The 110085-nt window shown below is 43.6% G+C and overlaps 3 protein-coding genes, 1 long non-coding RNA gene and 1 pseudogene across 9 annotated transcripts; 3 read left to right on the plus strand and 2 right to left on the minus strand.

The window, feature by feature from the left end:
* The first annotated feature begins 3634 nt into the window (after positions 1 to 3634).
* Positions 3635 to 6488, plus strand: LOC311134033 (olfactomedin-like protein 3A; annotated as a pseudogene). The gene is made up of 3 exons: positions 3635 to 3733; positions 4183 to 4460; positions 5714 to 6488. The product of its transcript is annotated as an olfactomedin-like protein 3A (transcript).
* Positions 6489 to 10155: 3667 nt separating this feature from the next.
* On the minus strand, positions 10156 to 59300 carry LOC311133352 (synaptotagmin-6-like; the record flags this gene model as incomplete). Its single annotated transcript, XM_084166853.1, has 7 exons — positions 10156 to 10227; positions 15306 to 15456; positions 17684 to 17855; positions 18446 to 18566; positions 18775 to 19333; positions 20055 to 20475; positions 59135 to 59300. The coding sequence occupies 7 exons, from the start codon at positions 59298 to 59300 to the stop codon at positions 10156 to 10158; spliced, it is 1662 nt and encodes a 553-aa protein (XP_084022979.1).
* A 3532-nt stretch (positions 59301 to 62832) lies between these two features.
* Positions 62833 to 67329, minus strand: LOC311134170. 4 transcript variants are annotated; one of them, XR_014613650.1, is made up of 4 exons: positions 67239 to 67329; positions 64578 to 64801; positions 64004 to 64208; positions 62833 to 63916 (listed from the first exon to the last, which is right to left on the minus strand). It is a non-coding gene; the product is annotated as an uncharacterized lncRNA (long non-coding RNA). The 4 variants fall into 4 exon arrangements; XR_014613651.1 differs by lacking the exon at positions 67239 to 67329 and adding an exon at positions 65463 to 65768; XR_014613652.1 differs by lacking the exon at positions 67239 to 67329 and adding an exon at positions 65128 to 65768.
* Positions 66892 to 69831, plus strand: LOC311134168 (protein canopy homolog 2-like). Of its 2 annotated transcripts, none has more exons than XM_084167779.1 (7): positions 66892 to 66975; positions 67283 to 67494; positions 67790 to 67895; positions 68045 to 68160; positions 68354 to 68551; positions 68851 to 68947; positions 69127 to 69831. In XM_084167779.1, the coding sequence occupies exons 3-7, from the start codon at positions 67790 to 67792 to the stop codon at positions 69168 to 69170; spliced, it is 561 nt and encodes a 186-aa protein (XP_084023905.1). In that variant the 5' UTR covers positions 66892 to 66975; positions 67283 to 67494; the 3' UTR covers positions 69171 to 69831. The 2 variants fall into 2 exon arrangements, with proteins under 2 accessions (XP_084023905.1, XP_084023906.1); XM_084167780.1 differs by having other exon boundaries at positions 66899 to 66975; positions 67388 to 67494.
* Positions 69832 to 70461: 630 nt separating this feature from the next.
* Positions 70462 to 81250, plus strand: LOC311133906 (citrate synthase, mitochondrial-like). Its single transcript, XM_084167518.1, has 11 exons — positions 70462 to 70626; positions 71505 to 71552; positions 71713 to 71820; positions 71943 to 72008; positions 73405 to 73536; positions 74056 to 74244; positions 74468 to 74667; positions 74839 to 74968; positions 79016 to 79117; positions 79330 to 79539; positions 79897 to 81250. The coding sequence occupies exons 1-11, from the start codon at positions 70573 to 70575 to the stop codon at positions 80068 to 80070; spliced, it is 1413 nt and encodes a 470-aa protein (XP_084023644.1). The 5' UTR covers positions 70462 to 70572; the 3' UTR covers positions 80071 to 81250.
* The last annotated feature ends 28835 nt before the right edge of the window (positions 81251 to 110085 follow it).

Genomic DNA, 110085 nt, shown 5'->3' on the forward strand with positions numbered 1-110085 from the left:
ACTCAAAATCACACGATACATGGCCCCATTCATTCTTTCCTTTACACGGATCAGTCATCCTGGTCCCTTTGCAGAAAAACAGCCCCAAAGCATGATGTTTCCACCCCCATGCTTCACAGTAGGTATGGTGTTCTTTGGATGCAACTCAGCATTCTTTGTCCTCCAAACACGACGAGTTGAGTTTTTACCAAAAAGTTCTATTTTGGTTTCATCTGACCATATGACATTCTCCCAATCCTCTACTGGATCATCCAAATGCACTCTAGCAAACTTCAGACGTGTCTGGCACTGCAGGATTTGAGTCCCTGGCGGCGTAGTGTGTTACTGATGGTAGGCTTTGTTACTTTGGTCCCAGCTCTCTGCAGGTCATTCACTAGGTCCCCCCGTGTGGTTCTGGGATTTTTGCTCACCGTTCTTGTGATCATTTTGACCCCACGGGGTGAGATCTTGCGTGGAGCCCCAGATCGAGGGAGATTATCAGTGGTCTTGTATGTCTTCCATTTCCTAATAATTGCTCCCACAGTTGATTTCTTCAAACCAAGCTGCTTACCTATTGCAGATTCAGTCTTCTCAGCCTGGTGCAGGTCTACAATTTTGTTTCTGGTGTCCTTTGACAGCTCTTTGGTCTTGGCCATAGTGGAGTTTGGAGTGTGACTGTTTGAGGTTGTGGACAGGTGTCTTTTATACTGATAACAAGTTCAAACAGGTGCCATTAAAACAGGTAACGAGTGGAGGACAGAGGAGCCTCTTAAAGAATAAGTTACAGGTCTGTGAGAGCCAGAAATCTTGCTTGTTTGTAGGTGACCAAGTACTTATTTTCCACCATAATTTGCAAATAAATTCATTAAACATCCTACAATGTGATTTTCTGGATTTTTTTTCTCTCAATTTGTCTGTCATAGTTGACGTGTACCTATGATGAAAATTACAGGCCTCTCTCATCTTTTTAAGTTGGAGAACTTGCACAATTGGTGGCTGACTAAATACTTTTTTCCCCCACTGTACAGGGGCGGTGTGTTCATTAGGGCGATATGGGCGACGCACTGCCAAACGGGAAAAGGAAGGGATTTTTTTCTAATCAATTATATCACGGCAACAGTAGTTATCAGTGTTCTAATCTAGACGTCTGATCTGCCACTAAATGTCCAATCAGGCTAAAGTCGTGCTTCAAATGCCCCCCCCCCCCTTTTGGGGCGATTTCAGTCAGGTTGAAAATCGCCCCAGAAGTCTCTCATAGACTCTCATGTAAAACATTTTTTTTTCAAATATCAGAACTTTCAATACAATCTCTATGGGTTTCTGAGGGCTTGCACTTACGCGCTTTCGTCATACGTAACATAACCATGAACGTAACTAAGAAAAGAGCGGGTAGCAGCGTCAATCAATTCACGTACTACTATCAAGATGGCTAACGTTCAGTGCAACTCGATTGTCTTTTTGAAAGAAGTTCACATCAAAGACCATTCAAAACGAGCTACTGGAGTGTATGCTAGCGGTCATGAGGGAACATATTGTGGAGGAGGTGAAGTCGGCGAAATTCGTAGCTATCCAAGCTGACGAGACCACGGACGTTTCTACACAGACACAGCTGGTGCTTGTGCTGAGGTACATAGATAGCAACCACAAAGTGCAGGAGCGCTTTTTTGAGTTCCTTCCCATCTCGGAATCAACCTCAGTCTCAATCGCCAGTGTGCTTTTGGAGAGACTGAACGGTATTTTTGCCGACGACGAGAAAGTCAAACTGTGGTGCACTGGCACTGTACCAGGTTCTCATGAGCTACAACCTCCAGGAGACGTTCTCTGAGACTGTGACTCTGTTGAACATCCTCATAACTACTCCAATGACAACAGCTGAAGCTGAGAGATGTTTCTCAACTTTGACACGAGTTAAGACATTCCTGCGAAATTCAATGGGCCAGGAACGTCTGAATGCACTGGCCATGCTTTCCATGGAGAGGGAACTAGTCCTCAGCATGCCTGATTTCAATGAGAAAGTCATTGACCGCTTTGCTGTATTGAAAGAGAGAAGAGAACAGTTTCAGTACAAGTAATGTAGCCTCTCTCTCTCTTTGTCCCTCCCTGTCTGTCTCTTTAACACACACACGCCCAAATCAGTTCACAGTTGATGTTGTTTAAAATAGTTATTTTTCATTAAAAAAAAAGTAAAAAAAATAAAATAATCTGTTCATGTTCATTTTTACAAATCTATACAATTGGCCAGAATATGGTTGTTCATATTTACAAATCTATACAATTGGCCAGAATATGGTTGTTCATTTTTACAAAGCCATACAGATAGCTGTGTTTACCTTTTCTAGAAATTATTTTCAAATTCTGTTTTCAGGCAAAATGTCTATCACTGTTCATTTTCACAAATATATACAAGAGGGCAGAATATGGAAGTCTATAAAAATTTCTTATTACCAATAACTTGCATCAATGTTTTCAGTAGCCTCTATCAAAAGCTCCTGCTTGCTTGTTGTGAATTATGCTCAGGTGCACATATTTCCAATTCAACCATGAGGCAAAAAATGTGGTAAAAGCTCTTGTTGATCCTGCAATCTGAACAAATACCAAGATGCTGTATTTTCAGCTGATATTTCATTTGTTTATGGAAATGCATATTGTTTATGCAGTGTTGAGGAATGTGAAAGAACACCCTTGATTATTTTTACTGTGATAACTTATTTTGCTTTTGTAAGCCAACACTTTTGAGATCAGTCAATAAATGCTTCTGGCATTGACTTATATGCTGCCCCTGTCTTCATGTTGTTACTGGACATATCTTTTTGAAAATGTGTGTAGGTCACCTAAATCATCAGAAAAATTGCCCCCCCTGAGAATTTTTTCAGGAGCCGCCACTGCCACTGTATATATAATAATATCAAAATGGGACTTGCCAGACCCTATATGACCGTGTACATTAATAAATCAGACGTGTCATCAGATGAGTCATATTATAGATACAACTTACTCTAATGTGAACTTGATGAGAACTTGATATGCTCATAGGCTGTGAAAACCATACGTGGAATGACAGTTTCCTTTAACCAACAACTTCTCCTTTTGACTGATAGTAGTGTGTGAACATGAACAATGGTCTCTGTCAGAAATGTAAATCATCACATGAACAGTTATAGAACAAACTGATGATATAATACTATGTTAAAGGAAAAGGAAAGGGGAAAAAATGACAATGTTAAGCCTGAGCTAGTTGAATGTTGGTTATGTAAGAGAACGTTAGTGTTCCAATAAAAACATGAGGGGAGAATGGATCTTCTATTTGGCAAAAAGGTTTTCCTCCACTCTCAGCGTTGCGTCAGCATTTGCTTCCCATCAATGCTTAAGAGTTTACTTTGAAAAACATTAAACTAAATCAAATACTAACAGGAGTGAAAAACTAGTTTTTAATCAAGAGTGACAATTTCTAATCAAGAGTGACAACTATGCAAACAATATTTTGCTTTAACTTGTCTAAACATTGCATTTTAGTGTGATACGAGTCATCAAGCATACGTTTCAATGTATTTCAGTCTCTACAAAACATAGAAAACTAATAAAAACAAACCTAAAGTAACCTATAAACATCCCTAATGTGGTATTTAGCAATCAGTGGACAACACTTTACCATAAAATGAGGGCTTTTCTCATCCTTGTCACCTTGACCTGTCTGGCTGACGCCCAGCAACAAGCCCTGATGGACTACCTGGAGCAGCGTCTGCTAGACATCGAGGTAAGTCCACTGTAGCTCAGTTGGTAGAGCATGGCGCTTGCAACGCCAGGCTCTACCTGGTGTTGCAAGCGCCAGGTAGAGAACCATACTATTGGAACCATACTAAAGAACCATACTATTGGTTCTTTAGAAGCCATACCATTGGTGATGACTGTGGCAGTGGCCCCAGGGAACAGGGTTTTAATTCATCCTGTGAAATAGGGACAACACCCATATGCCTCCAGAACTACTTGCTCTAACTGTCTTCTTTTTTTTTTCTTTTTGTCATTTAGCAGACACTCTTATCCAGAGCGACTTACAGGAGCAATTAGGGTTAAGTGCCTTGCTCAAGGTCACATCGACAGATTTTTCACCTAGTCGGCTCGGGGATTAGAACCAGCGACCTTTCGGTTACTGGCACAACACTCTTAACCACTAAGCTACCTGCCACCTCTCACCTCTCCCACCAGGATGGTATCTCGGTATGGCACGAGCAGACCAACCGCTATGCCACAGAGCTGCGGGAGTTCAACCAGCAGATGGTTGCCCAGATTGAGACCCTGGACAAAGACAAGGAGACCCTGAGGACGGACCTGGACAGTGTGGGGGACGCGCGTGGACCGCGAGATGGACTACCTTGAGACACAGAATGGGGCGCAGCCCTGCGTGGACGTGGATGACAAGTTAGTGGAACAACAGGTGACCGTGGTGAAGGAGAAGAACAAGGCCAAGTACGACAAGGCCACAGGTGAGATGTGGCAGACATGGTGGCAGACGTGGTGACATACTGAGGGGACAAAGACACATGATTACTTACTAAGAGGATCATAGCAAGCCTGGTAATTAATTGCACCCACCTGGTGTCCCAGGTCTAAATCCCTAGAGGGGAAGAATGAATCAATAGAAATCAGCAGTGGAACTGGCTTCGAGGTCCATATTTGAATATGCCTGGCATAGGCCTACTGAAAGGACAAACATATGACGTAAACTCAGCAGTAGGGGTAATGCGAGACCTTGGTTCCTTAACAAGTCTTCTTCTACATGATGAGAGGAGATATAGTGGGCCACAGGTATGAGATGTTGATAAACATGTAAGCAGGCCAAGTGTCTTAGCTGCTGTACTGTCATGTAACTAAGTTAGAAAATCAATCTACCCTCATATCAGGATTCTTCTCTCAGAGGCTCTTATTAAATAATTTAAGTGGATTTCATTCAATGTTGTGCTTAACACTTTTCGTTCTACTCTAAAACATTAAGGTTAGGGTTGATAACATAGAGAACACCATCTGGTTTTCTTGGCAGGCATAATTATAAACCTAGAGCAGGTATTCAGGAAACTGTTTACACTTGGTTGTTGAAGTACAGGAAGTGGGTGGACTGCACTGAGATACTGTATGAGAGCATGCTGATGAAGCACATAGATGAAGGACTGACTGAAAATGCGATGCTGATTCAAATATTATTCTCTAAATTATGCACCACTTTAATTGTAATATCTGCTTTCAGTTGCACTAGAGCAAAAATTAATATGCAGTGACTCATCAGATTTAATTGCCTATGATCCTTATAAATGTAGCCACACACTTGTAATTAAATTGTTTTTTAATTTCCCCAGTAATTAAATCAGCTGAGTGCTGTTGCCTACTAGGGGGGCATTTTCTTCTGACACAATCAGGTTGAACATCTGAAACATACTTCAGATCATGTAAAAGCCTGAGGAGTGAAAATAAGCTAAAACTATTTTTTTTAAATGGAACTATCCCTTGAACTTTACCTAGTCCCTTAGTATCACTTCTGGTTGCTTTATCAATATGGTATGTTGTAGTTTGTCTTATGATATTGGTATAACAGATATCACAGTTCGACTGTAACAATGTGTACATTGTAATTACACTGAACCTGCTGTGTAATGTTAACTACCATGTAAAAAACATGATTTTAGCCCAACTAAATTTAAAGTGGGACCAGGAAGGGTCATGTACCTCTCTTCTCCTCTCCCAGACTGCAGGGACATGATATCCAGCATCAAAGCCATGAAGATTTTGAAGTGAGTTAGAGGCCCAAAGGGCATGTGGACCAAAGATGTGGGTAGCAGCTCGGGCAAGGTCTATGTCTTCAACGGCACAGATGAGGACACCATCTATGAGTTTGGCTCCGTCAGGGACTTCATCGTCTCCTTGGGCACATCCATGGGCAAGACCATGAAGCTGCCATTCCCTTGGCGAGGCAGCGGCCACACCGTCTACAACAACCCCTCGTACTACGTGAAGGAGGGCAAGGAGCTGCGGCTGATCAAGTACGACATGCGGAACGGCTCAGTGGCGGACAGCGCCGTGTTCCCTGTCCAGGACCACGTCCCCATCTATGGCCTAACCCCAGAGACGGTCATTGTCCTGGCGGCAGACAAGGAGGGCCTCTGGGCCATCTACGCCACAAAGGAGACTGAGAGGCACATCTCTCTGGCCAAAATGGACGCCAACACGCTGGACATCGAACAGATGTGGGACACGTCGTGCCCGAGGGAGAACACCGAGGTTGCCTTCATCATCTGCGGCACGGTGTACGTGGTCTACAACACTGCGCTGAAAAGCGCTTGTGCGTTTTTGACGTCAGTGATATGGTGACCAACGACGACGCACCGCTAGTGTACTTTCCCAAGCGCTACGGCGCTCACTCCAGCCTCAAGTACAACCTGCTGGAGCAGCCGATCTACGCCTGGGACGATGGCTACCAGATCCTCTACAAGCTGGCCATGAAGAAGAAACTGGAGGCATGAGCTCAGCAGCGCCGCCTAGTGTTGAGGTGGGTTTGAGATTTCTATCATCTGTACTGAGTAAAAGCCCAGAAATGTCTGTGTAGACGAAAATAAAACATATTTTCACTGTCATATTCAGTGGAATGTTTTAATATTATATCTTGCCTGGAGCAAAGATCAATAACATAGATATGACCAAAGTTATGAAATTACTAACATGGTTTGTTCAACTACAGATGCCATTTCTAAATTTGATAATGTTGCTGTTGCAGGAATTTTCCTGCACAGCAGGAAATGCAAGCTTGTAGTGTATCCGAGGTTTAAAAAGGTTTCTAAAGTTTGTAATTTCCACTTTAAACTTGATTTGCCCTAACACATTTTTTATCACCCCTTCAAAAATGTCAATTTATTATAATCCACATAATAATTCACATGTCCTGTTTCCTGCAGGATAATTTTTCTGCTGTCTAAAAACTGGCTCAAATTAAGATCCTACATCTGTATGGCACAGGGCCTTGCAGCTGCAGTTATGATTTTGAACACTGTCCTAAATGAAATCAGATCATTGTCATATTGTATTTCCTGTGTCGATTACCAAGAGAAAAAACATCCATTTACTTTAGGTATTGCTTGTTATTAAATATTGATATGATGATCAAAAAAGATCTAGGGGTGTGTGGACAGAGAATCTAAAGTAAAAACAGCACAGCTGTATAATATGTATGTTTTCCGTTTTATCTCTCTGTTTGGCACTTCTGAAAACCACAATTTTACCTTTTTCTCTGGCTATGCCTTCATGTTGAATAAAAACATACTTGGATGAAAGTGTGTAAGTTATTTTTCTTCCATGTTACAGTAAAAGAGGAACATACACTACCGGTCAAAAGTTTTAGAACACCTACTCATTCAAGGGTTTTTCGTTACTTTTACTATTTTCTACATTGTAGAATAATAGTGAAGACATCAAAACTATGAAATAACATATATGGAATGATGTAGTGACAAAGAAAGTGTTAAATCAAAATATATTTTATATTTAAGATTCTTCAAATAGCCACTCTTTGCCTTAATGACAGCTTTGCACACTTTTGGCATTCTCTCAACCAGCTTCACCTAGAATGTTTTTCTAACAGTCTCGAAGGAGTTCCCACATATGCTGAGCACTTGTTGGCTGCGTTTCCTTCACTCTGCGGTCCCACTCATCCCAAACCATCTCAATTGGGTTGAGGTCGGGGGATTGTGGAGGCCAGGTCATCTGATGCAGCACTCCATCACTCTCCTTCTTGGTCATATAGCCCTTACACAGCCTGGAGGTGTGTTGGGTCATTGTGCTGTTGAAAAACAAATTATAGTCCCACTAAGCGCAAACCAGATGGGATGGCGTATCTCTGCAGAATGCTATGGTAGCCATGCTGGTTAAGTGTGCCTTGAATTGTAAATAAATCACTGACAGTGTCACCAGCAAAGCACCCCCAACCATAACACCTCCTCCATGCTTTACGTGGGAAATACACATGCGGAGATCATCTGTTCACCCACACCGCGTCTTACAAAGACACAGTGGTTGTAACCAAAAATCTCTAATTTGGACTCCAGACCAAAGGACACATTTCCACCGGTCTAATGTCCATTGCCCAAGTTTATTCTTATTGGTGTCCTTTAGTAGTGGTTTCTTTGCAGCAATTCGGCCACGAAGACCTGATTCACACAGTCTCCCCTGAACAGTTGCTGTTGAGATGTGTCTGTTACTTGAACTCTGTGAAGCATTTATTTGGGCTGCAATTTCTGAGGCTGGTAACTCTAATGAACTTATCCTCTGCAGCAGAGGGAACTCTGGGTCTTCCATTCCTGTGGCAGTCCTCATGAGAGCCAGTGTCAATCATAGCGCTTGATGGTTTTTGCGACTGCACTTGAAGAAACTTTCAAAGTTCTTGAAATCTTCCGTTTTCACTGACCTTCATGTCTTAAAGTAATAATGGACTGTCATTTCTCTTTGCTTATTTGAGCTGTTCTTGCCATAATATGGACTTGGTATTTTACCAAATAGGGCTATCTTCTGTATACCCTCCCTACCTTGTCACAACACAACTGATTGGCTCAAACACATTAAGAAGGAAAGATATTCCACAAATTAACTTTTAAGAAGGCACACCTGTTAATTGAAATGCATTCCAGGTGACTATCTCATGAAGCTGGTTGAGAGAATGCCAAGAGTGTGCAAAGCTGTCATTAAGGCAAAGGGTGGCTATTTGAAGAATCTCAAATATAAAATATATTTTGATTTGTTTAACACTTTTTTGGTTACTACATGATTCCATGTGTTATTTCATAGTTTTGATGTCTTCACTATTATTCTACAATGTAGAAAATAGTAAAAATAAAGAAAAACCCTCGAATGAGTAGGTGTTCTAAAACTTTTGACCGGTAGTGTATATCGGCACTCAATTTGGAATGTTAGAACCAGAATCAACAACTTTATTGTCACTTGTTTAAAATACAAGGGATGCCTGGAAACAGTTATGTTACAAATACAAATGTTCAATACAAAAGTGGAAAGTTACTCTTAATTGCTTAGAAAAAACAGAGGAGAGTAATTATTTTAAACACTTATCACAAGGCTGATGAGGCAAAGGGGCCAAGGGTCAAGCCAAGTCCCTCAACAAAGTACATGACATTGCCTAAACAGGAGACTATTGGCAAACACTTCATAGGTAATAGGAAAAACAACAAAGCAGTGAAGCTTTAGTCACTGTGAAATTGAAACAGAAAAGTAAGGTCAGGGGATAGTCATGTGGATAATATCATAAATATGTGATTCTAAATACAGTGCTATTATTGATGTCAGTATCAAAGGGCATTATATACATATACTATTGTACATTTTAAGTCCATACCTTCAGTGTAATTTTAACAGTACTGTACCGCCACAAACTAAACCACAGTGTTTGTAATGACGCTATCTACGTATTTAGCACGTAATGCAGCTACACTTAAGACATCAAAAATATATGATGGCCAGGTGTGGTGTATGTTGTGTACATAAAACAAATACAAATAAAGTAAAGGGATGTAACATTTGTCCTCCTGGACCATCCACTGTAGTAAACCAACAATGATTTCAATAACAAAACAAATGTGTATAAAATTGTTCACTTCATAATACCCTGTTGATTGTTTTGGACTTGCTGTAGGGTAGGGTACTGTAAGTCGTAGGGTACTTCAAGAACGTCCTGCACTCAACAGCAGCAACTATAACATTTGACCTATTTAATATGATGTTGTATGTTCACAAGACTGCCACAACACAACTCCCTGACCAAACTTCAGACATATACACATAGATGTTAACCTCAGATGTATAAACACACCAGGCTGAGCTCAACTGCAAAAATATTGTTGCAATAACAATGATCCCACCAGACCCAGTATACACTATAAGCTATACATACCATGGCAAAGTGGCTGTCCAAGAGGGCACAAGAGAAATGTGTGTGTGTGTGTGTTTCTGTGTCTGTCTGTGTGCTTTGGAGATAATGTCCAGTGTAGACCGACTGTTATTCCAGAACAACTTACTGCAATTTACTTATTTTGAGGCACAGAATTTGTGGGTCTGGGACACTCCAATATTTCAGGCCTTGCTGCAGGGCAGGCTTTGTAGAGTAGTGGAATATAAACTCTTACTCCTCCCTCATGGACTAGACAGGAGTCTTGGAGAGGGGCAGGAGCCTTGGCTGTCAAAGCTTGCTGTGCGGGTTTTCCACTGTAGGAGACATTTCACATGGTAAGATTAGTGTACCAGCATGGAAATTGCTGTCACTGTTAGGAGTTTACCTACCATCAGAAATCCTACATAGATAGATACAATACCAGTCAAAAGTTTGGACACACCTACTCATTCAAGGGTTTTTCTTTATTTTTTACATTGTAGAATAATAGTAAAGACATCAAAACTATGAAATAACACATATGGAATCATGTAGTAACCAAAAAAGTGTTAAACAAATCAAAATATATCTTATATTTTAGATTCTTCAAAGTAGCCACCGTTTGCCTTTATGACAGCTTTGCACACTCTTGGCATTCTCTCAACCAGCTTTATGAGGTAGTCACCTGGAATTCATTTCAATTAACAGGTGTGCCTTGTTAAAAGCTAATTTGTGGAATTTCTTTCCTTTCTTAATGCGTTTGAGCCAATCAGTTTGTTGTGACAAGGTAGGCGTGGTATACAGAAGATAGCCCTATTTGGTAAAAGACCAAGTCCATATCATGGCAAGAACACCTCAGAAAATCCAAGAGAAACGACAGTCCATCATTACTTTAAGACATGAAGGTCAGTCAATCCTGAACATTTTAAGAACTTTGAACGTTTCTTCAAGTGCAGTCGCAAAAACCATCAAGTGCTATGATGAAACTGGCTCTCATGAGGACCGCCACAGACAAGGAAAACCTAGAGGTACCTCTGCTGCAGAGGATAAGTTCATTAGAGTTACCAGCCTCAGAAATTGCAGCCCAAATAAATGCTTCACAGAGTTCAAGTAACAGACACATCAACACATCAACTATTCAGAAGAGACTGTGTGAATCAGGCCTTCGTGGTCGAATTACTGCAAAGAAATCACAACTAAAGGACACCAATAAGAAGAAGATACTTGCTTTGGCCAAGAAACACGAGCAATGGACATTAAACCGGTGGAAATCTGTCCTTTTGTCTGATGTATGGTTCCAACCGCCGTGTCTTTGTGAGACGCAGAGTAGGTGAACGGATGACCTCCGCATGTGTAGTTCCCACCGTGAAGCATGGAGGAAGAGGTGTGATGGTGCTTTGCTGGTGACACTGTCAGTGATTTATTTAGAATTCAAGGCACACTTAACCAGCATGGCTACCACAGCATTCTGCAGCGATACGCCAGCCCATCTGGTTTGCGCTTAGTGGGACTATCATTTGTTTTTCAACAGGACAATGACCCAACACACCTCCAGGCTGTGTAAGGGCTATTTGACCAAGAAGGAGAGGGATGGAGTGCTGCATCAGATGACCTGGCCTCCACATTCACCCGACCTCAACCCAATTGAGATGGTTTGGGATGAGTTGGACCGCAGAGTAAAGGAAAAGCAGCCAACAAGTGCTCAGCATATGTGGGAACTCCTTCAAGACTGTTGGAAAAGCATTCCTCATGAAGCTGGTCAAGAAAATGCCAAGAGTGTGCAAAGCTGTGAACAAGGCAAAGGGTGGCTACTTTGAAGAATCTCAAATATAAAATAGATTTAGATTTGTTTAACACTTTTTTGGTTTCTACATGATTCCATATCTGTTATTTCATAGTTTTGATGTCTTTACTATTATTCTACAATGTAGAAAATAGTAAAAAATAAAAAAACACATTGAATGAGTAAGTGTGTACAAACTTTTTACTGGTACCATATATACAGCACTGTATATACAATCCCCCGACCTCAATTGGGTTGAGGTCGGGGGATTGTGGAGGCCAGGTGATCTGATATCTGATGCAGCACTCCATCATTCTCCTTCTTGGTCAAATAGCCCTTACGCAGCCTGGAGGTGTGTTGGGTCATTGTCCTGTTGAAAACAAATTACAGCCCCACTAAGCCCAAACCAGATGGGATGGTGCATCGCTGCAGAATGCTGTGGTAGCCATGCTGGTTAAGTGTGCCTTGAATTCGAAATAAATCACAGACAGTGTCACCAGCAAAGCACCCCCACACCATAACACCTCCTCCTCCATGCTTTACAGTGGGAATTACACATGCAGAGGTCATCCGGTCACCCACACTGCGACTCACAAAGACATAGCGGTTGGAACCAAAAATCTCCAAATTGGACTCCATACCAAAGAACAAATTTCCACCGGTCTAATGTCCATTGCGCGTGTTTCTTGGCCCAAGCAGGTCTCTTCTTCTTATTGGTGTCCTTTGGTAGTGGTTTCTTTGCAGCAATTCGACCATGAAGGCCTGATTCACACAGTCCCCTCTGAACAGTTGATGTTGAGATGTGTCTGTGACTTGAACTCTGTGAAGCATTTATTTGGGCTGCAATTTCTGAGGCTTGTAACTCTAATGAACTTATCCTCTGCAGCAGAGGGAACTTTGGGTCCTCCATTCCTGTGGTGGTCCTCACGAGAGCCAGTTTCATCATAGTGCTTGATGGTGTTTGCGAGTGCGCTTGAAGAAACGTTCAAGGTTCTTGAAATGTTCCGTATTGACTGACCTTCATGTCTTAAAGTAATGATGGACTGTCGTTTCTCTTTGCTTATTTGAGCTGTTCTTGCCATAATATGGACTTGGTCTTTTACCAAATAGGGATATCTTCTGTATACCCTCCCTACTTTGTCACAACACAACTGATTGGCTCAAACGCATTAAGAAGGAAAAATATTCCACAAATTAACTTTTAAGAAGGTACACCTGTTCATTGAAATGCATTCTAGGTGACTACCTCATGAAGCTGGTTGTGAAAATGCCAAGAGTGTGCAAAGCTGTCATCAAGGCAAAGGGTGGCTATTTGAAGAATCTCAAATATAACATATTGAGTTGAGGTCCTTTGCATTGTTGGTTATGGGCTTGTACGTAAGCATTTCACTGTAATGTCTACACCTGTTGTATTCGGCGCATGTGGAAAATAAAATTTGATTTGATTTATATTTTGATTTGTTTAACACTTTTTTGGTTACTACATGATTCCATATGTGTTATTTCATAGTTTTGATGTCTTCACTATTATTCTACAATGTAGAAAATAGTAAAAATAAAGAAAAACCCTTGAATGTGTCCAAACTTTTGACTGGTAGTGTATACAGTGTATTCATAAAGTATTCAGACCCCTTCACATTTTAAAAATTTTGTTACGTTACAGCCTTATTCTAAAATGGATTAAATTGTTTTTTTCCCTCATCAATCTACACACATAATGACAAAGTTTCTCCCATTCTTCTCTGCAGATCCTCTCAAGCTCTGTCAGGTTGGATGGGGAGCGTCGCTGCACAGCTATTTTCAGGTCTCTTCAGAGATGTTTGATCGGGTTCAAGTCCGGGCTCTGGCTGGGCCACTCAAGGACATTCAGAGACTTGTCCCGAAGCCACTGAAGCCACTGCTGCGTTGTCTTGGCTGTGTGCTGTCAACTGTGAGACCTTATATAGACAGGTGTGTGCCTTTCCAAATCATGTCCAATCAATTGAATTTACCACAGGTGGACTCCAATCAAGTTTTAGAAACATCTCAAGTATGATCAATGGAAACAGGATGCACCTGAGCTCAATTTCGAGTCTTATAGCATAGGGTCTGAATACTTATGTAAATAAGGTATTTCAGTTTTTTATTTTTAATACATTTGCAAAGATTTCTAAAAACCTGTTTTCGCTTTGTCATTATGGGGTAGTGTATAGATTGAGGATATGTTTTTATTTAATCCATTTTAGAATAAGGCTGTAATGTAACAAAATGTGGAAAAAGGGAAGGGGTCTAAATACTTTCCGAATGCACTGTATATACTGAACAAAAATATAAACGCAACATGCAACAATTTCAAAGATTTTACTGAGTTACAGTACATATAAGGAAATCAGTCAATTTAAATAAATAAATTAGGCCCTAATCTATGGATTTCACATGACTGAAAATACAGATATGCATCTGTTAGTCACAGATGGATCAGAAAACCAGTTAGTCACAGATGGATCAGAAAACCAGTCAATATCTGGTGTTGACAACCATTTTGCCTCATGCAGCATGACACATCTCCTTCGCATAAGAGTTGATCAGGCTGTTGATTGTGGCCTGTGGAATGTTGTCCCACTCCTCTTCAATGGCTGTGTGAAGTTGTTGTATATTGGCGGGAACTGGAACACGCTGTCGTACACGTCAATTCAGAGCATCCCAAACATACTCAATGGGTGACATGTCTGGTGAGTATACAGGCCATGGAAGAACTGGGAAATTTTCAGCTTCCAGGAATTGTGTACAGATCCTTGCGACATGGGGCTGTGCATTATTATGCTGAAACATGAGGTGACGGCGGTGGATAAATGGCACTCCAATGGGCCTCAGGATCTCGTCACGGTGTCTCTGTGCATTCAAATTGCCATTGTGTTCGTTGTCCTTATGCCTGCCCATACCATAACCCCACCGCCACCATGGGGCACGCTGTTCACAACATTGACATCAGCAAACCGCTCACCCAGACGACACCATACACGTGTTCTGCGTTGGTCGTACAGCCAAATTCTCTAAAATGAAGTTGGAGGCGGCTTATGGTAGAGAAATTAACATTACGTTATCTGGCAACAGCTCTGGTGGACATTCCTGCAGTCAGCATGCCAATTGCACGTTCCCTCAAAACCTGAGACATCTGTGGCATTGTGTTGTGACAAAACTGCACATTCTAGAGTGGCCTTTTATTGTCCCCAGCACAAGGTGCACCTGTGTAATGATAATGCTGTTTAATCACCTTCTTGATATGCCACACCTGTCAGGTGGATGGATTATCTTGGCAAAAGAGAAATGCTCACTAACAGGGATGTAAACAAATTTGTGCACAACATTTGAGAGAAATAAACTTTTTGTGCGTATGGAACATTTCTGGGATCTTTTATTTCAGTATATGAAACATGGGACCAACACTTTACATGTTGCATTTCTATTTTTGTTCAGTGTACATACATTTACATTTTGATAACATAGAAGATGCTCTTATCCAAAGTGACACACAGTCAGTGCATTCAACTAAGGTAGGTTAGACAACCACATCAACCATATCACAGTCATTGCAAGTTATACTTTCCTTAATAAAGCAGCTATCAGGGAAACTTTGAGTAGCCAACCTACCTCTTTCTGAGACTTGGTGGCCTCCAGTAGAGGGTGCCAGTGAGCGATGGGCTTCCGGGGATAGGCCAACATCTCGTTCCAGTGGTCTCTGCCCAGTCCCTCCGCATGACTGCCCACTCTGTTCACACCTATGATTTCATTGTGTCCCACCCTGTGTAGAAAAAAGGCAAAATGCACCCATTAACACTTCAGCCACATCTGGAATAATGTAACTTCACATTTTCTCTTCTACTATTAGCAGAACCGACAGTATTAGTTGGACTCTCATGGTTGTAGCATAAACAAACCAGACCTAGGTTCAAATACTACTTCCAATATCTCAATTACTTTCAAATACATCCTGAAGTAAGTAATCAAATGGCTACCCAGACTATTTTTTATTGCCCCCCCCCCTTTTACACTGCTGCTACTCTCTGTTTATTATCTATGCCTAGTCACTTTAATAACTCTACCTACAGTTGAAGTCGGAAGTTTACATACACCTAAGATTGAATCGTTCTACACCGGCTCCGACGCTCATGGCAGGGCTTGCAAACAATTACAGACTACAAAGGGAAGCATAGCCGCAAGCTGCCCAGTGACACGAGCCTACCAGACAAGCTAAATCACTTCTATGCTCGCTTCGAGGCAAGTAACACTGAAACATGCATGAGAGCACCAGCTGTTCCGGACGACTGTGTGATCACGCTCTCCGTAGCCGATGTGAGTAAGACCTTTAAACAGGTCAACATTCACAAGGCTGCATGGCCAGACGGATTACCAGGACGTGTACTCTGAGTATGCGCTGACCAACTGGCAAGTGTCTTCACTGACATTTCCAACCTCTCCCTGTCTGAGTCTGTAATACCAACATGTTTCAAGCAGACCACCATAGTCCCTGTGCCCAAGAACACTAAGGTAACCTGCCTAAATGACTACCGACCCATAGCACTCACGTCTGTAGCCATGAAGTGCTTTGAAAGGCTGGTCATGGCTCACATCAACACCATTATCCCAGAAACCCTAGACCCACTCCAATTTGCATACCGCCCCAACAGATCCACAGATTATGCAATCTCTATTGTGCTCCACACTGCCCTTTCACACCTAGACAAAAGGAACACCTATGTGAGAATGCTATTAATTGACTACAGCTCAGCGTTCAACACCATAGTGCCTTCAAAGCTCATCACTAAGCTAAGGACCCTGGGACTGAACACCTCCCTCTGCAACTGGATCCTGGACTTCCTGATGGGCCACCCCCAGGTGGTAAGGATATGTAGCAACACATCCGCCACACTGATCCTCAACACGGGGGCCCCTCAGGGGTGCGTGCTCAGTTCCCTCCTGTACTCCCTGTTCACTCATGACTGCATGGCCAGGCACGACTTCAACACCATCATTAAGTTTGCCAATGACACAACAGTGGTAGGCCTGATCACCGACAACGACGAGACAGCCTATAAGGAGGAGGTCAGAGACCTGGCCGTGTGGTGCCAGGACAACAACCTCTCCCTTAATGTGATCAAGACAAAGGAGATGATTGTGGACTACAGGAAAAAGAAGAGGACTGAGCACGCCCCCATTCTCATCGACGGGGCTGTATTGGAGCAGGTTGAGAGCTTCAAGTTCCTTGGTGTCCACATCACCAACAAACTATCATGGTCCAAGCATACCAAGACAGTCTTGAAGAGGGCACGACAAAACCTATTCCCCCTAAGGAGACTGAAAAGATTTGGCATGGGTCCTCAGATCCTCAAAAAGTTCTACAGCTGCACCATCGAGAGCATCCTGACTGGTTGCGTTACTGCCTGGTATGGCAACTGCTCGGCCTCCGACTGCAAGGCACTACAGAGGGTGCGTAGGGCCCAGTATATCACTGGGGCCAAGCTTCCTGCCATCCAGGACCTCTATACCAGGCGGTGTCAGAGGAAGGCCCTAAAAATTGTCAAAGACTCCAGCCACCCTAGTCATAGACTGTTCTCTCTGCTACCGCACGGCAAGTGGTACCGGAGCGCCAAGTCTAGGTCCAAGAGGCTTCTAAACAGCTTCTACCCCCAAGCCATAAGACTCCTGAACATCTAATCAAATGGCTACCCAGGCTATTTGCATTGCCCCCCCCCCCCCCTATTTTACACTGCTGCTACTCTGTTTATTATCTATGCATAGTCATTTTAATAACTCTAACTACATCTACATTTTACCCCGTATATATAGCCTCGCTATTGTTATTTTACTGCTGCTCTTTACTTATTTGTTACTTTTATTTCTTAGTTTTTTTAGGTATTCTTTCTTAAAACTGCATTGTTGGTTAAGTAAGCATTTCACTGTAAGGTTTACACCTGTTGTATTTGGTGCATGTGACAAATACAATTTGATTTGATTTGATAATGGCATACAAATCATAGTCCATGACGGATATGTGCAGGCTGACTTGGTCCATGTTCTCAGGGGGGATGTCGAAGATGATAGCTTCGTTATAGGTGGGGTTCAAAGTGTTCCTCTTAATGGTGGTTTTCTTCTTTTTTAAGCGCCGTCCTTCACTCTCGAGGGAGACCTTGACATATGGGTCTGTCAATAAACAAGAAAAAATATTATTCGATTTCTTTCAAACTAAAGTGCTTAGCTACTTAAAGGATCAAGCTGATCTGACTCTAGCTACATTATGGAATATGTAGATTAGCTAAGTATGGCTCGTGTTACATTTACATTTTAGTCATTTAGCAGACGCTCTTATCCCAAGCGACTTACAAATTGGTGCATTCAACTTAGTGGGACAACCACCCTTTATTTTAAAAAAAAACGTTGTTTCTTTTTTAAATCTTTTTTTTAATGGGGGGTGGGGGAGGGGGGGTAGAAGGATTACTGTTATACTATTCCAGGTATTCCTTATAGAGGTAGGGTTTCAAGTGTCTCCGGAAGGTGGTCAGTGACTCCGCTGTCCTGGCGTCGTGGGGGAGTTACCAAACCAGAGATGTTACCAAAACAGAGATGTGATACCAAACCAGATTACATTTGTGTCTTGTAATTTAGCATAGGCCTACACTCTTTTCCCAGAGAGATAGCCAAATCAATGCTTAGAACAAGAGTGGACAACAGTGTTTAAGAAAAAAAAAAAAAAAAAAAAACCTTTTAAAGTGAACCCAATGACACAACTATACCTGAGTATCCTGTGATGTCCATGGCCTTGAGGTTCCTGCACTTGATGATGGTCATGGTGAGTCGGCCTGCGGTTGGCAGGTAACAGAGAGAGAACATGATCTCCCCCAGGTCTACACTCTCCTGTGTTCAAGGCCACAGACAAAACACATCAGAACAGAAGGAAACAGCTATCACACATTACAATGGCGGCACTAATATTTTTAAAAGTGTAGTAATGATTTTACATATTTAGATATTTGTTTAATTACTTTGAAAGCAGTCTATGGACAACTGCTGATGTAAAAAGGGCTTTATAAAATACATTTGATTGGTTCATTGATTGACTTACAGAGGTGGCGTAGTGAATGTCCTTCCAGACGGCCGTCTCGCGAGAGAGGTCCGACGCCTCAAACAGGTTCTCTAGAATGACCTCGCCGATCATGTCGTGGCTGGAGAAGCGGTCAAAGTCAAAGATGCTCAGGTGCAGCTTCCTGCTGCCCAGCTCCTCGTAGGGCACGGTGAACTGGAAGGACTCGTCAAAAATGGGGTTGAGCGTCTTGCGATGGACGCGGGTCTGGAACTTGCGCTTGCGGTCAGGCAGGAGGTAGATTTTGACGTAGGGGTCGGAGCTGCCGCATAAATCCTTGGCGGGCAGGTCAAACGCCTTGAGGATGTTGACGAGGAGCGCCTCGGACTCATAGTCGTACTTGAGGGAGAAGTTGATCTTGCCACAGGTCTTGGAGGACTCGTCGGCCTCCAGGAGGCTCTGCTTGTAGAGCTCTGGCTGGATGCGGCCCAAACTGGCTAGGCTGGTGGATTGGTCCTCTGCATAGGGGAAGTCGCTGCCTCGGTCAAGGCTGGTGACATGGTGAATTTGTCGGGGGAGGTGCTTCTTAAAGGAGCTGTGCCTGGAGACATGGAGACATTTTTGCCAGTTAAATCATTATCATGGACAATTTACACACTCAAACAGTGGAATAATTTTAGTACCATATGGCATGCCTGGGAAATCTGTGCCCTGGCATCCCTGCTGAATAACGTTGTCAGATTCCAATTTAGAGTAAATGTAATTGCTTTTTCTGATATTAGATGATTTAGATTTTTCTTCATTTAGCTCAATAGGAGCGCCACGACAGTATGGGCATTCAACTGACAACCTCATTGCTTTTTTATCTATCTCATCTTACAAGTCACAAATTGAGTTATTACAGGGGTAGATATGATGCGTAATGAATCATATCTCTGTACCACTATGATACACTACAAATAGCCACTTCCTGACAACATCACAAACTATTACTTCAATACTAATACATGGCCGGGGCATAAACACTGGGGATCAGAGGAGCCCTGGATGACCTATTTAAGTAGGATGCCCGTAGACACGGATATTAGGTCCGTTTCGTGTTACTCCACCCAAATGGTTAGGATTTGGGAAGGATACAGTAATAAGCTGATACTAGGGATGCCTCCCAAATGGCATCCTATTACCTATACAGTATAGTGCACTCCTTTTGAAAAGGGCCCATAGGGCTCTGGTCAAAAGTAGTGCACTATATTAGGAATAGGATGCAATTTGGGACGCAGCCTAGGTCTGTGTCTAAGGGCAACTTCCTCACGGAGCCTGACCTATTGGAGGAGGCAGGCTCGGTGGTCTGCCTGGCCATGCGCGTGCGGCGTAGGAAGTGGTCTTTCATGGACAGCTGCACCTCGGCAGGGATGTTAGGTGATGTGTGGCTGATCTTCACTGCCGCCTCCAGGAAACTCGCTGGGTCCGAAGGATTCAGCTTGTCAGACGCCATTGCGTGCACGTGCGTGTGTGCGCGTACGAGTGTAGGCCTGTGGGCATGTGCTGGGAAGGCTCTGTCGTAGGGTCTGACAGAAGCAGAGGAGGGGGGACCGGCGGCAGGGGCAAGGTTGGTGGCACTGGAGGAGAGGTCCTTGGTGCGCCAGGGCACCCAGCACAGCTTCCAGGAGGCAAAGACGATGACGCCCAGCAGGGCCAGGCCACAGGCCACGAACACCAGGAGCAGGAAGCTGAAGGAGATTTCTGGAGGAGGCAATGGAGGGATGTATGAAGGGATGGAGATGGTTGAGAAGAAAGAAAAGGGGAAGAAAGAGAAATGAAAGGGAAGGGCGTTGGATTGGAAAGAAAGAGTAGATACAGTAGGCATGAGTGAGATCAGATACAGGCAAGGCAATGGTTTCATTTACAGACATCACACTGCTGAGCAATGTGTTTTGAAAGTGCTCAAAATCCGATTGCAACTGAGCTGCCGCCACCAAATAAGCCATGTCATAGCATTCATTTCAATGGATTATTGAGAAATACAATCATGATGGGGGTCAATAAGCATGGCACATGATGTACAGTAGGAGTTTAGTCGTCAATCATCTGTCACAAAATCGGTCAGCCTGCCTCCTGGTGGTTTAACAGAGTTCAGCAGGACCTTATTCATAAATTAGTTGATTTTCTTTTGTTGTACATTATTGCACTGTAAATGGGTGCTGTGAGCAACATGTCTCTAAATCAAATGATCAAATATATCTTAATGATAAAATGCTTATTCTGTGGGCCGATGCCTATTCTAATGAGCTATTTGTTTTGCCAAGTCTGTCCTCACCTAAAGGGCAGAGGCCTAAAATGGTGCTAATTCAGGTGTCATGCTCTGGCACGATTCAGCTTGAACCCTGAATAATACAAGTCTGGACTGAGTTACATGTCTTTGACTACAAATAATCCTTGCAGGAATTTAAAGTAATGAGAAATAAGCCTTCAGCCATCTCTCTCTCTCTCTGTCTCTCTCTCTCTCGCACATACAGGCGCAGAGTGCAAGTGCTCACTGTTTGACTTTCAAATGAGCTAAATGTAATTACAGTCTTACTCCAGAAACAGCCCCACAATCCATTTTACCAAGGAGCAGAGCCACACAGGTAGAATAACCGTTCTTTCTATGATTATTACAAATGTGTTTGCATAGGACTCGCACTGGGAGTGGGCAACACATATTGGAGTGGGGCCAGTATGGAAAAACTGTTACCGCATCAATATAAATTCAAAAAGTGCTTCAGTCTTTATCTGCATTTCCCATAGGGATAATGAGTGGAGCGTCACAACCAAACATATTGATAGAATGTAATTAATGTCTATGAAAGGATTGGGGCATTGCTATTGGGTGGCTTTGGGGGGATGTGACCTTCCAACCCCAGTGGAAAATGTAAGGCCATAAATTGAGTGTAGAGATGGAAAGCATTAGAATGTAGGTTACTATCTCCCTAAAACAGCTGTCCTGTCTAATTAATTATACATGATGAAAACACATGAATTATACATTAGGTTTCTAGTAAAGCTGTCAAATTCACAACCAGTAACTAAAGTCTCCTACGGTAGCCTAAGTAAAAAAAGAAATGGAAGCTTGTAGAAAATAGCTACTCTAACTAATCAGACTGGAGTGCTGATAAAACATTAGGCCGAAGTGTTCTGTTCCCTATTGGAGGTGATAATATTTTATATTTCTAATTGAACATTTCCAGGTTAAGGATCCAGATACTGATTAAATAGGCAGAAATTAGAATTGAATCACAGGGGAGCATTGCCTTCACTCATAACCAGACTCTTTTTCTATAAACCTAACTGAACGAATGCTATCTCAAATTATTGTTTGCCCTTAATCTCAGAAGTGAGATTTTAAATTAAGATTTTGTATCTCTTTCCTGAGGCAGAGATAAAGCAAGTAGCACAAAGGGTGGAGCTATAAGGCTGAATCTTGGTCTGGTGGTGGTTTAATAAGCTCTGTTTATCATAAGGGAAGGTGCTGAGCCTGCTGCTGTGGCACAGGATCTGGCCTGCGTCCCAAATGGCACCATATTCTCTGCATAGTGTACTACTTTTGACCAGAGCCCTATGGGCCCTGGTCAAAAGTAGTGTGCTACATAGGGAATAGGGTGCCATTTGGGACGCAACCTGGATTTGGGAGACACATTTTCCCCCAACAGTCCAGTCAGCACATCCTCGTGGTGGAGAGAATGTAGGACAACTGGTAATCATTGCATACTCTAAAATAAAATGCTGGAATTTCACAGTCACTAAAAATTATGTGGCTTACTTACACTGTGATTAACTTTTGGGATATTGGAATTATCTGAGTGGGTAGTTGGGTGACTAACCCCCTATGAAGTTTAATGTACCTTCAATGTATCAATGAGTGATATAGCTAAGGGCTTCTAAGTATCTCCCGCCGCCGGTGCTCAAAACCCTAAACAAAAACCATCAGAACAAATTAGCCCTCTGAGTGTATTTATGTTTAGTGTTTTATTGCTGTAATACAGAGTTGTATTGCTGTAATACAATTTCAAGTACCAGCAGTTTATTGAGATGTGCATTTATTGGTCTCCCAGGCACATACACACACACACCTCAAATGAAATATTGATGTGAGAGCGATGCAAGCTTGTACAATTATTACACATCTCACACCTTTGACATCTCTGCCTAATTGTCCATGCAAGACCCAAAGCCAAGAGCATGGCCTGGACAATAGATGGTATTCAGTGTTCAAATAGTAATTGAATCTAGCGTGTCTTTTTAATTCAATAGTTGTCAAGGGGTATGTCTACTGTTTTACTATATTCATCATAAAATCGTTTAACCTTATGTGATGTTTTCTGTGTAAAAAAAGGAACAAATGAAATTTGTGAAAAATGACTGGACATAAAGGCATGATGCAGTACAATTGGATCTTACTGTCTGCAAAATGGGGGAAACGACCACATTTAATGTATCTGCTGCACTGCTTTGGCAGAAAGAACCTGCAGTGAGACCAGACCAGACATGTAGAGCTTTTTCAGGTACTCATAAATCTAAATAAACCTTGCTTTGTAGCAGTGACAGAGAGAGAAACCAAAGCCCCAGGGTTTGTTCTCCTCGTAAAGTGCCCTCATATACAACCTGGTCTCTGTAGAATCCTGTCCATTAGACATTTCCACTCCCACTCCACCCACCCCTTAATTCTGAGAGCTACAGTCTCAAACACAACATGCCAATTTTTTGTACAATAAAGCTCATTAGTTGTATTCTTTATTTTATACAGTCTTTATCAAGGGTGCCAATAATTTGGGACCTGACTGCATATAAGCAATCCGCGTCATTCGTTCTTCACTAATTCTCTACATCTTGGTGGATGATGTGCGATAAAAAACACACAAAAAACAGCTAATCACCCCTGACTGGGATGATTTGCGGTGTCTCATCAGGAGTCAAGTGGCAGCAGCCTTCTCGACTATTTATAGGCCTCAGCCTCCTCACACCTCGGCCACTTTATCATCCTCCCCACTCAAACCTTTATCATCCTCCCCACTCAAACCTTTATCATCCTCCCCACTCAAACCTTTATCATCCTCCCCACTCAAACCTTTATCATCCTCCCCACTCAAACCTTTGCACCTGGGATTTACCCACAGAGATGATACTTATGAGGAATCGCCCAGTTAACTATATAGACGGGACAAAAATAAAATGGGTATGGGATCGTCCCTTCATCTACAGTGGCCACATGATTAGGGCTGACAATACACAGGAAATAGGCTACCTGTCTGAAAAATAAATAGACATTATCCAGCTGGTTATAGTGGCTGTGTTGGAGAAAACACAGCCCATCAAAAGGCAAGACAAGAGCACAGAAACATTATTTTCACTAGTTAGCAACTTCCTTCAAACTGCATGCAGAGACATAACAATGGTATCCACAAGTTCATCTGACTCTGGGGAATGTTACCAGTTTTGGTTTTTCCATTTATATTTCGAGGTAGAACATTAGCACATAGGGTGCACCGATTGGTGTCACCTCGTTAGTAAGTATGTGTTATATCTGTGCTGGCTTGTCCATCTCGTTAGTCGGAAGGTGTTTCACCTGTGCTAGCCCAGGTGATATTTAAGAGTGGCTGGCCCAGTGCTCCAGCTGAGCTTGAGAGATGTTGGGAGACCTACACGTCACGTCAGCTGAGGTGCTATTTCGAGCTCAACCTATTTGGGTTTGAAAGAAGCCTGATTTTTGGTGTTCCCCCTGTTTACTTTGCGCCATATTCTTTTACTTCCAAGACAAGGCAAGACGCTAAGTTGTGGGTTTTTCTTTTAGTTTGTCTTTTCGGAGGCAAACCTAGTGGGCATCCATGATGGGTGTCTTTTAGAACCCCTTACTAGTGGCTTTGCCAACTTTCAGTGGGCACCCACATGGATGCCTTTTCAGAACCCCTATTGAACCCCTTTCTGTTTTGTTTTGTTTTTCTTTGTTAGTTCCCTTTGTTGTGAGCGACATTTTGAGATTGTCAGCTGGGAACGTAACAGGAAGTAGATAAAGGGTCTCATTGCCAAATCCCGAAGTATCTCTTTAAGCAGACGCTTTTATCCAAGGTACACTGATTGTACAACACATTAAGGACACCTGCTCTTTCCATGACATAGACCGAACAGGTGAAAGATATGATCCCTTATTGATGTCACTTGTTAAATCCACTAAATCAGTGTAGATGAAGGGGAGGAGACGGGTTACAGAAGGATTTTTAAGCCTAGAGACAATTGCGACATGGATCGTGTATGTGTGCCATTCAGAGGGTGAATGGGCAAGATGTAAGTGCCTTTGAACTGGGTATGGTAGTAGGTGCCAGGCGCACTGGTTTGGGTCAAGAACTGCAACACTGCTTGGTTTTTCACGCTCAATAGTTTCCAGTGTGTATCAAAAATGGTCCATCACCCAAAGGACATCCAGCCAACTTGACACAACTGTGGGAAGCATTGGAGTCAACATGGACCAGCATCCCTGTTAAACGCTTTCGACACCTTGTAGAGTCCATGCCCTGACACATTGAGGCTGTTCTGAGAACAAAAGAGTTGGTGGGTGCAACTCAATGTGAGGAAGGTGTTCTTAATGTTTTGTACACAAGGTATTTTACATATGGGTGGTCCTGGGAATCAAACCCACTACCCTGGCATTACAAGAGCTCTACCAACTGAGCTGCAAAGGACCATAAAATAAGTATGTGTTACTATTATAGTACAGCCTCCATCCTATAGCTCCTCCTAACTGTGCACTGCAGCCTCCACACAGACTGACATTTAGGTTAAGTGCGTCAGTAAAATTGCAGACAACATTTTCCCTGGGCTGCTGCCCTGGTGACCCTGTGTACAGTATAGTATGGGTGAAAGAAAGGCACACTTCTCCCTCCAGTGTGAGGATATTTACAGGCAAGCAATTACTGGGATTGCCATGTTGAAACTCACCACAACAACCCCTGCTGTATGTGCTGGCAGCCCTATAGGCCTACCTACTTACAACAATCCCCTATTTAAAAAGGGGTGTTTACTGAACTGTTGCCAAATTAAAAACATTAAAATAGCCCTATTGTAAACAAAGCAAGGTTATTATAGTATTGTGATTTAATATTAGTTGTTATTTCTATTCGTTTTTTGATTTGTATTAGAAATTCAGTTTAGTTTCAGTTAGTTTTCAGACTTAATTTACACATTTGTATTTAGTTTCAGTTTGATAAAAACATTTATATTTCGTTTTTATATTATTTAGTTTCAATTTAAGTTTTAGTGTTAAGGACAGAAAGTAGCCTATGTGTGGGAGGCTAGGAGACATTTATGTGTTGTAGGCCTATAGTTTGTTTTTTGGGGATGTCACTTCTTGCCACTGGGGGGCTGTAAGGTGATGGGCCAGGACCATAGACTTGAATAGACATAACATCTCTGTATCTGTGCCATGATGGCGTCTGTGAGAGTATTGGCAGCGCCATTGAGGCCATCTCCATCTTGAAATAGTCAATTTTCTTCTTCACAAGTAAAATTCATTACCTGATCCCTCCTGATGACCCCGGCTGTCACGATTCCAACCGGGTCATCAGGTAATGCAACCGAGTCATCAGGAGAGATCAGCCAATGAAGTTGGAAGCCCTGTCCAGTTGACTAAATCAAAATGGCACAAGTCCTCAATGGCGCTGCCCATGCTAATATAGGCTTTTGGCCACTAGAGAACTCAATACAACAGACATAGGTTTGGTTAGGTTTAAATTATAAATAAATCCTAATGTGACTTGGATTTAAAGGATAAGCGCCTAGACTGGTGCAATAAATATGAAACTCTCTTGCCCATGTTTACACCAAACCAATGTTTTTTAAACTTTTTTTTTTACTTTAGTAGTAGATGTAAGAAGAATCAAGTACCTTTACCTTTATCTGACAGAAAGAGAGAGGAAAAAACAACAAATGAAGTTATGGCACATTTGGCATGTTATGTTTATGTAATATTAAACATGTATCACTGACTAACCCCTTCAAATAGGGTTAATAAAAACAGCTGAAATAACAGCAAAAACATAAGCAATACAACACTTCTTCACAAATCTATCAGTTTACAGCCAGCCAGCTTGTGTGTTTGTGTGTGTTTCTGATCAACCAAACTACATTTTCTGGTTTATCTTCTCGTTCCAGAGAGGTGGTCATTCTGTTTCTCCATGAACACTTGGGATGCAGGGGCAGAAACCAGATCCAGTACCACAGGGCACAGCTTTGGATAAACAGCCATCCTTGCCTGCCAAAACTGGAGAGGTGACTCTGTAAACATGCCCCCTTTACCTCTTCCAGGTATTTCCGAAGCAAGGGGCACTTAATGCCCTGCCAGGTTGACCCTCCGGCTTGACAGTGACTTCAGACACAATCTTCAAAGCAAGAAAGCTATATTTCTGAAGCACTGTGGTCGAGATGCTTGCTGGATTCATTGTGCTGGCATCTTCCTGGGGTCCTGCTGCTCCATGGCTGTATTCTGATTTGCTGAAGTACAAAATACTCTGCTTCCCTCATCAGTGGCTCCATCTCTGTTGAGCGAAGTGCCAGAGACACACTTGGATCCATCAGGCACGCTGCTGCAGGGGTTGGATCGAAGTTGGCTGCCAAAGGATTCAGCATGCATGTGAAGCGCTCACGCAGTGACTTCAGGAGGACCTGTGCCAACTGTTTTGCAACAGTAGTAGACTTCAAATTTGCCTCAAGGTTGAGAAGACACGGCACCACATCAGACAGCAACTGGCTGTCAGTTTGAAGTTGGTCGGTGTGGATTGTGAACTGCTCCAGCAACTTAACAACCTGCTCTAGCTTGGCCCAGTCACTGGTCAACAAGTTGGTTCACGCTCCATGCTTGCCCTTGGATTTCTTCCCTGTTAGCTAGTATAAGCTAGTGATAGTGATGAACAAGCTAGGCCTATTTGAAACATCGGCATCTACCGGCAGCATTTACCCACCAGATTCAGAAGCTCAAAAAGCCCATTAGAATAAATACCTTGAAAACCCCATTTGATTTTTGGCTAAAGTTTTTGAAGAAAATTACTCAAACTAAACATAATGTATTATTTTATTTTATTTTGTTTTGCAGTCAAAGATAATAGTTTTTTTCAAATGTTTTTAATTTACTATAATAACCTTAAAATAAAGTCCATCAAAATATGTTGGTTAAATTGATTGAGTGTAATCAATATGAGAGAGAGAGAGAGAGAGAGAGAGAGAGAGAGAGAGAGAGAGAGAGAGAGAGAGAGAGAGAGAGAGAGAGAGAGAGAGAGAGAGAGAGAGAGAGAGAGAGAGAGAGAGAGAGAGAGAGAGAGAGAGAGAGAGAGAGAGAGAGAGAGAGAGAGAGAGAGAGAGAAAGAGAGAGAGAGAGAGAGAGAAAGAGAGAGAGAGAGAGAGAGAGAGAGAGAGAGAGAGAAAGAGAGAGAGAGAGAGAGAGAGAGAGAGAGAGAGAGAGAGAGAGAGAGAAGAGAGAGAGAGAGAGAGAGAGAGAGAGATGCCTAGACGCCTAGACACAATGCTGAATTGATATGTATCTGAGAGAGAAATATTATGTCTGCCTATTGATTTAGTTCAGTCCATGAAACTTCTGGTACAAAAACAAAACGTATCATCATTATATTAGAGAGAGCAAACAGAAAAAATCACATTATCATTAGAATAAACAAAACAGTAAACTCAAAAGGGCAGTTCTGAGAATTTTTTTTCAATTCAGAGAGTGCCAATGTTATATATTTTCATGCAATCCAATTAAAATTACATTAAAATACATTTGTCTCAAGATAATAACAATGCTAAGAAATAATGTTGCATTTAGTGGAATTTTTTAAAGTGTTTGTGGGAATAAAAATACAATGAAAAATTAAACACACCAAAAAAGCAGTTAACACCAGGGAATATAAATTGAACTCCAGAGTTGGTTTTCAGCAATTAATTTCCATAATTGGTCTAGCCACCCAGAGGATGATAATGTGGGACAAAATCATGCTGAGTTGTTGAGCCTAGTAATTAAACGAGGCTGGGAATCCTACAGCGTGATTCGTGAACATATTATTAACATGTTTCTCGACTTGAACGCTCCCCCAAGCCAAATGAGAGCTCAATCGGTAGGATTCGAGCAGGAAATGCACACTGGAACCTCTTACGAATATAGCTCATTACGTGAAAACCTACAGCAACCTACAGCATTGTCTCCAACCCCTGGGTTACATAAATAAGAAGTATCATTGAGGTACACACACATACAACAGAAAAGTGTCCTTGCAGATAAAGCAGAGGGGTAGGGGGATGATGCAACATGCCTTGAGTATCCTGTCCCTTTCTTATGTGTGTGAAAGTGGGTTAGATTAGTATTTGTTGGGCTGGAGACTGAGGAGAGTGTGGACGGGAGATAAGACAGAGAAAGGCCAGGCTTTCAGGTTTTGATGGACATAGCCGGTCATTCTGAAGAGAAGCTGCCGAGAGGTAGCCAATAAGAGCGCTCGGCTGAGCAAATGTCCCTAAATCTGACCAGGACTGTTATAAAATAAAAAAAGGTCATATTTTTGGAAAAGTCAAGTTATTCACAGCTCTAATAGGGGGCGAGTGTTTGAGAATGAAACCATGTGAATTTAACCAAGAATGGACTCTGAAACATTGCCTTAGGCTAGCCTTGTCTCAGTTACCAAGCTGGAAAGCAAAGACTATTAAACTAGTAGAGCCCAAACAATGCTACCTGATGAATGCCCTGTCCAACCAACCAGATATACCCCATCTTCCCCTAAAGACACAGAGGGCAAGTTCCTGAAGTAAACACTGTGACTCGGAAGACTTGTCCCTGAGTGCTAAAGCGCCTCATGCAATTTACAAACCCAACTCCAACACCCTACACAACATATGCCAGGCATGGTCAAAAATAGAGCCTTTTAAAAATAAAGCTTTTATAGTAGCCTTGATAGTCAAACTCTACTACACCTTAATTAAGGATCAGACCTTTTTTTCAATTTTCAAAACGACATACCCATATCTAACTGCCTGTAGCTCAGGACCTGAAGCAAGGATATGCATATTCTTGATATAATTTGAAAGGAAACACTTTGAAGTTTGTGGAAATGTGAAATTAATGTAGGAGAATATAACACATTAGATCTGGTAAAATATAATACAAACAAGAAAACATGCGTTTTCTATTTTTTGTTGTTGTTGAATCATCTTTGAAATGCAAGAGAAAGGCCAGACAGTGATGTAGGATTCTTGGTGTAATTTAGATGTTGTCCACAAGACGGCAGCAGTGTGTGTGCAAAGTTTCAGACTGGTCCAGTGAAGAATTACATCACTACACAATATTTTGTATCAAGTCTTCCAGGAGTTTTCCCAAATGTGCCGAATTGGTAAATGTATTCGTTTTCATGTACATAACTATAGAGAACATACAAAAATGCTATGGTAATAAAAAATTAAAGTTTACACACTCCCAGGAATGTCATACATGATGGATCATTAGCTTCCCTACAGAAAATACACTAACCTTCACACCTCTAGATGGTCGGGCGGGGGTGGGTGTGGAGCCAGAGACAGCAGTGTGGTCAGACTGTAGAACCCAGTTCCTACATTTGAATATAAAATAGATTTATCAAACAAAACAACACTACATGTTATCTCTGGGACCCTCAGGATGACAAATCAGAGCAAGATTACTGAATGTAAGTACATTATTTACCTTCAGAGATGAATGTATCAAACCAGTTGCCGTGATAAAAGTGTTTTGTTGTTGTGCACTATCCTCAAACAATAGCATGGTATTTTTTTGCTGTAATAGCTACTGTAAATTGGATACTGCAGTTAGATTAACAAGAATTTGAGCTTTCTGCCCATATAAGACATCTATGTCCCGGAAAGTTGGCTGTTGTTTACAATGCCATTCTTTTCACATATCGCATATTGAGCTGCAACTGTCCCGGTATAGGGACACCGATCCCGTAGAGGTTAAACGTGCTACAGAACTCACAGATAACATATTGAGTGGTGAGTTACTGTATGAAAGCAATGATGTACTATACATATATCATTGACACTAGCAGAAGGATTTGCTAGCCATCCTTCTGTTGAACACCATTCAATATGTTCTCCTCTCTCAGGGATCTGTATGACTGACAGTTTGTGTGGATAAACAAATGGAGTGATCATCCCCTGCAGCCAAAACAGCCAAACCTGATTTCTAACGTTAATTAGACAACAGTGAATAGATTCACATCTCTTGTAAAAAAAAATGTTTTAGGTGGCTGACAACTAAACATGGCCAATCCTGCTCCTGGAGCTCAGAGAAACAAGAAAAGGGCAACAGTGGCAAAGAAAATCTCCCAAGACTGACAGATTGAGGGTGACCACCAGATAGGGAGTATAGCTTGTTCTCTTCTGGTCGGCACAATGCATGAGTTTGCACAGTCGATCAGTCATGGCCAATCTCTTGTGTCAAAAACGCTTTGGTTGCTCAAATGCTGACTTGAATAAAGGGTAAACCCATTTGAATTCAATCACTTTTTGACAGCACCCCTTTTGAAACCGTCCATACATATTTGCCCATGGTAAAAGTGCTCAGAAAGTGAATTTTTGGACCTGAATGCCAAAACATTCAAGAGATAGAGATGCTCAAAGCTGAACCATTTTGCATACCCCACCATACCATGAGACATCCATGTTTTAATCACTGGAAAATATAAACAGTTGAGTTTGATATCATTTATGGTCCAAAAGGTCACTTTCTGACCACTTCTTCCATGGGCAAACATGTATGGAAAGTTTTGTTTAAATCAAAAGAGATGCTGTCAAAAAGTGATTGAATTCAAAATGATTTATCCTAAATCAACCAACGCATTGCTTCGATGACTGGATCCTGAATGTGAAGACATCCATGGCTCACATGATCAAGGCTCAGGCTTGAGTTTTTGATGCAGAATAGATCCAGTCCTACTCTGCACCCATTGGGCTCTGGTCAAAAGCAGTGCTCTATATAGGGGATAGGGTGCCATTTGGGATGTGACCTACTCTGTGTGTATCTGCCCAGTACCTGGGGGATGATAGAGGCATACTGTATAACAGGCCCAACCTCCGCACTGACCAATGGATGCTCACCCTCACCTCCTGACACATTTCTATTCATGCCTGGTGGGCTGAATGAATGGTTGCCTGGTATTGATTGATGCAGTCCAGATGCACCTTTATTGCACCTCGAGAAAGTTCACGTGCACAGGCAAATTCTGTTACACTTTGTTAATGCACTTATGTGCCCATCGTAAATACACAAAGTGCTTCCTGCGACATCAAAAAAAAATCCCCAATTACATCCTAATTACATTACATTGACCACAATGTTAAATAAATCAGACGTTACCGGGGCCTTATCTGGAGTGGTAGCTGTCACCAGTCATACAGGTCCAAAGGAGACTCACGAGTCACTGCAGACCATATCAACATGCTGTTATGGTAACAGTTGCAGGGGCCCTTCAAATCAGTATGCATAAAACATGACAAGGAGTCTTGCAAAGTCTTACACGACGAAGCACTGTATAATACATTCACTCTGCTTTTTGTCTGTCTCTTCCTTTAAGTATTCCTCTCGTCCCTGAGGCATTTTCTCTGTTCTGAGACAATAGTTACTATTATATCCCTTTATAACATGGTATTGGTTTATCTTTCTGTGTTCTTTGGGTTGGATCCCATTCTTCCACAATGTGTCTACAGGAAACAACAGGCCGTCTACGCTAGTTAGCGAACCAACTCTCTCTCTCATCTTATCTCTACCCGCCTGCCCTTAGCTTCCCATTGCAGTAAAACCTTTCCCTTAGAAATGGCCTCCCTCCTCACACCAATATCTACCTACTTTAGTGCTTGAAGATCCCCACCATTTGTCTCAATAAACCCTTATATAAGTCGGACATCACAAGCTTCCCTGTAGATGGCTTAATCTATAAACCTATCTGAAGACACCATGCTGATTATAAGCCACACTATTGGACAATTACACGTTCCTGACTGATCTATTGGGTGGACAGGAGGTCATGACTTTGGTTGTCTGTCTACAATATCCCATTGATTGATCTGAGCTGAAAACTTTATTGATAAAGGAGCTACATTTTGCTCAGCGTTATATTGATTGTCTTCCTCAGTATGTAGAATTGGTAGAGTCTCAGGAGCGTAGTCTTTTAAAGCTACTGAGTGACCTACACCAGGTGTGTGCAGACAGTCTACCAGACGCAGCAATTCATCTTGACAGCATAAAGATAAATGCAACTCAACACGACACTCTATGTCAGGTTTTTAACATTTACTGTTAAAGATAGTCTTATCTAAGATTTAGACAGATAGAGTGTTAGAGATAACCTTATCTAAGATTTAGACTTCGTGTAAAAGATAGACTTATTTAAGATTTAGACTTAGCTAGAGTGTTAAAGATAGACTTATGTAAGATTTAGACTTAGATAGTTTTGAGATAGACTGTTACTTCTCCTACATTCTATGTAATCCCAGAACCCTCTTCTACCAGAAGACTGAGCAGCAGCTGCTTCCAGCTGCACCCCGAGTCTGGAAACATTAAACAGAACCACGGCCCAAACGGCCATGTCAGTCAGTCAGGCCACCACCATGGGATCCCGGCCAGCAACATGTCACAAGGCCATCCTTATTCATCAGACCGTGTGGCTTGAGTGCCAGAAAAACACTCACACACTCCTGCAAGTAGAGCTGCAGTCACTGAGAATGTGAATTTTTCATGTGGGTTTGTTTGTGATAGTGTCTGCACAGCACATAGATCCCACTGGGGCTGAGGTGTTTATCTGGAGGTTCATTCATGAGTGAGTTGGAACCAGACCCATGCAGACTAACTGCAATGCTGTAATTGTGAATGAACTCGGCACAAACACAAACACACAAACATGAAATGCAATCGTCTCGTTCTAAGCAGCCCTTCAGCAGCAATGTAGCAATCGCTCATCTGACTGCAATATATTTAATGCACTTGAAGGGTAATGGATTGAGACACAGCTCAGTACAGTGAGATCAATACAAACACAGTACACAAGATAATACCAAATCGACTTCTTACAGTACACTACACCAATAAGGCTGTGCTTAGAGATGTTTCAAAGCAAAACACCAAAGGGCTTTGGAGGAACATTGAAAAACAAATGTCTTACCCTGTTTCTTTATCTAGGTTTTCACATTTGAAGTAAGAAAAAAAAGTAAAAAGTAAAAAAGATCTGAGATAAGATTGATAAAGTGTTCTGACTCCCGCAGGTGCGACACACGACAGGCAACAGTGGAAAAGGACAGACTAAAACTCTGCATTTCTTCTAAGTCACAAATTGTCCTGTTTTCATTTAAAATCAGATTTTTACCCAGTCATACTATTATATGCCCCCAATATATAAACATTGTTATAATATTACATCAACAAGCAGCTAATATCATGCAAAGTGACAGTGATAGCACTCACCGGTGATGAACACTCTCCTCTCTCTCCCTCTTTGAATCTCTGTACAAGCGCTCTCTCTTTCTCTGCTTCTAGCTCTCTTTCTTTCTCTCTGCCTCACACACTATCCCTCTCACTCTCGGCTTCTCTCTCTTTTTCTCTGCCCCTCTTACTCTCCCTCTCTCACTCAAAGGATGCTCTCCTTCCCCTGCCTCCACACCAAATGAGCTTTCAACTGGGACCCCGTTTCTATGGAGCTGTGAGCCATACAGTCAGTCAGCCAGCCAACCAGCCATCCAGCCATCCAGCCATCCAGCCATCCAGCCAGTGTGCAGATGCTGATAGCCTACTGCAACTGTCCAGGGGCAGGTACTTCAGCCAAGCCTGGAGAGCAGTTACCAACCTTTTATAGATAAGACCTACAGCTGATCCATTACATATTACATATGCACTGGCTCCCTTTATTTATAATAATAATAATAATAATAATAATAATAATAATAATAATAATAATAATATTAACTGCCAGTGTGCAGCCCTGGCAGTTATTAGCCCTATTAATTAGCCTATTGAGGTTCTCCGTCTCTCCTCCTATACCTTTTTTTTGTGGTGAGCAGGAAAAACACATTTTCATTCCTTTTATGTCCTTAAGAGAAAGAGGCTAACAGAGGAGGAGGGTGCACATGTTGGACTGCATGCATATGAATGAAATAAGCTTATGAATATGGTGGTCCTCTGTAGCTCAATTGGTAGAGCATGGCGCTTGTAACGCCAGGGTAGTGGGTTCGATCCCCGGGACCACCCATACATACAAATGTATGCACACATGACTGTAAGTCGCTTTGGATTAAAGCGTCTGCTAAATGGCATATTATATTATTATTATATTATAATATCAGACACATCTGTGAAAGGGTGCCTTGGATATTACACCAGGGCTAATACAAAAGACTGGGAGGAGGAGGAGAAAATCATCAAACACAGAAATAGGGAGAAACTTGGAGGAGAGCAGGAGAGATAACCTTATCAATTGTATACACAGGCTTATATAATCAATAATGGGCAGATGAACCAATGGGGACACAGTGTGGCACATGTATGTAGACTGGTCTGTGAAGCATGTATCTGATGATTGATATGATTTGTCTCATACACCTACCGGTGCCCAGCCCACATGGGCTTACAAGACACTACAGAACAAAATAACATTTTACAAATTATACGCATACATAAACCATTGCAAGTACAGCTACCATCTAGCCACACTACACAAACAGTACATTTCTCCTTATTCTCCAGGCATTGTGAACAAACTGAGCAATCTCAAACACGCCCTGTCTGAAACAAAATTGAAGCCTCTGCTCATCCCGTAACCAGAATACATCAGGTTTATCACCAAAAAAGATGTTCTCAGACCATCATACAGAGGGCAATAAAACACTAAATGGATTTCGTTTTCGATTTCTCCAAGATCACACAGTAGCCAAATTCTCTCCTCTTCAGGCACTCTGTTAAATCTACCCGTCTCTATAGCCAGAGGGAGGGTGCCGGATCTGAGTTGTGCACAAGCTGACCTTTGGCTTTTTGTTAGGTTCAAGCGGACATATGGTTCAGGGGTGTAGTTCTCTTTGATGAGAGTGTACGTTCTAAGTTTAGGTTTAAACCAAACATCAACTGTCCATTTTTCCTTGTGGATCAGAAAAAGTGTGTCCTTGATTTGGTTAACACCACATGGTAATTTGTTCCTGAATATATACTGCAAATCAGTTTCCCAAAAAATAGATAACAATTCTCTAGCCCACGGATAGTTATGAGTAAAGTCCCAGTCAAATACTTTTTTTGGTGATTCTGTGTTCTGGCATTTTTGTTCCACAGACGTCACCTTTTTCCTAACCACACATGGTTCCCAACCCATATCTCCACAGATGGCCAGGTTTGGAGTCAGTTTGCGCACACCAAGAAAGCAGCGGATTGCTCTATTTTGAACATTGTTACAATTGTGTATCATTGCATTAATATGCTTCTGAGCAGCTGCCTTCATCCCCAGTCTTCTGTAGTTATTGTTATGTACAGTAGTAGGTTCCACTGCCATGCAATTTTCCTGCTTTGCCTCTGCTTGCCATTCTCTGTGTGTAGTGTAGATGTGACTGTCCCTTGTAGACTACTTCTGGCCAGATTAGCATCAATGCGCATTCAAGCGGGGGAAGTGCCCAGTGTTGGGGGAAGGGAAGCCTCCAAGTCCCCTCTCTGCCTTCCCAAGTGTCACGGATTCTGCCGAGGCTGCTCCTCCTCCTTGCTCGGGCAGGCTTCGGCGTTCGTCGTCCCCGGAGTACTAGCTGCGGCCGATCGATGTTTCGGTGTTTGTCTAGTTTAGTCTGTACAACAGCTCTCTGTTGTACATATGTGTATTAAAGTTGTGTTTCCAGAGGTTTCTTCTCACTCCCAGCATAAGGCGCTAGTAGATTCAGGCACAGCTGGGAATTTTATCGATCGCCATTTCACATATAAGTTAGGGATCCCTATAGTACCAGTCGATGTGCCCTTCCCCATCCATGCCCTAGATAGCCGTCCTTTGGGGTCGGGATTGATTAGGGAGGTCACAGCGCCACTTAAGATGAAGACGCAGAAGGGCCATGAGGAGATTATACAGTTGTATTTGATTGACTCTCCTGCGTTTCCTGTGGTGTTGGGGCTTCCCTGGTTAACATCTCATGACCCCAACATTTCATGGCAACAGAGGGCTCTCAAGGGATGGTCTTATCAGTGTGTGGGGCGGTGAGTAGGTGTTTCCGTAGGGGCAACGACGGTGGAAAGTCCGAACCAAATGCCCACAATGCACATTCCTCCTGAGTATGCCGATTTGGCACTCACCTTCTGTAAGAAGAAGGCGACTCAATTACCACCTCATCGACAGGGGGATTGTGCGATAGACCTCCAGGTTGGCGCTGCGCTCCCTCGTAGTCATGTGTATCCTCTGTCTCAGGAGGAGACGGCAGCTATGGAGACATACGTCACCGAATCCTTGAGACAGGGATACATACGGCCGTCCACTTCCCCTGCGTCCTCGAGTTTCTTTTTTGTGAAGAAGAAGGATGGGGGTTTACGCCCGTGTATTGATTACCGTGGTCTCAATCAGATTACAATTAAATACAGCTATCCTCTCCCTCTGATTGCTAGTATGACGGAGTCATTACACGGGGCGCGATTCTTCACAAAATTGGATCTCAGGAGCGCTTACAACCTGGTGCGCATTAGGGAGGGAGATGAGTGGAAGACAGCATTCAGTACTACCTCGGGTCACTATGAGTACCTCGTCATGCCATACGGTTTAATGAATGCTCCTTCAGTCTTCCAATCATTTGTGGACGAGATTTTCCAGGATTTGCATGGACAGGGGGTAGTGGTGTATATTGATGACATTCTAATATACTCTGCTACACGAACCGAGCATGTGTCCCTGGTACGTCGGGTGCTGGGTAGACTGTTGGAGCATGACCTGTATGTGAAGGCGGAGAAATGTCTGTTTTTCCAGGAGTCCATCTCCTTCCTGGGACATCTGTTGTCCGTGTCAGGGGTGGAGATGGAGATTGACCGCGTTTCAGCCGTGCGTAATTGGCAGACTCCCACTACGGTTAAGGAGGTGCAGCGTTTTTGGGGTTTTGCCAATTACTACCGGAGGTTTATCCGGGGCTTTGGACAGGTAGCAGCTCCCATCACCTCCCTGCTAAAGGGGGGCCCGGTGCCTTTGCAGTGGTCGGCTGAGGCGGACAGGGCGTTTAGACATTTGAAGGACCTGTTCACCTCGGTTCCGGTGCTGGCACATCCGGATCCCTCTTTGGCGTTCCAAGTTGAGGTGGATGCGTCCGAGGCGGGGATCGGTGCTATACTGTCTCAGCGCTCGGGCACGCCTCCAAAACTCCGCCCCTGTGCTTTCTATTCTAAGAAGCTCAGTCCGGTGGAACGCAATTATGACGTGGGGGACAGGGAGCTGCTAGCGGTGGTTCAAGCCCTGAAGGTGTGGAGACATTGGCTTGAGGGGGCTAAACACCCTTTTCTCATTCTGACTGACCATCGTAACCTGGAGTACATCCGGGCAGCGAGGAGACTGAACCCTCGTCAGGCTAGGTGGGCCATGTTTCTTGCCCGGTTTGTATTTAAGCTCACTTATATCCCAGGGTTATATGTGATATGACACAGAGGAGAGGTCCATTGAGCCCACTCCCATACTTCCGGAGTCTTGTCTAGTGGCACCGGTGGTGTGGGAGGTCGACGCGGAAATCGAGCGGGCGTTACGTACCGACCCTACTCCCCCAGAGTGTCCAGAGGGGCGGAGGTACGTGCTGCTCGAGGTACGTGATCGACTGGTATATTGGGCTCACACGTCACCCTCCTCTGGTCATTCTGGTATTGGTCGGACGGTGCACTGCCTTAGCGGGAAGTACTGGTGGCCCACCTTAGCTAGGGACGTGAGGGTTTACGTTTCTTCCTGCTCGGTGTGTGCCCAGTGTAAGGCACCTAGACACCTGCCCAGAGGGAAGTTACAACCTCTACCCGTTCCACAACGGCCGTGGTCTCACCTGTCGGTGGATTTTGTCACGGATCTTCCCCCCTCCCAGGGGAATACCACGATCTTGGTCGTTGTGGATCGGTTTTCTAAGGCCTGCCGTCTCATTCCTATGCCAGGTCTGCCTACAGCCCTACAAATGGCCGACGCCCTGTTTACTCACGTTTTCCGGCACTGCGGGGTGCCTGAGGATATATATATGTCTGATCGGGGTCCCCAGTTCACCTCTAGAGTTTGGAGGGCGTTTATGGAACGTTTGGGGGTCTCGATTAGCCTTACCTCGGGTTTTCACCCTGAGAGTAATGGGCAGGTGGAGAGAGTAAACCAGGATGTGGGTAGGTTTCTGAGGTCCTATTGCCAGGACCGGCAGGAGGAGTGGTCGGGTTATATCCCCTGGGCAGAGATAGCCCAAAACACACTCCGACACTCCTCTACTAATCTTACGCCTTTTCAGTGTGTGTTGGGTTATCAGCCGGTTCTGGCACCTTGGCATCAGAGCCAGATCGAAGCTCCTGCGGTGGATAAGTGGTTTCGGCGCTCGGAGGAGACATGGAACGCTGCGCATGTCCATCTGCAGCGTCCATCAGATGGCAAAAGGGTCCGGTTTATGCACCGGGAGATCGGGTCTGGCTCTCGACCCGAAACCTGCCCCTTCGCCTGCCCTGCCGGAAGCTGGGTCGGCGGTGTGTGGGGCCATTTAAAGTCCTGAGGAGATTGAACGAGGTATGTTATAGGTTACAACTGCCCATTAATTACCGCATTAACCCCTCGTTCCATGTGTCTGTCCTCAGGCCGGTGGTAGCTGGTCCACTCCAGGAGAATGGGATACGAGAGGCTCCTCTGCTCCTACTAGACATCGAGGGGGCTCCGGCGTACTCAGTCCGTTCCATCGTGGATTCGAGGCGTCGGATGGGGGGTCTGCAGTATCTCGTGGAGTGGGAGGGGTACGGTCCGGAGGAACGGTGCTGGGTCCCTAGGAGGGACATCCTAGATCCCTCCCTGTTGAGGGATTTCCACCGGAGTCATCCGACTCGCCCTGCTCCGCGTCCTCCTGGCCGTCCCCGAGGCCGGGGTCGGCTCACGGCTGGAGCCGCGCGTCAAGGGGGGGGTACTGTCACGGATTCTGCCGAGGCTGCTCCTCCTCCTTGCTCGGGCAGGCTTCGGCGTTCGTCGTCCCCGGAGTACTAGCTGCTGCCGATCGATGTTTCTGTGTTTGTCTAGTTTAGTCTGTATTGTTTACACCTGTTCCCCATTATGTTTGATTGTATGCCATATATTTACCCCTGTCTCTCATTTGGATTTTGTGTGTGATTGTTTCTTTGTGACGTGTGTCGTTGGTGAGCGGGTTAGTTCCTCCCTGTGTGGAGGTATTCTGTTTCGTGTTCTTTGCATTCTGAGTAAAGTACGTTTCCGAGAGTTCTGTGTCCTGCGCCTGACTTCTTCCACCGCATTTCACTGACATTCATGACACCAAGAAGGTACATTTACACTGTTCACACACAGCCAGCTGCTGACCCACATCAGTTATTGAGGAGTAGAGTGAGATTGGAAGGGGGAAAGAGAGTCATGATTCATTGGGATTCATAACAGATTAACTGATGGTGTCAGAAATGTTTATTTAAAATCATGTTTTTGCATCAGCACGCAGGGAGACACATGGTTGGAAGACTTCATCTGCTGCTCTCTCAACGCATTTGGCCCATTTCACTGCAGGTGTATAACTGTAATGAAACACTGTCTGATTCCGTGTGACTATACCCTGAGGAAAAATAAAAAAAAGTATTCACCTTATGCTTCACTATGGTCTTCCCAGCTACGGCTGTTAGTTTCTCACATGTCAAGCCTGAGCCTTAATCTCACATAGATCTGGAGGTGAGAAACATGATAACTGCTGTGATGTGACTAATATCTGCCTGGCAGAGGGAAAGAGTGATGCATTGCACCTAAAGCAATCTCACAATCTCACAGAGAGAGAAGCCTAAGTACAGTATCTAGCTATCTGGCAGATGAAGGTTGTGGCTCGTGCTGAGCCATAGTTGTACCTCCCAGAGGGGATCTTGTATGACAAGGCTTATTTTGATGTAGATCATTGTGTAATTATGCATGTACTCATTTGCATATCCCAGGCTTTCCTATGCTGGGTCGATCCAGACGGCTGTTAGTAGAATAGTGTGAAAGAAAATACTATTATGGGATTTACATTTTTAAGCAGTGTCACTTGGCCTTGGGCCTGCACATGTCCACAGAATACTGATCGATCGGATGAGAGGAGGAAGTGCCTTTGAATTGGCACCCAGAGATCCCGCATTGTTGCTGTGATCTTTGTTTCTGAGCAGCGCTGTCTGTGTTATAAAGCGAACCTCTCCCGCAGAGCTGGGAGGGAGTGCAGAGATACAGCATTTGGAGGGCATCGACTATACCACAGGAGAAGATCATTTTCATTTCTCCAACAATGACTCCTCAGTTTCCATTATTCTTTATTTGTACTGTCTTTACTTTTATTCTATCATTCAGTCGGTTGGACATCTCCCAGTCTTCCGTTTGCCCTCCCCTCTATGATTTCCAGTAATGTACAATTCCATGATGCTGAGACTCAGATTTTCACTTTAAAAATGTATGCCAAACAAAAACCAATGATTGCAAAGTTAAACAAACCATCCCATCTAGCACATTTCGTTCCTTGGAAGTTGTGGGAATGTATGTTTTTGGTTTCACATTGGTTGTGGGAACGAAGCAATACGTTTCCTGACTGGTAAAATTGAAAGTTTTTTTAACGTTCTGAGAACAGAAGTGAACATTTCGCCTGTTCTGGGAATGTTTTTTTAGGTTGCAGGGAGGTTCTGAGAACGTTTTACTCTAGTTCCTTGAAAGTTTCCCTGGGAGGTTTTATTAAATATTATAGGTTATTTGGAGATTTTTGAATAACTTTCTTAAAACTTTCACTGAATGTTTCAATAAGACATTTCTATTTTTATTTTGATAATATTTTTATTACATTTTCACAATTATTCCTGCACAATAAGATAATATACAATTGAACAATAATTCATCCTACAGGAATTATTTTCTTGCCCACCCACTCGCTTTTAACCCCACCCCACCCCTCACCCAATTTCCCATCTACCCCACCCTCCCTCCCACCAACCCATATCTTCCCATGGATGGGAAAAGAGCAGACAAATCATAACAGCAAGTGATAAACATAAAAAATAATAACACAAGAAACCAAGCAAAACCAAACAAACCAAACAAATAATTATAATAATTATAATAAAAGCAAACGAAGAAGATAGAAGTACACTAATTGGTCTACATTTAGTGGTACATTTCAATTCATTTATTTATTTTATTTATCAGAGTCACCCATCTACATAGATTCTCAGTTAGTAAACACAGTTATTTTTAGGGACTATACAAATTCATACATTAAACTCTTTATGTTGAACATAATCCATGTATTCTGCCCATATATATTCAAATATCCTGGGTTTGCCTCATATATTATAATGCACGCAATCTAGGAGAACATGTCACGATCGTCAGGGAGAGACCAATGCGCAGCGTGATGAACGAACATACTTTAATTAGATAAAGTTTAAACAAGATACAAAACAAGAAACGACTCGTGAAGTCCACGGTGACAATGACCGAACACGGAACAAAAACCCACAAACACAAAGGGAAAAACAGACAGTTTAAATATGGCTCCCAATCAGAGACAACCAGCCAACAGCTGACATTCGTTGCCTCTGATTGGGAGTCACTCAGGCAAAACATAGAAATAGACGAACTAGAACCCCCAACATAGAAATACACCACATAGAACAAACACACCCTGGCTCAACAACTAGAGTCCCATAGCCAGGGTGTGACAGTACCCCCCCCTAAAGGCGCGGACTGCGACCGCGCCTCAAAAAGAGCAAAACAGGGGAGGGCTGGGTGGGCATACCTCCTCGGCGGCGGTTCTGGCTCCGGGCTTGCCCACCACCCTCCAACAAACCCCCCATAGCGCCCCTGGTCCGGTCTGGCCCCGCTGGCTGGAGCTGGACTGGACGTAGCAGGAGCGGTTAGCTTCAACTCCGTAGTGGAGCCGTTGACCGGTACCTGGTTAGGCACCGGTGACACAGGCACGGGTTGTGCCGGACAGACGACGCGCACCCCTGGCTTGGTGCGTGAGGCAGGAAAGGACCGGACCTGGCTGGCGATGCGCACCCCTGGCTTGGTGCGTGGAGCAGCAACGGGCCGGACCGGGCTGACGATACGCACCCCTGGCTTGGTGCGTGGAGCCGGAACGGGCCTCACCGGACTGACGACTCGCACCCCTGGCTTGGTGCGTGGAGCAGCAACGGGCCGGACCGGGCTGACGATGCGCACCCCTGGCTTGGTGCGTGGAGCCGGAACGGGCCTCACCGGACTGACGACTCGCACCCCTGGCTTGGTGCGTGGAGCAGCGACGGGCCGGACCGGGCTGACGATGCGCACCCCTGGCTTGGTGCGTGGAGCCGGAACGGGCCTCACCGGACTGACGACTCGCACCCCTGGCTTGGTGCGAGTGGCAGGAACGGGCTGGACCAGGCTGACGACTCGCACCCCTGGCTTGGTGCGAGTAGCAGGAACGGGCTGGACCAGGCTGACGACTCGCACCCCTGGCTTGGTGCGAGTGGCAGGAACGGGCTGGACCAGGCTGACGACTCGCACCCCTGGCTTGGTGCGAGTAGCAGGAACAGGCCGGGCCGGGCTGGCGACGCGCACCGTAGACTTGGTGCGAGTGGCAGGAACAGGCCGGGCCGGGCTGGCGACGCACACCGTAGACTTGGTGCGAGTGGCAGGAACAGGCCGGGCCGGGCTGGCGACGCGCACCGTAGGCTTGGTGCGTGGAGCAGGGACAGGCCGGGCTGGGCTGGCGACGCACACCGTAGGCCTGGTGCGTGGAGCAGGGACAGGCCGGGCTGGGCTGGCGACGCACACCGTAGGCTTGGTGCGTGGAGCAGGGACAGGCCGGGCTGGGCTGGCGACGCACACCGTAGGCTTGGTGCGTGGAGCAGGGACAGGCCGGGCTGGGCTGGCGACGCACACCGTAGGCTTGGTGCGTGGAGCAGGGACAGGCCGGGCTGGCGTCGCACACCGTAGGCTTGGTGCGTGGAGCAGGGACAGGCCGGGCTGGGCTGGCGACGCACACCGTAGGCTTGGTGCGTGGAGCAGGGACAGGCCGGGCCGGGCTGGCGACGCGCACCGTACACTTAGTGCGGGAAGCAGGAACGGGCCGGGCCGGGCCGGCGACGCACACCGTAGGTTTGGTGCGAGGGGCAGGAACAGGCCGGGCCGGGCTGGCGACGCACATCGTAGGCTTGGTGCGAGGGACAGGAACAGGCCGGGCTGGGCTGGCGACGTGCACCGTACACTTAGTGCGGGAAGCAGGAACGGGCCGGACCGGACTGGTGACGCACACCACTTGCTTGGTGTGAGGAGCGGGACTGGGTTTCATCATAACCCTCCGCTCCCTCAGCTGCCTACCGAGTTCCTCTCGCCGTGCCTCATTTCTCACCCTTTCCCTTATCGCCTCCAATAGCTCCATCCTCTGCAACACTAACTCCTGCTCCCTCTGGGCCAGTAGCCCCCTTAACCTGGTGGCCTCCTCACCTAATCGCCCTGTGGCAGCCTCCTGCTGCCCAGTCGCCCCTGCCGTGTGCCCCCCCCTAAATTTTTTTGGGGGTTGCCTCTCGACCGTCCGACGCTGACACTGCTTACGCCGTTGCTCCTCTCTCCGTCGCCTCTCAACTGTCTCACTCCATGGCCGGCGATCCATCCCGGCCAGGATCTCCTCCCAGGTCCAGGACCCTTTCCCGTCCAATATCTCCTCCCATGTCCAGGCTGCCTGCTCCTGGACACGCTGCTTGGTCCTGGTATGGTGGGTTTTTCTGTCACGATCGTCAGGGAGAGACCAATGCGCAGCGTGATGAACGAACATACTTTAATTAGATAAAGTTTAAACAAGATACAAAACAAGAAACGACTCGTGAAGTCCACGGTGACAATGACCGAACACGGAACAAAAACCCACAAACACAAAGGGAAAAACAGACAGTTTAAATATGGCTCCCAATCAGAGACAACCAGCCAACAGCTGACACTCGTTGCCTCTGATTGGGAGTCACTCAGGCAAAACATAGAAATAGACGAACTAGAACCCCCAACATAGAAATACACCACATAGAACAAACACACCCTGGCTCAACAACTAGAGTCCCATAGCCAGGGTGTGACAGAACATAGCTCGATAATTCTACAAACCAATGGGCAACTGTTGGAGGATCGGGTGATTTCCAGTGCAGAGCAATAAAAAAAAATGCCACTATAAGGGCTAAATTATAGAACTTCTGTTGATAGAAGTCGCCAATGTCTGTATTGCCCAAAATACATATACACTTCTCAAAAAAATAAAGGGAACACTAAAATAACACATCCTAGATCTGAATGAATGAAATAATCTTATTAAATACTTTTTTCATTACATAGTTGAATGTGCTGACAACAAAATCACACAAAAATTATCAATGGAAATCAAATGTATCAACCCATGGAGGTCTGGATTTGGAGTCACCCTCAAAATTAAAGTGGAAAACCACACTACAGGCTGATCCAACTTTGATGTAATGTCCTTAAAACAAGTCAAAATGAGGCTCAGTAGTGTGTGTGGCCTCCACGTGCCTGTATGACCTCCCTACAACGCCTGGGCATGCTCCTGATGAGGTGGCGGATGGTCTCCTGAGGGATCTCCTCCCAGACCTGGACTAAAGCATCCGCCAACTCCTGGACAGTCTGTGGTGCAACGTGGCGTTGGTGGATGGAGCGAGACATGATGTCCCAGATGTGCTCAATTGGATTCAGGTCTGGGGAACGGGCGGGCCAGTCCATAGCATCAATGCCTTCCTCTTGCAGGAACTGCTGACACACTCCAGCCACATGAGGTCTAGCATTGTCTTGCATTAGGAGGAACCCAGGGCCAACCGCACCAGCATATGGTCTCACAAGGGGTCTGAGGATCTCATCTCGGTACCTAATGGCAGTCAGGCTTCCTCTGGCGAGCACATGGAGGGCTGTGCGGCCCCCCAAAGAAATGCCACCCCACACCATGACTGACCTACCGCCAAACCGGTCATGCTGGAGGATGTTGCAGGCAGCAGAACGTTCTCCACGGCGTCTCCAGACTCTGTCACGTCTGTCACATGTGCTCAGTGTGAACCTGCTTTCATCTGTGAAGAGCACAGGGCGCCAGTGGCGAATTTGCCAATCTTGGTGTTCTCTGGCAAATGCCAAACGTCCTGCACGGTGTTGGGCTGTAAGCACAACCCCCACCTGTGGACGTCGGGCCCTCATACCACCCTCATGGAGTCTGTTTCTGACCGTTTGAGCAGACACATGCACATTTGAGGCCTGCTGGAGGTCATTTTGCAGGGCTCTGGCAGTGCTCCTCCTGCTCCTCCTTGCACAAAGGCGTAGGTAGCAGTTCTGCTGCTGGGTTGTTGCCCTCCTACGGCCTCCTCCACGTCTCCTGATGTACTGGCCTGTCTCCTGGTAGCGCCTCCATGCTCTGGATACTACGCTGACAGACACAGCAAACATTCTTGCCACAGCTCGCATTGATGTGCCATCCTGGATGAGCTGCACTACCTGAGCCACTAGTGTGGGTTGTAGACTCCGTCTCATGCTACCACTAGAGTGAAAGCACCGCCAGCATTCAAAAGTGACCAAAACATCAGCCAGGAAGCATAGGAACTGAGAAGTGGTCTGTGGTCACCACCTGCAAAACCAGTCCTTTATTGGGGGTGTCTTGCTAATTGCCTATAATTTCCACCTGTTGTCTATTCCATTTGCACAACAGCATGTGAAATGTATTGTCAATCAGTGTTGCTTCCTAAGTGGACAGTTTGATTTCACAGAAGTGTGATTGACTTGGAGTTACATTGTGTTGTTTAAGTGTTCCCTTTATTTTTTTGAGCAGTGTATAAGGGGACCTTGGTAACACCAAGCACTGATAGAAATTCATTTCCTTAGGCATTAATCATGCAAACACATGTATTTTTTATTGTGACACGGCATCAGTGAGATTCAAACCTATAATCTTCTGTTCTCTATCCATGGAATTAGGCCCCTGTGCCACCAGGATGAAGCCAGCATCCCATGTCTTTTTACACATACAAAGCTGTTAATTTTAGTCTATTCAAACAGACCCCATTTGAAAGGAAACAAGTACTCATTGGCCACACCTGATCTTAATTAGTGGGCACGGCCAACATACCTGAACACACTTAACAAGATAGAGGAGTTTTGTTGATGCTGAGAAAGGAATATATGTTTTTTTCTCTGAACACTACTAAGGTTTTGTGTTTTTTATGGAAAGTTTTTTTTTAAGTTCTCAGAACAATTTGAGAACATTACTTTAAATAGAACCATGAGGAAGCCTTTAGGAAACGTTATCCCGAAGTACTGAATATCCCATAGAAGAACGTTGTTTCTTAAAGCTGCAATATGTAACTTTGTGGACGACCCAACCAAATTCACATAGAAATGTGAGTTATAGATCTGTCACTCATTGAAAGCAAGTCTAAGAAGTGGGAGATCTGTTCTATCTGCGCTATTTCTATGCCTCACGTTCTTAAGTTTCATTTTTGCGTCTTTTACTTTCAGTTTTGTACACCAGCTTCAAACAGCTTAAAATAAAATATTTTTGGTTATGGAAAATATTTTCACAGCAGATTAGATGGTAAAATGATTCTATACACTATGCGTGCTTGTTTTGTCACATAAATGGAAATTAGGCGAACTATTAGAAACCAGGAATGGTGGAGCGATTTCTGCATAGTGCAGCTTTAATGTTCTCTGAACTATTTGAAAACATTCCCAATGTCAAATCAGTTGGAGAACGTTTCTAGAAAATTACCAAAATTGAAATGAAATGTGTTTTAACTTTTAGGAAACGTTCTGTTAAAGTATGAAATACCAAGAAAATAACATTTTTTTTGTGAAGTTACTTAAATGTGCTGAGAATGTTCCAAAGCGAAGCAACTATCCTGTACCATTCCCTGAAAGTCGTTGGACGGTTGTGTACAAAATATAACCATAGGACAACCACGCTCTCACCAAGCTCTAAGAAACATATAGTTCTCAGAACGTTATGTGCTAGCTGGAATACAACTATATGCACTAAAACACATTTCCTTGTTAAAAGTAGTTATTATGCATATAGTTGTATGGTTTGTTTCACTTTGCAATCATTGGTTTTTGTTTGACATACATTAAAGTGAAAGAGCTGAGTCTTAATAATGATAATATGCCATTTAGCAGACGCTTTTATCCAAAGCGACTTACAGTCATGCGTGCATACATTTTTTTTTTTTGGGTATGGGTGGTCCCGGGGATTGAACCCACTACCTTGGCGTTACAAGCACCGTGCTCTACCAGCTGAGCTACATAGGACCACGTCTTAGCATCATTCTGTTAGCTTGGAATTGACCTGATATACAGTTGAGGTCGGAAGTTTACATACACCTTAGCCAAATACATTTAAATCAGTTTTTCACAATTCTTGACATTTAATCCTAATAAAAATTCCCTGTCTTAGGTCAGTTAGGATCACCACTTTATTTTAAGAATGTGAAATGTCAGAATAATAATAGAGAGAATGATTTATTTCAGCTTTTATTTCTTTCATCACATTCCCAGTGGGTCAGAAGTTTACATACACTCAATTAGTATTTGGTATGCTGCCACCTCCGTGCTTCACGGTTGGGATGGTGTTCTTCGGTTTGCAAGCGACCCCCTTTTTCCTCCAAACATAACGACGGTCATTATGGACAAACAGTTCTATTTTAGTTTCATCAGACCAGAGGACATTTCTCCAAAAAGTACGATCTTTGTCCCCATGTGCAGTTGCAAACCGTAGTCTGCCTTTTTTATGGCGGTTTTGGAGCAGTGGCTTCTTCCTTGCTGAGCGGCCTTTCAGGTTATGTCGATATAGGACTCGTTTTACTGTGGATATAGATACTTTTGTACCTGTTTCCTCCAGCATCTTCACAAGGTCCTTTGCTGTTGTTCTGGGATTGATTTGCACTCAGAAGCTTCTAAAGCCATGACATCATTTTCTGGAATTTTCCAAGCTGTTTAAAGGCACCGTCAACTTAGTGTATGTAAACTTCTGACCCACTGGAATTGTGATACAGTGAATTATAAGTGAAATAATCTGTCTGTAAACAATTGTTGGAAAAATTACTTGTGTCATGCACAAAGTAGATGTCCTAACCGACTTGCCAAAACTATAGTTTGTTAAGAAGAAATTTGTGGAGTGGTTGAAAAACGAGTTTTAATGACTCCAACCTAAGTGTATGTGAACTTCTGACTTCAGCTGCATACTAAACAAAAATATAAATGCAATATGTGAAGTTGGTCCCATGTTTCATGAGCTGAAATAAAAGATCCCAGAAATGTTCCATACACAAAAAAGCTGATTTCTGTCAAATGTTGTGCACAAATTAGTTTACATCCCTATTAGTGAGCATTTCTCCTTTGCCAAGATAATCCATCCACCTGACAGGTGTGGCATATCAAATCAAATCAAATCAAATTGTATTTGCCACATGCGCCGAATACAACAGGTGTAGACATTACAGTGAAATGCTTACTTACAAGCCCTTAACCAACAATGTGTAAAACAAAAAAGTGTTAAGCAAAAAAAATAAAGGCAAATAACTAAAGAGCAGTAGTAAAATCAAATGTACAGAAGGGAGGCTATATACAGGGGGGTCCTGGTGCAGAGTCAATGTGCGGGGTCACCGGCTAGTCGAGTTAATTTAGGTAATATGTAAATGTGGGTAGAGTTAAAGTGACTATGCCTAAATAATAAACAGAGTAGCAGCAGAGTAAAATTGTCCGGGTAGCCATGATTAGCTGTTCAGGAGTCTTATGGCTTGGGGGTAGAAGCTGTTTAGAAGCCTCTTGGCCCTAGACTTGGCGCTCCAGTACCGCTTGCCGTGCGGTAGCAGAGAGAACAGTCTATGACTAGGGTGGCTGGAGTCTTTGACAATTTTTAGGGCCTTCCTCTGACACCGTCTGGTATAGAGGTCCTGGATGGCAGGAAGCTTGGCCCCAGTGATGTACTGGGCCGTACGCACTACCCTCTGTAGTGCCTTGCGGTCGGAGGCCGAGCAGTTGCCATACCAGGCGGTGATGCAACCAGTCAGGATGATCTCGATGGTGCAGCTGTATAACTTTTTGAGGATCTGAGGACCCATGCCAAATCTTTTCAGTCTCCTGAGGGGGAATAGGCTTTGTCGTGCCCTCTTCACGACTGTCTTGGTATGTTTGGACCATGATAGTCGTTGGTGATGTGGACACCAAGGAATTTGAAGCTCTCAACCTGTTCCACTACAGCCCCGTCGATGAGAATTGGGGCGTGCTCAGTCCTCCTTTTTTCTCCTGTAGTTCACAATCATCTCCTTTGTCTTGATCACGTTGAGGGAGAGGTTGTTATCCTGGCACCACACGGCCAGGTCTCTGACCTCCTCCCTATAGGCTGTCTCATCGTTGTCAGTGATCAGGCCTACCACTGTTTTGTCGTCGGCAAACTTAATGAAGGTGTTAGAGTCGTGCCTGGCCATGCAGTCATGGGTGAACAGAGAGTACAGGAGGGGACTGAGCACGCACCCCTGAAGGGCCCCCGTGTTGAGGATCAGTGTGGCAGATGTGTTGTTACCTACCCTTACCACCTGGGGGCGGCCCGTCAGGAAGTCCAGGATCCAGTTGCAGAGGGAGGTGTTTAGTCCCAGGATCCTTAGCTTAGTGATGAGCTTAGAGGGCACTATGGTGTTGAACGCTGAGCTGTAGTCAATGAACAGCATTCTCACATAGGTGTTCCTCTTGTCCAGGTGGGAAAGGGCAGTGTGGAGTGCAATAGAGATTGCATCATCTGTGGATCTGTTAGGGCGGTATGCAAATTGGAGTGGGTCTAGGGTTTCTGGGATAATGGTGTTGATGTGAGCCATGACCAGCCTTTCAAAGCACTTCATGGCTACAGACGTGAGTGCTACGGGTCGGTAGTCATTTAGGCAGGTTATCTTAGTTTCCTTGGGCACAGGGACTATGGTGGTCTGCTTGAAACATGTTGGTATTACAGACTCAGTCAGGGACATGTTGAAAATGTCAGTGAAGACACTTGCCAGTTGGTCAGCACATGCTCGGAGTACACGTCCTGGTAATCCGTCTGGCCCTGCGGCCTTGTGAATGTTGACCTGCTTAAAAGTCTTACTCACATCGGCTACGGAGAGCATGATCACATAGTCATCCGGAACAGCTGGTGCTCTCATGCATGCTTCAGTGTTGCTTGCCTCGAAGCGAGCATAGAAGTGATTTAGCTCGTCTGGTAGGCTTGTGTCACTGGGCAGCTCGCGGCTGTGCTTCCCTTTGTAGTCTGTAATAGTTTTCAAGCCCTGCCACATCCGACGAGCGTCAGAGCCGGTGTAGTACGATTCAATCTTAGTCCTGTATTGACTCTTTGCCTGTTTGATGGTTCGTCGGAGGGCATAGCGGGATTTCTTATAAGCGTCCGGGTTAGAGTCCCGTTCCTTGAAAGCGGCAGCTGTAGCCTTTAGCCCAGTGCGGATGTTGCCTGTAATCCATGGCTTCTGGTTGGGGTATGTACGTACGATCACTGTGGGGACGACATCATCGATGCACTTATTGATGAAGCCAGTGACTGATGTGGTGTACTCCTCAATGCTATCTGAAGAATCCCGGAACATATTCCAGTCTGTGCTAGCAAAACAGTCCTGTAGTTTAGCATCTGTGTCATCTGACCACTTATTTATTAACCGAGTCACTGGTGCTTCCTGCTTTAGTTTTTGCTTATAAGCAGGAATCAGGAGGATAGAGTTATGGTCAGATTTGACAAATGGAGGGCGAGGGAGAGCTTTGTATGCGTCTCTGTGTGTGGAGTAAAGGTGGTCTAGAGTTTTTTTTCCCTCTGGTTGCACATTTAACATGCTGGTAGAAATTAGGTAGAACGGATTTAAGTTTCCCTGCATTAAAGTCCCCGGCCACTAGGAGCGCTGCCTCTGGATGAGCGTTTTCCTGTTTACTTATGGCCTTATACAGCTCATTGAGTGCCGTCTTAGTGCCAGCATTGGTTTGTGGTGGTATATAGACAGCTACGAAAAATATAGAAGAAAACTCTCTTGGTAAATAGTGTGGTCTACAGCTTATCATGAGATACTCTACCTCAGGCGAGCAAAACCTTGAGACTTCCTTAGTATTAGATTTTTTGCACCAGCTGTTATTACAAATAGACACAGACCGCCACCCCTTGTCTTACTGGAGTCAGCCGTTCTATCCTGACGATGTAGTGTATATCCCGCCAGCTGTATGTTATCAATGTCGTCGTTCAGCCACGACTCGGTGAAACATAAGATATTACAGTTGGTAGGATAACCGTAATCTTAGGTCGTCTACCTTATTTTCAAATGATTGAACATTGGCTAATAGGATTGATGGAAGAGGCAGTTTTCTCGCTCACCGTCAGATCCTTACAAGGCACCCCGACCTACGTCCACGATATCTCTGTCTCTTTCTCATGCGAATGACAGGGATTTGGGCCTTGTCGGGTGTCTGTAGGATATCCTTTGTTGAAGAAAAAATCTTTGTCCAATACGAGGTGAGTAATCGCTGTCCTGATATCCAGAAGCTCTTTTTGGTCATAACAGATGGTGGCAGAAACATTATGTACATAATAAATTACAAATAACGCCAAAAACACACATAATAGTAGAATTGGTTAGAGGGCTGTAAAACGGCAGCCATCTTTTCCGGCGCCATTCTTCCAAGCTGATTAAACAGTATGATCACTACACAGGTGCATCTTGTGCTGTTGACAATAAAAAGCCACTCTAAAATGTGCATTTTTGTCACACAATGCCACAGATGTCTCAAGTTTTGAGGGAGCGTGCAATTGGCATGCTGATTGCAGGAATGTCCACCAGAGCTGTTGCCAGATAATTTAATGTTGATTTCTCTACCATAAGCCAACTCCAATATCATTTTAGAGAATTTGGCAGTATGTCCAACCGGCCTCACAACCACAGACCACGTGTAACCACGCCAGCCCAGGACCTCCACATCTGGCTTCTTCACCTGCGGTATCATCTGAGACCAGCCACCTGGACAGCTGATGAAACCGAGGAGTATTTCTGTCTGTAATAAAACTAATTTTGATTGGCTGGGCCTGGCTCCCAAGTGGGTGGGCCTATGTCCTCCCAGGCCTACCCATGGCTGCGCCCCTGCCCAGTCATGTGAAATCCATAGATTAGGGCCTCATTTATTTATTTAAATTGACTGATTTCCTCATATGAACTGTAACTCAGTAAAACCGTTAAAATTGATGCATGTTGCGTTTATATTTTTGTTCAGTTAATTACTGACAAGGCTATCACATGCCAACGAGGAATACAACACATGGCTCCTTTCAGGATCAGAATACACACACACATCATTGAGGATCACCTTGGGAAAGACTAAGGGAAGTTACCTAATGCCACATTTATATTAAATAATATACCCATCATGACGTGTTGACCCGAGATTCAAGGCTCCTATTGATCATGTTAATGTATCTGTAATTCACAGCCGTGGTTGCTGCTGAGCTGGCTCTGGGAAATTTGTCTATTAAAGGCCTCTGGGTCGTATTCATTAGGTACCAAACGGAATAAAACTGACTGAAAGAGGGAGGGACTATATGAAGTTGTCCAATAAGAAACGCTTGTTTTTGTTTTCTGTTGCTGTTGTGTATTGCTATGGTGTGCACTAATGAATACGACCCTGATGTAGTATTGTGTCAGCTTGTTACGGATACAGATATCCTGTGTGTGTTTTTGTGTTTTTCCTCTCCTTCTGCCCTAATCACAGGTGTCCTTTATGTTCCTGATTGGTGGTCGTTGGGGTGTCCCACCTGTCCGACATCCGTTTGTCTGCTGATTGCTGAGGTGGACCAATCAGTGGACATTCCTCTGTATTGCACCACCTGTTTCTGGTTTTTCACTTACACCTCCCATTGTTTTAAAAGCCAGTCAGTTGTGTTTGTTGAGGGAGACAATTTCCATATGTGAGTATGGGTACTGTGGTGTCCTGTGTTTTGTGTACGCACTCATTTGCTGGTTACTCTGTTTGGTAACTTTGTTGTGTGGTTCTGGGAAAAGGGGGATTTAAGCAAGTTGCCCTTGGGCATACATTACCCATGGAAGAAAATTGTCTAAAAACACTAGTTAGACCTAAGCGGACCACCCACTGTAATTTTTGTATGATTAACAGTAGCTTAGCGGTTCTTGAGGCAGGCAAGATCAGTTTAGTTATTTTTTTTACATTGTTTCATTTCTTGGGTCCTGCTCAGCCCTTTTTCCCAAACCTTTACCGTGTGTTCAAAATAAACATCTTGTGTTTGACGGTAGTTTATGGTTGTCGGTGTATTTTTTGGCTCTCACTGTTTCCATGTCATGATTCTAATTTGCATTAATTATGTTACGGGTCTCTGTTCCATCCACCCTAGACTTTTAAAGCCACGGGGTTCGTAACACAGCTTCTAGTAGAATATCCAGGCTTCATGAGAATGTATACTTTGGTTACCATTTCAACCCCACCCCCACACCAATGCAGCCCTTATTGGCCAGTCACACATGGTCATAGATAGGATATAAGACAGGAGATAGGAATATGTCCGGTCCAAATGTAATTAGTACTGTGTGGAAGGGCATCTCCATTGTTCAGCATTGCATATTCAATTTTTCAGGGAAAAGGATAACACAATTAGCTAGGATTCCTCAGTATTTAAAATCAGAATATTTACAGCCAATTTCAAATGTCAACAGGAATCCTTTCAACACTAGGCTACTTGTACAAATTTGTACAATAGATTTGAAAGTTACAACAACCCTCCACTTTATAACAATGTAACTCTCGTATAACGTACAATAGTGCAAAACCTAAACTGTACGTTGCCCCATACACACTCAGTATTTGAAAACACTGGGAAATATCTTCTCTCTTATTGAGCTTGCTGGCTTTTGAGGCAATAAAAGTGTCATAAACCCCATCTCCTCCACAGGCTTGTCAATGTCTATGAGCCTTGGTAACCTCTGTCTGCTGCAGTTTAGCAGAGGAGAAATATAACACAATCAAGGATGAAATGTCAGAGCAGCATTTGCCAGGCAGCCCTTGGCTGAAAATTAGATTTCTGGAATCAGTCAATGTGGATGTACCTCCTCCACCCTGCCCCACTCCCCCTTCCTCTCATCTTCTGTCCCCTCCCTAGTCTTTCCCCCCTTGTCTCCCCTCCCTCCCTTGCTCCATCCCTCCCTCACCTTCCATCAGAAAGGCTTATTATTCAATTTACCTCAGACCGACTGACTGGTCTCAGGCTTTTTTTCAATTGTCCTTTTGCTTTTTTCCCCAGGATAACCTCAGGTCTTAAGTGGTGTTTTTGAAAAACAAAGCACAATATTTTCCTGGAAATTGGAATGAGGTAGAATTTAGCGGTCATCAGGGGCTAATGTTCTTGTGCTAAGATGCTTCAAGGCTCGCCGGTGAATACTGAGCGCTGTTGTCTCATTCACATTACTGACTTGTCTGTGAGACATAATGCTTTCACAATGACACAGAACTCCCTGGCCAGTCTGGGTATCTGAGCAGAGGCCTGTATCTGACACATTTATATGACAGTCATCATCTTGATGACTGTCATATGAATGTAAAGTAACCATTACACATCCCCATCCCTTCTTCTAAGCATTACACATCTCCATCCCTTCCTCTAAGCATTACACATCTCCATCCCTTCCTCTAAGCATTACACATCTCCATCCCTTCCTCTAAGCATTACACATCTCCATCCCTTCCTCTAAGCATTACACATCCCCATCCCTTCCTCTAAGCATTACACATCTCCATCCCTTCCTCTAATCATTACACATCCCCATCCCTTCCTCTAAGCATTACACATCCCCATCCCTTCCTCTAAGCATTACACATCCCCATCCCTTCCTCTAAGCATTACACATCCCCATCCCTTCCTCTAAGCATTACACATCCCCATCCCTTCCTCTGTAAGGATTCAGCATTTCCCTTCATAATCAAATTCTCAACACAATGTATCGTATGATATCAAAGCCTAGAATTTTGGGCACCTGCCAGCAAACTTCTTCCTGTGCTCAGCTATAATTCGGCATCAACAATAAAGCATTCATTGTAGCACTTCACACACACCTCTAATCTATGGGCTTCAGCACAACATCAGATCTTTTTTTTTTACATAAGTGGGCTTTTACCCAATGGGCTTTTGTGTCAACTCAGCCAATGCCCTCTAAAATCCATACCTGGGATACAAAAGTAGCTAACCATCGGCTTAGGGAGCCAGGTGCAAGCCTTAAGTCACCAATCCATGCCATTGACATGGCTGGAAAACAGCGCCTCACTCAGCTGAATTATTTACATGTGGCTCAATAGGCCTGCTGCCTAACATCGCTGTAATAATCCCCCACGGGTTACAGAGACTAGACTACTCTCCCACGACCTGTACATTCTGTATGAATGCTATTTTCTTTCCTATCATACTCTCAGCCCAACTACTTTATTTATTCATGGTCACATATTGCAGCGGCGGTGGTGGTGGGGAGCACACTGCACAGCTCTGCTGCTACTCCTCTAGATGTTAAAGATAAGACTTCAGCCTTCTGTAATATTTGCTGTTTCCAGATGCATTTTACAACCTAAATTGGAAAACTAAAGAAAAGAGGTGACTGTGGCGGTGCAGAGATGTTCTCGTACGAGTGCAGGTGTTTGTCTCTCCTGTAGGATTATTATTTAGTTTCCAGTTGTCAAATAAACCCAGGCATCTTTTCTCCTCCTCCATTGCCCTCCGTCTCCACTCTTGGTTATCCCTCTTCAGAGACTGGAAGTGATTGATCTAATGCTCCTAACGCTGGATAACACCATGACCTAATTTCACTGCCTGCACACACTCAAATAATGATGCAACCTCAGGCCCTTTATTCAATCAAGAGCAGTTACGGTAAACCCTACCATATCCATACAATAAAGGCTAATGCAATAGAACAAAATACAGATCCCCCATAAGATACTGCAAAGCATATAAGCATCAATGAATTATTGAATTATCAAACAATCAGAATTATTGAGAAGACGTGCTTTAGCAGGAATTCGATTTCATCTGCACCAAGATGTACGTCTATTCATCCAAACTGGCACTATATTGAATACGTTCAAAACAAGGACAGAGAGAGAGAGAGAGAGAGAGAGAGCGAGAGAACAGCCTGGGTCATCATGGTGACTTTTTGGTCAGAGGAGACAGACAACTCCATGATAGAATTTCTGTAAACAACGGCTGTCTTTCTTTTAGCTGTGATGTTGTCCAGAGCTATTCTGCTTCATAGCACTACTTGTACTGCACCTACAACAACTACCTATACTAACACTACACTATGAGCTACAACAACTACCTATACTAACACTACACTATGAGCTACAACAACTACCTATACTAACACTACACTATGAGCTACAACAACTATCAACTACCCCCCCCCCCCATGGTGAAAATAATTGTTTTTGCCAACCCTACTACTACCAACAACACTCCCCTCCCAGATGCTATCAGTGTGTGTGTGTGTGTGTGTGTGTGTGTGTGTGTGTGTGTGTGTGTGTGTGTCTGAAAGGCAGAACAAACCAAAGCAGCCAGTTTAGTTTCGAGAAACTCATCCACATCCAACTCTAACATTCGCCTTAGCACAAACGGGCGCCCAACCTGCCAATCCAAATCTGCGACCTTTGGTTTTTGGAAGCCGTGTACAGCGCTATGCGAGGGCGTATGCGGAGGCAGTGGCAGTCTTCTATTCATGTGGTATTACTACCTGTGGACTGGTGCACTCTGGTCTCTTCCTGGCTGAGCTGCGGGCGCTCCCTCTGACAGACACAGCACAGCTCTTTAATTAGAGCACAATCAGTTTGAGCTAATGCCACTTCAATTATCTGCCAATAAACCCCATGGTTAAGACGGCAGGTAGCCTAGCGGTTAAGAGCGTTGGGCCAGTAACCAAAATGTTGCTGGTTAGAATCCCCGAGCCGACTAAGGGAAACATCTGTCAATGTGCCCTTGAGCAAGGCACTTAACCCTAATTGCGCCTGTAAGTCGCTCTGAATAAGAGGGTCTGCTAAATGACTAAAATGTAAAGACGGAGCAGCACTGTGGAGCCCACACCTGACAGAGAGAGAGAAGAGAGTGACAGTGGATGTCTGTCTGTGTGGAACTGGAGACCAATGTGAAGTAAACTGTGTGATACTTTGTAAAGGGCAAGGCCACCCCCATGATGACTAATGGGGTAGTGTCAGTCAGTCAGTTTCCCCTTGGCTGGCACGTCATAAAAAGCTTCCTGGAGTTAGGAGGAAAAGTGTGTTGTAGGGAGAAAGTGGCCCAAAGCTTTGTTCAGAGAAACATCTTCTTGTATGATACAATTATGGCACAGAGGGGATTTCCAGATGACCTCACTCGCATGTCTGAGAAACACACACATGTGGGAGGAGAATATGGTAGAGAAAAACAGCTTTTTTCCTTTGACTAGAGGAAAGGGTTACAGGGGTTGCTGTCATCAAGACTGCATCTGCCATCGAGGAATGTGCAACAGTATGACAAGGGAGTCCTATTGAGAGCCAATAGTTAACACAATGATAGAAAAAACATATTATATTTTATGTCATCTATTTCCCTGGGGAAATACATTATCTGTCAATCCACATCCATTCTGTCACCAACCTAAAATAAATGAATTGTTTTTTCTCTTTTCATTCCAGGAACAAAGCCTATCTTTCAAGGAACCTATCTTTTCGATTTCAACAACTTTGCATTTTCTTTAAATAAATCACCCTAGCAACCGACATATTTTATTTTCTTTCCTGCCATGTTTCAGAAATAAGTAATTAAGTCTAAGAAAGTACCCTAGCTCAATTAGCCAACCAAGCCAACCTCTGAGTATCCCCCAGGTGAATATCCTGTCTGGCAGGAATGATAAATTACCTGCACTGGACCACTAACAAAAACATAGAAGTTAGCATTTCCAACACATCATGTGCCCCCAGTCAGTCACAACACACAAACATAGAAGTTAGCATGTTTAACACAACACATTTGCCCCCAGTCAGTCACAACAAACAAACATAGAAGTTAGCATGTTTAACACAACACGTGCTCCCAGTCACTCACAACACAACACAAACAAACAGTGGTGACCAGAGGGAGGCTGTTGGGCTGTGGGGCATACCTGACCATGCAGAGTTTGGGCTCTGGTTGGTGGCCAGCAGTGTGATGAAGTCCTGGCAGGTGTTGGGCTGCAACAGGGGGCTGTCGTCCAGACAGAGGTCAATGATGAGGGCCACCGCCTTCTCACAGTACATGTCATGGTCCTTTCTCTCCTCCGCAGAACTCATCCTCCTACGGGAGTCCCACACAGTCTTTAGCTCTCATCCAGGACTGGAGAACGTGGAGGAGGGGTGGTGGTGGTGCTGCATAAAAAAATAGATGCTACTTGCCACTCTCCTCTTGTTGTAACTCACTCTGGCTCTCTCTGGCTCTCAGGCTCCTGAATGTACAGCCAGTCAGTATCAGTATGTGTGTCTGTCTGTGTGTGCGTGAGAGAGAGTGTGTGTGAGGGGGCTTGATGAAGCAGTGGGACCCCCCAGGTATTCCTGGAGCAGGAGTGTTGCATCATGCCATATCCATGCTTAGAAAGAGAGAGACAGAGGGTGGAGAGAGAGAGAGAGAGAGAGAGAGAGAGAGAGAGAGAGAGAGAGAGAGAGAGAGAGAGAGAGAGAGAGAGAGAGAGAGAGAGAGAGAGGAGAGAGAAAGGAGAGAGAACGAGTCTCTAGAGGTCTTTCTACAGACTGAGTGTATTTATCTTATGCACTCATGTGTAAGTAGATGTGTAGAAGAGTGTACATGTTACTTTGACTAGGGATGATAGGAGTCACTGTATTTCAACAATACAACTCAAATGGTGTTTAAATACTGTTCTCAAACACTGAACATGTCTGCACTTTTTTTTAACCATGCAGGTGTGACGCATGCAAATTAGTTCTAAATTATTCCAAATGTAAAAAATAAAATAAAAAGACATAAATGGAAGGTGCTCACATGAAAAAGGACTACTGTTTACTATAGAATACTACAGTACATACTATATACCTTTGTAGTAAACTGTGGTTTACTGTAGAATACTATAATACACACTGTAGTATCCCTTGATCATGTGTATTCTTTAACATAGAATTGTGTAGTATACTGTATACTACAGTCCGCAAAAACCCTACAGTAAATACTACAGTAATGTCCACAAAAAGTTTTTTAACTAAAGTAATACTACAGTAATTAATTTGCATATACCCTGCCCATTGTCCTTCCCCATATCCCAATTTGTGCCACCAATAAGTTAGAAACCTACATGCCAAGTATAGACCATATATTGTGTTCAATACAGGTTACAGAAAAGAGCAGAAGCTCTGAACTATCCGTTCAGACTATAGTATACTACTATAGTATACTATAGTAATATCTGTAAAACACTACAGTATAGTTAATATTACAGTATACTACAGTCCACAAAAACACAGCAGTTTTTTTTTAAACTATAGTATTACTACAGTATTATACTATAGTAAACTGTAGTCTTTTTTAATGTGGGTATTAATGGAAATAAGTATTTAAGTGTGAGACAAATATGCATATGAATTGTGGTACATGGTCTGAATCACATGTGATACATAAACAAATTAATCAAATTGGTGTTGCTTTATTAGGAAATCTATTCATTTCAAAAACTGATAATGACATCAAATACAGCTGTTAACCCACTCATACTGCACCCTGCTGGTGACATAATAGGTGTGAAAGCAAAGAGAGAGAGAAAAAAAGCAAGAGCGAGAGCGAGGGAGAGAGAAAAAGAAAGAGAGACAGAGAGAGAGAGAGCAAGACAGCAACAGAGAGAGAGTTTGGAGGGAGAGAAACAGACAGAGAAAGAGAGAGGCTCCAGCCACAGAGGTCGGATTTTCAGTATTTCGTAATCTGAGGCAGGATTACGAAATCGGAGTCCAGATTAGGAATATATAGATTTACAGTGCCTTGCAAAAGTATTCATCCCCCTTGGCGTTTTTACTATTTTGTTGCATTACAACCTGTAATTTAAATTGATTTTTATTTGGATTTCATGTAATGGACATATACAAAATAGTCCAAATTGGTGAAGTGAAATGAAAAAAAGAACTTGTTTCAAAGAATCCTAAAAAATAAATTACGGAAAGGTGGTGCGTGCATATGTATTCACCCCCTTTGCTATGAAGCCCCTAAATAAGATCTGGTGCAACCAATTACCTTCAGAAGTCACATAATTAGTTAAATAAAGTCCACCTGTGTGCAATCTAAGTGTCACATGATCTCAGTATATATACACCTGTTCTGAAAGGCCCCAGTGTCTGCAACACCACTAAGCAAGGGGCACCACCAAGCAAGCGGCACTATGAAGACCAAGGAGCTCTCCAAACAGGTCAGGGACAAAGTTGTGGAGAAGTACAGATCAGGGTTGGGTTATAAAAAAATATCCGAAACTTTGAACATCCCACGGAGCACCATTAAATCCATTATTAAAAAATTGAAAGAATAGGGCACCACAACAAACCTGCCAAGAGAGGGCCACCCACCAAAACTCACAGACCAGGCAAGGAGGGCATTAATCAGAGAGGCAACAAAGAGACCAAAGATAACCCTGAAGGAGCTAAAAGGCTCCACAGCGGAGATTGGAGTATCTGTCCATAGGACCACTTTAAGCCGTACACTCTTATTCAATGTTGTCTTTTTCTTTGCCATTACTGTATTCCTGCGTTTGGAAACCCCATCCAACCTCCCCCCTATATCGTAAAGGTACGACAGACAACTTCAACTCTAAATGGATGGGGAACAGAGTTTAGACACAGGTGGCCTTAACAAAAGTTAAGTACTTCTCAATTTCATTACGATTTTGTTTGGTCATATTTGGAGAGTCAGGTACTTTTAAGATATACGGCTTATGGTTATTGTATTTTGCTCTATGGCGCTTTAGCAGAACAGCCCCATCTGCTGACACAATATTTATCTTCCACTCGGTACAACACGACCCAGGAGAGGCCTACTGCAAGCACTGGATTGGAGCCTTCAGAGCGTGCCTGCCGTGGGAGGACAACGGAACATTCTGAAAGGACATTATTAAAACATAACTTTACCTTTTGTAATGCCCAATCGGGACTTTTATAAATTGTTAAAATAAATGTGTGGAACGCCCTACAGTCTTCTCCTCAGTTTTTTTTAAATGAAGATCGGGATTCTACTGGACCAGTGGTTCGGCTCCCATTACATTTTATATCAGTGATTAACAGCAACCTATTACAGTTAGCAACATAACGTAAATGTGTGAATAATGTGGTTGAAGATGGACTGGTGCAGGGCTCTCCAACCCTTTTCCTGGAGAGCTACTGTCTTGTAGGTTTTCACTCCAATCCTAATCTAGCGCACCTGATTTAAATAATTACCTGGTTAATCAGGTTAGTTACAACTGAGGTTGGATTGAAAACCTACAGGAAGGTAGCTCTCCAGGAACAGGGTTGGAGAGCCTTGGACTAATGGATCTAGTTTTTAGATCAATGCATTTGAAATTTGTTAAGTCACTACAAAGGTGTAGTTCCCAGAAGTGGAGCTGTCACTTAATGCAATGGATGGGAAGCCTCATCATTGCATGTAGTTCTAATTTAATGAAAATGGTGTAAGTTAATTTGTTCTTAAATATAGGACATCACATTTTCAGATTTGGATGAGTTGGCTGCAATATGGCAGCAGTACTTCAGTCAATATCAGCAAACGATTTTGGTTATTTGTTTCAGTGTCAGTAAAGTGTTTGTAAAAAAACTAAACCATAAAACACTAAGACAAACAACAATATGGACTGTATAATTAATTTAATATTAACGATCATTACGTGAACATTAACAGCCAATACGGATATACAGTACATTCGTAAAGTATTCAGACCCCTTGACTTTTTGCAAATGTTGTTACATTACAGCCTTATTCTAAAATGGATTCAATAAATAAAAATGTTGCGTCATACCCAAGAAGACTTGAGGCTGTAGTCGCTGCCAAAGGTGCTTCAACAAAGTACTGAGTAAAGGGTCTGAATACTTATGTAAATGTGATATTTCCATGTATTTTTATTCTTATACATTTGCAAAAATGTCTAAACCGGTTTTTGCTTTGTCATTATGGGGTATTGTGTGTAGATTGATGAGGAAAAAACATTTTATAAATTGTAGAATAAGGATGTAACATAATAAAATGTGGAAAAAGTCAAGGGGTCTGAATAATGTCAGAATGCACTATACTAACAATACATAGACGGTAAGTAGATAAATGCTTAAATGTGTTTGTGCAGCTACATTTTCAAACACTCAATTGCTACTGTAGCTTACTGCTACAATTCTATAAATTATGTATCATACAAATAAATATTTTGAAAAACAATGAATTTAGCGGCCAAATATATCTGCTCACTTGTCTCCATTAGTCTGACAAGTGGGCAGAAAGAGGTACATTAAGACATTCAAAGAACAGGGTCGGAAATATACAAGTCTTCAGTACATACTGTATATGAAACGGTGGAAGAGAGAAGGCAGAACAAGTCCCACAGACTTGTGAATACAAGTAATTCACCCTCCAATGTTCTAACTATTATGTGTCACTCTCCACTAAGGTGTGTTTATGCAACACCGGAATGTGGGGAATTCACAATACCGGAGGTCATGAATTCCCTAAAGGCATTGTAGGTGCTATGAAGAGGGAGCCTTAGTGTCACAGCACACGTGTTTGCCTCTGGGTACTTTTTCTTCTGCTGCCCAGCGAGACTCCCTCGCGCTGTGTGGAGGAATTCGATGGTCGGGGGGTCCTCAAACCCCAGGGGTGGCACCAGCGTTGCCCCAGTATCAAACTCCCAACACCATTGCCACTGTTAGAGGAGGACATTCTCCATCTGAGGAGTACACAGTAAAACATTTAAATCACAAATGGAATAATACGCAGTTACCGATCAACTTGAACAATTGAGCTACTATCTTACCTTGCTCCTCAGCCAGCCAGTTGAACCAGTGGCAGATGGTGTCATTCTCCAACCACCGCCGGTTGCTGCCAGGTATGGAATAGGTTACTTTAAACAGGTCCCTGGCAGTGGAAGATTTATGGAGTCTACAAGAAGTGCTCGGAAGCTGTCCGGGTGGTTCCCCAATGCCTCCAGCAGCACAAGAGAGTTGAGACCATATTTGAACCTGTTATGGTTTAGAGACAGTATGTATATATTTTTTAAAGTGTTAAGGACAATATAGTGATGTGTATTGATTTAGGGGAGTGGACCGATTCAAAATACTTATGTTAGAGGAAATAATGACAAGTACTTCACAGTAGCCGCAAGCAGCAGCAGGACTTCTGCCGATAAATGTGTGCTTTAGTATTATTTTCTTTGGCAACTGTGGTATAAGCGGGATAAACGCCTCCTTAATCGCTCAAATACTTTTACTTTTGTATACAGAGGGAAATCCAGTTTCTTTTTAAATTAATTCATTACCTCTGGCATTTATCACGTGACATAATAAAGCTCAATCTACCTCCCCCTTCCTAACACATAAGCTATGAAATACCTTCAATCTTAAGTACAGGACAGACCTCCCTAGCCCAGCTGATTTGATTGCAGCTGGACACATGCTGTTCAGCTGTAGGGGAACGAGCCTCCTCCTCCTGTCTGTCTTAAAGGCCTCTACATTTGGATTCATCTGGGGGAATGTTTCCCCGAAAACCTTCAAGATGCTGCTCTCCTCCTGACCACAGGGCACTTTGATCTGCCTCACAGGATACTCTAAAGATACTGTGATATGGAAACATTATTTAAATGTAATAAAAAGTATCCTAATATACACAGGGAAACAGTCCATGATATTTAAAATCAGTAAAATAACATTCAATAAGTCTATGTTTAATCACAAGAATTTGAAGAAAAAGTCAACGAAATCTTAACACAACATAACAGCAATAGAAAGGCCTGGTTTACTGGAACGGGCATACTGTTAAATAACAAACGATAACATAGCTAGCTAGGTAGGCTAATAATAGAAAGGGGAGAGCGTTACGTTAGGTAGCTGTACCAGTCAATGTTGACTTTTGCCAGGTATTACCTACCAGAATTAATCCTACCTTTGAACCACCCGATCCTCCTGGGGTGGTTGTACTTGGTTGGCAAAACTTAAAAAGCGGTCTCTCATGGTTTAAAGGTTCGACATAACTTATTCGTTTGTTGGTGAGATGTCTTTCATATAGCTGGCTTCACATGCGCCTTATTAGTGATTGGCCACTATTTGCATATAGGTTGCATATTGTTATTTGACGCGTTCAATAATATTTAGCATGACCGATATTGCAGAACCGGATTATTTCAAAGATCCTTAAGAATGTTTTCTTGTTTCTTAAGTGCATTTGAGATGGTAATACATATTTATTTGTTTGTTTACTGTTGATGACAGAGCACTCACCCAAGTGCGCCTTCAGCAGTGGCCCTGTCCGAGAGGATCAAAACCACAATGTATCATGGTTAAATTGTGACTGACTGACTGATCTACAAATAATAATGAGTCGTTATTTATGATACAAGGTGATTTGTAGACCAGTCAGTACGCAGTCGTTTTGGTGCTCTTGAACACAGCCAAACTCGGTTCAGTTTGGAGGGTTTTGTCCAGCTTTTTTTCAAAATATACTTTTCATAGCAGGTTAGGAGAATTTAGGGAGTGAACGTTATTTATAATAAGGGTTACATTGAGAAAATCGGACATCTCTGAAATGAAAATGGATGGCCCTCCCTTCAGCAAAATACATTTGACCTAAACCCTCCCTGAACGCTTGAAAAAAAAAAAAAGTGACCCTCCCCTATTCCCAAAATAATAATTTTAAATAAAGTGGATAGCAGAGAACGTCTCCCGTTTACCCTCACTCCTAGGACAGACCAGAGCCTTAGATATGCAGTTTTATAAACGGTTCTTCGTCTTGTAAGCATTACATGACAATGTAGGCATTTTGATAGCGCATAGGGCTGCGGGCCAGAAGGTTGTGGATTCGCAGGCCACCGTGGACAAGAGTAGGGGTGGAAATATCTCCTGTATAGTAAAACCATTGCATGAATCTATTATCATATTTGCAGGTTAGAGAAAAATTGCCTTTTATAAACATTTCATGCAATTCTACGTCATTTTACAAATTAGCAGATTTTTTAATACCACACAAATTTCTGAAATGACAGGCTAAGAATGGACAGAGAGATAGGCCTATGTGTTCATCTTATCATATTTCTCCAATGCCAAATGAGTGTCTTGTTTGCAACGAAACTGTCCCTGTTTGCAAATAATTAAATCTGAGACGCCATTTGGAGTCTGAGCATGGTACATTCAAAAGTTAGGCCTACCAATGCAAAAAATGTTAAGCTTTAACTGCTGGCTATTCTTCTTCTGTGGCTTAACCCAACGAGAGAAGGTCATAAGTGGTTCCCTAAAAGCTGTCTGGGTTTAAACATCTTCTATTGTACAGAAAGTGAATAGCTTAATCAATTGATAGTGACAGAATTTGATTACTCTACAAGCAAAGTCTATTTTTTGTCTCCTCGGCTATAGAAGGTCGTACCTCAGCCTCTGAATGTCAAAGAAACGGAACAACGATATCCCCATATGTATCGGAGTCACGTAGTTTCCGGGTATTTTACGGCTTGTTTCTAGCATAAAGCACCGCGGACCAAAGCGCTGTTATAGATAACTTTATATAATCGGATCCGCTTTATTTTCTTCAAAATCTTAAACTAACAAGGGGTAGGTCTGTGCTTTTTGCCATTTTCTTTAATAAAAAAAACCTATAATAACCCCTCAATTCCAGTCTTGGTTTTAACTTAACAGCCCTTCACTGACACAGAGGTAGGCTATTTAAAGAGTGCACGGTGGGTGGAGGAGTTGAGACAAATCTATGACTATAGCAGCCTATAGGCTAATTTCGTCTGTCAAACAGGTAGGCCTACCTCTTATTTATTAAATACTATAGGAAGAAATAGTTTCCAACACAAAGCCCTGTTGTTGTTAGTAAAGTCTAATTAAAATGAAGACGGTTTAAATGAATTATGCCTACTCGAATTTGCCTAATTTAACGTAGCAGGTTAGGAGAAGGGTTAGCTAAAAAAAAGTTCAAATGCAAACTGGCGAAACGAAAGACAGCCATGGATCATTGTACATTAGCAATTAGAATGCAATACAATTAATATTTTAAATAAAAACCTCTGTTTCTCTGTCTGTGATGCGTATGACTTTGTACATGAAAGACCGGTGGATATTTGCCATGAAATCGAAGTCTGTTTTTGGTTCTCTGATGAAATGTGGTTTGGGTCCTAATTGCCTCTGGCATAAACTCGGACACCTCTCGGTAGCGTCCCGGCCGTTGCCTACGTCACCAGTTTTTACCAAATGGGATTGAACAGCGTGGAATGAACATTTCCAAATCGTTGTAGCGGTGGCTGAAATTAACAAACAACAGGTAATTACTGATCATTAAAAGTTGCATTTTGTCTTTGTTACACGTCAGAGACGGTTCAGCACAGTAGAATGCATGAATGGTCAGTGAGTGTGATGTACCATTATTTTCTTTTGATTTAAATTAGCTAGCTATAGTCCCTGAACTTGACAAAAAAAATGTTCCTGAACGATTCCCCTGAATTTTATGACAACCCATTGAGAAATTACTTGCATGACGCCATACTATTGATAAAATGATCTGCTTCAGTATAATGTATATTTGCTGTGTTTTTCCAACCCTCTCTAATTTTGCTTAGATGAAGATGTGGCATCCCTTGCAATCACTTCCTCTGTGTGTGCTACTTGCTTTTCTTGTGAGCCACGGCCAAGGAACCAGGCAGGGCCAGGATCTCAAATGTGGAGGTAAGTCTTTGGACTAATACCTTTTTACTACACTAGATCCTGTTTAATCTCATAATTTGATCCCAACCCCCTTATTTTCTACATTGTGCGTCCACTTTTGGTCTGCATACCTTAATTTAATTACCTAACATTTCGCTATTGTCCATCAGCATGTAGGGCCATGGTGGATGAGATGGAGTGGGCAATATCCCAGGTGGATCCTAACAAAATGATCCAGACCGGGTCCTTTAGAATCAACCCAGATGGTAGCCAGTCTATTAGAGAGGTAATTGTACCTGATGGCTACTGGGTCCTTCATTGGCCTTATTTTACACATTCAATGTTATTTATTTGGAGGCTGGGATTCTACAGCATTGTTTTTAAAACATAGTAATAGTAATGTATGATCACAGTGTTTCCTATGATAGGGGTATCATCTTTCTCTCTTGTTGAGCTCACCAACATTGTGTTCCCCCCAGGTTCCTCTCGCCCGCTCGGAGGGTAACCTCCTGGAGCTAATGGAGGAGATATGTGAGAAGATGAAGGATTACGGGGAACGCTTGGACCCCATCACCAGCAGGGAGACCTATGAGAGGGTCACGTCTCGGAACGGCAAACCCATGGACCTCTCAGAGGCTAAACTGGATTCCAGAGTCACATCCAGCCTGAAATTTGCTGTGGGTAGCCATTTTGTTTTCATTTTCACATGTTAGTGGGTAGGATCTATGGATGATGACATGCTATAGCTCATCAGTGTGACATTCTAGAACCTCTGATAATGTAGTGAATGATAATGACTACAGTTGATTGCATCTTTGTTGCAACTTTCACCCAAACATACCAATGCAGTGGAAACTTTCCACATCCATATGTTTGTACTGTAGGTTACAAGCCAGTGGCTCCAAGCTCCTGCATCTCACTGAAATGTGTGACCAACTACATCTTATTTAACCATTATCTTCTGTCGTACCCCTAGTGTGAGACCATCATTGAACAACATGAAGACGAGGTCATCGAATTCTTTGCCCATGAAACGGACAACGTGAAAGACAAACTCTGCAGCAAGAGAACAGGTATGCCACCCTCTTACTTGATCCAATACATTATATTGACCACTAGAGACTACATGCACTGCTATTGGGGATACACCTCTTACAAAATTGTGTTTGGCATAACTCATTGTAATACAATACGTGTAAAGTGAAAAATCAATACTAAAATAATGTAACTCATTGATGGTTTTTCTCTGCAGACCTTTGCGACCATGCTCTGCAAATCCCTCATGATGAGCTATGATTCCATCCTGCAGCTCAGCTTTACACACAGCTACCTTCCACCACGTTAGTGTGTGGGGAGGTGGAAATGTAGAACTCAACACACTAGCTCGATCTGCGCTATCAATCACAAGTCATAGATGCAAGGTATAACTTATTGGGCGACTACTGTTAAGAAAACTCATGACATCAACTATATTCTCACACATTTGTGCTTTTGTGCCTCAATTTATATTGTCCTTATGCAGGTGTGTATGATGTGGGTAGAGCACTCTTGTAATGTGTATATTACTGCAATGAATTCAAATCAAATGTATTGGTCGCATACACATTTAGAAGATGTTATTGCGGGTGCTATTTATAGTATGTCTAACACAGCTGTAGCTATGAAAAAAATGGTATCACTCTGGATGATTTCAGGAGTTTAAACATTCTTAACCTTACTCTTGAAGCAGATGGTGAATCAAATTCTGTAACAGTAGTTAGATACTGAAATTGTTCAACATGGTTGCAGATCTTGCTGTGCTTGTTGCTTTGATTAATTGTATCCTGTGAATGATGGAAAGGTTTGATTTATACTTTCTCGAGCAACTCTCATTCCTCTTTTCTATTTTGTGTATTCATCTTTTGTCACAGTCATCTGTTTTTCATACTTTGATGGAAATATATTTCTACAATCTGGAGTCATTGTTTTCAGTGTTGTGTTTTAGTGTTGCATTACACACAAGTGGGTTTGTGTTAAGACAAGAATAATAACTAATCAGACAATACTCATGCAGTTTAAAGCTGCAATATGTTAACTTTTTGGGCGACCCGACAATTCACATAGAAAGTGAGGTATAGATCTGTCATTCTCAATGAAAGAAAGTCTAAGAAGCAGTAGATCTGTTCTGTGTGCTATTTCTATGCTTCCCGTTTTTAAGTTTAGGTTTTTGTGTCCTAGACTTTCGGTTTTGTAGACCAGCTGAAAAATACAATATTTTTAGTTATGGAAGAGATATTTCAAAGCGGTTTAGATGGTACAATGATTCTCTACACTATACTTGCTTGTCACAAACTGAAATTAGGCAATTAGAATTTTAGCGGATATGGCGGAGGGATGTATGCATAGTGCATCTTTAAACCATTGTGTTTTAAACGTTTAATAACATTTGCATGTTACAATTACAATCTCATGTCGGTGAAGATCACACTTATGCAACCTATTTAAATCCTTGACGCTAGATTCAACCAGACACCTACCCACAGGCAGATTATGTACGTCACCCAAACCATGCCTGTTCCCAGCCAATCTCCTTTGTTGGCCTGTTCATCTCGCTCAACCTTCACCTACCATCAAACTCAGGAGGGGCACCTTCAACGAGGTACTGGGGACTTTTACCAGCACAGTCAGAATCTACCAAGACAAACTCATCACATCCACCATGTCCCTACTGTCCGCCTGCAGGTTTGCCCCGAAGGTCTTAAATTCAACGAAGGTGAGCTCGATAAAGGAGATGGGCGCTGCATTGTCCCGGCCCATGCCATAACGTTAGCTAGCTAGTATGCTAAAACGTTGGCTAGCCCAACCAGTTAGTTAGCCACTTACCAATCAGAACATACGTGAAGTTAGCATTTAGCCATAGTAGCTAGCTAACTAGTTAAAATACTTTAGGCCTTAGCTAAGTGATGTGTAGATTGCTAAACTGCTAACGCGTTAGAACAAGTTCGCATTCAGGTAGCCAAATCCAACTATGTTGTTATTAGTTAGCCAGCTAAACTATGTACCGTAGACTAAACTTTTTTTTACACTGCTGCTACTCGCTGTTTATTATCTATGCATAGTCACTTTACCCCTACCTACATGTACCTATTACCTCAATTACCTCGACTAACCGGTGCCCCCGCACATTGACTCGGTACCGTTACCCCCTGTATATAGCCTCGTTGTTATTTTATTGTTGCTCTTTTATTTGTTACTTTAGTTTATTTAGTAAATCTTTTTTCTTAACTGCATTGTTGGTTAAGGGCTTGTAAGTAAGCATCTCACGGTAAGGTCTACACCTGTTGTATTCGGCGCATGTGACAAATACAATTTGATTTGATTTGTCATGGAACTCAAGCTTCAGTCTGTCTTGCAGTGATTAGGTAGGCTAGGTCATTGTTGGGGATACAGGCAAGGTCATTGTTGGGGATACAGGCAAGGTCATTGTTGGGGATACAGGCTAGGTCATTGTTGGGGATACAGGCTAGGTCATTGTTGGGGATACAGGCTAGGTCATTGTTGGGGATACAGGCTAGGTCATTGTTGGGGATAGAGTCAACCTGGTTTGACTGATTGCCTCTCTCCTGACACAACCCTTCTTGTGCCTTGCAGAGCGCAGCATGTCTCTTCATCGCTTCCAGAAATTCCACTACATCAACAGTAAGTACTCTGGCTGGACCTCCTTCAATATTCAATTTGATTTACACACATGCTTTTTACCTAGCAGTGCTGTGATGAGGTCATTTTGAACTGAGTGGCCCTCATAAATGAGTTGTCTTTCTAACTGTGATTTATTGTATTTTTCTCTGTGCTGTTGCAGAACCTGAGAGATGTGCTCTCGGATCTCGTCCCTAAAGAACAGAGTAGGATTAAGAATTTCAAAACGCAGTATGGCAAGACTAACATCGGCTCAATCACTGTGGATATGGTACATTCAGTTCAACTGTCATTTGTAAACATTCTACATTATAGGTGTACCCCTTTCAGTGCCAGTTGTAGTGTGAATATGGTAGCTGTTGATGTTAAGTGTGTGTGCCCTTGTCTTTACAGATCTACGGTGGGATGAGAGGTATGAAGGGCCTGGTGTATGAGACCTCTGTGCTGGATGCAGATGAGGTGAGTTGGTCTTTGCAGGGAAAGCCCCTGGACAGAGAATTGAATGCGTGCTCAGTATTGGGTAGGGGGATAGATTGGGCATTTTAGCCGTTTTCAGTTGCTTGTTAGTATCTTAGATTGTTTACACTTAGCCTAGATCAGGGGTAGGCAACTAGATTCAGCTGTAGGCTGATTTTTGTCCGAGTGGATGGTCGGTGGGGCTGGAACATAATTATAATAATTTCTACACTGCAAATTGATGACAACTAAGCCAAATAATCATTTCATACCTTGATTACATTAAAGACACGATCACATAAGTAACTTTTTTATTTTATTTGTAGGAATACTTGGGAACAGATTTCCTATATTAAACTAATTTTTTGCTGAAGTCTTTGCCCTTTAGTGATTCATTTCCTGTGGCTGAGCTGAAGAGAATTGTTTTGAAACAGAATGATTTGCACACTTGCTTAGTACTCCCCTGAGGGAGATGGCAGTCATTTCAGCAGTCAGCACTACTTGTGGATATTGGCTTGAAAGTCATAAGATAACACTCATGTGACAGGGCCTATGGGTTATGTAATGTCAATGTGGGGAGTGGGGTCAAAGGTATTTGAATAATAATAATATAATAATAATATGCCATTTAGCAGACGCTTTTATCGAAAGCGACTTACAGTCGTGTGTGCATACATTTTTACGTATGGGTGGTCCCGGGGATCGAACCCACTACCCTGGCGTTACAAGCGCCATGCTCTACCAATTGAGCTACAGAGGACCACCAATAAAACAGACAGAGGGAAGTTTTTGGTGGTTGCAGCCCTGTCCCACCCCTTTATATGAATTTATTAATGCATGCAAATGCACCCAGTGTATATATGTTAATGAGGCACATACAATTTTCTTTCTTTTGTCACAAATCTATATATTTTTATCTGATATAAAAATAAAGTGATTTTCATGATTTTTCTTAATCCTGGCATTATCAGAAATAATTTAGAAGTGTTTAGAAACATCTTATCTACTCACTTATAAAGAGAATTGCTTCAGTCATCATTCAGTTACTATTGGGCAAAACAAACTGCAAATGCATCCAACGAGTTTGTAGAGTCAGAATCTTGATGTAGTCATTGCGTGCAAGGAATATGAGACCAAATACTAATATTTGGACTACTTTGATACATAAAAGTGCTGTCATTTCTAAACGGTAAAACATATGCATGAAGATACCCTCAAATAAAAGGTGACATTCTGTACTGTTGCCTCATGATGAGTATAGAGCCCCCCCCCACCCCCACACATAAAAATGCCTAACTTTCCAAATACATATGGAGGGGAGTGTAGATATCTATTTATGGCAATGATTATGACTAAGTAGCTATTTATATGGGTCTGTTATTATTCTTTATTTTTTAAGGGAATTCGTTTCCGTGGCTACAGCATTCCGGAGTGCCAGCAGCTGTTGCCCAAGGCTCCAGGAGGTGCCGAGCCCCTGCCTGAAGGTCTGTTCTGGCTGCTGGTGACAGGCCAGGTGCCCACAGAGGAACAGGTGAGTGTTAGCTAGGCAACTCATTATGGAGAGAGAGTATGGCACAGCAGCTTAAATGTTGATACAACAACCCTTTTCATAATGGTACAGAGAACAGATCACATGATGTATATATTCAATAAAAAAGGTTGACCCATATAGCATAAACCACAACATAAAGCTTTACAACAGACAATAGCTCTTGATCTTTTTATCTGTGGGAGGAGGTTTTCTTCCATTTTGGTTTAGTGACGGATGATATTTTGCATAGAAAACTATATTCAGTGGCCCTCTCTGTGATTGTAGGTCCCCTGTAGCTCAGTTGGTAGAGCATGGCGCTTGCAACGCCAGAGTTGTGGGTTCGTTTCCCACGGGGGGCCAGTATGAAAAATGTATGCACTCACTAACTGTAAGTCGCTCTGGATAAGAGCGTCTGCTAAATGACTAAAATGTAATTGTAAGGACTTAATACATACGTTTGGTGTGCATAGCTTGACCAATTACCCTATTGCTGATTCTGTGTATTGTATCTGTCCCCAGGTGAACTGGCTGTCCAAGGAGTGGGCCAAGCGTGCAGCTCTTCCCTCCCACGTGGTCACCATGCTGGATAACTTCCCCACCAACCTCCACCCTATGTCTCAGTTCAGCGCCGCCATCACAGCTCTGAACAGTGAGAGCAGCTTCGCTCGGGCCTACTCTGAGGGAGTCAACAAGGCCAAGTACTGGGAGGTGAGCTCAGGAAACATACCCTGAAGAATATTGAACAGTGCACGCTGTTGTGGGAAAACATGTTCAGTAGGACAAACCGTTGTGAAATGTAGCAAAATGTCTGAACGCGCCCCAGTTATAAGAAGTCGAGATGGTGGAATCTGAACATGTGTTAATTGATCTATTGAAAGAGTTCCTTTTTTCCGATTACACTATTGACATGAAAATTATTCTATTTTCTCAGTTTGTCTATGAAGACTCCATGGATCTGATCGCTAAACTGCCTTGCGTTGCGGCCAAGATTTACCGCAACCTTTACCGCGAGGGCAGCAGCATTGGCGCAATTGACTCCAGTCTGGACTGGTCCCACAACTTCACCAACATGCTGGGCTACAGCGATACCACGTTCACTGAGCTTATGCGCCTGTACCTCACCATCCACAGGTCAGTTTTATAGAGCGTTCTACTTCATTCATAATCTTTTTTTCTCTTTATCATCCATTACCTTGTTAACTTTAAGATGTGCATATTCAGCTCCTGCTCTGTCATTGCACAATGCAGTTATGTGGCTACATCACTTATTTATTCACTCACTCCCCTTTTCTCCTTCGCTAGTGACCATGAGGGTGGTAACGTGAGTGCCCACACCAGCCACTTAGTGGGCAGTGCCCTGTCTGACCCCTACCTCTCCTTCAGCGCAGCTATGAACGGATTGGCCGGACCCCTTCATGGACTGGCTAACCAGGTGTGTACGGATGCTGATGTCAAAGTTAACATCCAACCTACTAGTGTGTGTGTGTATATGCTGTCAACTGAGTATACAAAACATTAGGAACACCTTCCTAATATTGAGTTGCACCCCTCTTTGCTCTCAGAACGGCCTCAATTCGTCGGGGCACGGACTCTACAAGGTGTCGAAAGCGTTCCACAGGGATAATAATAATATGCCATTTAGCAGACGCTTTTATCCAAAGCGACTTAGTCATGCGTGCATAAATGTATCTTTTTGTGTATGGGTGGCCCATGTTGACTCTAATGCTTCCCACAGTTGTGTCAAGTTGGCTGGATTCTTGATGCACACGGAAAACAGTTGAGCGTGAAAAATCCAGCAGCGTGCAGTTCATGACACACTCAAACCGGTGCGCCTGGCACGTACTACCATACCCTGTTCAAAGGCACGTCAATATTTTGTCTTGCCCATTTACCCTCTGAATGGCACACATACACAATTCATGTCTCAGTTGTCTCAATGCTTAAAAATCCTTCTTTAACCTGTCTCCTCTTCATCTACACTGTTTTGAAGTGGATTTAACAAGTGACATCAATAAGGGATCATAGCTTTCACCTGGTCAGTCTATGTCATGGAAAGAGCAGGTGTTCCTAATGTTTTGTACACTCAGTGTGTGTATATATGTGTGTATATACAATACCAGTCAAAAGTTTGGACACACCTACTCATTCAAGAGTTTATCTTTATTTTTTACTATTTTCTACATTGTAGAATAGTAGTGAAGACATCAAAACTATGAAATAACACATGGAATCATATAGTAACCAAAAAAGTGTTAAACAAATCGAAATATATTTTATATTTGAGTTCTTCAAAGTAGCCACCCTTTACCTTAGTGATAGCTTTGCACATTCTTGGCATTCTCTCAACCAGCTTCACCTGGAATGCTTTTCCAACAGTCTTGAAGTTGTTCCCACATATGCTGAACACTTGCTGGCTGCTTTTCCTTCACTCTGCAGTCCAACTCATCCCAAACCATCTCAATTGGGTTGAGGTCGGGGGATTGTGGAGGCCAGGTCATCTGATGCAGCACTCCATCCCTCTCCTTCTTGGTCAAAAAGCCCTTACACAGCAGCCTGGAGGAGTGTTAGGTCATTGTCCTCTTGAAAAACAAATGATTGGCCCACTAAGCCCAAACCAGAGGCGGGTGTATTGCTGCAGAATGCTGTGGTAGCCATGTTGGTTAAGTGTGCCTTGAATTCTAAATAAATCACTGACAGTGTCACCAGCAAAGCACCATCAAACCTCCTCTATGCTTCACGGTGGAAACTACACATGTGGAGATCAACCGTTCATCTACACTGCGTCTCACAAAGACACAGCGGTTGTACCCAAAAATCTCAAATTTGGACTCCAGACCAAAGGACACATTTCCACCGGTCTATTGTCCATTGCTTGTGTTTCTTGTCCCAAGCAAATCTCTTCTTCTTATCGGTGTCCTTTAGTAGTGGTTTCTTTGCAGCAATCGACTTTGAAGGCCTGATTCATGCAGTCTCCTCTGAACAGTTGATGTTGATACGTGTCTGTTATTTGAACTCTGTGAAGCACTTATTTGGGCTGCAATTTCTGAGGCTGGTAACTCTAATGAATGTATCCTCTGCAGCAGAGGTAACTCTGGGTCTTCCTTTCCTGTGGCGGTCCTCATGAGAGCCAGTTTCATCATAGCACTTGATGGTTTTTGCGACTGCACTTGAAGAAACGTTCAAAGTTATTCACATTTTCCGGATTGACTGACATTCATGTCTTAAAGTAATGATGGACTGTCGTTTCTCTTTCCTTATTTGAACTGTTCTTGCCATAATATGGACTTGGTCTTTTACCAAATAGGGCTATGTTCGGTATATCCCCCCTACCTTGTCACAACACAACTTATTGGCTCAAACGCATTAAGAAGGAAAGAAATTCCACAAATTAACTTTTAAGAAGGCACACCTGTTAATTGAAATGCATTCCAGGTGACTACCTCATGAAGCTGGTTGAGAGAATGCCAAGAGTGTGCAAAGCTGTCAAGGCAAAGGGTGGCTATTTGAAGAATCTCAAATATAAAATATGTTTTGGATTTGTTTAACACTTTTTTGGTTACTACATGATTCCATATGTGTTATTTCATAGTTTTGATGTCTTCACTATTATTCTACAATGTAGAAAATAGTAAAAATAAAAACCCTGGAATGAGTAGGTGTGTCCAAACTTTTGACTGGTACTGTACATACATACACAATGCATTCGGAAAGTATTCATTTTGTTACGTTCCAGCCTTATTCTAAAATTGATTAAATAGTTTCCCCCCCTCAATCTACACACAATACCCCATAATGACAAAGAAAAAACAGGTTTTTAAAAAGGAAAAAATAAAAGGCAATATCACATTTACATAAGTATTCAGACCCTTTACTCAGTACTTTGTTGAAGCACCTTTTGGTAGCGATTACAGCCTCAAGTCTTCTTGGGTATGTCGCTACAAGCTTGGCACAACTGTATTTGGGGAGTTTCTCCCAATCTTCTCTGCAGATCCTCTCAAGCTCTGTCAGGTTGGATGGGGAGTGTCGCTGCACAGCAATTGTCAGGTCTTTCCAGAGATGTTCGATCGGGTTCAAGTCCGGGCTCTGGCTGGGCCACTCAAGGACATTCAGAGACTTGTCTCGAAGCCACTCCTGTGTTGTCTTGGCTCTGTGCTTAGGGTTGTTGTCCTTTTGGAAGGTGAACCTTCGCCCCAGTCTGAGGTCCTGAGTGCTCTGGAGAAGGTTTTCATCAAGGATCTCTCTGTTAATCTTTCCCTCGATCCTGACTAGTCTCTCAGTCCCTGCCACTGAACAACATCCCCACAGCATGATGCTGCCCCCACCATGCTTCACCGTAGAAATTGTGCCAAGTTTCCTCCAGACGTGACGCTTGGCATTCAGGCCAAAGAGTTCAATCTTGGTTTCATCAGACCAGAGAATGTTGTTTCTCATGGTCAGAGTTCTTTAGGTGCCTTTTGGCAAACTCCAAGCGGGCTGTCATATGCCTTTTACTGAGGAGTGGCTTCCGTTTGGCCACTCTACCATAAAGGCCTGATTGGTGGAGTGCTGCAGAGATGGTTGTCCTTCTGGGAGGTTCTCCCATCTCCACAGAGGAACTCTGGAGCTCTGTCATAGTGACCATCGGGTTCTTGGTCCCCTCCCTGACCAAGGCCCTTCTCCCCCGATTGCTCAGTTTGGCCGGGCGGCCAGCTCTAGGAAGGGTCTTGGTGGTTCCACACATCTTCCATTTAAGACTGATGGAGGCCACTGTGTTCTTGGGGACCTTCAATGCTGCAGACATTTTTTGGTATCCTTCCCCAGATCTGTGCCTCGACACAATCCTGTCTCGGAGCTCTATGGACAATCCTTCGACCTCATGGCTTGGTTTTTGCTCTGACCTGCACTGTCAACTGTGGGACCTTTTATATAGACAGGGGTGTGCCTTTCCAAATCATGTACAATCAATTGAATTTACCACAGGTGGACTCCAATCAAGTTGTAAAAACATCTCAAGGATGATCAATGGAAACAGGATGTACCTGAGCTCAATTTTGAGTCTCAAAGCAAAGGGTATGAATACTTATGTAAATAAGGTATCTTTTTCTTTTTTTTTAATACATTTGCAAAAAAATCTAAAAACATGTTTTCACTTTATTATGTTTTCACGTCATTATGAGGTATTGTGTGTAGATTGAGGAAAATGTTTTATTTAATCAATTTTAGAGTAAGGCTGTAATGTAACAAAATTAGGAAAAAGTCAAGGGTGCTGAATACTTTCCGAATGCACTGTGTATATACATAATGTGCTATTTAGCAGACACTTTTATCCAAAGCTATGATTATGTAATGTTTTCATTCAAAGCAATGCTATCGGAGTTGCTTAAAAATACCTAATTTTCTGTTATTGTGATTATTAACAACTTCAGTAGTGAGAATGAGAGCAGTGATTTGTCTAGGTTGGAGTGATCCCCTACATTACCTCTGACTGTGCCCCTTGTAGGAGGTGCTGGTGTGGCTGACGGCCCTGCAGAAGGAGATGGGAGGAGAGGTGTCTGACGAGGCCATGCGAGACTACATCTGGAACACCCTCAAGTCTGGAAGGGTAAGTGGTCTAGACTGGAGGTCATGCCAAGCTGGGTCAATGAAAGGAAACCCAAAGGAAATGTTTCCATCTACCTAAAAGTGGAGTGAACAGGTGCACAAAGTAAAGGACGCATTTATGTCTTCATTTGAGGAATAAGCTGCAAGGGGAATGATATGTAACTTCTAAGATATTCAACCTAACTTTTTGACCTTCTGTTTGTGTTCTCTTAGGTGGTTCCAGGCTACGGCCACGCCGTCCTGAGGAAGACAGACCCCAGGTACACCTGCCAGCAGGAGTTTGCCTTCAAGCACCTGCCCGATGACCCCATGTTCAAACTGGTGCACCAACTCTACAAGATCGTGCCCAACGTGCTGCTGGAGCAGGGCAAGGCCAAGAACCCCTGGCCCAACGTGGACGCCCACAGTGGAGTGCTGCTACAGGTGAGTGGTGGGGCGGGGGTACAGGAGGATGGAGCCAACTATTGCGGTACACTTTCAACTGATCGGGAGAGACACTGTGTAAAGGTTACAAGAAAGGCCTCCACCATCTCTTCAAGGGATGAAGGAACATCTAAAAAGTCTAATTTCAGCATCTTTTCATAGTTTGTTCCATCCTAGCGAACTGTCAGAGACATATAAAAAAAAGTATAGCCACTCTCCTACTCTACTTTAGCTGTCCTTTATCTTTCTGCAAAGCCCTTATATATATCACATACAATTGGGAGCACTATAATGAAATACCTTCCCCTGTGCTGTGAAATTAACCCTCCATCCCCTCCCTCTCTCCTGTCTTAACAGTACTATGGGATGACAGAGATGAACTACTACACGGTGCTGTTCGGCGTGTCCCGAGCCCTGGGGGTGCTGGCCCAGCTGATCTGGAGCCGAGCCCTGGGCTTCCCCCTGGAGCGCCCCAAATCCATGAGCACGGACGGACTCATGAACCTGGTGGGGGCCAACAAGTCCGGGTAAAAATGAAGTATCAAAGGAAGAGGGAAGGAGGAGGGCAAAGAATAACAAAAGGGGGGAGGAATAGGGGAGGGGGAGTGGGATGATAAATATATAGTACACTTATGAAAACATTAAAGGGCCTTTGCTGGATTTAGTCGGTTCATGTCCGTGACACCAAGGTTATATTTTTCCTTTCGTTAGACTGAGCCATGGTAGTTGTCTTGAGATATTTAAGCTGACTTGGTTTTGTAAAGAAATCAAAATATCATGTCCATTTTTCAGTTCTAGAATCTGGGGCACTCACATTGTGTCTGACGGAATTATCCAAAATACCAAAACAAAAGACAACACTCCATGGCAGGCAAGGTCCTTCTGTAATATAACCACTCTAATATGGCCTAGCAGGTTAGAATATGTACAGTATGCAAATGACAAGGGTGTGTAGGTTAGTAATAGGGTACTGCTGCCCCTTTCATCAATGACTGACGTCACACCGCTATCAATTAAGGCAGAGTTCACTTATTACACCACCTCTTTCTGGCAGTATTCACCAACCCCATGGCACATCTGGTAATCAGAATACTCTGCCGGTTGCTTTGTACAGTGCTTCACAAATGGCTCTTAAATAGCTCTGTTCTCTTGGGAAGGGAGGTTGTTTTGAAAAGTGATCAACAGGGTAAGACGGCACTTTGCCTGATTTAAAAAATTTCTATCAGATTGGGGGGGGGGGGGAGAATTAATCTTCCTTTTAGACTTTTTCTTCAAGACCTGAGGACAACCTTAAAACATCAATTGAACTCAATCAATTTCTTATGAGAATGTGTAACATTTTCCCTTTTTATCAGCAATATGAATGTAATTCAAGAGATGGCTAGCATTGACTAATGGCACACGTGACCCGTTAAATCAATGTACTTTTAGAATGTTTTGTAAATGTTTGCTTTAGAACGTTTGCTGGTTTTACTACATCCAACTGTGATCTCTCATGTTGCTCATGAAGCAAGTACACATCTGAAATGCCATACCAAATAATCTCATGGTTGTGTTAAACTGGATTGTTTGTTAAGGTACCATATTTGCTTGGTTTAGTTTTAAGGTTGCCCTCCGGTCTAGTGGTGGGGGGCCTTATGTGTTTGTAATAGTCTGTTTCAATGCAGACCATATCCAATACACTCCAATTGGGCACAGAGGGCCCAACACCACCCCCTGGGTATTCATTTAATTTGTTTTCAAACAGCCCCCTCACACTGTCTACCCCCTCACACTGTCTACCCCCTCACACTGTCTACCCCCTCACACTGTCTACCCCATCACACTGTCTACCCCATCACACTCTCTACCCCCTCACACTGTCTACCCCCTCACACTGTCTACCCCATCACACTGTCTACCCCATCACACTCTCTACCCCCTCACACTGTCTACCCCATCACACTCTCTACCCCCTCACACTCTCTACCCCCTCACACTCTCTACCCCCTCACACTGTCTACCCCATCACACTGTCTACCCCATCACACTGTCTACCCCCTCACACTGTCTACCCCCTCACACTGTCTACCCCCTCACACTGTCTACCCCATCACACTGTCTACCCCATCACACTGTCTACCCATTTTTACATTTACATTTTAGTCATTTAGCAGACGCTCTTAACCAGAGCGACTTACAGGAGCAATTAGGGTTAAGTGCCTTGCTCAAGGGCACATTAACGTCATTTAGCAGACGCTCTTAGCCAGAGCGACTCACAAATTGGTGCGTTCACCCTATAGCCAGTGGGATAACCACTTTACAATTTGGGGGGGGGGGGGGGGGGGGTTAGAAGGAATACTTTAGCCTATCCCAGGTATTCCTTAAAGAGGTGGGGTTTCAAATGTCTCCGGAAGGTGGTGAGTGACTCCGCTGTCCTGGCGTCGTGAGGGAGCTTGTTCCACCATTGGGGTGCCAGAGCAGCGAACAGTTTTGACTGGGCTGAGGGGGAGCTGTGCTTCCGCAGAGGAAGGGGAGCCAGCAGGCCAGAGGTGGATGAACGCAATGTCCTCGTTTGGGTGTAGGGACTGATCAGAGCCTGAAGGTACAGGGGTGCCGTTCCCCTCACTGCTCCAAAGGCAAGCACCATGGTCTTGTAGCGGATGCGAGCTTCAATTGGAAGCCAGTGGAGTGTGCGGAGGAGGGGGGTGACGTGAGAGAACTTGGGAAGGTTGAACACCAGACGGGCTGCGGCATTCTGGATGAGTTGTAGGGGTTTAATGGCACAGGCAGGGAGCCCAGCCAACAGCGAGTTGCAGTAGTCCAGACGGGAGATGACAAGTGCCTGGACCAGGACCTGCGCCGCTTCCTGTGTAAGGCAGGGTCGCACTCTCCGAATGTTGTAGAGCATGAACCTGCAGGAGCGGGTCACCGCCTTGATGTTGGCGGAGAACGACAGGGTGTTGTCCAGGGTCACGCCTAGGCTCTTCGCACTCTGGGAGGAGGACACAGCGGAGTTGTCTACCGTGATGGCGAGATCATGGAACGGGCAGTCCTTCCCGGGGAGGAAGAGCACCCCCTCACACTGTCTACCCCCTCACACTCTCTACCCCCTCACACTCTCTACCCCCTCACACTGTCTACCCCATCACACTGTCTACCCCTCACACTGTCTACCCCCTCACACTGTCTACCCCCTCACACTCTCTACCCCCTCACACTCTCTACCCCCTCACACTGTCTACCCCCTCACACTGTCTACCCCCTCACACTGTCTACCCCCTCACACTGTCTACCCCATCACACTGTCTACCCCATCACACTGTCTACCCCCTCACACTCTCTACCCCCTCACACTGTCTACCCCCTCACACTGTCTACCCCATCACACTGTCTACCCTCACACTGTCTACCCCCTCACACTGTCTACCCCCTCACACTGTCTACCCCCTCACACTCTCTACCCCCTCACACTCTCTACCCCCTCACACTCTCTACCCCCTCACACTCTCTACCCCCTCACACTGTCTTTTCCCAGCTGATTCCTTCCCACATAGTATATATGTATTTTAGGTTTTAGAAGTTTGTCCTGTTCCTGTATTTTATCCTGTTTTAATCAAACCTCAGGTTATTCTGGTTTAAAGAGAGATACATCTTATGTGAGATCATTGTAAAGTGAAGGAGGAATCTGAACTGTAATGTAGCAGTTGTGGGAGAGAAAATGGAAAACAAAACAAAAAGTCCAATAAATGTTTTTATTAACAATTACTATTTTTCTAATACTCTGATTATTGCTGTGTTTATGTAACTGCAACAACTCATTCTTTCCTACAATAGAAATCCACAATTAACTGCCTATCACAACATTTATGGAGATGTGGTTGTTTCACATTCCTTAGCTGAATGCATTTCTAGAAGGTGCTTTGGATAAGAGTGTCAGGTAAATGACTACACCGTAATGTGTGGTCATAACGGGGTACCACAGAGCAAAGCCTCATGTTATTCAGTGCAGGCTGTGTATAGTACATACTGCATATGTGTTGGCTGGGTGGAGTATTCTGAGGGTGTCTCAGTTGTTATTAATAGTGTTCCAGACATTTCTCCACAGCACTCAGGTTTCTGCTTCCCTTTGGCCTAGTCAAGACATCATGCGCCTGTAGTACAGAGACTCTGGATTCTTCTGAAGTCCAAATAAACAACAAATCAGTGTGCTTTGGTCAGGAAATATAAAATCGCTATATGTAGCAACTGTGGGTTCAAATTACAAATGGGCTCACGAGGTGCCCTAAAAATGATGGGGTCTGACTATATCGATGGTCTTTCTCCTAATTTGCCAATCACTCCTGTGACATACAACCCTGTTAACTAAATGTCCTGATATTGACAAAGATGCGACCAAACAGTTGTACTGTAGTAGTATATTGGCTTTGGTTTTACAGAGCCTAAAATACATAAAGGGAAGCACTGACTAGTTGTAATGGCTGACAGCACCTTAGGAGCCCTGATTCTCACCAACAGTCGCCACCTATATTAACCCTTAACTTTAGCCACCAAAATAAACATTTAATGCAAATCAGGGAAGTGTTATAGGACAGTAAAATAAATGTCCCCTGCAATCTTTTAATTAAATGTGACAAATAAGAATTTTCGGAATTTTACATGTAAACACCACGAATATCATATTCCTCCATAATACTACACTGAACAAAAATATAAACGCAACAATTTCAAAGATTTTACAGAGTTACAGTTAATATAAAGAAATCAGTCTATTGAAATAAATAAATTAGGCCCTAATCTATGGATTTCACATGACTGGGAATACAGATATGCATATGTTGTTTACAGATAAATAAATAAAGTAGGGGCCTGGATCAGAAAACTAGTCAGTATTTAGTGTGACCACCATTTGCCTCAAGCAGCGCAACATCTCCTTCACATAGGGTTGATCAGGCTGTTGATTGTGGCCTGTGGAATGTTGTCCCATTCCTCTTCAATGGCTGTGCGAAGTTGCTGGATATTGGCGGGAAGTATGTAATTGTGTTATTTGTTCACTCAGGTTCCCTTTATCTAATATTAGGTTTTGGTTTAATCAAAAATATGCAAAGTAGAGAAAATTAGAACGGGGCCAAATACTTATTATTTCCAGCTGGTGCAGTCCCATGGCAGTAGGCGGTGGTGTGATCCATCCATGACCATCCTCTTCCTCCTCCACAGTGCCACCCCAAAATGATATTTTAAGAGCCACCCACAGGTATCACAAAATGAGCAAAAATATTCCATTAAAGTTGTATCTGTGTTGGTGTCAGTTAGGGATGGATCGAGATGTACTGAATGGTTATCTGGAGGAAAATGGGGGTGGGTCATGCTTTTAACATTTCAGTCAAGGGGAGGGTTTAGTATATTTTTCAATATAGTCCAGGGGGGATCATGTCATTTGTAATTGATTAAATGTCAACATTTCTCAGTGTTTTAGAAGTTGCTTATTAGGCTATATATTCTCTGCAGGGCACGTAATATCAATTGGCCCTATAGGCTATTTAGTGTGGTCTCAATCAAATTATGTATAGGCTATAGGCTGCGAAGTGCATGCTCGGAGAAGCACAAAGCAAAGTTATATTTCTAAGATAGCTGCTGGAAGTGTAAATAAAACTAGGCTGCATTACACACTGCACTGGATATTCCAACCCTGATCCCCAGCCTGCTCTGCTCTTGCTGATCAAAAACGTTTTGTCTGCTGCTTAACCAATGGCTGTGCTGTGTAGGGCTATGGTGGCAGTTCAAGAGGAGAGTCAAAGGTTTCTTCCGAAAATAAATGTTGATTAGGCCTAGTCTTGCACGCGGACTAGCCCATAGCCTATGTTCTGTTCAGTTTGGAGAGCGTGAACCAAGAAGGAGAGCGTGAACTTTGATAGCTTGCTACTACTATAATTGATTTGATTAAAAACAATATATTTCTTGCCCATTATGTATTTATCAGAGTTATTGACCTCACAATAAGCCAGATTCAACTTACATTGTGGTGCTGAAACTTGAAGCAGCAGCCGGCACAATCAATCGGAAATGGACAGCTCATGGTGCTGAAAATAGGCAAATTCGAGTAGGCATAATTCATTTCAATGTCTTCATTTTAATCAGCCTTTACTAACAACAAGAGGGCATTGTGTTAGAGCCTATTTTTTCCTATTTAAGAAATAAGAGGTAGGCCTACTGTTTGACAGAAGAAATTAGGCTATAGGCTGCTATATCCATAGATTTGTCAGTCAATTCCTCCACCAACCATGCAGTCTTTAAATAGCCTACCTCAGTGTCAGTGAAGGGCTGTTAAGTTAAAACCAAGACTGGAATTGAGGGGGTATGAGAGGGTTTGCCATAGGCCTACCTTTTATTAAAGAAAATGTCAAAAAACACTGGCCTACCCCTTGTTAGCTTAAGACTTTGAAGAAAATAAAACGGATCGGATTATATCAAGTGATCTATAACACTTTGCACTATCAAAAGTTACGTGTTGCCATGTAATGCTTACAGAATGAAGAACAGTTTCTAAAACAAATAAATAATGTGAACACAAACAAAACAAACAATTAAATCTCGACCTCCATCCCTATATTGTCACAAAAATCACAAACATCCAGCTCCACCTCTACCTCTGGATCCCACTGCACACACCTGCAGTGGAACCAGTGCTGGCAGAAGTCACAGCACACCCATGGCACCTCGGATCTACACTCCTGAGGGGAGCTTGCAGGCGGATCATGCTCCCCGCGAGCACAGCAGGTGCTGATACGGTAAAGCTTGACAACATTCAGCTGTTTTCGTGATATGTATTATCTAACGCTTACAATTTCTTTCCTTTTTGCTGTCTTAGTAGTTCTATCAACATTTAACAACTAAGCTAGCAACATTAGAAAATCTGTTAGCTATATTTCAGAGGTAAAAAGTTTGATATTAAATGATGTGTCTGTCGCGCAGTCGAATTTTACAATATGCAGCGTGTTCCACAAATTTTTTACATATAAAACTCTCAAAACCTAACTTCACTTACATAAATTCCACTGAAAATCGGTGGTCAGCTAGCCAGAAGGGTCGTTAATCACAAAACGTACTGTTATTTTCCAGTCCATTTAAATGTTGAGCTCGAGGTGATTTAGTCTTCCAACCGCTAGAGGGTGTCCAATGTTGGGGGAAAATTAGCTAGGCCTATATGCAAATAAGACATTTGCCACACAGGCCTGCCATCATTCACTTCGATCTGGATTGTGTGTTTACAGGCAGTAGCAACAGCGTGACTTTAGATCATTAGAAAGTATTCGCCAAAAGCCACAAAATACACCTGAATGGATTTCTGCAAATAGGTACCATGGGAGTCCTCTTACATTTGGGAACTTTACAGTCCTATCAGTGGTGGAAAAAGTACCCAATTGTCAAGATACCTTCATAGAAAATTAAAGTCACCAAGTAAAATACTACTTGAGTAAAAGTCTAAAAGTATTTAGTTAAATATACTTAAGTATCAAAAGTAAATGTAATTGCTAAAATATACTTAAGTATCAAAAGTAAAAGTATAAATTATTTCAAATTCCTTCTATTAAGTAAACAGGACAGCACAACTTCTTGTATTATTATTATTATTATTATTATTATTATTATTATTTACGGATAGCCAGGGGCACACTCAGACATAATTTACAAACAAAGAATTTGTGTTTAGTGAGTCTGACAAATTAGAGGCAGTAGGGATACCAGGGATATTCTCTTGATAAGTGCGTGAATTGGACCATTTTCCTGTCTTGCTAAGCATTCAAAATGTAACGAGTACTTTTGGGTGTCAGGGAAAATGTATGGAGTAAAAAGTGCATTCTTTTCTTAAGGAATGTATTGGCGTAAAAGTTGTCAAAAATATAAATAGTAAAGTACAAATACCCTAAAAACTGACTTAAGTAGTACTTTAAAGTATTTTTACTTAAGTACTTTACACCATTGAGTCCTATTGATCAAAGAACCATGAAAAGGTATGCTGTCTCTCACACAGTTGCCTATGCCCATCAACAAGTTCAACAATTGATCTCAAATCTAATGAGGGAATAGTAGATGAACCCTCTCAAACTTTTTCAGAGTGTAGTTGACTGTCAAAATTGCACTGATAAACGATGGTGAATAGTGGCCTGCTTGCCATTCTGCAGCTTGCCTGCCAATGCATGCTTGTCCCAACCCACGTTTTGACAACTGAATGGGAACATGCCTGCCTACCCACACATTTGACCAATGCTAAATATACTGAACAAAAATATAAACGCAACATGTAAAGTGTTGGTCCCACGGTTCATGAGCTGAAATAAAATATCCACGAAAATTTCCATATGCACAAGAAGCGTATTTCTCTCAAATGTTGTGCACAAATTTGTTTACATCCCTGTTAGTGAGCATTTCTCCTTTGCCAAGATAATCCATCCACCTGACAGGCGTGGCATATCAAGAAACTGATTAAACAGCATAATCATTACACAGGTGCACCTTGTGCTGGGGACAATAAAAGGCCACTAAAATGCGCAGTTTTGTCACACAACACAATGCCACAGATGTCTCAAGTTTTGAGGGAGCATGCAATTGGCATGCTGACTGCAGGAATGTCCACCAGAGCTGTTGCCAGAGAATGTAATGTTAATTTCTCTACCATAAGCCGCCTCCAACATATTTTTAGAGAATTTGGTAGTACGTCCAACCGGCCTCACAACCGCACACCACGTGCAACCACACCAGCCCATGACCTCCACATCCGGCTTAGATGTGGGATCGTCTTAGACTAGCCACCCGGACAGCTGATGAAACTGTGGGTTTGTAAAACTGAAGAATTTCTGCACAAACTGTCTCAGGGAAGCTTGTCTGCGTACTCGTCATACTCACCAGGGTCTTGACCTGACTGCAGTTTGGCGTCGTAACCGACTTCAGTGGGCAAATACTCACCTTCGATGGCCACTGGCACGCTGGAGAAGTGTGCTCTTCATGGATGAATCCCGGTTTCAACTGTACCAGGCAGATGGCAGACAGCATGTATGGGGTTGTGTGGGCGAGCGGTTTGCTGATGTCAACGTTGTGAACAGAGTGCCCCATGGTGGCGGTGGGGTTATGGTACGGGCCATTCCATTTGCTCTGTTCCGGCCAATATTATGAGCCGTCCTCCCCTCAGCAGCCTCCACTAGTGTGCATAGATTTATTTACATAGTAAAATGTATTAACCACATAACAAACTTCAGAACAAACTGGTTTTTAATGACTTACAATAACACTGCAATGAAAGAAAATAGAGATTATACTGTAGGGCAATGCTTCCCAACCCTCTCCTCGGGGACCACCAGACGTTTCACATACTTGTTGTAGCGCTGAACTGATACACCTGATTTAGGCAAGTGCTTGGTGATAGTTGACTAATTGAATCAGTTGTGCCAGTTTAGAACTGCAACAAATATGTGATTTGACATGCCTGATTGTCCCAGAGAGGGTTTGGAAGCACTGCTGTAAATCTCCGCTGTTGAAAACTAAATGTTAGTTTAAAAGAAATGTGAGATAATGTCTAGATGCTTTTTATAGTGGAGATCAAGTTTATAAATTGCTTGGCTGGGCTGATGAGAGAGTGGATTGCGCAGTCAGATGGAACAGATTAAATAGGCATTTTAACGTCATAGATTTAGCCTGTGGTAACTTGTGGCATAGACAGCGGCTGGAATGAGGTTTTAACCAATCAGCATTCAGGATTAGACCCACCCATTGTATAAGAGAGACAGTATATTAATTCCTACACCTATATGATTTGTGCTATCAAATCCCAAAATAAGCACTTCATCACACAATTGATTTTCTCATCACCTGTTATGGCTGCACCCTAATTACAGTTGAAGTCAGAAGTTTACATACACCTTAGCCAAATACATTTAAACTCAGTTTTTCACAATTCCTGACATTTAATCCTAGTAAAACGTCCCTGTCTTAGGTCAGTTAGGATCACCACTTTATTTTAAGAATGTGAAATGTCAGAATAATAGTAGAGAGAATTATTTCTTTCAGCTTTTATTTCTTTCATCACATTCCCAGTGGGTCAGAAGTTTACATACACTCAATTAGTATTTGGTAGCATTGCCTTTAAACTGTTTAACTTGGGTCAAACGTTTCAGGTAGCCTTCCACAAGCTTCCCACAATAAGTTGGGTGAATTTTGGCCCATTCCTCCTGACAGAGCTGGTCTAACTGAGTCCGGTTTGTAGGCCTCCTTGCTCGCACACGCTTTTTCAGTTCTGCCCACACATTTTCTATAGGATTGAGGTCAGGGCTTAGTGATGGCCACCAGTCCCTCCTGCAGCAAAGCATCCCCACAGCATGATGCTGCCACCCCCGTGCTTCACGGTTGGGATGGTGTTCTTCGGCTTGCAAGCTACCCCCTTTTTCCTCCAAACATAACGATGGTCATTATTGCCAAACAGTTATATTTTTGTTTCATCAGACCAGAGGACATTTCTCCAAAAAGTACGATCTTTGTGCAGTTGCAAACCGTAGTCTGTCTTTTTTATGGCGGTTTTGGAGCAGTGGCTTCTTCCTTGCTGAGCGGCCTTTTAGGTTATGTCGATATAGGACTCGTTGTACTGTGGATATAGATACTTTTGTACCTGTTTTCTCCAGCATCTTCACAAGGTCCTTTGCTGTTGTTCTGGGATTGATTTGCACCAAAGTACGTTCATCTCTAGGAGACAGAACGCGTCTCCTTCCTGAGCGGTATGACGGCTGCGTGGTCCCATGGTCTTTATGCTTGCGTACTATTGTTTGTACAGATGAACGTGGTACCGTCAGGCTTTTGGAAATTGCTCCCAAGGATGAACCAGACTTGTGGAGGTGTACCATTTTTTTCTGAGGTCTTGGCTGATTTCTTTTGATTTTCCCATGATGTCAAGCAAAGAGGCACTGAGTTTGAAGGTAGGCCTTGAAATACATCCACAGGTACACCTCCAATTGACTCAAATGATGTCAATTAGCCTATCAGAAGCTTCTAAAGCCATGACACAATTTTCTGGAATTTTCTAAGCTGTTTAAAGGCACAGTCAACTTAGTGTATGTAAACCTCTGACCCACTGGAATTGTGATACAGTGAATTATAAGTGAAATAATCTGTCTATAAACAATTGTTGGAAAAATTACTTGTGTCATGCACAAAGTAGATGTCCTAACCGACTTGCCAAAACTATAGTTTGTTAACAAGAAATTGGTAAAGTGGTTGAAAAACAAGTTTTAATGACTCCAACCTAAGTGTATGTAAACTTCCGACTTCAACTGTATGTTGTAGCCCCATGTATAAAGTGTTTTAATTTGAAAATAAACAGTGATGACCACTGCAAATACCTGAGTGTGAGTGCTGACCTTTCTTGTTAATAAGCTTTCAAACAAAAACCAACAAACCATTGACGCGTAGTGATTACGTTTAGTGAGAGGACATTTATCTAGGTAATACAAAACAAATTAGACAAAATAATCAGTTTAAACGTTTAATAGTAGTAGAGTAGAGCAAACGTTTAATAGTAATAGAGTAGAGCATGTAAATGCATAACAATACACAATAGCAGTGGGCGTGTGGTGTCTCAGAAGTGGAGCCAGGTAAACAAACATCCTGATGCCCTCAGCGAAAAAGTAAGAGGAGGATATCAGTAAATGTTTAAGAATGGCCCAATCCCAAATCATCCCCTAAACCCTATTAACTTGTATGAGATGATTTGACAGGTGTAAGCAATATGATAATAGGTCCACCTTGGCCCTCTAGATGGAAGTTACACCATAATGCTTATACCAATCAAATGCTGTAAGATCTCCACAAGTACATAGGGTGTAGGGGACAATTTGAGATTGGCCCGGTGAGTGTGTGTGTGTCCCCTTCCAGGTTTCACTAGGTAAGGCCAGGTCTAACATCCTGTTAACTAGGACAGACAAATAGAGAAATACAGAGGGAGATGCAGAGAACATCCTGGCCCTGAAACAGTGACTGAGCGTGTGAGAGTGTAAGAATGGCCCAATCCCAAATCATCATGCACACACACACTCACAGGGCCAATCCCAAATTGTCCTCTAAACTCTACGCCCTACGAATTTGTGGAGATCTGAGATTGACAGGTGTAAGCAATATTATAATAGGTCCACCTTGCCACCCTAGATGGAAGTTAGACCATATTGCCTATACCAATCAAATCCTCTCAGATCTCCACAAGTGCATAGGGTGCAGGATTTAGAGGACAATTTGGGATTGGCCCGGTGAGTGTGTGTGTCCCCTTCCAGGTTGTGCACCAGGTAAGGCCAGGTCTAACATCTTGTTAGAGGGAGAGAAACGCGGAGAACATCCTCCCCTCTGTTTGACCATTCCACTTCACCTCTGTAATGACAGAATAACATACAGTGCATTCGGAAAGTATTCAGACCCCTTGACTTTTTCCTCATTTTGTTACATTATAGCCTTATTCTAAAATGGATCAATATTACTCAGTACTTTGTTGAAGCACCTTTAGCAGCGATTACAGCCTCAAGTCTTCTTGGGTATGACGCAACAAGCTTGGCACACCTGTATTTGGGGAGTTTATACCATTCTTCTCTGCAGATCCTCTCAAGCTCTGTCAGGTTGGATGGGGAGCGTCGCTGCACAGCTATTTTCAGGTCTCTCCAGAGATGTTCGATCGGGTTCAGGTCCGGGCTCTGGCTGGGCCACTCAAGGACATTCAGACACTTGTCCCGAAGCCACTCCTGCATTGTCTTTGCATTATGTGCTTAGGGTTGTTGTCCTGTTGGAAGGTGAACCTTTCCCCAGTCTGAGGTCCTGAGCGCTCTGGAGAAGGATTTCATCAAGGATCTCTTTGTACTTTGCTCCGTTCATCTTTCCCTCGATCCTGACTAGTCTCGCAGTCCCTGCCGCTGAAAAACATCCCCACAGCATGATGCTGCCACCACCATGCTTCACCGTAGGGATGGTGCCATCTTTCCTCCAGACGTGACGCTTGGCATTCAGGCCAAAGAGTTCAATCTTGGTTTCATCAGACCACAGAATCTTGTTTCTCATGGTCTGAGAGTCCTTCGGGTGCCTTTTGGCAAACTCCTAGTGGGCTGTTATGTGTTTTTACTGAGGAGTGGCTTCCGTCTGGCCACTCTACCATAAAGGCCTGATTGGTGGAGTACTGTAGAGATGGTTGTCATTCTGGAAGGTTCTCCCATCTGTCAGAGTGAGCATCAGGTTCTTGGTCACCTCCCTGACCAAGGCCCTTCTCCCCCGATTGCTTAGTTTGGCCGGGCGGCCAGCTCTAGGAAGAGTCTTGGTGGTTCCAAACTTCTTTCATTTAAGAATGATGGAGGCCACTGTGTTCTTGGTGACCTTCAATGCTGCAGATTAGTTTTTGGTACACTTCCCCAGATCTGTGCAAACACAATCCTCTCTCAGCTCTACGGACAATTCCTCCGACCTCATGGCTTGGTTTTTGCTCTGACATGCACTGTCAACTGTGGGACCTTATATAGACACGTGTGTGCCTTTCCAAATCATGTCCAATCAATTGAATTTACCACAGGTGGACTCCAATCAAGTTGTAGAAACATCTCAAGGATGATCAATGGAAACAGGATGCACCTGAGCTCAATTTCGAGTCTCATAGCAAAGGGCCTGAATACTTATGTAAATAAGGTATCTTTTTATCTGTTTTTTATTTTTAATACATTTGCAAAGATTTCAAAAAAACTGTTTTCGCTTTGTCATTATGGGGTATTGTGTGTAGATTGATGAGGGAGCATTTTTATTTAATCATTTTTAGAATAATGCTGTAACGTGACAAAATGTGGAAAAAGGGAAGGGGTCTGAATACTTTCCGAATGCACTGTACATTAGGTTACACTACAGAACATGCTATAGTTGTTGTATTATATATTTATATATAATGCCTTCAGAAAGTATTCATACCCCTTGACTTATTCCACATTGTTACAGCGTTAACTTTTTTTTTGCTCACCAATCTACACACAATAATGACAGAGTGAAAACATGTTTTTAGAAATTTTAGCAAATTGATTGTAAATTAAATACAAAAATCTCTAATTTACATAAGTATTCACACCCGAGTCAATACTTTCCAGAAGCACCTTTGGTGGTGATTACAGCTTTGAGTTGTCTTGGGTATGTCTGCATCAGCTTTGTACATCTTGATATGGAGGTTTTCTCCCATTCTTCCTTGCAGATTTTCTCAAACTCTGTTAAGTTAGATGGGGAGTGGTGGTGTACAGCAATCTTCAAGTCTTTCCACAGATTTTCAATGGGATTCAAGTCTGGGCTTTGGCTGGGCCACTCAAGGACTCTCACATTCTTGTTCTGAAGCCATTACAGCATTGCTTTGGCTGTATGCTTGGGGTCATTGTACTGTTGGAACGTAAGTCTTTGCCCCAGTCTAAGGTCATTTGCACTCTGAAGCAGGTTCTCATCTCAAGGATTTGCCTGTATTTGGTTCCATTCATTGTTCCCTCTGTCCTTACCAGTCTCCACCACCATGCTTCACGGTAGGGATGGTGTTAGAAGGGTGATGGGCTGTTCCTGGTTCTCCAGACATAATACTTTGCATTCAGGCCAAAGAGTTACATTTTTGTCTCATCAGACCACATCATCTTTTGCATTAAGAATGTTATGTTCTGTTAATTACGGATGTCCCTTTTAAGAACGGAGCGCCTTTGGTCATGTGCAGTGTTGCTCTGTTATTCTTGTACTAACTAGCTTTAGTAAATGTGAATCTCCAGTTCACTTCCTTGTATTCTGAGTCTTTCTTATTATATCCATTAGTAATAAGAGCTAAGACACTACAATGGCGACGAGGATGATTACCTACAGTGTGCATCACAAATGCAGATGGAGCTCGTAGAAAGAGAGGAAGATTTTAACCCTGTAACACAGCAGCTAGCAAGCAGTGATGACGAGGGGAGTGCTGACGAGAACGAGGTGGCAGATCAAAGACCCGCAGAGCCGGAGGTAAAGAAAATGGCTAGCATCGGGAAAATAGAAGTGTTTGATGACACGCAAGAAAACTGGGCAACTTACATTGAACGACTGGAACAGTACTTCATTGCAAACGACATTGCTGATAACAAGAGAGTACCAGCGTTGTTGAGTTTGATTGGCCCTCTGAAGCCCTCCAATAAAACATTTACGGAGATTGTGGAGATATTGCAAAATCACCTACAGTGGGGAAAAAGAGTTTAGTCAGCCACCAATTGTGCAAGTTCTCCCACTTAAAAAGATGAGAGAGGCCTGTAATTTTCATCATAGGTACACGTCAACTATGACAGACAAAATGAGGAAAGAAAATCCAGAAAATCACATTGTAGGATTTTTTATGAATTTATTTGCAAATTATGGTGGAAAATAAGTATTTGGTCAATAACAAAAGTTTCTCAATACTTTGTTATATACCTTTTGTTGGCAATGACACAGGTCAAACATTTTCTGTAAGTCTTCACAAGGTTTTCACACACTGTTGCTGGTATTTTGGCCCATTCCTCCATGCAGATCTCCTCTAGAGCAGTGATGTTTTGGGGCTGTCGCTGGGCAACACGGACTTTCAACTCCCTCCAAAGATTTTCTATGGGGTTGAGATCTGGAAACTGGCTAGGCCACTCCAGGACCTTGAAATGCTTCTTACGAAGCCACTCCTTCGTTGCCCGGGCGGTGTGTTTGGGATCATTGTCATGCTGAAAGACCCAGCCACGTTTCATATTCAATGCCCTTGCTGATGGAAGGAGGTTTTCACTCAAAATCTCACGATACATGGCCCCATTCATTCTTTCCTTTACACGGATCAGTTGTCCTGGTCCCTTTGCAGAAAAACAGCCCCAAAGCATGATGTTTCCACCCCCATGCTTCACAGTAGGTATGGTGTTCTTTGGATGCAACTCAGCATTCTTTGTCCTCCAAACACGACGAGTTGAGTTTTTACCAAAAAGTTCTATTTTGGTTTCATCTGACCATATGACATTCTCCCAATCCTCTTCTGGATCATCCAAATGCACTCTAGCAAACTTCAGACGGGCCTGAACATGTACTGGCTTAAGCAGGGTGACACGTCTCGCACTGCAGGATTTGAGTCCCTGGCGGCATAGTGTGTTACTGATGGTAGGCTTTGTTACTTTGGTCCCAGCTCTCTGCAGGTCATTCACTAGGTCCCCCCGTGTGGTTCTGGGATTTTTGCTCACCGTTCTTGTGATCATTTTGACCCCACGGGGTGAGATCTTGCGTGGAGCCCCAGATCGAGGGAGATTATCAGTGGTTTTGTATGTCTTCCATTTCCTAATAATTGCTCCCACAGTTGATTTCTTCAAACCAAGCTGCTTACCTATTACAGATTCAGTCTTCCCAGCCTGTTGCAGGTCTACAATTTTGTTTCTGGTGTCCTTTGACAGCTCTTTGGTCTTGGCCATAGTGGAGTTTGGAGTGTGACTGTTTGAGGTTGTGGACAGGTGTCTTTTATACTGATAACAAGTTCAAACAGGTGCCATTAATACAGGTAACGAGTGGAGGACAGAGGAGCCTCTTAAAGAAGAAGTTACAGGTCTGTGAGAGCCAGAAATCTTGCTTGTTTGTAGGTGACCAAATACTTATTTTCCACCATAATTTGCAAATAAATTCATAAAAAATCTGGATTTCTGGATTTTCTTCTCTCAATTTGTCTGTCATAGTTGACGTGTACCTATGATGAAAATTACAGGCCTCTCTCATCTTCTTAAGTGGGAGAACTTGCACAATTGGTGGCTGACTAAATACTTTTTTCCCCACTGTATCACCTAAGCCACTCCTCATCGCGGAATGTTTTCGTTTCCACAAGAGAAACCAGAATGAGTGGGAGGTTGTTAGGACATATGTAGCAGAGTTGAAAAAACTGTCTGAGCCAGTTTGGAGAAAACCTAAATGACACATTAAGGGATAGATTAGTTTGTGGACTGAAACATGAACACATTAAGAAACGTTAGCTCACAGAATCAGATCTCACTTTTGCAAAGGCTATTGAAATTGCTGTAGCTATGGAAATCGCGACCAAATATGCAATTGAGTTGCAAAGTAAAATAAATACTGACCTCCTCTCACAAACTTCTCTGCACAAGTTCACGCAGCCGACAGTGCCCCCGTAGCGACAGGTATGATAGAGATGGTCACAGAGCAGAGGACTGCCGTTTCAAAGACAAAAATGTGTCTCAAATGCAATAGAAGGGAGCACATTCAAAGAGCATGCAGAGCAAAATACAGTCACAACAGGAAAACTGAGAAAATGAAAGGGTCTGTGAATGCACTAGCAGAGAACAGTGGTAGTGATTTAGATAAACAATTATTTGGTACAATGGAGTTACACACAGTGACTTCTCCCAGCAGTAGCATAATATGGGTTACACCAGAAATCAAAGGCAAACCCCTCAAAATGGAGCTGGACACAGGATCTACAGTGTCTATAATTTCCACTACTGTCTACTATGAGCACTTCAAGGCTATCAAGATGAAGAAAACAAATGTGTTGCTGAAGACATACTCAGGAGAGATTGAGCCCAATGGGGGCATTGCAGGTCAGAGTGAGTTATGGGGAGCAAACACAACAGTTACAGCTGTATGTGGTGCCTGGAACTGGCCCCCCATTATTTGGCAGGGAATGGCTGTCCAAAATAAATGTAATGCGTCAGTGTGTAGCGGTAGGACGGAGTCAGGCGCAGGACACAGAACTTAACGACGTACTTTACTTGTCACAAGTAAATAAACATATCTTCCACGCAGGGAAGAAAATACCGACTCACATGTCAATGACAACAAAACAATCCCTTGAGAGCCCTCTGTTGCCACGAAATATTGGGGTCATGAGAGGCTAACCAGGGAAGCCCCAACACCACTGGAAACGCAGGAGAATCGATCAGGAAGAGACTAATTCTCTCCTCATGACCCTCCTGCGTTTTCATCCAGAGTGGAGCTGTGACCTCACTAATCAGGCCTGACCCTAAAGGGCGACTATCTAAGGCATGTATAGGGAAGGGCACATCAACAGGCACATCTATGTGCAAATAGACGGTCCATAAAATTCCCAGCTGCGCCTGAATCTACGAGCGCCTTATGCTGGGAATGCGGGGAAAACTCCGGAAATTCTACGTGAACACACATGTGCGCAACAGGGAGCTCTGGGTGAGTCGGGTGCCTAATCACCTGGGATGGTCCACCAGTGCCCTGCCTGCCGCCTCGACTCCCTGAGGACCCTTTCCAGCACCGACCAGCAGTGTGTCCTCTGCGGCCACAGTTGGTGCAGGAAACAGCCCCCCTTCCGGTCACCCTTAGATCAGCACCTCCGGGCTCCATCAGTGTAGGGTCGGAAGTGCTGGGGAATGGACTGGACGGACCCTGATCTGGACGTCCGCGGGTGGCCAACAGGTTATCCAGTCGTATCGATAAATCTACCAGCTGGTCCAGGTTAAGGGTGGTGTCCCTGCAGGCCAGCTCCCGACGAACGTCCTCCCGTAGGCTGCATCGGTAATGGTCGATCAGGGCCCTCTCATTCCATCCCGCGCTGGCTGCCAAGGTCCTGAAGTCCAGTGCGAAGTCCTGTGCGCTCCTCTTCCCCTGTCTGAGGTGGAACAACCGTTCCCCCGCCGCTCTCCCCTCCGGTGGATGATCAAATACCGTCCGGAAACAGCGGGTGAAATCTTCATAGAGCACCAATGCTGCATCTATTCCTCCCCACTCAGCGTTGGCCCACTTGAGCGCTTTCCCCGACAGACAGGAGATGAGGGCAGACACGATCTCGTATCCCGAGGGAGCCGGGTGGATGGTTGCCAGGTAGAGCTCCACCTGGAGCAGAAACCCCTGGCACCCGGCAGCTGTTCCATCATATGCCCTCGGGAGCGAGAGCCGAATCCCACTGGATACAGATGGTGAAGGGGTGGACAGCGGTATGGAGTGAATAGTAGTGGAAGGAGGTGTAGAAAAAAAAACCTCTCCCATCGCTCCATAGTCTGTACCACTCGATCCATGGCTGTGCCAAGAGTCTGTAGCATGGTTGAGTGCTGCTGGATGCGTTCATCCACTGATCCTGGAGGAATGAATGTACCTGCTGACTCCATAATGGTGCGTGATTCTGTCATGCGTCAGTGTAAAGCGGTAGGACGGAGTCAGGCGCAGGACACAGAACTTAGTCAACGACGTACTTTACTTGTCACAAGTAAATAAACATATCTTCCATGCAGGGAAGAAAATACAGACTCACATGTTAATGACAACAAAACAATGAACATCACGCACAACACCATGAGGGAACCAGAAGGTAAAATAGGGAAACTATTATCGTAATTGGAACCAGGTGTGTGCAATACAGACTAACAAGTAGAACACAGAAACATAGATCGGTGGCAGCTAGTACTCCGGTGACGACGAACGCCGAAGCCTGCCCGAGCAAGGAGGAGGAGCAGCCTCGGCTGAATTCGTGACAATAAAGCTGAACTGGTGTGACTTGAAAATGCTCCACACGTCCCAGCCTAAAGACCAAACACTAGAACACTTGCTGAAGAAATATGACACAATTTTCAGTGATCAGATGGGAACAGTAAAAGGCTTCACAGCCAAACTCGTACTGAGAGATGATGCAACCCCAAAATTCTGCAAAGCCAGATCTGTTCCATACTCCCTGAGACCAAAGGTGGAAGCGGAAATCGATCGCTTGCAGGGTACAGGGATCCTGACGAAAGTGGACAGAAGCGAATGGGCAACACCCATTGTTCTTATTGTAAAGAAAAACAGGTCAGTTAGAATGTGTGGGGACTTCAAGGTAACTGTGAATTCAATGTTGCATGTGGACCAATACCCCCTGCCACATCTGGATGACATCTTTGCTGCACTAGCTGGTGGGAAACACTTCAGTAAAATCGACCTGAAACAGGCTTACCTGCAGCTACCGGTTGAAAAGAGCTCCAAATAGTACCTGACAATAAACACACACAAAGGTCTATACGGGTATAACCATCTGGTTTTTGGCATTGCAACGGCCCCAGCCATTTGGCAACAAACTATTGACCAGATTTTGCAAGGAATCCCAGGAACCCAGTGAATCCTGGATGACATGATCATAAGAGGACGCATAGACAAAGAGCACCTGGCTAACCTGGAAGAAGTCCTGAGAAGACTGAAAGAGTACGGACTACAGGCAAACTTACAGAATTGTGAGTTCTTCAAAGACAAGATTGTCTTCTGTGGACATGAAATTGACCGCAATGGATTGCACAAAACACAGGACAAAATCGATGCAGTGGTATAGGCACCACAACCGCAAAATGTGACAGAAGTGAGATCTTTCACTGGACTGATCAATTACTACAGAAGATTCCTCCCACACCTTTCAGCAGTACTCCAGCCTTTCAATCACCCCCTTGAAGTATCAAACAAATATGTTTAAAAACTATTTGATAAAATATTGAATTTGGCCTTTAATACTATAGCCCAGAGAAATGCATTGGGGAAAAAAGGAATCTGTGATGCGTGTGATAGAAGGAGTCAGGCGCAGGAGAGTAAAACGCATCCAAAGAGTTTATTCCGTCGATAAACAGTTGCGCAAGCATGTGACAACAAAACTCAGGCACAGGGGAAATATCTACCCTGGCAACAACAAGGTAAGGGTAGCTCAACCGAGCTACACACAGCTCACTACAATCAACCAACCACACAGACAAGGAAGCAGAGGGAACACTTATACAATTACTAATTGGGGCTAAGGACCAGGTGTGTGTGATTAATTAGACAAGACAAGTGGAGTGATGATAAATGGATCGGCAGCAGCTAGTAAGCCGGTGACGACGAACGCCGAAACCTGCCCGAACAAGGAGGGGAGGCAGCCTCGGCGGAAGTCGTGACAAACCCCCCCCCCCCCTTGACGCGCGGCTCCAGCAGCGCACCGACCCTGGCCTCGGGGACGGCCAGGAGGACGCGGAGCAGGGCGAGCTGGATGGCGACGGTGGAAATCCCGTAACATGGAGGAATCGAGGATATCCCTCACCGGGACCCAGCACCGTTCCTCCGGACCGTACCCCTTCCACTCCACGAGGTACTGAAGGCCCCCCACCCGACGCCTCAAATCCAGGATGGAACGGACCGAGTATGCCAGGGCCCCCTCGATGTCCAGAGGAGGTGGAGGGACCTCCCGCACCTCAGACTCCTGAAGCGGAACAGCTACCACCGGCCTGAGGAGAGACACATGAAACGAGGGGCTAATACGGTAATCAGGGGGAAGTAATAACCTATATGTGACCTTGTTGACTCTCCTCAGGACTTTGAACGGCCCCACAAACCGCGGTTTCAGCTTCCGGCAGGGCAGGCGGAGGGGCAGATTCCGGGTCGAGAGCCAGACCCGATCCCCCGGTACAAAGACGGGGGCCTCACTGCGGTGGCGGTCAGCGTTGGCCTTCTGACGACGCACGGCGCGTTGGAGGTGAACGTGGGCAGATATGTATACTGTAGCTAAGAAAGTAATACTAAGTGTATGTTGTGTAGTAAGCTGTTAGTAGCCCATGTGCCTCACCCTAATAATTTGGTCCCTTTTCCCCTCATAATTTAGCCTACTGTTCTGACTTGGTGGTGCACATGTAGCCTATAGCCTGTTTTAGAGAAATGTCCTCATCGAATATTGTAAGAGCTTTCATTGTCTGCTTATAAGCCCCCTTTATTTATCCTACGGTTCTGACTTGGTGTACAGGGAGAATACTGTAAGAACGGCCAATGTTTTGAATTTTGTCGATGTACATTTCAAAAGTGCTGAACAAATAGTTATATTGACTACGTCCGTCCTAGCTCACTCATTAATGGCTTAATCGAAATTACGGATTGCCTCTTATCCGCTCGTCATCCCCTTATGCCATAATTTGTACATCTCAATTGTCAGTAGAAACCATATTTGTTTAAGCAAGTCAGCCATATCAGCTATGTTTTTTTTAATGGCAGTAAATGAGGCTGAATGAACTGTTTCGCTGCCAGACAAGGCTCCGCTGATCGCCAGGTGTAGCAGCAGTAAGGTGTTGGGACGACTTTATGTAACCCCTAACAGATTGTGGGTACCATTTGTCACCGTTATAGTGCAATTAATGTATTGTTAAGTGTTGTGTAGTGGCTTTGCTGGCATGCATCCCACCCACACCCAAAATGTACATGCTAAAATCACCACTGTGTTGAACGCTGAGATATTGTCAATTAACAACATTCTCACGTAGGTGTTTCTCTTGTCCAGGTGGGAGAGGGCAGTGTGGAGTGCAATAGAGATTGCGTCATCTGTGGATCTGTTGGGGCGGTATGAGAATTGGAGTGGGTCCAGGGTGTCTGGGATGATGGTGTGATGTGAGCCATGACCAGCCTTTCAAAGCATTTCATGGCTACAGATGTGAGGGCTACGGGGCGGTAGTCATTTAGGCAGGTTACCTTGGCATTCTTGGGCACAGAGACTATAGTGGTCTGCTTGAAATATGTAGGTATTACAGTATGGGTCAGGAAGAGGTTGAAAATGTCAGTAAACACACTTGCCAGCTGATCAGCACATGCTCGGTGTACACATCCTGGTAATCCATCTGGCCCCACAGGAATGTTAAGCTGTTGAAAGGTCTTACTCACATCGGCTACGGAGAGAAAGAGCACACAGCTGTCCGGAACGGCTGGTGCTCTCATGCATGGTTCAGTGTTGCTTGCCTCAAAGCGAGCATAGAAGGAATTTTGCTTGTCTGGTAAGTTTGCGTCACTGCGCAGCTCGCAGCTGGGTTTTCCTTTGTAATCCGTGATAGTTTGCAAGCCCTGCCACGTCAGACGAGCCTCAGCGCCAACGTAGTAGGATTCAATCTTAGTCCTGTATTGACGTTTTGACTGTTTGATGGCTCGTCGGAGGTATTAGCGGGATTTCTTATAAGCGTCCGGATTACTGTCTTGCTTCTTGAAAACGGTAGCTCTAGCCTTTAGCTCTGTGCGGATGTTACCTGTAATCCATGGCTTCTGGTTGGGATATGTATGTTATCGGAAGAATCCCGGAACATATTCCAGTCTGTGCTAGAGAAACAGTCCTGTAGCTTAGCATCCGTTTCATCAGACCACTTCCATATTGAGCGCGTCACTGGTACTTCCCGTTTGAGTTTTTGCTCGTAAGCAGGAATCAGGAGGAAAGAGTTATGGTCAGATTTGGCAAATGGAGGGCAAGGGAGAGCTTTGTATGCATCTCTGTGTGTGGATAAAGGTCATCTAGAGTTCTCACCTGTAGTTTCACAGGTGACATGCTGCTAAAAATGAGGTAAGATGGACTTCAGTTTCCCTGCATTAAAATCACCGACCACTAGGATCGGAGCCTCTGGTGCGAGCGGTCTTAGTGCCAGCATCGGTTTGTCGTGGTAAATAGACAGCTACGAAAAATATAGATGAAAACTCTCTCTGTAAATAGTATGGTCTGCGGCTTATCATGAGGTAGTCTAACTCAGGCGAGCAAAACCTCAAGACTTCCTTAGCATTAGAGATTGCGCACCAGCTGTTGTTAACAAAGAGACACACACCTCCCCATTAACCTTACCCGAAGGTGCCGTTTGGTCTTGACGATGCATAGAAAAAAAAGCTAGAAGTATATTATCCATGTCCTTGTTCAGCCACGACTCTGAGAAACATAGGATATTACAGTTCATCAGGTCCCGTTGATAGGATAGTCTCGAACAGAGCTCATCCAGCTTGTTCTCAAGTGATTGTACGTTTGCCATTAGAACGGAGGGTAGAGGCGCTTTAGTCTCACCAGGAAGCCCACTAGTTTGCCTCTCTTTTGACATCTCTTCCTCTCTCCCACAGATTAGGGCCTGGTCCGGAATGAGCAGTACATCCACAGCTGCCGACTCTTTGAAGAAGAAATCTTCATCCAAATCGAGGTTGGTGATTGCTGTTCTTATGTCCAGAAGCTGTTTTCGGTCATAGGAAATGGCAGAAATATTATGTAAAAAAATATTACGATCAGCGTAAAAAAAACATAAAATAGCAGAATTGGTCAGGAACCCATAAGACGGCAGCTATCCACAGCAGCGCCATCATCCTGCAATAAGAGCTACGACGCTAATAATTGTGTTAACTGTCACTGAGTAGGCTGATACCAGAGCATGTGAGCGGAGTTGAGCAGTTGGAAATCCCGCTCATCGCTCATGGAGCGGTGCTTGCACACTGCTCCTGGCCTTAACCAACACCCATCGATTTTTTTTTTTACTACCAGGACCTACCATTTGGTTTTGAAGTATTGAAACCAAACCATATGTATTTGAATGAAAAATATTTGAATAAACATGAAAAGGTGAATGTAAGAAGCGCACATAATTTCAAATAGGCTACATGTCATATTAAACAGCACATAAACACTCTAAATAGGTCAGGAGCCAGACAGGGAGCCTAAGAAGGTACTAACATTTATTATTTAGGCTATATTATTATTATTATTTTTTTATTTTTTTCCAAAGGCTGGAAAAATTGGGTTATTTCAAGGCTATAGCCTACAAAGAAATACATTGTGAAGCATTTGCGAGTGCGACACAATAGGCTGGTAGGGCTCAGCATTTAAACGACATTTCGTAGTATTAAATCATTATAGTCTATAGATTGTGCATATAGGCTGTGACTTACTTAGAATTAAATACAAACTAAATGAAAAATGACTTATTAGTGCCTTTGAATTCATTTTTAGAATTCATTTTTAGAAACAGGAGTTTGGCCAGTCTGTGGCTTTAGGCTCATGCGATGTTGCCTGGAGAGCAGGCCAACAGCGGAGAATATCCTCTCCACACTTGCAGAGCCACTGGGGATGCTAAACACCCTTTGGCCACTCTTGCCAGGCTGGGCAGAGATGCAGAGTTGTTTTTTATTTCTTATTTTTTATTTCTTATTTTTATAGGTAGGCCTAAAGGTTTTTAGGCAAAATAACCCAATCAAAATGGAAAGCTCCTTGAAAGTGGGAATATGCCAGGCCTATTGGGCCAAAATCAATTCAAATCAAATTGTATTTGTCACATGCGCCGAATACAACAGGTGTCACCTTACCGTGAAATGCTTATTTACAAGCCCTTAAACAACAATGCAGTTCAAGAAATAGAGTTAAGAAAATATTTACTAAATAAACTAAAGTAAAAATTTTAATAAAAAGTAACAATAAAATAAAAATAAAGAGGCTACATACAGGGGGTACCGGTACCTTGGATGACTGGATGTACACAATCATGCTTTCGGGATACGTGTCTTTTCAGATTCCACAATGATTCTTTAGTTGTGGACACTACATCACTGCACTCCCTCTCTTGCTCTTGGTCGTCATCTTTGGAAGTCACCTTGATTTAGCACCTGTGTGTTCTATCAGTTTCTTTATGAAAATATTTAGCGAACTCCATGACAGTAGCTAAAGCAAGGGGCTATAGCAGCACACAAGTAAACTACAAACGCATGCTGGGCCGGGCATGCCTTTGGGAATCTCGCTCCGCTCAAATTGGGCATGCTCCGCTCACATACTCTGCCTGATTCCCCATTTCATGGACCCAAGATCCAAAAGGTAAGGCTGTACATTGGAATATAAATCTGCCCCAATCCAATTATTTAATCTAATACACCCATTGCGATTTCAACAGATTTTTTACTTGTCAAATTAAGTAATTATTGTATTTTGTTCAATTTATATAACATTCCAAACTTGTTTAGCAATGACTAGTCTATTGTTTGTAACTTATTGTGTACATAATGTTGCTGCTACTGTCTCTTATGACCGGACAGAGCTTCTGGATATCAGAACAGCGATTACTCACCTTGAACTGGACGAAGATTTCTTTCTTTAATGAGTCCGACGTGATACTGCTTCTCTGAGATCAGGCCCAAATCCTCGTCATTCAAATCAAATGTGATTTGTCACATGCGTCGAATACAACAGGTGTAGACCTTACAGTGAAATGCTTACTTACAAGCCCTTAACCAACACTGCATTTTTAAGAACGACCTCTCCTTGTCTGAGTCTGTAATACCTAAATGACTACTGACCCATAGCACTCACGTCTGTAGCCATGAAGTGCTTTGAAAGGCTGGTCATGGCTCACATCAACACCATTATCCCAGACACCCTAGACCAACTCCAATTTGCATACCGCCCCAACAGATCCACAGATGACACAATCTCAATCACACTCCACACTGCCCTTTCCCACCTGGACAAAAGGAACACCTATGTGAGAATGCTGTTCATTGACTACAGCTCAGTGTTCAACACCATGGTGCCAACAAAGCTCATTACTAAGCTAAGGACCCTGGGACTAAACACCTCCCTCTGCAACTGGATCCTGGACATCCTGACAGGCCGCCCCCAGGTAGTAAGGGTAGGCAACAACACATCTGCCATGCTGATCCTCAACACTGGGGCCCCTCAGGGGTGCTTGCTTAGTCCCCTCCTGTACTCCCTATTCACCCACGACTGCGTGGCCAAGCACGACTCCAACACCATCATTAAGTTTGCTTACGACACAACGGTGGTTGGCCTTTTCACCGACAACGATGAGACAGCCTATAGGGAGGAGGTCAGAGACCTGGCAGTGTGGTGCCAGGACAACATCCTTTCCCTCAACGTGATCAAGACAAAGGAGCTGATCGTGGACTTCCGGAAAAGGAGGGCCGAACACGCCCCCATTCACATCGACAGGGCTGTATTGGAGTGGGTTGAGAGTTTCAAGTTCCTTGGTGTCCACATCACCAACAACCTATCATGGTCTAAACACACCAAGACAGTCGTGAAGAGGGCACAACAACACCTTTTCCCCCTCAGGAGACTGAGAAGATTTGGCATGGGTCCACAGATTCTCAAAAAGTTATACAGCTGCACCATCGAGAGCGTCCTGACCGGTAGCATCACCGCCTGGTATGACAACTGCTCGGCATCCGACTGTAAGGCGCTACAGAGGGTAGTGCGTATGGCCCAGTACATCACTGGGGACAAGCTTCCTCCCATCCAGGACCTACAGTGGGGGAAAAAAGTATTTAGTCAGCCACCAATTGTGCAAGTTCTCCCACTTAAAAAGATGAGAGAGGCCTGTAATTTTCATCATAGGTACACGTCAACTATGACAGACAAAATGAGATTTTTTTTCTCCAGAAAATCACATTGTAGGATTTTTTATGAATTTATTAGCAAATTATGGTGGAAAATAAGTATTTGGTCAATAACAAAAGTTTCTCAATACTTTGTTATATACCCTTTGTTGGCAATGACACAGGTCAAACGTTTTCTGTAAGTCTTCACAAGGTTTTCACACACTGTTGCTGGTATTTTGGCCCATTCCTCCATGCAGATCTCCTCTATAGCAGTGATGTTTTGGGGCTGTCGCTGGGCAACACGGACTTTCAACTCCCTCCAAAGATTTTCTATGGGGTTGAGATCTGGAGACTGGCTAGGCCACTCCAGGACCTTGAAATGCTTCTTACGAAGCCACTCCTTCGTTGCCCGGGCGGTGTGTTTGGGATCATTGTCATGCTGAAAGACCCAGCCACGTTTCATCTTCAATGCCCTTGCTGATGGAAGGAGGTTTTCACTCAAAATCTCACGATACATGGCCCCATTCATTCTTTCCTTTACACGGATCAGTCGTCCTGGTCCCTTTGCAGAAAAACAGCCCCAAAGCATGATGTTTCCACCCCCATGCTTCACAGTAGGTATGGTGTTCTTTGGATGCAACTCAGCATTCTTTGTCCTCCAAACACGACGAGTTGAGTTTTTACCAAAAAGTTCTATTTTGGTTTCATCTGACCATATGACATTCTCCCAATCCTCTTCTGGATCATCCAAATGCACTCTAGCAAACTTCAGACGGGCCTGGACATGTACTGGCTTAAGCAGGGGGACACGTCTGGCACTGCAGGATTTGAGTCCCTGGCGGCGTAGTGTGTTACTGATCCCAGCTCTCTGCAGGTCATTCACTAGGTCCCCCCGTGTGGTTCTGGGATTTTTGCTCACCGTTCTTGTGATCATTTTGACCCCACGGGGTGAGATCTTGCGTGGAGCCCCAGATCGAGGGAGATTATCAGTGGTCTTGTATGTCTTCCATTTCCTAATAGTTGCTCCCACAGTTGATTTCTTCAAACCAAGCTGCTTACCTATTGCAGATTCAGTCTTCCCAGCCTGGTGCAGGTCTACAATTTTATTTCTGGTGTCCTTTGACAGCTCTTTGGTCTTGGCCATAGTGGAGTTTGGAGTGTGACTGTTTGAGGTTGTGGACAGGTGTCTTTTATACTGATAACAAGTTCAAACAGGTGCCATTAATACAGGTAATGAGTGGAGGACAGAGGAGCCTCTTAAAGAAGAAGTTACAGGTCTGTGAGAGCCAGAAATCTTGCTTGTTTGTAGGTGACCAAATACTTATTTTCCACCATAATTTGCAAATAAATTCATTAAAAATCCTACAATGTGATTTTCTGGAGAGAAAAAAATCTCAATTTGTCTGTCATAATTGACGTGTACCTATGATGAAAATTACAGGCCTCTCTCATCTTTTTAAGTGGGAGAACTTGCACAATTGGTGGCTGACTAAATACTTTTTTTCCCCACTGTATATACTAGGCGGTGTCAGAGGAAGGACCAAAAAATTGTCAAAGACTCCAGTCACCCAAGTCATAGACTGTTCTCACTGCTACCGCACGGCAAGCGGTACCAGAGCGCCAAGTCTAGGTCCAAAAGGCTCCTTAACAGCTTATACCCCCAAGCCATACGACTGCTAAACAATTAATAAAATGGCCACCCGGACTATTTACATTGCAACACCCCCCTCCTCCTTTCTTTTTATACTGCTGCTGCTCGCTGTTTATTATCTATGCATAGTCACTTTACCCCTACCTACATGTACAAATTACCTTTACTAACCTGTACCCCCACACATTGACTCAGTACCTGTACCCCCTGTATATAGCCTCGTTATTGTTATTTTAATGTATTACTTCTTATTATATATTTTTAACTTTAGTTTATTTAGTAAATATTTTATTAACTCTTTATTTACCGGAGTGCCAAGTCTAGGTCCAAAAGACTTCTCAACAGCTTCTACCCCCAAGCCATAAGACTCCTGAACAGCTAATCATGGCTACCCGGACTATTTGCACTGCCCCCCCACCCCATCCTTTTTACGCTGCTGCTACTCTGTTAAGTATTTATGCATAGTCACTTTAACTCTACCCACATGTACATATTACCTCAACTACCTCAACTAGCCGGTGCCCCCGCACATTGACTCTGCAACGGTACCCCCCTGTATATATAGCCTCCTTACTGTCACTTTATTTTACTTCTGCTCTTTTTTTTCTCAACACTTTTTTTGTTGTTGTTTTATTTTTACTTTTTTTGTTTAAAATAAATGCACTGTTGGTTAAGGGCTGTAAGTAAGCATTTCACTGTAATGTCTGCACCTGTTGTATTCGGCGCATGTGACCAATAAAATTTGATTTGATTTGATTTGATTTAACTGCATTGTTGGTTAAGGGCTTGTAAGTAAGCATTTCACGGTAAGGTGTTGTATTCGGCGCATGTGGCAAATACAATTTGATTGATTTGTGGCATGATTCCACTATTTTTACTGATTTGTATGTTTCAATGTGGGACTTTTAATTCCCTGCGCCACTCATGGTCTAAGGCACTGCATGGCAGTGCTAGCTGTGCCACTAGAGATCCTGGTTCGAATCCAGGCTCTGTCGTAGCCGGCCGCGACCAGGAGACCCATGGGGAGGCGCACAATTGGCCCAGCGTCGTCCAGGGTATGGGAAGGAATGGCGGGAAGGGATGTAGCTCAGTTGGTAGAGCATGGCGTTTGCAACGCCAGGGTTGTGGGTTCGTTTCCCACGGGGGGCCAGTATGATTTTTTTTTTTTTTACAAAAAATAATAATAATGTATGCACTCACTAACTGTAAGTCGTTCTGGATAAGAGCGTCTGCTAAATGACTAAAATGTAAAATGTTAATGTTAATTTGAAGGCGAACCGACGATTCCACTATTGTTGCTCACGCTAATGTTGTTCACAACACACACACGTTCTGTAAAGCATGCGCGCTACCTAACTGGCTGATGTTATCAAAATGACATTTTTTGTGTCATTTTAGTGACAGGAGAATCAGCTGATTTTGGCTTGCTAGCTACCTAGCTAACATTGCTCGACTCCTTGCCTAAATCGAATGAAATGCCATAACAGTTTACCTAGTTACATATTAAACAGTTTCCTCTGCCCTTCTTATTACTTTGCCCGGTCAGGTCCACTGATAGTCACAGGCTAGAAACCTCCATCTTCACTGCTGTCGACTTGGAGCAGATTCAGGCCACTCCCACTTAAATTGCGTAGTAGTTAACCACCTGACTCATTCATTTGTTTTTTTGTTGTCAATGAAATGCGTTCATCCCCATAGAAATATAATGATCATTCTATTTCTATGTTCATCACTTTGTAAATCTTGCTACAGAAGATTAATTTTCTCAACCCCCCAAAAAAGAAGCTGAAATATCTGCCTAA

Source organism: Coregonus lavaretus, assembly GCF_964263955.1.
Source record: "Coregonus lavaretus genome assembly, chromosome: 8".
NCBI classification, from domain to species: Eukaryota; Metazoa; Chordata; class Actinopteri; order Salmoniformes; family Salmonidae; genus Coregonus; species Coregonus lavaretus.

Excerpts from the sequence above, each read along its gene's own strand:
- LOC311134168 (XM_084167779.1), top strand. The coding sequence starts at position 67,790 with ATGAAGATGTGGCATCCCTTGCAATCACTTCCTCTGTGTGTGCTACTT. Across the intron at positions 68,161-68,353 it reads GTAGCCAGTCTATTAGAGAG|GTTCCTCTCGCCCGCTCGGA; the intron begins GTAATTGTACCT and ends TGTTCCCCCCAG. Across the intron at positions 68,948-69,126 it reads ACTCTGCAGCAAGAGAACAG|ACCTTTGCGACCATGCTCTG; the intron begins GTATGCCACCCT and ends TTTTCTCTGCAG.
- LOC311133906 (XM_084167518.1), top strand. The coding sequence starts at position 70,573 with ATGTCCCTACTGTCCGCCTGCAGGTTTGCCCCGAAGGTCTTAAATTCA. Across the intron at positions 71,821-71,942 it reads GCTCAATCACTGTGGATATG|ATCTACGGTGGGATGAGAGG; the intron begins GTACATTCAGTT and ends TTGTCTTTACAG. Across the intron at positions 74,668-74,838 it reads CTGTACCTCACCATCCACAG|TGACCATGAGGGTGGTAACG; the intron begins GTCAGTTTTATA and ends CTCCTTCGCTAG.